Source organism: Scyliorhinus torazame, chromosome 14 (assembly GCF_047496885.1).
Source record: "Scyliorhinus torazame isolate Kashiwa2021f chromosome 14, sScyTor2.1, whole genome shotgun sequence".
NCBI lineage: Eukaryota > Metazoa > Chordata > Chondrichthyes > Carcharhiniformes > Scyliorhinidae > Scyliorhinus > Scyliorhinus torazame.
In genome coordinates, this window is record NC_092720.1 from 49098039 (window position 1) to 49219934 (window position 121896).

The 121896-nt window shown below is 48.4% G+C and overlaps 1 protein-coding gene across 9 annotated transcripts; it reads right to left on the bottom strand.

Annotated features, from left to right (window-relative positions):
• Window positions 1-31708: 31708 nt before the first annotated feature.
• Window positions 31709-115350, bottom strand: LOC140389710 (uncharacterized). 9 transcript variants are annotated; one of them, XM_072474137.1, is made up of 9 exons: window positions 115230-115350; window positions 98683-98865; window positions 83218-83397; window positions 81630-81758; window positions 78699-78818; window positions 78355-78537; window positions 66000-66155; window positions 38506-38630; window positions 31709-35061 (listed from the first exon to the last, which is right to left on the bottom strand). In XM_072474137.1, the coding sequence occupies exons 1-8, from the start codon at window positions 115303-115305 to the stop codon at window positions 38509-38511; spliced, it is 1149 nt and encodes a 382-aa protein (XP_072330238.1). In that variant the 5' UTR covers window positions 115306-115350; the 3' UTR covers window positions 31709-35061; window positions 38506-38508. The 9 variants fall into 9 exon arrangements, with proteins under 9 accessions (XP_072330238.1, XP_072330236.1, XP_072330237.1 ...); XM_072474135.1 differs by having other exon boundaries at window positions 81630-81782; XM_072474136.1 differs by having other exon boundaries at window positions 66000-66125; window positions 81630-81806.
• Window positions 115351-121896: the final 6546 nt, after the last annotated feature.

Below are 121896 nucleotides of genomic sequence, written 5' to 3' on the forward strand. Positions count from 1 at the left end.
TATATAACTAGGGGGCACTAGTTTTCCCGCTCTCTTGGGATGCAGCCTCTGAGACAGTCAGAGCCTGTGAGCAACAACTAGCACATCCACCATGTGGTAGTAAGATAGTCTGGTCAGGTTAGCCTCAGGTCTCCAGTCAACTCAGCATAGTGTCAACCCACAGTTCAAGCATGTTTAATAGTTCAGAGTTTAATAAAATAGAGTTGCATTTCTTCAAGTGTTGGAAGCCTGTCTCTCTCTCTCTGCTACAGTAAACGCAGTCCTCGCAGACCCAGCTTACCCAACACATCACCCATAATGCAGAAAGTGGCTGCATAAGTTACCCAATATCTTGGTGCTGCACTGGAAACTCAGACTGGTGTCATGAAATCCAGGCTTGTTGCCACACTAGCCCAGTTTGGTGTCTTGCACACATTGTTGATATGAATACCAGGGCTTGGGCAGCACGCTGGCGCAGTGGTTAGCACTGGGATAAGGCGCTGAGGACCCAGATTCGAATCCCGGCCCTGGGTCACTGTTTGTGTGAAGTTTGCACATTCTCCCCATGTCTGCGTGGGTTTCACCCCCACAACCCAAAAAATGTGCAGGTTAGGTGGATCGGCCACACTAAATTGCCCCTTAATTGGGAAAAAAAAATGTTGAAAAAAAAATGAATACCAGGGCTCAAGCAGGCATGCAGTCCCTCAGATCCAGCAGATTATTGGATTGTTGTGATGCCATTCCATGGTGTGGAACTGCCTACGCATTGCATAAACATGTAATTTCTCAGAAAGACACGTATCATGTTCTCACCAGTGCCCCAGCTGCTGCCTCTTAGGCAACCAGTCAGCCTGCAGTCTGTGCATGATAGCTACATCCTTGGTCAATCGCAAATCCCTGGAATATTCAAACGTTAACCAAGGCTGCAAGGATGCTTGTTGGGAGACAAAGATTACCTGCTGAAGTCTTGGCTGATGATCCTAGTGCGGAGGCCTGAGACTAAAGCAGAGGCTCCTACAACACGGTCCACAATGCCACTCGGTCTGTGAAATGTTTGCTTTTTCCTTAACCAAAATTTCCCTATGATTGATATGCACTCATTTCTCACACCTCTGCCCACACACTTCCTTCTCTCTCCCAGAACCACGATAGGGTTCCACTTGTCCTCACTTTCCACCCCACTAAACTTTGCATTCAAAGGATGATCCTGCCCCCATTTCCACCAACTCCAGTGCGATGCTATCACAAAACATATCTTCCCCTCACCCCCTTGTTAGCGTTCCACAGGGACTGTTCCCTCCATGACACCTTGATTCACTCTTTCATCCTGCCAAGCTCCCCAACCCTTCCCATGACACTTTCCTTTGAAATCACAGAGGATGCAAACCTGCTCCTTTACCTCCTCTCTCCTCACCATTCAAGACAAACATTCTTTTCCAGATAACAATGCTTCATTTGCACTTCCTTCAGTTTGGTCTATTGCATTCGCTACTCCCAATGTGGTCTCCTCTACACTGGGGAGACTAAACGCAGACTGAGTGACTGTGTTCAGAGCACCTTCGCTGAACCAAAGTTCGATCTTAACCTTCCTCTTGCTTGCCATTTCCATGTCCATCTTTGGATATACGTCCATCTTTGGCCTGCTGCAATGCTCCAATGAAGCCCGACACAAGGTGGAGGAGCAGCATCTCATCTTCTCGTTGACCATTCTGCACCCCTCGGGACTCAATGTTGAGTTCGGCAGCTTTAGATTGTGGCCTTTCTCCTCCTTTTTAAACTCTTTTTGAAACTTTCCCACACATGTATTGCCTCAATGCAGACGTGCCATCTCCCCCTCAATCCCCGACACCAGGTCATCTGTCTTTTACTCTTGAAGTTGCTACTTTCTGTTGCAATCTCTCACAATTCTAACAGACTCTCTGTCCCTTCAGTTCTGACGAATGACCAAAGGACTCAAAATGCTAACTCTGCTTTCTCTCCTTACAGATGCTGCCAGACCTGTTGGTTTTTTTCATCGTCCTCCATTCGCGCAATCTATTTATGATATTGGTGGACTGCAAAAGCATGTGTGTTGAGCAATATAGCTTTCCTGGAACCTCATTGTTTTAATGCTAATACCGTGAAAGAGAAGATTTACAATCATACTCATGTTGTCTAGCAGGAATCGTTCATTTTGTGAAATGATCAAATTTCTTTTAATTATCCTGAGAGAAACGGGCTGGTTTCTCCGATTTTGGGAATAAGTGCGACAGCGGCGTGGAAACTGGCATTTTGCGACAGAAAAAATGGCGCAACAGCTGCACGATTCAGCTACTTTAAATGGGCTGGCACCATCGCCATGTGAAACACAACCAATGATTGGCCCACATGAGGCTCACACGCCACAGACGCACTTAAATGATCCACACACACAGTCCCAGCCAACAAGATGGCTGGAGGGAGAGCAGAACCATGGTTCAGGGGCGCTGAGCTGGACACCCTCATGGCCGCCGTGGAGGACTGGTGGTTGACCCTGTACCTCGGCCCGGGTAGAAGGCCGGCAGGTGCCGCTGTTCGCCGTGCCTGGGAGCAGGTGGCAGAGGCGGTCAGCACCGTCGCCTGGACTGGCATGCAGTGCAGGAAGAAACTCCATGACCTCCTCTGGGGGGTCAAGGTGAGTAGGAAGCGCTCTGCCCCTGGCACCAACCACTCCACCCCATTCCCCACACACCCGCAACCTGGCTCCACCCTCTCCCCCGGGGACGCCCGAACTCCCGCCCTGCCCCACATGGCAGCATCCACGCTAGCAGCCATGGCCGGGTGCCCTGGCCACTGAGGCCGCATTCAACCTTGGATTGATGCTTCAAAACGTCTAATGGTTGTGCTGTTTGAATTTCCCCCCTCCCCCCCCAGGAGAAGGCCGTGCACAACCGCCTACCAGAACTGCGGCCCCTCACCATGCCCGAGCAGAGGGCACTGGACGTGGTCGGCGACCCAGAGGAAAGGGTGGTTGTCTGAGGCAGAGTTCATCGGCGGACGAGCAAGTGAGACCCTACTTAGTTGTGGATCCCCATGCCATATGAGTGGACACCTCCCCTCACACCCTCCTCACCCTACACCCCCCCCTAACCTACCATCCCCACCCCCGTCATCCCTTTCAGCCCCCTCAACCCTTCCCCCCCCCACACATCCCTGGCCCGCTGTCCAATCAGACATGCTGTCTTGTGTCTTACAGGAACTGCCAGAGATGGGACCATTCCATCCAGAGTCCTCCGCCCCCCCCACAGGCAGTGCCAGAGCGGGTGCCCCCCAAACAGACGAGACCAGCCCGAATACCAACCCTCCGCCCGAGACTCAGGACACCCTGGAGCTTGGGTCGGAAGAGGACACGGACTTTCTATCACAGCTGTGTCCTACACCATCCCAGAGACCATCACCTCAGTTTGGGACATCAGTGACACTAGTGGGACACTATTTGGTGTGCACCACACATTGCATCCAGTACAGCAGGTGGAGATAGGAGCAGTCAAGGGGTCGGACGGTCGGAGGGCAGGCCAGCCACAGGAACTAGCTGCCGCCCAGACGGGTTCCAGGCTTCTGGAACATCCTGTCCCAGCCACAGTGCAGATGCAGTCAGAGACCCAGCGACTACAGTCAGGGATGACGGTGGGCATCCAGCACCAGAAGGCGCAGGTGGGGGAGCAGGGGGTGGTGCCGGTCATGCGGACACCCAGGCCGAAACCGTACGGATGGCGTCTGCGGTTGAGGCATGAGGGCGACAGTTTCGGCTACGGATCAGCGTGTCCAAGGCCTGGAGTATTCTGTGGAGGCGGTGGCCGAGGCCTAGGATGGGGCTGCCCTCTCACAGACTGCCATGTACCAGATCCATCTGGACATTGCAGCGACGCTCCTCAGCATGATCCAGTCACAGCAGGCTGGGAACGTCGGTGGCATTGCTGGGGTCGCCCAGACCCAGAGGGAGGTGGCCCAGACCTAGAGGGAGGTGGCCCAGACCCAGAGGGAGGTGGCCAAGTCACTGGCTGATGTGGCACAGACCCTCAGTGTGGTGGCGCAGTCGCAGCATGATGTGGTTTAGTCCCAGACAGAGGTGGTCCACTCCCTGTGCTCCATGGCCGCGAGCATGCAGACCCTGGTCGAGACCAGAGCGGGCCTCCAGGATTGGTAGCGCCAGGTGGCGGGGGGCCTTCAGGGGATGGCTCCGCTCGCACGCCTACCCCATGGAGTAGCCCGGGGACTATTGGGCTACCCAAGGGAGGAGGAGGTGATAGGGCCCATGCCGGTGACTCATTCAGGGGAGGTGCCGTAACAGTGCAGTACCTCTGATTCCTCCCCTCCTGTCCCTGGTGCATCTGTTGGGCAGCGGGCAGAACAGGGTGGCACCACACCACCTGGGACACCCGACCAGCGGCCAGGCCCATCGAGGCCGGGTCGCTCTAGTAGACGTGCATCAAGGGGCACCCTTGTTGCAGGGCAGGAGTCACAGCAGGCCGTCTCCACTCCTGCTGTACCATCTGGGGAAGTACCTAGGCATAGTGTTAGGGACCATAAAGCCAGAATGTTAGCCACCAGTTAGGTTGACACGGGCGCAGGGCACAGTTCAGTTATGGCACAGACTGTATCTTTATCTCCACAATAAACATCTATTAGCACCGTTAAAACGTGCCTTGGTGCTCTGCCCAATGTGTGTGGGAGTGGGCTGGCCCTGGCTGGGGGTGGGGGGTGCTGGCTCTGTGGGAGGACCAGGCTTCTCCCCCCCCCCCCCCCCCCGTCGCGTACCCCGACCATCCCCGGTTTCCCAACCCAGGGATTCGACGGGAACGTGAGATGGACTGGCCAGCTCGCATGCAGGGATCACCCAGGTGGAAGGTGCTACTCTGGACATGAGTCAGATGTTGTCATACGATGTGGAGCGCCAGAGCTCATCGCAGAGCGGGCTGTCATCATCCTGCATCCCATGGACCAGACCCACTGTCGCTGCCAACCCAGGGCCCCCAGTTCGTAGTGTCGCAGGAAATATATCGGATTGGTGTGCAAGCGGGCGGTTTGGAAGTGTGGGAGGTGTAGGTCTGGGATGCGGTGTCCCTGCCGAGTGGAGACGGCCTGCTGTGACTCCTGCCCTGCAACAAGGGTGCCCCTTGATGCACGTCTACTAAGGCGACCTGGCCTAGATGGGCCTGGCCGCTGCTCGGGTGTCCCGGGACTGGGGGCAATCAGAGTGTCTACTGTGCGCTGGCCCTGGCGATGACGTCGTGTGGCCTTCCCTACCCTGCCCGGGCCTCATGACCTGCTCATCGTCCCCCTCCCCCGCATCCTGCTCGGCGGACGAGGACTGCCCTTCCTCCTCCTCCAGCACATCGACCCTCTGCTGCGCAATGTTGTGGAGGATGCAGCAGGCCACCACGATGCAGGCGACCCTCTCAGCCTTGTACTGGAGGGCCCATCCAGGGTGGTCCAGGCACCTGAAGCGCATCTTCAGGATGCCGAAGCACTGCTCGATCACACCCCTGGTGGCTATATGGGCGTCGTTGTAGTGGGTCTCCGCGCGGCCTGTGGCCTCCGGATAGGTGTCATCAGCCACTGGCACAACGGGTAACCCCTGTCACCAAGGAGCCAACCCCTCAACCGGGCGGGGTGTCCCTCAAACATACCAGGAATCACCGAGTGTGCCAGGATGAAGGAGTCATGCACACTGCCTGGGTACGGGGCACAGAAATGCACGATGCGCAGCTGATGGTCACAGACTAGCTGGATGTTCATCGACTTAGTGTTCAGTTCGTGTGTAGTGGCGGTTATCCGCAGGCGCCTTTGGGTGACATGCATCCTGTCTCTCATCCCCTGGATCCGGGGCATCCCGGTGATGGCAGCGAACCCTGCTGCCCGGACATCCTGGGTCCACATGGATGTATTGAGGCGCCTGTGTGTATAGGGCATCTGTGATGATGGAAGTACACCTGTGCGCCGAGGTCTATGAGATCCTGGACGGGACCAACTCGGTGACTGGAAGGACCCCGTCGCATAGAAGTTCAGGGCGATCGTCACCTTGACGGTCACCAGAAGTGGGTGTCCTTCCCCATACCCTTGCCAGATGTGCCATCATATGGCAGATGTGTCGCACTGTCTCTCTGCTCAACTGGAATCTCCGATGACATGCCCGGTCCTGCAGGTCCTCAAAAGACAGGCAGTGCCGGTACACATGGGGCGCCTCCTTGGCACCTCCTCGTCCTGTTGGGCGACCAGCCCTTCATCCTGTGCGGCCGCCACCTGCCACCTGCCCCTCTTCAGCCCATTCCTCTGCAGCCCGCTCCTCTGAAGGCCGCTCTGCTGCTGCCCGCTCCGCCCTCCTTCCTTCCTCGTCCTCTCCGAGTGGCCCCTGCTCACGTGGTCACAGGGTATCTCGCAGAGCTGCAACCATCGCCACATTGGCCAGCATTGCAGGTCAAATGCCATTTTCTGCAGGGGGTGAAAGGTCAACATGTTAGCATGGCGCATACTCCCGTGCCCAACCAGGGCTACATGGTGGCCCCGTTTGGCATTGCGGGCTCCGCCCCTTCCCGCACCTCTGCACCATCAGCCCATGGGGGCCCACAGTCCTGGTGCCAATCCCTGCTGCCAGGGGTACCATTGGTTGGCACTTCCCTCGCTAGGGGCTGCCGTGGGTGTTGTCCTGGATGGTCCGCCAGTCGGTGGAGACCAGTTGGGCGGGGTGTTCAGGGGCCAGGGCGCAGGGGGTGGGTGCACCCATACAGCCGGTGTGGAACCAGGCGCCGAGGTGGGTGGTCAGTGAGTGCTCAGCAAGATGGCCACCGTAATGGCGGTCGGTGCCCAGTCACTGCCCCAGTCCTGTGGGGGGGGGGGGGGGGGGGGGCACACTGACTGTTCGGCCTGTTCCCCCTCCCCCCTGCCCTACCCCGGCCCTGGCAGGGACATCCCCGCCGCAGCCAGCACGGCCAGTATCTGGGCCAGCAGCCTGCAGTCTCTCCACGCCATTTAAAACTTCCTCTCTCTCGCTCAGCAGTCACGACGCCTGGTTCATGATTTTTGAGAGCATAAGTGTACTCGAGAACCCGGCCGATCTCGGAGGCCCCGGAGAATAGCGTGTCAGGCCCGCTAATGATATGCCGACTGTACTTTTACCCGGTGCGCCGAGCGATGCATTGATGCCATTTTTGGCATCAAACTGGCGCCTTCCATGATTTTGGCGTCAGACGCTATTCTCCGCCCAATTGCGTTTTGCAATTTCGCCATCGGCAATCAGAGAATCCCGTCCAATATTATTAGTCCTCGCTATTTGATTTGCACTGAAATGGAACCACACTAGCTGACCTCAAAATTATATTTTTTTACTCAGTTTTCCACCTTTCTTCTGCCTCAGTTCCTTTATTCTGGGCTATCAGGTGGTGAATGGTTTGAAATTAGCTATGCAATATCAGCGTAATTTAAATGGCATGAAATGCACTTTTGTGAATGGGGGTGGTAGAACTCGTCCGACAACATTCTTCTTACATCTACTTTCGGAAAGTTTTGCTTTCTCATGAGATTTGTCTTCCGTGCCTCTGTGAAACCTGATGAAATGCAGTGATTGTAAGTTGATTACTGGTTGAAGATTCGCTGGCTGCAGGTTCGAGGTCGAATAACGACGGGTCAGAATACAGGAGGGAGATTGAGAACCTAGTGGAGTGGTGCAGCGACAACAATCTCTCCCTCAATGCCAGCAAAACAAAAGAGCTGAGGCGGGATTCTCTCAGCCCACGCTGGGTCGAAGAATCGCCAGGCCGGGCGCGATTCGCGCGACGACGCCCGACCCCGGTCCACCGATTCTCCAGTCGGGGGCTGCTCTACGCGGTGATTCTCTGGCCGGGATGGGTGGCCGCCCAAAAAAGCCCACGTCCCGCCGGCGCTGTTCACATCTGGTCTTACCCAGCGGGACCTCGGCATCCATCCTGTCTGGGGCGTCCTAGTTGGGGGGGGTTCTGACCCTGGGGGGGCAGGGGGCCTCCACCGTGGCCTGGCCCGTGATCGGGGCCTACCGATCGGCGGGCCGGCTTGTTGTGGTGGAGGCCTCTTTTGCTCCGCGTCGCATTTTGTTGTCCTTCGAAAGAACAACTTACTATTATAATAAGGTCGAGTCCAAACTATAAGCAGTATTTTGTTTACGTTACCTGACCTACTTATTTTCGTTCAAAAGCAGTGTTAAAATATAAGCAATATTCCCAGCATGCTTATAACTGGGCAACTCATTAATTTCCCTTCCACAAGCTGGAGCAGACCATCCTCCTTCTGGATTTTTTAGTCTGACGGTATCACCTGTTGTCAGTGGTTTGAGCTTGATCGCGTGCTGATCATAGTATTGCTTCTGTTTAGAACGTTGTTCCTGCATTCTGTTGAGAACAGGTATGTGATCGGATCTTGAAATTGCATGGCTGGTAAAATTGTTCTGATGTCTCTGCCAAAAAGCATCTGTGCCGGCGACAGTCCTGAGCTTAATGGGGTTGCTTGGTACGGAAACAGAGCCAGGTGGATGTCGGATCGTGAATCATTCACCTTGCTTATGAGTTGCTTGATGATGTGAACACCTTTCTCAACTTTCCCATTAGATTATGGGTAGCATGGACTAGATGTCACATGACAAAAGTTGTAGTTGTCTGAGAACTCTCCCCATTCCCAGCTCGCAAAACAAGGACCATTATCGGACATTACCATGTGCGGAATCCCATATCGCGAAAACGTCTCCTTATGACAGATGAAGACAGATCAGGGAGTTTCATGACCTCCGGAAATTTCGAGTAATAGTCCATGATTAGAATGTAGTCACAGCATGAAATAAATCGATGCCTACTTTGGTCCATGGTGACGTTGTTTGCTCGTGTTGCTGAAGTGGCTCTTTGCACTGTGCAGGCTGATGCCTCTGACAGGTGTCACATGTCATGATCATGTCAGTGATGTATTTGTTGATACCAGGCCAGTAAACTGCCTGCCGTGCTCGCCTCTTGCATTTCTCGATTCCGAGATATCGCTCAGGAACCTTGTGTAGCATCTCGGCGCGTAGACTCGGCAGAATGACAATTTGGTCATTGCATAACAGAAGTCCATCAACTGCTGTTAACTCGTTCTTGACGTTCTGATATTGTGGGCATTGTCCCTTTGTCCAACCATGCTGGAGAAGGTGCTTAACTCTGAGCAAACTTGCATCTTTTTTCGTCTCTTGACGAATCTGTTGTAGCTTCTCGTCAGAAGCGGGAATATTTTCCGTGCATAACTGTTTGAGCTTCGATTTCTCTAATGAATTCTGGTGGTGAGCTTTCTGTGTCGATTGATCTGGACAGCGTGTCGACAATGACGAGGTCTTTTCCCGGGGTGTATACCAAGGTGAAATCATATCTCCTTAATTTCATCATGATGCGTTGCAGGCGACGAATCATGTCATTTCGATTCTTGTCTATTATGTGAACTAACGGTCTGTGATCCGTTTCCACTATGAATGTGGGAATGTCGTACACATAGTCATGGAATTTTAGAATGCCCGTGAGTAGTCCGCGACATTCTTTTTCTCTGTGTGCGTATCTGCACTCTGTTGCAGTCATGGCCCTGGAAGCGTATGCAATTGGGATCCAGTCAGATTAATCGTCCTGTTGTAGAAGAACATGGCCTATCCCGTCCTGACTGACATCAGTGGAGATTTTGGTCAGCCTGGTGGGGTCAAAGAAGGTGAGAGTTGGTGCCATTGTCAGTTGCTGTTTGAGATCCACCCATTCATTTTGGTGACATTATATCCATTCAAAATCAGTGGTCTTCCGTATCAGATTGTGTAAAGCTGACGTTCTCGTGGACAGATTCGGGATAAACTTGCCCAGGAAATTTACAAAGCCCAGAAACCGTAACACAGCCTTTTTATCATGTGGCGTCTTCATGTTCTGGATCGCATAAATCTGGCCTAACATCTTGAGACGATATTTTATCTCCCAAGAAGTCTACAGATGTCTATGCAAATGTGCACTGTGAGTAGTTGAGTTTCAGACCATACTGATAGATTCTCTGAAAACAAATATGAAAATCATATACACCAGTATATCATGGTGCAGATACACACACACTGATGGACACACAGCAGGACCAATCAACACACACAACACCGCAGCCAATCACCAGTTAGAGCATACTCACTATAAAGACAGAGGGCATCAGAGTTCCCGCTCATTCGGGATGCAGCCTCCTAGTAGAACAGGGTTTACAGCTTACAGCACAAATCCTCCCCATGTGCTGAGTGCATCGACTGGTTTGGACAGGCATAGGTATTTAGTTTAATCTAACATTGTGTTAACCCACAGTGAAAGTATGTTCAACAGTTTCTAACTTAATAAAATAGTACAACACTATTTTAAGTGTTGATGGCCTGTATGTGTTCCACAGATCCAGAGCAACCAACACATAAACTTCAGGCGACAAATGTGTTCATCTTCTGTTGTAGACCACATCATTATGGCGTCAATATAGACTCTCACACCATCGATACCCTCAGTCATCTGCTCCATTATCCTGTGGAAAATTTCTGAGCGGAGATTATTCCAAAGTGCATGCGGTTAAAACAGAAGCGTCCAAATGGCGTATTGAATGTGCACAGTAATCTGCTCAAGTCGTCAGGCTGCATCTGCCAGAATCCCTGCGAAGCATCGAGTTTCGTGAAGATGCGAGCATTCGCCATCTCAGATGTGATCTCTTCATGCTTGGGGATGGGGTAGTGGTCCCTGCGAATATTCTTGTTCAGGTCCTTTGGGTCCATGCAGATTCGAAGATCGCCAGATGGTTTCTTGACACATACTAGAGAGCTGACCCAGTCAGTCGGCTGCATGACTCGAGAGATGATACCTTGTGACTGTAGCTTTTCGAATTCTAATTTAAACTTCTCTCGCAAAGGAGCTTGGAACTCTCCTGGGTGGAGGAATTACAGGTCTTATTCTTTTTTCAGCAAAATCTTGTACTGGCAGGGTAAAGTGCCCATACCTTGTTTTTAAAATATTTTTATTCAAGTATTTGCAAATTATTATAACAATAACAAAAACAATAACAATGGCATTGACATGGTAAAATAAACATTTCCCCACCGACCCAAGCTTCACAAACCACAACCATCTAATGCCTATCCTTCCCCCCCTCTCCCCCCCCTTTGGAATACTGCTTCTGCTGACATTTTAATTTTCCCCGAGAAAATCAACGAATGGCTGCCACCTCCGAGAGAACCCCAACATTGATCCTCTTAAGGCAAACTTTATTTTCTCAAGCCATGTCACTAACCCAGGTCTCTACACTCGGGGGCTTCGAGTCCTTCCACATTAAAAGGATCCGTCTCCGGGCTACTAGGGAGGCAAAGGCCAGGACATCGGCCTCTTTCACTCCCTGAACTCCCGGATCTTCTGACACTCCAAAGATCGCTACCTCTGGACTCGGCACCACCCGAGTTCCCAGCACCATGGACATTGCCTTCGCAAGCCCCTGCCAAAACCCTCTGAGCTTTGGGCACGTCCAGAACATGTGGACATGGTTTGCTGGGGTTCCCACACACCTCACACATCTATCTTCTACCCCGAAAAACTTGCTCATCCTCGCCGCCGTCATATGTGCCTGGTGGACCACCTTAAATTGTATTAGGCTAAGCCTGGCACATGAAGAGGAGGAATTGACCCTGCTTAGGGCGTCCACCCATTGACTTGCCTTTAATTCTCCACCTTGCCCATCCTCCCACTTGCCCTTAAACTCCTCCACCGGGGTTTCCTCCGCCTCCAGCACCTCCTGGTAGATATCCAACAGGACACTACTCTATCCTGTATCCCCCGTGGCGGCAACAGCGGAAAGGCCGGCACCTGTGTTCTCAGGAAGTCTCCCACTTGCAAATATCTAAAACCATTCCCTGGCGGCAGTTTAAATTTATCCTCCAGCGCCTTCTAGCTGGGAAAGCTCCCGTCTATAAATAGATCCCCCATCCTTCTAATTCCTGCCCTCTGCTAGCTCTGCTACCCGCCATCCAGCCTGCCCGGTGCAAACCTGTGATTGTTGCAAATCACGGTCCAGACCGACGCACCTTCCGCATTCTTATGCCTCCTCCATTGCCCCCAGATCCTCAGAGTCGCCACTACCACCGGACTTGTGGAGTACAGGGCCAGCGAGAACGGCAGAGGTGCCGTTACCAATGCCCCCAGACTGGTGCCTTTACAAGACGCCGCCTCCAGCCGCTCCCATGCCAACCCCTCCCCCATCACTCACTTCTGAATCATGGCGATGTTAGCCGCCCAGTAGTAGTTGCAGAAGTTCGGCAGCGCCAACCCACCCTCCCCCCGAATACGCTCCAACCACATTATTTTCACCCGCGGGGTTTTATTCGCCCACACAATCGCCGAGATGATCCTGTTCACCCGCTTGAAAAAGGCCTGAGGGATGAAGATGGGGAGGCACTGAAAGACAAACAGAAATCTGGGGAGGACCGTCATTTTCACGGTCTGAACCCTCCACGCCAGTGACAATGGGAGCATGTCCCATCTCTTAAAGTCCTCTTCCATTTGCTCTACCAACCGGGATAGATTAAGCTTATGCAGTACCTCCCATTTCCGAGCCACCTGGATTCCCAGATAGCGAAAGCTCTTCCCTGCCATTCTAAGCGGCAGCTCTCCCAGTCTCTCCTCCTGCCCTCTTGCCTGGATCACAAACATCTCGCTCTTCCCCATGTTCAAGTTATACCCCAAAAAACTGCCAAATTCCCCCAAGATCCGCTTGACCTCGCCCATCCCCTCCAGTGGGTTTGAAATGTACAGGAGAAAATCGTCCGCATAGAGTGAGACCCGATGCTCCAACCCCCCCCCCCCCCCCGCCCCGCCCCCGAGCCAGCCCCTGCCAGTTCCTCGAAGCTCTTAGCGCCATGACCAGTGGCTCTATAGCTAGAGCAAACAGTAACTGGGAGAGGGGGCACCCTTGCCTCGTCCCTCGATGTAATTTGAAATACCCCGACCCCAGCCGGTTGGTAAGTACGCTCGCTACAGGCGCCTGGTAGAGCAACCACACCCAGCCAGTAAAGCCCTCTTCAAACCCAAATCTTCTCAGCTCCTCCCACAGGTACTCCCTGTAGCGCACAAAGACTCCGTGAGATGAATAGAGTGAATTCAATGAGGCTTTATTAAGCGTGTCTGTTCCCCCGCAGCTCGATAGTAGAATGGCCTGCCGGGGAGGACTCCGGCTTCTTATACTCCGCCTTCAGGGCGGAGCTAGAGGTCAACGGCCAACCAGGACCCGGGATCTGTCAGCCAATGACATTAGGGCTTCCAGTCCCACATGACCCCTAATACATACTACCACATTCACCCCTTGTCAAAAATGAACCCGGCGGGGTGATGCTTCGTATGGTGGTAAGGGTTTACAGGGCTGGTCCTGGGAGGATAACATTCACATGGCAATAAAGTATTGTACAATTTTGTCCTGTTTCAACTATTTACAGAAGGTATCGGGAGAAAAGCAAAATGTTCTTGTGAAAAGTCCATATATTGATTTAGATCGACGTCACGAGTCGGTCGGGCGGTCTGGTCGTCCGTGTCGATCGCCTCGGCCCCGGTGGTGGTGGTGGTGCTTGTACCGGTGTTTTCGTCTCCGGGAGCCTTACGGTTTCAGCTTGGGCTTTATTCTTGGTCGGGCCTGAGGGAAGGGGAACCGATCCTCCTGGGAAGGGGGCGGTCGCGGGGTGCGGCGGTGGCAGGAAGGGGGGTGTTGGGTGAATGGTGTCGGGGGGGTGTGTGTGTTGCCGGCGGGCGCCAGATCCCGCAGGGAGACCGTGTCCTGTCGGCCGTCGGGGTACTCCACGTAAGCGTACTGCGGGTTCGCATGGAGGAGGTGAACCCTTTCGACCAACGGGTCCGCCTTATGTGCCCGCACATGCTTTCGGAGCAAGATGGGTCCTGGGACCGCCAGCCAGGTCGGCAGCGACGTTCCAGAGGAGGACCTTCTAGGGAAGACAAGGAGACGCTCATGAGGCGTTTGATTAGTGCTCGTACATAATAGTGACCGGATGGAGTGGAGAGCGTCCGGGAGGACCTCCTGCCACCGTGAAACTGGGAGGTCCCTGGACCGTAGGGCCAGTAGGACGGTCTTCCAGACCGTGCCGTTCTCCCTCTCTACTTGCCCGTTCCCCCGGGGGTTGTAGCTGGTCGTCGTGCTTGAGGCTATGCCCTTGCTGAGCAGGAACTGGCGCAGCTCGTCACTCATGAAAGAGGACCCCCTGTCGCTGTGGACGTATGCGGGGCAACCGAACAGTGTGAAGATGGTGTTCAGGGCTTTAATGACTGTGGCCGCGGTCATGTCAGAGCAGGGAATGGCGAATGGGAAGCGGGAGTATTCGTCCACCACATTAAGAAAGTATGTGTTGCGGTCGGTGGAGGGGAGGGGCCCTTTGAAATCGAGACTAAGGCGTTCAAAGGGGCGGGAAGCCTTAATCAGGTGCGCACCATCCGGCCTGAAAAAATGCGGTTTGCATTCCGCGCAGATGTGGCAGTCCCTTGTGACTGTACGGACCTCCTCTAAAGAGTATGGGAGATTGCGGGACTTGATAAAGTGGAAAAACCGAGTGACCCCGGGGTGGCAGAGGTCCTCGTGGAGGGTTTGGAGGCGGTTAATTTGTGCGTTGGCACATGTGCCGCGGGATAGGGCATCGGACGGCTCGTTCAGCTTTCCGGGACGATACAAAATCTCGTAGTTGAAGGTGGAGAGCTCGATCCTCCACCTTAAGATCTTGTCGTTTTTGATTTTGCCCCACAGTGCATTATCGAACATGAAGGCTACCGACCGTTGGTCAGTGAGGAGAGTGAATCTCCTGCCGGCCAGGTAATGCCTCCAATGTCGCACAGCTTCCACTATGGCTTGGGCTTCCTTTTCCACTGAGGAGTGGCGGATTTCTGAGGCGTGGAGGGTCCGGGAGAAAAAGGCTACGGGTCTGCCCGCTTGGTTAAGGGTGGCCGCTAGAGCTACGTTGGAGGCGTCGCTCTCAACCTGGAAGGGGAGGGACTCGTCGATGGCGCGCATCGTGGCCTTTGCGATATCCGCTTTGATGCGGCTGAAGGCCTGGCAAGCCTCTGTCGACAGATGGAAGGTCGTGGTTTGTATTAGGGGGCGGGCCTTGTCTGCGTACTGGGGGACCCACTGGGCGTAGTATGAAAAAAAACCCAGGCAGCATTTCAGGGCTTTTGGGCAGTGCGGGAGGGGAAATTCCATGAGGGCGCGCATACGTTCGGGGTCGGGGCCTATTATCCCATTGCGCACTACGTAGCCCAGAATGGCTAGCCGGTTGGTGCTAAAAACGCACTTGTCCTCGTTGTACGTGAGGTTCAGGGCTTTGGCGGTCTGGAGGAATTTTTGGAGGTTGGTGTCGTGGTCCTGCTGGTCGTGGCCGCAGATGGTTACATTGTCGAGATACGGGAACGTGGCCCGCAACCCATGTTGATCAACCATTCGGTCCATCTCCCGTTGGAAGACCGAGACCCCGTTTGTGACGCCAAATGGGACCCGTAGGAAATGGTATAATCGCCCGTCTGCCTCGAAGGCTGTGTACTTGCGCTCACTTGGGTGGATGGGGAGCTGATGGTAGGCGGACTTGAGGTCCACGGTGGAGAAGACTTTATATTGGGCAATCCGATTGACCATGTCGGATATGCGGGGGAGAGGGTACGCGTCTAGTTGTGTGTACCTGTTGATGGTCTGGCTATAGTCTATGACCATCCTTTGTTTCTCCCCTGTCTTCACTACTACCACCTGCGCTCTCCAGGGACTATTGCTGGCCTGGATTATGCCTTCCTTTAGTAGCCGCTGGACTTCGGACCGAATGAAGGTCCGGTCCTGGGCGCTGTACCGTCTGCTCCTAGTGGCGACGGGTTTGCAATCCGGGGTGAGGTTCGCAAACAAGGACGGGGGTTGCACCTTGAGGGTTGCGAGGCCGCAGATAGTGAGTGGGGGTATTGGGCCGCCGAATTTGAACGTAAGGCTCTGTAGATTGCATTGGAAATCTAATCCCAGTAATGTGGGGGCACAGAGTTGGGGAAGGACGTTTAGTTTGTAGTTTTTGAACTCCCTCCCCTGCACCGTTAGGGTAACTATGCAGAATCCTTGGATCTGTACGGAGTGGGATCCTGCAGCTAGGGAAATCTTTTGTGCGCTGGGATAGGTGGTCAAGGAACAGCGTCTTACCGTGTCGGGGTGGATAAAGCTCTCCGTGCTCCCGGAGTCGACTAGGCATGGTGTCTCGTGGCCGTTTATTAGCACCGTTGTCGTCGTCGTCTGGAGTGTCCGGGGCCGAGCTTGATCGAGCGTAATTGAAGCAAGACGTGGTTGTAGTAGTGGAGTGGGGTCCGTTGTTGCCGTCCACGATGGCGTCGGGATGAACAAAATGGCTGCCCCCATACATCGCACATGGCTGGGGGGGTCACAAGATGGCGGTGGGGGTGGACAAAATGGCCGCCCCCATGCATCGTACAGGTCTGGGGTGGTCCAAGATGGCGGCGCCCTTCCTCCCCTCGTGGTGGCCGGGACCCAAAATGGCGGCGTCTGCGGGTCGCACATGGGGCGCTGGGGGGGTTGGGGAGCGTTAGGACCGCGCGGGGCTCCCTCATCTCTGGGGACAGCGGTGGTCAGGACCCAAGTTGGTAGCACCGGCGGGTCAGACGTGGGGCGCGTGGGGGGGGGTTTGGGGGGCGTTAGAGATGCGCAGAACTCCCTGTTCTTCGGGGAGAGCGGTGGTCGGGACCCAAAGTGGAAGCGCCGGCGGGTCATACGGGGGGGGGGGGGTTGGGGAGCGTAAGCGGCGTGCATGGCTCCCTGTTCTCCCGGGACCGCGGTGGTCGGGACCCAGAGCGGCTGCGCCTGCGGGTCGTACATGGGGCGCTGGGGGGGTTGGGGAGCGTAAACGGCTTGCAGGGCTCCCTGTTCTCCCAGGACAGCGGCGACCTCGCGGGACCGGCACACAACCGCGAAATGGCCCTTTTTCCTGCAGCTCTTGCAGATTGCTGCGCGGGCCGGGCAGCGCTGCCGGGGGTGTTTCGCCTGGCCGCAGAAATAGCAGCGGGCGCCCCCGGTGCGACTTGGCGTTTGGACCGCGCAAGCCTGTGGGGTGTCCGGGGGGGGGGGTTTTGTCGCGACGGGTACTTACGGAGCCCAATGGGCTGCCGCGCGGTCGGGGCCGTAGGCGCGGGTATTACGCGCGGCCACGTCTAGGGAGGCTGCTAGGGCCCGGGCCTCTGAGAGTCCTAGCGACTCTCTTTCTAGAAGTCTTTGGCGGATTTGGGAGGAATTCATACCTGCCACAAAAGCATCGCGCATTAACATGTCCGTGTGTTCATTTGCGTTCACTGAAGGGCAGCTGCAGGCTCGTCCCAAAATCAGCAGCGCGGCGTAGAATTCGTCCATCGATTCTCTGGGACCTTGCCGTCTCGTCACGAGCTGGTAGCGAGCGTAGATTTGGTTAACTGGGCGGACATAGAGACTTTTCAGTGCTGCGAACGCCGTCTGGAAATCCTCCGCGTCTTCGATGAGGGAGAAAATCTCCGTGCTCACCCTCGAGTGCAGGACCTGTAGTTTTTGGTCTTCTGTGACCCGGCCGGTGGCCGTTCTGAGGTAGGCCTCAAAACAAGTCTGCCAGTGCTTGAAGGCTGCTGCCGCGTTCACTGCGTGGGGGCTGATCCTCAGGCATTCCGGAATGATCCTGAGCTCCATAGTCCTTTTTAGGCACGCTTAATAAATTGTAGCGCACAAAGACTCCGTGAGACGAATAGAGTGAAGTCGATGAGGCTTTATTAAGCGTGTCTGTTCCCCCGCAGCTCGATAGTAGAATGGCCTGCGGGGGAGGACTCCGGCTTCTTATACTCCGCCTTCAGGGCTGAGCTAGAGGTCAACGGCCAACCAGGACCCGGGATCTGTCAGCCAATGACATTAGGGCTTCCAGTCCCACATGACCCCTAATACATACTACCACACTCCCACTCTACCCGATCAAAGGCCTTCTCCGTGTCCATCGCTACCACCACCTCCGCCTCTCCTCTCTATGAGGGCATCATAATAACATTTAGAAGCCTCCGCACGTGGCCTTGAGCTGCCTGCCCTTAACGAATCCCATCTGGTCTTCCCCTATCACCTCCGGAACGCAGTCTTCTATCCTTGTGGCCAATATCTTAGCCAACTACTTGGCATTTACATTCAGAAGTGAGATTGGCCTATATGACCCACTCTGCTCAGGGTCCTTCTCCCGCCTAAGAATAAGTGAAATCGCGGCCTGCGACATTGTCGGGGGGAGGATTCCCTTCTCTCTAGCCTCATTAAATGTCCTCACCAGCAGTGGGCTCAATATCCCTGAGAGTATCTTATAAAATTCCACCGAGTAGCCGCCTTGCCCCAGAGCTTTGCCCGACTACATGCTCTCCAGCCCCTTGATAACTTCCTCCATCTCAATTGGGGCTCCCAGCCCCTCCAACAGGTCCTCCTCTACCCTCGGAAACTCCAACTGATCCAAAAATTGCCTCATCTCCTCCACACCAGCCGAGGGTTTCGACTCATATAATTTACTGTAAAGTTCATTAAACACTTTGTTCACCCCCCTGGGTCCAAGACCATGTTCCCGTCCCTATTCTTCACTCTACCAATCTCCCTGGCCGCCTCTCACTTCCGAAGCTGTTGAGCCAACAGCCTCCTCGCCTTTTCCCCGTACTCATAAACCGCCCGGTTTACCTCCCTCAATTGTTCCACTGCTTTCCCTGTGGTCAACAACTCAAACTCCGCCTGCAGCTTCCGCCGCTCCCTCAGGAGCCCCGCGTCTGGGGCTTCCGCGTATCTCCTGTCAACCCGGAGTATTTCCTCCACTAATCTCTCCCTCTCTGCCCGTTCACCCTTTTCCCTGTGGGACCAAATCAAAATTAGCTCCCCTCTAACAACCGCCTTCAGAGCTTCCCACACCGTTGCCACAGATACCTCTCCCGTGTCATTCCAGATAGTTCTGAATGGATGTATTCACCCGCCCGCAGACCGCTTCATCCGCTAGCAACCCCAGATCCAATCTCCAAAACGGACGTTGCACTCTCTCCTCGCCAACCCGCAAATCCACCCAATGCGGGGCATGATCCGAGACTACAATTGCCGAGTATTCCGTCCCCACCACTCTCGATATTAGCGCCCTGCTCAGAACAAAAATGTCAATACGAGAGTAAACCTTATGGACATGAGAAACAAAAGAAAACTCCTTCGCCCTCAGCCGTATAAACCTCCACGGGTCTATACCCCCCATCTCTGCCAAAAAGCCCTTCAATTCCTTTGCCACAGCCCGCCTCCTCCCTGACCTAGATATTGACCGATTCAATTCCGGATCAATGACCGTGTTAAAGTCTCCCCCCATGATCAGGCTATGCAACTCTAAGTCTGGGATCTTACCTAACACCCGCCTCATAAACTCCACATCGTCCCAATTCGGAGCATATAGGTTCATGAGCACCACGCGTACACCCTACAACCTTCCACTCACCATTATGTACCTACCCCCCTTATCTGACACGATTCTCCCAGCCTCGAATGCCACTCGCTTACTAATCAAAATTGCTAACCCCCTGGTCTTTGAGTCCAGCCCTGAGTGGAACACCTGGCTAACCCAACCCTTCCTCAATCTCGCCTGATCTATGACCTGAGGATGTGTCTCCTGCAGCATAGCCACGTCTGCCTTCAGTTCCCTTAGATGCGCGAACACGTGAGCCCTCTTGAACGGCCCATTCAGTCCTCCCATGTTCCACGTAGTCAGCCTGGACGGGGGGCTTCCACCACCCCCCTACCCCCTGCTGACTAGCCATCACCCCTTTTAGGCCAGCCCCGGGACCGCGCCCCCCCGCTTCCCCAAGTACCCTCATGAGCAGCAGCCACTCCCGATCTCCCATTTATTCCCCGACAATAGTTCCTTCCCTGTCAGCAAAGCAGTCTCCCCCCCTGTTCCCCCCCCCCAACGGCACCAGAAACTTCATCCCCTTAAGGCCAAGCATCAGTTTAACACTTGCTCACCCCCCATTACGCTTCCGAGAGTCAGCTGTACCATGCTGATCACGATAACTCCCGCCCCTGGCGCCAAACAGTGTGTCTCCCTATTGTTCGAACCTCTCCCCCCACATGAATAAACCTATGAACAGCATCACATTCCCCAGCAAGTAAACAGCAGCAAAAACAAACAAACAAAAAGATACAATTAGCAGAAACCAGTGAAGAGACAGTTCCTTAAGGCAAAATCTCGTCTCCCAAAGAAAAGCTCTAACTTGAAGACTCCCTCCCCCCCACTTCAAATCCCTGCAAGGCAAAGCACCCTACCACCATCACCGCAGCCCACAATTTCCCCCAGAATGACTTGAAATCTCTTTTCTTTTGAAAAACCAGTCCAGTAATACGAGCCGCTGCTACAAAGCTTCTCCGCAACTTAAGTGTCCTTTTAAATCGTCTCCAACTTCTTTTCTTTAATGAATGCCCAAAAATCATCCGGCATCTCAAAATAAAAGTCTCGCTCCTCATGCGTAACCCACAGCTGCACTGGGTACAGCATCCTAAACTTCACCCCTTCTTGAAGAGTGTCTCCTTTGCCCGATTGAACCCAGCCCGTCTCTTGGCCAACTCCGCTCCCAGGTCCTGTTAAATACGCAACTCACAGTTCTCCCATTTGCTGCTCCGTTCTTTCTTGGCCCACTGCAGGACGTGCTCCTTATCTGTAAACTGGTGAAAACGTACCACCATGGCCCTCGGCGGGTTATTCGCCCTGGGCTTCCTCGCAAGGGCTCTATGCGCTCTGTCCACCTCCAGGGGCCGAGGGAACGCCCCAGCCCCCATCAACTTCTCCAGCATGTCCGTCACATATGCCCTTGCATCCTATCCTTCACTGCCTTCAGGGAGGCCAACGATTCTGAGGTTCTGCTTACTGGACCTATTCTCCAGGTCCTCCAGCTTCTCCTGCATCCTCTTCTGGCAGTCATCCAGCACCTCAACCTTGTTCTCCAGCACAGTTATATAGTCCTCCTGGTCGGATAACTTTTGTTCGATCTCCCGTATCGCTTTCCCCTGGGTCTCCTGATTCAAGACTACTTGATCAATCGAAGCCTTGATCGGGTCTAGCGTATCATTTTTCAGCTTGGCGAAGCAGTCCTCAAAAAACTTCACCAACTGCTCCGTCGACCACTGTGCCATCTCTCCTCAGCCCTTGCCCTCCGCCATGCTGTCCCGCGGTACCAGCTCCGCTTGCTTCTCGCTGCCAGGACTGAGTCGTTTCACATGGCCACTTCTGGTCCAATTCTCCATAAATCAGAGAAGGAATCCTCCTTACTGCAGCACAGTTCACCGACTTGTCCCAAAAAATCCACGAAACATCAGGGGAAAAGTGTCCGAAAGTCCATTACAGGCGGGAGCTATCGAATGTGCAACCTACTCCTCCATTGCCACCACCAGAAGTGAGTGCCCATACCTTTAAATACGTCAGGGTATTCTTGAAGTATCAGCCAGGTTTCATCTTCCATGCATGATGCATCCTGAGTGTGCATGAAAATTCTTTGAACAAGCCGAAAGTCTTTGCAAGCCTGAGCGCCTAGCAGTGAGGATTTGCCGTTTTCCACGAGTTCAAATCGTAGCTTCTGCTTTATTGTCTTGTTTTTTACTTGGAGATGGCACGATCCCATTGATGCGATCTGATTGCCACTGTAGCCCTTCAGCCTACATGCAGCAGGTATCATCTCGAGTTCTCCTGGAATGGAGTTGAGATCTTTGTTTGTCAGTAGGTTGGCTGAAGCCCCAATGTCAAGTTTGAAGACTATCGGAAAATGGTTGACTTGCACTGTTGAAGTCCATTCACAGCTTCACTGCTGGAATCGATCATGTTGACCGGTTGAGGAGTGCTGGAAGTTGCGTGAAGCTCCTCAATTTTTTCAATCGTTCCCACGAAAAATGTATTGTCGAATGAGAGATTGTCCTCTTCTGAGGAATAATTGCCGTCATATTTTTTCTGCACCATTGATTCCACATTGCGAAAGTTCAAGTTCCTTTGTTTTGGTCTCTGAGTTTTTATTTGCACTGCCTGCATCGTGCTTGTGTTTTCCACACTTTAAACATTGTTTGCCTTGAGTCGGACATTGCCCTTTTAAGTGGGTGTTGCCACATCGGTGACACGTCATGACGTTGTCTCTCCACGCTCGCGCATGTGGAGAAGTCTTTCCGTCCGTTTTGAATTTCCGTGCGACGTGCGCATGCGCGTGCCCCGGGTCGTAGTGCCCGTGCGCTGGAGTGCCGTTTGAAATGTGCTTCCTGGAAGCCTGCGACACTATCTTTACCGGCTCGACCTCGTGGTGGAGATGTGGGCCCTGTTCCCGGAATAAAACTCATCATCAACACCTTTGCATTGCGATCCCTAAAGTTAAATCTCTCCATGTTAATAACGGTTTTCTCAATCCTTCACCGCATATTTCATGTACTATTTGGTCTCTGATGAGAGAATAATGCAAGTTTTCAGAGTTCCAAGTCTGAGCCAGTAACTTTAAATCTGTGACAAAGCTGGTGAAAGATTCTCCAGGTTTTTGGTTTTTACACATGTCTTTTAAACCTGAATCTCTCAAAGATTTCATTAATGTGAGTTTGGCAATGGCCTTCAAATTTTGTAACTAGTACATCAAGTTTGGTTTTGTCCTCTCTTTCAGAGTAAGTAAAAGAGTTGTATATTTCTACAGCCTACTGTCCTGCCATGGATAAAATCAGAGTTATTTTCCCAACTTCAGAAGCAGTGGTCAGATCCTTATCTTCCAGAAAGATATTAAATTGCTGTATAAAAAGTTTCCAATTAGAATGAAGCTTACCGGTGGTTTTGAGCAGACATGGTCCATCACGCTGATTGGTCTCTGAGGGATCTGAATGTTGCGAAGCCTTCCCGAGTCGAATGTCCGGTACGAGTTTTCTTCTTTTTTTGTTCTTTCTTTCTCGTCCTTATCTAATCTATCTGGTGAGCTTTCCTGGAGTGACACCTGGTACCATTGTCATGATAATGTCACTTTAAGAAATGTTTGGCTGCTCATATTACTGCAGTGATGTCAGAGTGTGGGTGGAGCTGAGCTCTGGCTCTGTTTTTTTAGTTTCACTTTGAGAAAAGCTTGGGTATGTCTGTGTCTTTTTGGTTTAGTTTTCAGTGTTGGAGCTGAAGCCAGACAAAGCAGGTGCACTGCTGTTCTCTCTGCCATGAAAAGACTATCTCTTGATCATTTGGTGAATTCAGAATTATAAATGTTCTCAGTCGTGAATGTAAACCTGATGTGCTTCTGTTAAAAGGTGTTTCTTTTGTCTTCTGGATGTTGTTTGGGAAGTTATTAAGGATTACTTAGAGTTATATTCTTTGGGGGTTGTATTTGAATTGATGGTTGCTAAGATGTTCACTGTATGTTTTAAAAAGGTTAACTTGAGTTCATAGAATAAATATTGTTTGACTTTAAAAAATACTTTTCAATTTCTGCTGTACCACACCTGTAGAGTGGGCCTTGTGCTCCCCATACCACAATCTATTAAAAGTTGTGGGTCAGGTTATCTCCATGATACACTTTGGGGTTATCTAAACCCTGGCCCATTACAAATTGGGGGCTCTCGGGGGATAAAAGTCTATCATTTGGATTGGCTTAGTGAACTTAAAGACAGCGAGGGGTGAGCATATTGTGGGTGCTTTTCAGGTGTGGTATTCCAGTTTTAGTAGGGAGTGTGTTGTGGAAAATGGCTCTTTCAGAGGTTCTGAAGTTTTTTGGGGTGGAGACGGTCACACGCAGTACCTTACGGACAGAGACTAAAAGCAGACTGTTAGATTTAGCAAAAACATCGCAGTTAACATTACCTGACAAAATGCGAAAAGATGAGGTAATTATGGCGGTGGCTAAGCATTCAAAGTTGCCTGAGAATACAGTTTGACTCAGTGGAAATAGCAAAAATTCAGTTACAAATTAAACAAATGGAACATGAGAAAGAATTAAAGCAGCTTGAATACGAAAGAGAGAGAGGGGAAAAAGAAAGAGAAAGAGAGATACAGATCAGGGAAAAGGATAAAAAGAGAGAGTTTGAACTTCAGAAAATGGCCATGAAACATGCCAGTCAGTTAAAATTGGCAGGCATAAAGGGAAACGTACAGTTGGATGATAGTGATGGGGATAGTGAGAAAGAGCGTCAGAGTTGAAAGCTTGGTGGGGATCTATTTAAATATGTCCAAGCATTGCCAAGGTTTGACGAGAAGTGGGTGGAAGCCTTTTTCATTTCATTTGAGAAGGTAGCTAAACAAATGAAATGGCCGCAGGACATGTGGGTATTACTGATTCAAACAAAGCTGGTAGGTAGGGCTAGTGAAGTGTTTGCATCACTATCAGAGGATGTATCTGAGTCATATGAGGAGGTGAAAAAATCCATCTTCGGTGCATATGAACTGGTGCCTGAAGCCTACAGACAAAGGTTTAGAAATTTAAGGAAAGAACCTGGTCAAACATACATGGAGTTTGAAAGGATCAGAGTAATTTTGATAGGTGGATAAGGGCTTTGAAAATAGATCAAACATATGAAGCTCTCAGAGAAATTATACTTTTGGAGGAGTTTAAAAATTCAATTCCTGATGTAGTGAGAACTCATGTGGAAGAACAGAGGGTTAAAACTGCGAGATTGGCAGCAGAAATGGCAGATGATTATGAATTAGTTTATAAATTAGAGTTTGGTTTCCAACATCAGTTTCAGCCTGTGAGGGTTAGAAACCCACGCACACACGGGGAGAACGTGCAGACTCCGCACAGACAGCGACCCAAGCCGGGAATCGAACCTGGGACCCTGGAGCTGTGAAGCAATTGTGCTAACCACTATGCTACCACGCATGCAAAAAGATGAAGTTGAAGTGCAATTATCAGAAACGATTTTTGATCAGATGGTTGAAAAAGAACAAGAACAGGTGGAGGATGAGGCGGATATTTTTAGTTCAGGAAAATTGGCAGAGTTACAACAGAAAGATGTAGAAATAAAACAATGTTTCAGAAAGCATACACTCGAAGAGGAATCTGAGTGTATACCAGAGTGTTATTAGCGTAAAAGTGATGTCTTGATGAGAAAATGGAGACCTTTACATGTGCAGGCGGATGAAAAGTGGGCAGAAATTCATCAAGTAGTATTGCCAGTAGGGTATAGAAAGGAGGTGTTGCGAGTTGCACATGAGGTACCAATGGGAGATCATTTGGGAATAAGGAAAACTCAAGCTAAAATCCAAAAACATTTTTATTGACCTGGACTACATAAAGATGTAGTTGCATTTTGTCGATCATGTCACACATGTCAAGTGATAAGGAAACCTCAAGCAGTGATAAACCCAGCGCCCTTAATACCCATTCCAGCATTTGAGGAACCTTTTACAAGGGTCCTAATTGATTGCATAGGACCGCTTCCTAAAACAAATCAACTGCGTATCATCCAGAATCGCAGGGAGCGTTAGAAAGGTGGCATCAGACATTAAAGACAATGTTGAGGGCTTATTGTCAAGATTATCCAGAGGATTGGGATAAAGGAATTCCATTCGTACTGTTTGCAATTAGGGATACACCTAATGAGTCAACCAAATTTAGTCCTTTTGAACTAATTTTTGGTCATGAGGTAAGAGGGCCACTTAAATTGCTTAAGGAAAAATTTGTGAGTGAGAAATCGGAAATTACATTATTGGATTACGTGTCAAATTTTAGGGAACGATTAAATAGAGCAGGTGAATTGGCTGGACAACATTGAAAAGTTGCACAAAATGTGATGAAACGGGTAGCGGACAAGAAATCCAAAGTTCGTAGTTTTGCCATTGGAGATAAAGTTTTTGTGTTGTTACCAGTGGTATGTGAACCTTTAAAAGCTAAGTTTTGTGGACCTTATCAGATTGAAAGGAAATTAAGTGAGGTGAATTATGTGGTAAAAACACCAGACAGAAGGAAGAATCACCGAGTATGTCATGTGAACATGCTTAAAAGGTACTTTGAAAGGGAAGGAGAGAAAAAGGAGGAGGTTTTAATGATTCTAACTCAAAGTGACGAACCAAATCCAGATGACTGTGAATTTGACATACCTCAAATTAAATTGGAAAATGAGGATGTTATAAAAATTGGGATAAATTGTTGAGTTACCTTCCAGAGGAAAAACAAACTGACCTGAAAGAGTTATTGATATCACATGGGCAAGATTGTAGAGATAAATTGGGAAGTACCAAAATGGCTATACATGATGTAGATGTGGGAAATGCTGTTCCAAACCAACAACATCCATATAGACTTAACCCTTTAAAATTGGCACAGGTTAACAAAGAGATTGAGAGTATGCTTAAAAATGGCATAATTGAAGTGGGTTGCAGCCAATGGAGCTCACCCATAGTGATGGTGCCTAAACCAGACGGTACCCAACGGTTGTGTGTGGACTGTAGAAAAGTTAATGCAGTTACAAGAAAGGACTCTGATCCAATCCCACGTTTGGAGGATTGCATTGAGAAAGTGGGACAATCTGTTTCTATTTCCAAACTGGATTTACTTAAAGGTTACGGGCAGGTACCTTTATGCGAAAGGGCGAAGGAGATTTCAGCTTTTGTGACTCCAGGTGATATATACCAATTCGAAGTTATGCCACTTGGCATGAAAAACGCCCCAGCCACATTTCAACGGTTAACTAACAAAGTTGTTTCAGGATTACCCAATTGTGCGGTATACATCGACAATCTGGTAATTTTCAGCCAGACATGGAAAGAGCATTTAAAACATCTGATGGAGTTATTCGATCAACTTCAGGAGGCGGGTTTGGTGATAAACCTAGTCAAAAGTGAAATTGGAAAATCCCAAGTCACTTTCCTTGGCCATACAATCGGACGGGGTCGAATGGTCCCACGGGATGTGAAAACAAAAGTTATTGGGGAGTTTCCGATACCACGACATGACGGGAAATAATGCGATTTTTTGGTATGAGTGGATTTTACCAGAAATTTGTACCGAATTTCAGCAGTGTGGGCGCTCCACTGATGGACTTGTTCAAGAAGCATAACAAATTCCAGGGGACAGCGGAGTGTTAATAAGCATTTTACCACCTGAAGGCTGTGTTAACCACTGCTCCTGTGTTAGCCATCCCAAATTATACGAAACCATTCAAAGTGGCTGTGGATGTGAGTGATGTGGGTGTAGGTGCGGTGCTTCTACAAGACGACGACGAAGGGCTAGAGCGGCCTATTGGTTATTTTTCAAAGAAATTGAATTCTCACCAGAAAAAGTATTCAACGATTGAGAAGGAGACATTGAGTTTGGTGCTAGCTTTGCAACATTTTCGCATTTATGTGACCAGCAATCCGTCTGACACCGTTATATATACTGATCATAATCCGTTGACGTTTTTGAAGTGATTCCGGACTAACAATGCAAGGCTGTTTTGATGGAGTTTATTGTCACAGCCATTTCATTTAAAAATAGTACATGTGGCAGGACGAGAAAACGTGATAGCCGATGCTTTGTCACGAATGTGATGAACGGAAGCAGTTTCAGTTGGAGGAAAAAAAAAGTGGACTATATTATTATACCTGTTTGCGTGTGTTGTTTTTTGAAACAAAAAAATATATTTACTGTGTGCATTTCTGAAAGGATAGTGAAAAGGTGAAAAATGAAACCATCTTGAAGTTGATCGTTTAATTTTTTTTTCTTTGGGGGAGGTGTCATGAGAATGTCACTTTAAGAAATGTTTGGCTGCTCATGTTACTGCAGTGATGTCAGAGTGTGGGTGGAGCTGAGCTATTGCTCTATTTATTTAGTTTCACTTTGAGAAAAGCTTGGGTGTGTCTGTGTCTTTTTGGTTTCGTTTTCAGTGTTGGAGCTGAAGCCAGACAAAGCAGGTGTACTGCTGTTCTCTCTGTTCTGCCATGAAAAGACTATCTCTTGATCATTTGGTGAATTCAGAATTGTAAATGTTCTCAGTAGTGAATGTAAACCTGGGGCGGGATGCTCTGACTCCCCGCCGGCTCGGAGAATTGGCGGAGGGGCGGGGGGGTGGCGTGAATCCTGTCCCCGCTGGCCGCCAAATTCTCCGGCACTGAAAATTAGGCGGGGGCGGGAATCACGCCGTGCCGGTTGGCGGGCCATCCCCGCCGATTCTCCGGCCCGCGATGGGCCGAAGTACCGCTGCTGTCATGCCGGTCCCACCGGCGTGAATCAAACCACCTACCTTACCGGTGGGACTAACGATGCGGGCGGGCTCCGGGGTCCTGTGGGGGGCGCGGGCGATCTGGCCCCAGGGGTTGCCGCCACGGTGGCCTGGCCCGCGATCAGGGCCCACCGATCCGCGGGCGGGCCTGTGCCGTGGGGGCCCTCTTTTCCTTCCACCTCGGCCATAGCCTCCGCGATGGCCGATGCGGAAGTGATCCCCCCCTGCGCATGCGCGGGGATGACGTCAGCAGCCGCTGACGCTCCCGCGCAATGCGCGGACTTCCGCCAACCGGCGGAGTCGCATCGGCCCCAACTGGCGTGGCGCCAAAGGCCTTTCCCGCCAGCCGGCGGGGCGCCAACCACTCCGGTGCGGGCCTATCCCCACAAGGTGAGAGCTTGGCCCCTTTGGGGCGGCCCGACGCCGGAGTGGTTCACGCCACTCCATCCCGCCGGGACCCCCCGCCCCGCCATGTAGGGAAGAATCCCGGCCCTGATGTGCTTCTGTTAAAAGGTGTTTCTTTTGTCTTCTGGATGTTGTTTGGGAAGTTATTAAGGATTACTTAGTGTTGTATTCTTTGGGGGTTGTATTTGAATTGATGGTTGCTAAGATGTTCACTGTATATTTTAAAAAGATTAATTGAGTTCATAGAATAAACATTGTTTGACTTTAAAAAATACTTTTCCATTTCTGCTGTACCACACCTGTAGAGTGGGCCGTGTGCTCCCCATACCACAATCTAATAAAAGTTGTGGGTCAGGTGAACTCCATGATACACTTTGGGGTTCTCTAAACCCTGGCCCATAACACCATATATTATTACTATGCCCGATAGTAATGTGACAATGCTTTGTGCAAGACACGCTACTCACTTGCTTCTTCCAGGATGACCTCTTACTCATAGTCTGCCAGTTAGAGCAAATACTTTGTTGAGCAACATTGATAAATTAAAGTTTGTTTTCTCTCTAAAGCTTAAACTACATGTTACATGAATTAAATTAAATAAGAAATGCTAGAATAAGCTACCTGCACTGAGCTGTCCTTGTATGCTTGTGGAGAAGCAGGTCTTCCCTTGTGTCTGACTGTTTGTACCTGATTCTAGTGCTGTCCTCCAGTGCTTAGGTGGCTGCTACATCTATACAGTAACCACTTGTGTATGTATAGGTATGCAGATGACTACAACTTGTTGGCCCCAGATGGCACTGCAGACCTTGCCCCCACATGTTCTCCACCCCCACAGTGCCCAGCACCGTGGGAACTCTGGCCCCTTTCCTGCTGCCAGGGGTACCATTGGCTGGTGATGCCCTTGCCAGCAGTACGCTCCGCGGCCCCTGCCCAGCATCCCCATCGGAGCTACAGTGGCCGTTGCCCTGTGTGGGATGCCTGATGCCCTGCCGGTGGATGCCAACCGTTTGAATGTTGGGGGGGGGGTGTATGGTGGATGGTAGGGTGGGGCACCCATAGTGCCGGTGTCACTCTGCCGAACCAGGGACGAAGGTGGGCAGTCAGTGGGTTGCACAGCAAGATGGCTGCCTTGCAGGCCACAGTAATGGCGGTTTTTGCATGGGCACTGTCCCGTCATCAGCCACAACGGAGGTTTCAGGATTTTTAAAACCACAAGTGAACCTTGTCCCATTAGAGATAGAGAGTCGCAGAGGTCCCAGAGAATACCAGGTCAGGCCCGCTAATGATATGCAAATGGTGTTTACTGTACGTGCATTTCGGAATGCATTGACGTCATTGTCGAGGCGTCGGGTCCAATTCTCCACCGAGTCGCGTTTCCCGATCTTGGCGCCGACAAATGGAGAATCCCGCTGGAACTGAGGCCCAATTGTCCTCTCAGAGCGGTGTACAAATTCCAATAAGCACGGGTGCTTAGTTTTCTAAACAGTTTTCTGTTTAATATTTATTGTTCTATCAACATCACAAATTACCTGATTGTGTATCTCAATACTGAACTTTTGCTCTCTGCAAGCTAAATGCTGCATTTCCTACATTACAACAGGAACATTTTAAAAACATATCTTGAATTTCACCAGCCCTTTGAGGATGGACTGGCAAGCAGGAAGGATGGTAAAATGCGATTGAAGGAATTGGAGGGAAGCCCTATATGATCCCATTGCCAGGCTACTATGCCCCATTAATCTAATTAATTGGTCTATTGACAGCCCTTTTCCCAGGCTGTTTGGATTTGCAAGCAGGTGAGTGCATCAGCTTGAAAGCTGAGTCTCCCAGTTGTTTCCAGAACATCTATGGCCCAAGATCCACTAGGCTCCGACACACTTGTCAATCAAATGCCTCAATATGGTGATTCCTTCTCCTTCTTACACTCTTGATGGCAATGCTGAGACTGTAGCTCAGACATGCAGATTTGTACTATCGTTCCTGTGGCAGTCTCCCAATGTTTGCTGCCAGTAAAATCACCTCATCATCATGTCACCTTCCTGTGCAGGCTCACAGCTGCTTTTGTTCTAGTGATGGTATCCTCAGCATGCTGGTGCGATACTAGTTTATGTGTTGGGTCGTGCAGATCACTGGGACACCTAAAGTTGTGAAAGGTGTGATATCCATACAAGCTGGTTCTTTCTTTCCCTGAGTTTAACAAAGCACAAAATGCTTTCTGCTCCTTTTCTGTCAGGTATATTGTTGCAAATATCTGGGGCGGGATTCTCTATCCCGCTGCATCAATTTTCTGGTGTGTCACTACTGCCGGCAGCGGGACCCTCCATCCCACCAGCCGGCCAATGGGGTTTCCTACTGTGAGCATCACCACGCCATTGGGAAATCCGCGGGCGAGAGTGCACTGCCGGCGAAGCGGAGGATTATGCCGATGGAGAATCCAGCCCCTGGATTCTACTAATTTTACACAGGGTTCTGTGTCACTCTGGAAATGGAACTCATGCCTAGACTTTCTGAAGTTGACTGTAGATAAAGAACAAAGAACAAATAAAAGTACAGCACAGAAACAGGCCCTTCGGTCCTCCAAGCCTGCGCCGACCATGCTGCCCGTCTAAACTAAAATCTTCCACACTTCCGGAATTGCCATAAATCTTTCTACATTTTCTAATTATCTAAAAAAAAGGAATGTGCAGGGATGTGTGGAGAGGGCGGGGGAGTGGCAGTACATGAATTGCTTCTTAGGAGCAACGGGTTAAATGACCTCCTGTGCTGCGATGATTCTTTGCATGCTGGAGAAGTGAAACTTTTATTCTTTGGCTTTTGAATGTAATTTCAAGTCAGATTATCAATGTAAGTGAGAGTTGCTTTTCATTTCTTTTTTACACTGCGTCGCAAACAATCCTCTGAGAATCATTGACTGTATCTATCTCTTCTACATTTTGTCCATCCTTTGAGGTGAAACTACAATTATTACGACCCCTGATCTAGCGCACGGTCAATTCCAGCCCTACTTGACCCGGAGTCGCAAAGCAATTGAAAATAACACATTCTTAGAAAAACATCCAAAATCTTTGGCCCTTCGCTGCCCAATAATTACAGTCACCAGGTTCGGCAATTTAAACACAATTCATTTTATTAATAACAATAACTATAATTAAATATGCAGCAAATACAACTGGTTAATTATTATCTAACTCCTAACCCCCTCACCTTTTAACTCACCCCCACCCTCTATGTACAAATGAAACAGACAAACAAACACAGAGGTGAAAAGTGGGGTGCAAAAATAATGATGTTAAAAAAGGTAAGAGTCTTTATTTCAGATGGTTGTCTTCTAGCACACCTTCCTTCAATCTAGGCTTTCCATTCAAAGTTTCTGCTTTCAGTCTGTATCGGTTTTCATTGCAGATTCATACAGGTTTTCTATAGGTTCTGAAATACAGAAGCTATGCAGCTTTACTGGAGAAAGTGAGAGAGACTCGCAGCTTCTTCTCTGAGTGTCCAGGACCCAACTGTCCTTTCCTCGGTTCTCTGAAAACCATCCCACATGCGTAGGACCCAATCACCGCCTGTTGCCTGGCAGAAAATGGCCTTTGGCCAATTCATTGGCCACCAGCCAACCAATAGAACCAAATCACTTTGATTTCTCTCAGGTGCCAATAAAATCTGAGTTCTGCTGTTCAAAAGCTAGCACAGTGTACTATATTGTAATTTTTGAGTTACAAACTTCCTCTACTATATTGTAACTTTTGAGTTTCTCACTTCCTCTGCTCGGCTTAAAAGTTTCTGTCCATTGAGCTGCCATTGATCAAAAATGATAATGGCGACGTAAAAGAAATGGGAAATAGGGGAATCTTACACCATGTTCACTATCTGAAGTGTCTTATAGAGGATCACAAAGGCTGAAAGTTCTCCTCCAAATAGGACAGGATATCGCGGATGATTGAGTTTTTGGTAAGTTACTAGCTCAGGATTTCTTCTCCTCGCATTTTCTCTCTGCCTCTGATACGCGTTTGCTTTAAAAGGAGGACTCTACATTTTCTTTTGGTTGTGCCAGATGCAGTGATCCTACATGAGATTCTCCTCGGACTTGAAGTCAATCTCAAAATCCTAAAAGAAACTTTTGGAATGTCCTTGTAGTTCTTCCTTTGAGTACCATGAGAGTGCATCACTGACTCAAGCTCTCCGTAGAAGATTTGCTTTGGTAAGCGACTGTCAGGCATTCTAGCTACACGAGCAGCCAACCCAGTTGAGATTGTTTTACGATAGATTTGTCAACTCGGGTGAATACTTCGGTGTCAGATATTTTGTCCTTCTACCTGATCTTCAGAAGCTTCTGAACACATGTCCAGTGAAAGTTTTGGCTCCTTGGTGTGACTTTGTTGCACGGCCCAAGTCTCGCATGCATACAGAAGAGCGGGCAGGACTGTTACTCTATTGAATTTCAGTTTGGTAAAGACCGTGGGTGGGATTTTCCAGCCTTTCCCACCCATGATAGGTTCCTGGCAGCAGGGAGGGCCAGCCTTACAAGCCCGTTGACATAGGTGGGACTGGAAAATCCCACCTGTTGCCAATGTTTTTCTGAATGCATTGTGGAAAAAACGCGTCAGGGATCATTTCACCATTAAGTCCCAGAGGTTTTTAAATGATCAGATACAATCTCCCCCACAATTCCCTAAACATAAGAGTCCCCAATGTTAGATAAATAATATCCACTATTATCTTGCATGCCTAACATTTGTCGATTTATTTTCAGAATCAGGAATAATTATTTATACAGAATCTGATATGGGATGATTTTCCTCGCATTCTAACAGGGAATCTTACATGCCAGAAGTATATATTGAAAACTACAAAACAATCACATTTTCAATATGGATTTCCGGTGAGTGAAATCCATAAGAGCATGAATTCAGAAAATTACTGTCGCGTTAAAAAGTTGATTATAATCATTGATACTAAATTTAAATTTTTTTAAAATATAAATGTAATTGAAATTACAATGCCTTTGAATGGGCATAGCAATTTTATAAGACACTTTCTGAAATTCAATTTACACAGTCAATCAGAGATTTTGACTTTGAATGTAACAGCGCAAATATTAGTAATCAAAGATTTAATGTGCTTGTTCACTATTCTAGTAGATGCAATATTACTTTCACAAAGATAATAGCAAAAATAAATGAATACCACTTTAAATTAATATTGTGTAATATCATAACATTCATTGGAAATTAAAATCAGAGGTAAGGACAGAATGGATCGTCAGAAGCTTTTTCCCAGGGTGGAAGAATCAATTACTAATAATAATAATCGTTTATTGTCACAAGTAGGCTTCAATGAAGTTACTGTGAAAAGCCCCTAGTCGCCACATTCCGGCGCCTATTCGGGGAGGCTGGTACGGGAATTGAACCCCTGCTACTGCCTTGTTCTGCATTACAAGCCAGCTATTTAGCCCACTGTGCTGAACTAGCCCCATAATAAGGAGACATAGGTTTAAGGTGTGAGGGGCAAAGTTCAGAGGAGGTGGTGCGAGGGAGGTTTTTTACACAGAGGGTGTGAGTGCCTGGAACTCAATGCCGGAGGAGGTGAATTCAGGTGCGATAGTCTGAGGGGCATCTTGACAAATACATGAATAGTATGGGTATAAAGGGATATGGACCCCAGAAGTGTAAAAGGTTTTAGGTTAGATGGGCAGCATGGTTAGTGCAGGCTTGAAGCGCCAAATGGCCTATTCCTGTTCTGCACTTATCTTTGTCCTTTATTAATAAGCAGCCAATCTAAATATAAGTTTTACAGCTAGGTAATTAGTTGAAAATGTATCTCCAGTTCATTATGAGTAACTGTACTGAAAACATTTGGAGTGCAATATTACAGTAGATTTATTATTTTAACAATATACCGATTTGAAAAACATTATGCACCTAATTAGTGGAAATGTCAATTTATCTGGTATAATGTAATTTCCATTAAGATTGACAAATCAACAATTACAGAATCATACTATCATTGGAAACGTCATAGGAAAGGAACCCAATGTGAACTTAGTGTGAAATGAAGCTGTACGTTACAACGTTCTTGTTCCTTTTTAAGAATGATGAAGATTATGTAATGTCATTAAAGTTGAAGTATAATTTGCAATATATCGTTCATGTTTGTCAACTTCACTGAGATTTTAAAAGCTTCTTTCTTGGAGAGTAGAATGGGTGAGAGTAGGTCGACTGATCCCGGGTTCGATTCCCGGCTTCGGTCATTGCGTGTGGAGTCTGCATGTTCTCCCCGTGCCTGCATGGGTTTCCTCTGGGTGCTCCGGTTTCCTCCCACAAGTTCAGAAAGACATGGTTGTTAGGTGATTTGGACATTCTGAATTCTCCCTCAGTGTACCCGAACAGGCACTGTAGTGTGGCGACTAGACGATTTTCACAGCAACTTCATTGCAGTGTTAATGTAACCCTATTTGTGACACTAATAAATATTATATTATGTACTGGGCTGCAAACATGAGCTCTGCTGGAGTTGAAATAGTTGTACATAAATGTTCTGCAATGTAACATTTCAATGTGTAGATCTTGCTTGGTTTGTTATATTCACATTTGGCAATTAGTGATTTCAACATGCAAATGCTTAATTCCTCTGCATCCAGCGGCCTATCTGAATGAGAAGTAGTAGCGTGATAGATATTCCATTTCTCACACATATCCTGAATGGCTTAACAACAAATTGTGAACCGTTATCCATACCGCTCTGTCTAGGTGCACCAAATAAATTGAAAATAGCACTTAGACTGTGCATTAAAGTTATGCTTAACATGTTGCACAACTGTTGAACAATAGGTTGCATGGTAAGGTAGTTGACAATGATAATGAAGTCAATGCCATGGACATAAAAGAGGTTGGATGCTATTTTAGACCAAGGATGGGTAGAAGACTCATGTGAAATCTATGGTTCTTTGTGTTGACTTGGCAAATGCTCTCCACAACATCCCGTTCAGGACTTATGGTGTGCGAATGATTATCTTCCCAGTGGTTCTCACGAAGTACGAGCTACCCCCTGAGGGACGGGGGAACTCCATTTGGCACTGGTTGCTGTCCTGAAATTTATGGACATGAAATTTATAAGATTGTCCAGTATTTTCTGTTTTTGTTTCTGCATCCGCAGTAATTTGCTTTTTGCTTACTGTTTTCTATACTTGTGTTATTTATTTTGTGGACATTTGGACAATATTCCTTTGACATAGAACATAGAAATTACAATGCAGATGGAGGCCATTCGGCCCATCGAGTCTGCACCGGCCCTTGGAAAGAGCACCCCACTTAAGCCCCACACCTTCACCCTATCCCCGTAACCCAGTAACCCCACCTAATCTTTTTAGCAATTTAGTATGGCCAATCCACCTAACCTGCACATCTTTGGGCTGTGGGAGGAAACTGGAGCACCCGGAGGAAACCCACGCAGACACGGGGAGAACGTGCAGACTCCGCACAGACAGTGACCCAAGCCGGGAATCGAACCTGGGACTCTGGTGCTGTGAAACAACAGTGTTAACCACTGTGCTACCGTGCCACCCTTGAGCATTTCATAAGGTATAAGTTTGCTCAATTGTCCCTTGATGTCCAAAGATGTGCAGTTTAGGTGGGGTTAGGGGGATATGGCAGGAGAGTGGGCCTAGGCAGGGTGCTCTTTCAAAGGGTTGCTTCAGACTCGATGGGCCAATTGTCTCCATCTGCACTATAACGGTTCAATGGTTCTATTGGGTCATTGGAATGCCATTTGTGAAATAATGTAGATATCTTGGAGTTTTATGAATTACCATTAATCAGTGTTGTCATACAACTTTTCCCTCGGTTACTCATCTTTCTCAAAATTAAATAGTTTAGGAAAATCCAGGATGGTGCAATTGCACATAATCTCCTGATAAGCAGTTACATAAGCAAAATGAAGTTATGTGTCACAATTTGGGAGAACGTGCAGACTCCGCACAGACAGTGACCCAAGCCGGGAATCGAACCGGGGACCCTGGAGCTGTGAAGCAATTGTGCTAACCACTATGCTACCGTGCTGCCCCCATGCTATCGTGCTGCCCCCGTACTGCCAGAATGCCATAAGCACTTCTAAGGTCCCATGTGGGCAGTGCCATGGATCCGGGTGCCAGTTTGTAACTGTCAGCAGTCGGGCCTGGAGGGGTTGTGAGGGGACGTTCCCAGCGGTCGAGAGAACGTCGTATAGTTTACAGCGGAAGTGAATGTGCTGCCGCGATTCCTGTTTATTTTTCAATGCCTGCCGATTTTCCTGCCAAAGGCATTTTTTAGAGAGATTGAAGGGATGATTACCTCGTTCATATGGGGAGGGAAGGTGGCCAGAATTAGAAAGGTGCTACTACAGAGAGGAAGGCAGGCAGGGGGTTTGGGTCTTCCAAACCTGACGTATTATTACTGGGCGGCGAATGTGGAGAAGATACGGAGCTGGGTCAGAAAGGTTGACTCCCAATGGATCAGAATGGAGGAGAGTATATGTAGGGGGTTGGCTTTGAAGGCGCTAGCAACAGCACCGCCTCCGACAGCCCCTGCGAGATACTCAGGGAGTCCGGTAGTAATAGCTTTGTTGAGAATTTGGAGGTAGTTTCGCCAGCACTTCGGGTTGGGGGCAGGGTCAAGAAAAATGTCGATTCGGGAGGAACCATAGATTTGAGCCAATGAAGGGGATAGAAATTTTAGGAGATGGGAGGAGAAGGGAAGTTGGACACGAAAAGATTTGTTTCTTAGGGGTCAATTTGTAGGATTGAAGGAGCTGGGAGCGAAGAATGGGCTGGAGCAGGGGGAAATATTTAGATGCATGCAGGTTCAAGACTTGCCAGAAAGGAGATACAGAGCTTCCCAGTAGAGCCGGCTTCCATATTGCTGGAGGAGGTGCTGACGACAGAGGGACTGGCGGTTGTAGTATCGGCGGTTATCGGGGCTATTTTGGAGGAGAAGGTGCTGCTGGAAGGGATCAAGGCAAAGTGGGAAGAAGAGTTGGGAGAAGGTATGGAGGAGGGGTTCTGGTGTGAGGTGCTCCGGAGGATGAACGCCTCCACCTTGTGTGCGAGGATGGGGCTGATACAGCTGAAGGTAGTAGATAGAGCACACCTTACAAGAGCGAGGATAAGCTGGCTCTTTGAGGGGGTAGAAGTAGTGTGTGAACATTGCGGGGGTGGGGGGGGGGGGGTGGGGGGCGGGTCCCGCAAACCACAAACCACATTTATATGTTTTGGTCCCGTCCAAAGCTGGAGGATTACTGGAAGGAGGTTTTTAAGGTAATTTCTAAAGTGGTGCACGTGAAACTGTACCCGGGCCCTCGGGAAGCCATATTTGTGGTATCGGAAACGGGTGTGGAGGCAGATGTTTTAGCTTTCACCTCGTTGATCACCCGAAGGCAGATTCTGTTTGGGTGGAGATCAACCTCCCCACCCTGTCCCCTGGCGTGGCAGGAGGACCTGCTGGAATTCTGGATGCTTGAGAAGGTAAAATTTGAACTGAGGGGAAGGATGGAGGGATTCTACAATTCATGGGTGTTATTCATTATGCACTTTCGAGAATTGGATTACATCGAATATTAGGGAGGGGGGACTGGGAGGGTTGGGGGAAGGGATCTGTATGTGTTAATGGTGACTGTGAGTGATTCCTGATTCCTTTTTGTCATTTGTTTATGTTAACATACGGGCTAATGTTTGGGTATTTGGTGGGAGGATGGGATCTGTTGTTATTGATATCGGGATTGGCATTGCATTCGTGGCAGATTATTGTTTATTGTTGGGTGTAAATTTGGGAGGAAATATGAAAATATGAAAAATATATACTAAAAATATATTTTTTGAAAAGTCAATTAATAATGCAGAATATATAGATTTCACAGTTATTTTCCACAACGTACCTGCTAGATGGAAGGCATTCGTCCATTACCTTGAAGAAATTGACGAAATTTCTCTCTTATTTCTTGATCAGACAAATTCACATCATCGCTTATGACACTAAGCCTCAGAATAACTTTGAGTTGTACTGCACATAATGTGAAAAAGAGATTAATGATTGAACTGAGCTGTAGCCAGGGTGCTCCTTATATATTTCATTGGTGATCCTCAGGATGTTTATCATGGGGATTCATTACATTAAACGTCAGCACTGTAGTTAGACTTTCTTTAGTTGGAAATAGCCATTTGAAATGAGACCTGTGTGGAATAAATGTTGTTTTTAATTCATTCAAGGGGTGTGGGCATTTATTGCCCATCCCTAATTGCCCTTGAAATGTTACTTGCCACTTATCACCCCAAGCCCATATGTTTTCCATCTTGTCTTATGAAAGAGAGAGGCAGAAAATCAGTAATTGTGTTGCACTGTGTTTGCATGATGTTTGTGTCATAGCTGGGTATCTGGAAGTTTGTGGAAGTAGTGAAAGGTGGCTGGGATGCTAGCAGATTTGGTTGGTGTGAGAGGGTAAGGTGGAATATCTGGATGTGAGATATGAGCATTGCGTGCTAGGGTGTGTTGTCAAGGTTTAATACATTGAGCAGCATAACAGACTGGTGTTGTAGTGGACTGGAGATGTCGGGCGGGATCACCCAAAAAATGACTAAGGGCGCAAATCTCGGGGAATATTTCAAAGTGTGGTAGTGAGCGGGAACCGTCGCAAGGTTTCCGGTGCTTGACGCGGCGAAACCGGCAAGGCAACACCGTGTTAATTGGTCCACTTTACGAATCCCCATGGGCTTCACGCCGCAAATGAAGGCTCGCCAGGCGATTCGCAGGGACCGCTCTCGCCAGCCACCCCTCCTCCCCCCCCCCCGCTAACAAGGTTGAGAAGCATTTGCACAGCCAATGCCACTCAATTCGCAGCCATGGCGCCGAGACGCCCGGCTCCAAGGTTTGGCGATGTGGACCTGGGGAGGTTCTTAGATGCAGTCAAGGCCAGAAAGGATGTCCTGTTCGCCCAAGGGTACTGGAGAGTGAGCCACAGGGCAGCCAGTGCTGCCTGGCATGAAGTGGCAGTGGCCATCAGCTCGGAAGCGTGACCAAGAGGACTGGCCTCCAGTGCCGCAAGAAAGTCAACGACCTACACTTGGCAGCATGGATGAGTTGGTACCCCTCCACCCCCAAGACATTCCAGCCCGCATGCAAGCAGCCCGCCCCCCCAACCCTCCTTGTGCCCCCCACAACCCATCCTTCACACTCCCCGCCCCACCACTGTGAACTGCATGTGCCTTTCTGTGTCTCCACAGGAGCACCTTTCCCACAATCGCCGGGCGAGGGCCCAGACTGGCGGAGGGATGCCGGACATTGAGCAGTAAAAACAACAGGGTTGTGGTGATGGGAGACTTCAACTTCCCCAATATTGACTGGGACTCACTTAGTGCCAGGGGCTTAGACGGGGCGGAGTTTGTAAGGAGCATCCAGGAGGGCTTCTTAAAACAATATGTAGACAGTCCAACTAGGGAAGGGGCGGTACTGGACCTGGTATTGGGGAATGAGCCCGGCCAGGTGGTAGATGTTTCAGTAGGGGAGCATTTCGGTAACAGTGACCACAGTTCAGTAAGTTTTAAAGTACTGGTGGACAAGGATAAGAGTGGTCCGAGGATGAATGTGCTAAATTGGGGGAAGGCTAATTATAACAATATTAGGCGGGAACTGAAGAACATAGATTGGGGGCGGATGTTTGAGGGCAAATCAACATCTGACATGTGGGAGGCTTTCAAGTGGCAGTTGAAAGGAATACCGGACCGGCATGTTCCTGTGAGGAAGAAAGATAAATACGGCAATTTTCGGGTACCTTGGATGACGAGTGATATTGTAGGCCTCGTCAAAAAGAAAAAGGAGGCATTTGTCAGGGCTAAAAGGCTGGGAACAGACGAAGCCTGCGTGGAATATAAGGAAAGTAGGAAGGAACTTAAGCAAGGAGTCAGGAGGGCTAGTAGGGGTCACGAAAAGTCATTGGCAAATAGGGTTCAGGAAAATCCCAAGGCTTTTTACACGTACATGAAAAGCAAGAGGGTAGCCAGGGAAAGGGTTGGCCCACTGAAGGATAGGCAAGGGAATCTATGTGTGGAGCCAGAGGAAATGGGCGAGGTACTAAATGAATACTTTGCATCAGTATTCACCAAAGAGAAGGAATTGGTAGATGTTGAGTCTGGAGAAGGGGGTGTAGATAGCCTGGGTCACATTGTGATCCAAAAAGACGAGGTGTTGGGTGTCTTAAAAAATATTAAGGTAGATAAGTCCCCAGGGCCTGATGGGATCTACCCCAGAATACTGAAGGAGGCTGGAGAGGAAATTGCTGAGGCCTTGACTGAAATCTTTGGATCCTCGCTGTCTTCAGGGGATGTCCCGGAGGACTGGAGAATAGCCAATGTTGTTCCTCTGTTTAAGAAGGGTAGCAAGGATAATCCCGGGAACTACAGGCCGGTGAGCCTTACTTCAGTGGTAGGGAAATTACTGGAGAGAATTCTTCGAGACAGGATCTACTCCCATTTGGAAGCAAATGGACGTATTAGTGAGAGGCAGCACGGTTTTGTGAAGGGGAGGTCGTGTCTCACTAACTTGATAGAGTTTTTCGAGGAGGTCACTAAGATGATTGATGCAGGTAGGGCAGTAGATGTTGTCTATATGGACTTCAGTAAGGCCTTTGACAAGGTCCCTCATGGTAGACTAGTACAAAAGGTGAAGTCACACGGGATCAGGGGTGAGCTGGCAAGGTGGATACAGAACTGGCTAGGCCATAGAAGGCAGAGAGTAGCAATGGAGGGATGCTTTTCTAATTGGAGGGCTGTGACCAGTGGTGTTCCACAGGGATCAGTGCTGGGACCTTTGCTCTTTGTAGGATATATAAATGATTTGGAGGAAAATGTAACTGGTCTGATTAGTAAGTTTGCAGACGACACAAAGGTTGGTGGAATTGCGGATAGCGATGAGGACTGTCGGAGGATACAGCAGGATTTAGATTGTCTGGAGACTTGGGCGGAGAGATGGCAGATGGAGTTTAATCCGGACAAATGTGAGGTAATGCATTTTGGAAGGTCTAATGCAGGTAGGGAATATACAGTGAATGGTAGAACCCTCAAGAGTATTGAAAGTCAAAGAGATCTAGGAGTACAGGTCCACAGGTCATTGAAAGGGGCAACACAGGTGGAGAAGGTAGTCAAGAAGGCATACGGCATGCTTGCCTTCATTGGCCGGGGCATTGAGTATAAGAATTGGCAAGTCATGTTGCAGCTGTATAGAACCTTAGTTAGGCCACACTTGGAGTATAGTGTTCAATTCTGGTTGCCACACTACCAGAAGGATGTGGAGGCTTTAGAGAGGGTGCAGAAGAGATTTACCAGAATGTTGCCTGGTATGGAGGGCATTAGCTATGAGGAACGGTTGAATAAACTCGGTTTGTTCTCACTGGAACGAAGGAGGTTGAGGGGAGACCTGATAGAGGTATACAAAATTATGAGGGGCATAGACAGAGTGGATAGTCAGAGGCTTTTCCCCAGGGTAGAGGGGTCAATTACTAGGGGGCATAGGTTTAAGGTGAGAGGGGCAAGGTTTAGAGTAGATGTACGAGGCAAGCTTTTTACGCAGAGGATAGTGGGTGCCTGGAACTCGCTACCGGAGGAGGTAGTGGAAGCAGGGACGATAGGGACATTTAAGGGGCATCTTGACAAATATATGAATAGGATGGGAATAGAAGGATATGGACCCAGGAAGTGTAGAAGATTGTAGTTTAGTCGGGCAGCATGGTCGGCGCGGGCTTGGAGGGCCGAAGGGCCTGTTCCTGTGCTGTACATTTCTTTGTTCTTTGTTCTTTGTTTGACATAACAATCCTCACAACCTTCAAGGACCAGGCCCTGGAGATTCTAGGGGGTGGCTGAGGGCAGAGCGATCACTAATGCAGAGGTCGCCGCACGCCGCAGAGGTGACGAACCATCGGGCCCCACCGTAGAACCTGTCAGACTTGAGTTGTCAGTGCGATACAGGCTGACCCATCCATTCCACTGACTACGTGTTCATTCTCCCATAGGTCCTCCAGCAGACGGTATCAGCCCATCCGGTGTGGCCCCCTCCCCTACATCCAATGAGACCATCTTGGAGGAAAGCTCCAAGGGTGCCATAATCGATATGTCACAGATATCATCCCCACCCTCCACCAGCGTAGAGACACTCACCTCGGTGGGAACGTCAATGGTCAGGCTTCTTGGTCACATTCTGGTGAGCACCACAGTCACTGATGCAATCAGGTGGAGGCAGTAATGCCCAGGCAAGACAGCAGTCGTAGGGCTCCTGGATCCCAGGTCCCAGCTGGGACACTGCCAGATGCCGAGCCTATGGACAAGGCTATCCCGAAGCTGATGCAGACATTATGGAGCAACCGGGACATTTAGAGGGAGATGTCAGCGACACTCCAGCAGTTCCATTGCCAATAGGAGTCTCAGAGGCTACAGATGAAGGAGATGTCGCCGGCAATGCGTGGCACCATGGCCTTTACTGCTAGGGTGGCGACAGCAGTGGCGAGGCTGGTGCATGATGTCAGCAGCATTAGTGAAGATGTCCATAATGTGGCGCAGTCGGTGACGGCCATGGCTGAAGGCCTCGGCAGAATATCACGGGGAACATGACCCAGTGCCAGGCTGACCTTGATGAGGTAGTGCGGGACTGTCAAAGTTCATATAGTTTGCTGCCTTGGAAAAAAGGGCATCCGTGACCTGTTGGATGTACCTGTGGGGTGTAGTCTGCGAGATGCCACACAGATCCCTGTTTGAGCCCTGGAAGGATCGCAAGATGTAAGTGTTCAGGGCTGCAGTGACCTTGACAGCCACCAAGAGCAGATATCCTCCTTCTCCACATGGTGCCAAGTCCACAAGGACATGGCATAGGTGCCGCACCATCACCTTGTTGAGGTGGAGTCTCCTCCAGCATCCGCTGTCTGACATCTGCTCGAATGACCAGTGATGCGTGTACTCCCTGGGCCGGCACGGGCCTCCTCCTCTAGGTCTCACCCTGGCCTGATGGGTGACTGGGTCCTCAGGGTATCGTGCAGGGTCCGGCACATGGGCTGTTGCCTCAAGCCTCTGTAGACATTGCTGCTGCTGCCACTGTTTCCGATGTCTGCCTGCCCAGCCTACCAGCAGCACAACTGGGGTTTGTTCTGCAGGTCTAAAATACTATCCATACCGTTCAATATCTACAACCGAGTAAAAGGTTGAAGGAGCAGGCAGGGAGATGAAGCCATGATCTTATTGAATGGTGGAATAAGGGCGAGAGGCCAAATGGCCGACTCCTGCTCCTATTTCTAATCTTCTTGATAATAACTATTGTGGGTGGAATTATTTATTCCTTATGGCAAGTCAGCTGGAATATTGTGGACCAAGGCATTAAATTAATAGATCCAAGACTGCCAGAAATTATAAATGAAGCTTAAGTAAAAACAATAGAAAAATTAAGAGAAGTGATAGGAATCGGGGAGGAAAAGCGTGAAATGGGAAATATAAAACATAGTTCAAATAAAAGGCTATCAGGGGTAGATGGGGAATGTGAAACTCAACACAATCAACTCAACCATGATCCTGTTGAATGGTGGAGCAAGCTGGGGAGTTGCATGGTCGACTTCTGCTCCTACTTTTGTAAATTCAAATGTTCATATAGATGGAGAAAATTATTGAAAAAGAGAGATAGCAAAGGTTAATAAAAGATCGAGAAATTGTGCTGATGAGAGATAACTGGAAACAGAAAAAAGGAGAGAAAGACACTAGGGAACAGATACTTTCGGAAAAGAAAAAGAGGGACCGATCAAATTGAGAGAAAAACACCACAGAGTATATAAATCAGAGTTACAGAGGCAGGTCGAGGATAGAGGAAAAGAGAGATTATGCCCAAAAAAGGGTGATTGAGAGAAATCAGATATCACAATGATAAAGCATATAAGCACAAGGGTGAGATCAGATAGTGAGAAAGTCACAAGGTCAAAAAAAGAAAAAAATGAGGGATAGAAAGAGCCTGATCCATTTCAACACAATGGAGAACCTTTTGCCCAATACTCACAAACCATTCCGACCTTTCATAAATCCCTTCTTCCTAAATGAACCGAGAGCATGTTTAGCCAATTTATTTTTTTGATTAGGCATTAAATCATTATAAAAACATGAAGAATTTATTTTCCTGCCCAGCACTTGCAATTTCCCAACACCAGCAGTAGCTCCTTCACCCATTGGTGATCCCTGATCCCTGATCACCAATGCCTTCACATTCCTTGATTCTTAACAATCTATACTGCCATCTCCTACTCTAGCATCCGGATGCTCCTTCATGTTTTTATAATGATATAATACCTAATCAAAAAAATAAATTGGCTAAACATGCTCTCGGTTCATTTAGGAAGATGAAACACACGAGAACAATGGAGGTCTTGTGGTGCAATCGGCAATGGCCCTGTCTCCAAGTCAGAAACTCCGGTTCAAGTCCCTCCCTAGGACTTGATGGACAAGGAACAAACATTCAATATGTGGCCATACAGGTTGAGTATCAGCGTGCACAATCCTTCCAACATGCCAATGGCAGGTGGTAAGAGCATGAAAGACTCTTGCTCAACCATGCTTGACGCAGAGTGGCGCCCCTCAAGCTGTATGCCCTGACAACAGGCTAGTGACCTGTTGCAGGAACAAAAATTGTTATGGGGAAAGATGAAGTTCTGCTTTGTGAATAAATGAAATAAGGGAAATGAATTAACAATGACATGAGCACAGTTATACAGAGGTATAAATCCTGAAGCGATCAGCAGAACTGTGTGTGTGAGCTGCTGTTAGCCAAAATGAAACTAAGAGCGGATCCCATGACATATTTCTCTTCTAGTGATGTCATGCTGACATCCCCCAATGTTTTTAAAGATATTTGTTGTATAAGAGTCTGGCACATAAATGATTTACGTGGGACTGAGTACAGTAACACTCATAGAATGATGCAGAAGAGCACATGACCCACACCTCGGGTCAGTATGTGAAGGTTGTGATTCCGGAGGTTTAGAATCAGAATTCATCGAAGACAGAATAATGGTAGGAGTGGTGGATGACGGACTCTCTGACCTCCAGCAAGCAAAGGAGGATCTCACGAGGGAAAAAGCAATCCAAATAGTTAGACAATCATAACTCCATGAACAGTACAGGACTCTTTTATAGAGAGTGGACGCCAACCTACAGTGCAGCTCGTTAAGCAGAAAAGACATAGGGACACTGCAGGCAAATACTCCAAAACGCATACACGGTCCAAAGATTATCATAGAATCACTACAGTGTAGAAGGAGGCCACTCGGCCCATCGAGTCTGCACTCACCCTCCGAAAGAGCACCCAACCTAGACACACATCCCCACCCTATCCCTGTAACTCCATTGAACCCCTTGGACACTAAGAGGCAATTTAGCATAGCCAATCCACCTAACCTGCACATCTTTGGACTTGGGAGGAAGCTGGAGCACCCGGAGGAAACCCACGCAGACGTAGGGAGAACGTTCAAACTCCATACAGACAGTCAACCAAGGCCGAAATTGAACACAGGTCCCTGGTGCTGTGAGGCAGCAGTGCTATCCACTGTGCCGCCGTGCTGTCCTTCATTATCCATGAGGTCAACAAGACACACAGCCATGTTTCTTGAGTGAGGTCAAAGATTTAGATTTTTCATTAAATGACTATTTAACATATTTCAAATTAGACACAGGAGCCAGCATAATAGACTTGATGGAAAAAGAACCATGGATAAATCTCTGGCTTTGAACTCATGGACCAGAAAAATCTGACTTTCAGTCATTGGTATGATCATGGAACCACTAAGATTTAGCAGCAAACAGATCTTCGAGTTGATGTGTGTCATCAGCCCTAAACTGTCTACTCTCTCTGCGGACTACATAGAACATAGAACATAGAAAATACAGCACAGAACAGGCCCTTCAGCCCACGATGTTGTGCCGAACCTTTGTCCTAGATTAATCATAGATTATCATTGAATTTACAGTGCAGAAGGAGGCCATTCGGCCCTTTGAGTCTGCACCAGCTCTTGGAAAGAGCACCCTACCCAAACTCAACACCTCCACCCAACACCAAGGGCAATTTGGACATTAAGGGCAATTTATCATTGGCCAATTCACCTAACCCGCACATCTCTGGACTGTGGGAGGAAACCGGAGCACCCGGAGGAAACCCACGCAGACACGGGGAGGACGTGCAGACTCCGCACAGACAATGACCCAAGCCGGAATCGAACCTGGGACCATGGATCTGTGAAGCAATTGTGCTATCCACAATGCTACCGTGCTGCCCTTAAGAACAAATAAATCTACACTATATCATTTTACCGTAATCCATGTACCTATCCAATAGCTGCTTGAAGGTCCCTAATGTTTCCGACTCAACTACTTCCACAGGCAGTGCATTCCATGCCCCCACTACTCTCTGGGTAAAGAACCTACCTCTGATATCCCTCCTATATCTTCCACCTTTCACCTTAAATTTATGTCCCCTTGTAATGGTGTGTTCCACCTGGGGAAAAAGTCTCTGACTGTCTACTCTATCTATTCCCCTGATCATCTTATAAACCTCTATCAAGTCGCCCCTCATCCTTCTCCGCTCTAATGAGAAAAGGCCTAGCACCCTCAACCTTTCCTCGTAAGACCTACTCTCCATTCCAGGCAACATCCTGGTAAATCTCCTTTGCACCTTTTCCAGAGCTTCCACATCCTTCCTAAAATGAGGCGACCAGAACTGTACACAGTACTCCAAATGTGGCCTTACCAAAGTTTTGTACAGCTGCATCATCACCTCACGGCTCTTAAATTCAATCCCTCTGTTAGGTTTGTCCATTCTTGTCACAGGTTCTGGAAAATCTTGTCAGACCAGCAACCACCCAGGAGGTAACTGTGATACCGCCAGTGGAGAATGTAAAAGAACAGCGACCAGTAGTCCGGTGATCCTCAACCACTGACTCCGTAGATAGTCCAGTAGGTCAACACTGCAACCATCGATAATATGCCGCAATTCCCTGTCAGCTTGCAAAAGCCGAAAGACTTGTTGGAACCAGATAGCAGCTATCCATTACCGACAGCGAAACACAGAGATGGGCATATCATTCAACCTCATTCTCATCATAGGAATGCTCTTCCCCTACCACAGAGGACTGCAATACAGCCTACAGAGTGATGAAAAAAATGAACAAAACGATGAAGAGATGAACACAACTTTCGTCCACACCATAAGCAATGGGTTGGAGTAGCAGCAACCATTGATTGGCACAACAGCTGGACCAACCAACTGCAGTTCAACGGGAAGGAATGGAAGAAAATAATGAAAAGCTACCCAGATGTTAGCTCAATCTTCAAACCAAAAGGACAAACCAGCAAAGAAAAAACCTACCACTCCTCCCAAGAAGTGCAAATAAGAGATGGAAGGATATTAGGCAGCCAGACCACCTGCACCTTTAAATTCATGCAATTGGGGGGAGATGGGGTAGCGACAAAGTAGTAATTGCATTAAGATAGTAGTAATGTTCAAATAACAATATATGACTCAAATTAAATTGATATAACTCCAAATACGTTGGATAAAAAAATTGGAGGAGGTGTTTTATAAGGGTCTGGCACATATAGGGTTAATATGGACTAAGTATACTACCGTCCACACAGTCATGTAAGAGAGCACATGGCTTGCACCCAGGTCAGTATGGTGGTGGACAGAATCATATGCAAACCTAAGCATGAGGCAGCTCCCAATAATTCTAGTAGTCAATTAAGACACAGTCCAAAGATGTGCAGGTTTGGTGGATTGGTCATGCTAAATTGCCCTTAGGTTAGATGGGGTCACTGGGTAACGGGGTTAGGGTAGAGGTGTGGGCATAAGTACGGTGCTATTTCCAAGAGCTGGTGCAGACGCGATGGGCCGAATGGCCTCCTTCTGCACTGTAAATTCTATGATTCTATGAATGAGTTTGGATGAGACTTTGAACCGAGGATGGATAGGAACATCAGGCAGAAGCAACGGTTCTTTGTATTAACTTGGCATGAGCTCCTGACGTTTCTCGCACTTCTTGCCAATACCGTTAATGTCGTTTTCCATACCCAGCCACTAGTCTTTCTGTATTGCAAGTCTTGTCTGATTTATGGCCGTGTGTTTGTTGGGCATGTTAAATAGAATTCGGGAATTCTTCAATGATGGCTTTCCACGCTTTCTGTAGTGTAAAATCTATGTCTTTTCCTCTTGTAGCTGCTGGCATTTGCTCTGTGCAAAATGTACCAGATCTATTTGGAGAACATCTTCAAGACTGATGACAATTAAGTCAACTTGCAGATCTGAGGATATATTTTCTGCTTTGCTGGGTTAGGCAATCTGCTGAGTATGTCCAATGTCACCATTAGATTGCCTGGTTTATACTTAATCTCACAGTGCCCCCAGCCCCGAATATTGACCCCCGCTGCCCATGGATCGGCCCTCCCCCAGCTGTGGCGGCGCTGGACTCAGTCCGCAGCCTCAACACTTAGTTCCCGAAGGGTGAGACCACACGTGTCCCAAGTCGTTGGGAACTCGGCCGGTCGGGGACGGAGCATTGGGGGCCTGGCCTCAGGAATTGTCCGTCGTACTCTGCGAGTATGCCGCTTTGGAGGGTGCAGAGCATCGCAAAAGCGGCACCACCTCCGATTTGGTCAGGAACTCGGATTCTCGATTTTGGTGTCGGCGTCTGGAGAATCCAACCCAATGTTTCTCGCTCGATTTTGAAGTAGGTGAAATATGTTACAGAGAGAGTTTGATACAAATGTATGCATATTTTCTGTGAGTCCTCTTTCTTCAGGGTAGTTGTCTCACTGGGATCATGCAATTGCAATGTTGATGCTTCTGATAATTACCTTTGCAGAGCTTTGAAGAGCTGTTGGTGGCCTTCCTGTCAGAGGAATGGCACATCCTTTCTTAACAATTCCCTGAGCAATGAAAATTTGAGAAAAATTGGGTATCTATGGAAACAAGAAATAAGGGGTGGCATGGTAGCACAGTGCAGGTTCGATTCCCGGCTTGGGTCACTGTCTGTGTGGAGTCTGCACGTTCTCCCTGTGTCTGCGTGGGTTTTCTCCGGGTGCTCCGGTGTCCTCCCAAAAGTCCCGAAAGACGTGCTGTCATGTGAATTGGACATTCTGAATTCTCCCTCAATGTACCCGAATAGGCGCCGGAGTGTGGCAACGAGGGGATTTTCACAGTAACTTCATTGCAGTGTTAATGAAAGCCTACTTGTGACACTAATAAAGATTATTATAAATGAAACCTAGATATCTTCGAAGATGATCTTTATTCTGAGGTGTTGGCAGGACCTTAATATCCACCATTTTAGTTGTTTTCGGACTTTTCCAGCACTGGAATAAATAGAACCAAAAAACTTGATCTGCTGCACATTAATGTCTCATTTCAGACTGATAAACACCAATCCTTCACCAATCTTTCCACGTGCATCAATAAGTGCAGAACATGCTCATGTTCTTGTATTCTTCTTTCAACAACAGCTATGTAATACAGATACACCCTTGTGCGGTCCATGTGAGTTTAAAACAGATCCTCGGTAACAGATAACCGGTAAGGAAGTCATTGAAAACAGTATATTCTGACTGGGGTACAAAATAGAGTAAGCCCTTGGGATTTCTCCACAACATGTACTGACCAGTAACCATGCTTAGCACCAAGGTTCAAGAAGAATTTTGCACCTGCAAATATTAGATTTAACTCTTCTAATGTGGGTATTTTGTAAGGAAAGCATTTCAAAGCTGCATTTAAGGTGTTATGTATTGAAGCATACTGGCAATTTTGTGAGGGCCAGAAAGAGTCCAGCATGAGTTTGTTGAGTCAAACAGAAAGTAACTTTTATTTACAATAATATTTGCACAACACCAGTAGTTGACTACTAGCTCTCTCTCTAGCTTGCACCAGACGGGCCGGATCTATTTATACAGCTGAAAGGTTAATGATTGCCCTGTCTCATATCAGAGGAGCTCACATTCCCCATTCTCTGGGTGGCTGCAGGTTGTGTTTTCTGTGTGCTCCTGCTTTCAGCAGCAAACTGCTTGCAGGCTTAGTTTATGTTTGCTGCCCCTTTTGCTTCTGTGATCTGGAGTGAGGCCAGGCAATGGGTAGGTATTGGCTGGTCTGCTACCGGACTGGAGGAGGGAGAGGTGTGCTTTCATAGAGCCAGAGGAAAAGGGAGTAATGACGTGGACAATACTGCAGCTACCTGGAGGCTGTGGGTCTGCTTATTGTTGCCTCTTCTGTTTCTTTGACCTGTAGTGAGGCAAGTGGAGGTCTTGGCTGGCCTGTTACTGGACTGAAGACGGTGAAGGGGTGCTTTCTCGCCCCTTCTGATATGTTCTGTGTTTGTGTGGCTTTCGGTAATGATTGTTTCTGCCTGGAGAGTCTGCTGCCGGAGCTGCCAGAGTGGGCGAGAGAGGAGGAATGGTCCCGCAACAACCTGGGACCATGGGCGAAATTCTCCCCCAACGGCGGGATGTCCGCCGACTGGCGCCAAAGCCGGCGCCAATCAGACGGGCATCGCGCCGGCCCAAAGGTGCGGAAGGCTCCGCATCTTTGGCGGCCTAGCCCCAACATTGAGGGGCTAGGCCGACGCCGGGGGATTTCCGCCCCGCCATCTGGCGGAAATGGCGTTTGTTTCCCCGCCAGCTGGCGCGGAAATGCGGCGCATGCGCGGGAGCGTCAGCGGCCGCTGTCAGTTTCCCAGCGCATGCGCGGAAGCGTCAGCGGCCGCTGACAGTTTCCCGCGCATGCGCAGTGGGGAGAGTCTCTTCCGCCTCCTCCATGGTGGAGGCCGTGGCGGAGGCGGAAGGGAAAGAGTGCCCCCACGGCACAGGCCCGCCCGCGGATCGGTGGGCCCCGATCGCGGGCCAGGCCACCGTGGGGGTACCCCCCGGGGTCAGATCGCCCCGCGCCCCCCCCCCCCAGGACCCCGGAGCCCGCCCACGCCGCCTGGTCCCGCCGGTAAATACCAGGTTTGATTTACGTCGGCGGGACAGGCAATTCCTGGGCGGGACTTCGGCCCATCCGGGTCGGAGAATCCAGCGGGGGGTCCCGCCAACCGGCGCGGCCCGATTCCCGCCCCCGCCCAATCTCCGGGAGCGGAGACTTCGGCGGGAGCGGGGGCGGGATTCACGGCGGCCAACGGCCATTCTCCGACCCGGCGGGGGGTCGGAGAATGACGCCCCATATGTCTGCTAGTTGCAACCCCTTCTGCTTTTTTGATCTTGAGTGAGGCAAGGGGAAGGCCAGCCTGCTACCAGGCTGAAGACGGTGCAGTGTCTGTTCATGAAGTACTGGTACGTTTGTTGTAATATTGACTGTTTATTGTCTTTTGACTGTTTCAGGTTTAGAAGTGTAAATTGCTTGCTACTGCCTCCTTTATTCCTGTGGCCCTGACCCCAGACGTTACTGCCTAGAGCTTGTGGGTTTGTCTGCTGCAGCCCCTCTTGTATCTGGAGTTTCTGGAATCAGTGCCAGTGCTGGAGAGGGGGGAGGAGGTGCTACTCTCTCTCTCTCTCTCTCTTTTCCACTGGTGTGATGTTTCCGGTGGATTGGTTTAATGACTTTCTACTGAAGCGGGTTTACTGCTGTGGTTACAGGAGGATTTTGTATTGTCGATTGTGTATTGCTCGATGTCTGGAGGCGATGAGCGGGATTCTGCGTCCTACCACACCCATTTTCTGGTGCGGCGTGCCCCTGCCGTCAACAGGATCCTCCGTGCCGCCAGCCGGCCAATGGGTTTCCATATTGTGGGCTCCCCACGCCATCGGGAAATCCACTGCCGTGAGTGACTGCCAGCAAAATGGAGGATCCCGCCGGTAGAGAATCCAACCCCATATATTTGTCAGCTGCTTCCGTTTGTCTGAGGTTTGGCTCCCAGAATGGGATGCTCCCTCCATCATTTTCCATGCACTGTGGCCATGAGCAGCAGGAGGGGGAGGGAGTGGTGGGTTGATTTAGATGCTGTTATCCTTATTGTATTGTTAACTATCTACTGTTGCTATTTGGAGACCGTGTGCATATCAGCTACAACCTCTTTTATCCGTGTCTTTGCCCTCGGAGGGGGGTGCTCCCTCGCTCTTGTGCAGTGCTCCAACCAGTGTGACTTTCCGGTGCACTCGGACCCTGCATGGACCAACTGGCAGGTGTGTTTGTGGATATCTTCAACCTCTCCCTACTCTGTTCTGAGGTTCCCACCTGCTTCAAGAAGACCACCATCATACTGGTGCCAAAGAAGAGCCAGGCAACGTGCCTCAATGACGACTGTCTGGTGGTTGTGACATCTATCATTATGAAGAGCTTTCAGAGGTTGGTCATGAGACACATCAGGCAGGATTCCTCGTCCCGCCGCACCTATTTTCTGGTGTGGTGTGCCCCCATCGGCAGTGGGATCCTCCATCCCAGAAGCCGACCAATGGGGTTTCCCATTATGGGCACCCCCATACCATCAGGAAATCCGCGGACATGAGTGCGCTACCGGTGAAGTGCAGGATCCCACCGATGGAGAATACAGCCCATCAACCCACTCCCAGAATGCCTTGATCCTCCGTAATTCACATACGACCACAAAGGTCCACAGGAGATGCCATTTCCTGGGCCCTACACTCATCACTGCAGTATCTTGGCAACAAGGACATTGACTACAGCTCCGCTTCAACACCATAATTCCAGCCAAGCTCATATCAAAACTCCAAAACCTAGGACATGGCTCCTCCCTCTGCATCTGGATCCTCGACTTCCTGACCCAAAAGACCACAATCATTAAGGTGGAAGCAGGTATGATAGCGATGTTTAAGGGGCATCGTCACAAATACATGAATAGGATGGGAATAGAGGGATTCAGACCCTGGAAGTGTAGAAGGTTTTAGGTTAGGTGGCAACATGGTCAGCACTGTGGTGATCTGCATCACTGTAAATACATAAGCGGTTAATGTAAATACACTATGACTAAGTAAACACTAGAGGGAGCGCCAGAGACGTCATGACATGCAGACATACAGCTAATGAACACACAGAATAGGACACGACCAATGGGCAGTCAAGACATCCAAAGGTGACACTACCACAAGGGGCCATTACACAACCCATATATAAGGACAGGGCACACATGCTCTGTCTCTTTCCACAGGCGACACTTAGAGAGTAGGACAGAGGCAGATCAGAAGCATCACACCCACCACGTGGCTTAGAGCAGACTGGTTAGTTAGACTGAGTTACTATAGCAAGATTAGCAGGAGAGTCGAACTCATGGAGAACTGTGCTGATGGTTCAATAAATCACATTGAATTTACTTCAATGTTTGGAGTATCTTTTGGTCAAAGCTGCATCGAGTTGCAGCCTGTGTTATCCCAGAGTACATAACACAACAGGCACAGGCTTGGAGGGCTGAAGGGCCTGTTCCTGATCTGTACTTTTCTTTGCTCTTTACCTCCTCCACGATAGCCCTCAATACCGGAGCCCTGCAAGGCTGTGTACATAGCCCCATTCCCTATACACAGCTGTGTGGCAAAATTTGGTTCCAACTCCAAGTTGATGATATGACCTTTGTAGTCCAGATCTCGAACAACAATGAGTCAGAATACAGGCGGGAGATAGAGAACCTAGTGGAGTGGTGTAACAACAACAATCTCTCCCTCAATAGCAGCAAAACTAAGAAGCTGGTCATTGACTTCAAGAAACAAAGTATCGTACACATCCCTACTGCACCAATGGTGCCGAGGTGGAGATAGTTGACAGCTTCAAATGCCTAGGAGTGCACATCACCAACAATCTATCCTGGTCCACCCATGTTGACGCTACCACCAAGAAAGCACAATACTGCCTATACTTCCTCAGGAAACTAAGGAAATTCGGCATGTCCAAATTGACTCTCAATTGACCAATTTTTAGAGATGCACCATAGAAAGCATCCTATCTCGCTGCATTACAGCTTGGTTTGGCAACTGCTCGGCCCAAGACCGTAAGAAACAATTGTCAGGTGGATGTACCTTAAAGAAAAGTGTGTTTCATCAAATGGCTGCAGTGATGTCATTGTGTGGGTGGAGCTGGGCTGTCTGTCTTTCACTTTAATTTTTGAGCTGGCAGCTGCAGTGTGTTTTTGGTTTCGTTTTCAGAGGTGAAGAGCTGCATTCACAGCAAGAAGATGTTATGAGCTCTCTCTGCAATCTAAAGATTACATGATGATTTCAATGTAATACCTGTTTCTGTAGAGAATTTAAACCTGCTGTCTTTATTTTAGAAGCATTTAACTTGTGGATGTTGTTTGGAAAGTTATCAAGAGTTATCTATAGAGTACTGTATCTTTTGTGGGGTGGTCAGTGTCGTGTTATGTACTCTGGGATTACACAGGCTGCAACTGGATGCAGCTTTAACCAAAAGATACTCCAGACCTTGAAGTTAGTTCAATCTGATTTATTGAACCAGTAGCACAGTTAGCACAGTTCTCTATGAGTTCAACTCTCTGCTAACCTAAGTGTGGTTACTCTGTCTGACTTAACCAGACTAGCTCTTAGCCATGTGCTGGAGGTGTGATACTGTAAATACACCCTGATTCACTCTGTAGATGTTTATCAGTGGAAAGAGGCAGGGTGTGAGTGCCTCGTGCCGTTTATAGTGAGATACCACCCCTGAGTGTCCTGCCTGCTCATTGGTCATGTCCTGTTCTCTGGGTCCATTAGCTTCCTGTCTGTAAATCACTATCTGCATGTCTACATATCATGGCATCTCCTGTTTTTAAAAAATGTTTTGTTGGCATATGGGAACATACTTACATGTGGTGGCATATATTAGCATATTTACAAGCAGTGGCATATGTGAACGCATTTACATGTGAAGACAGCTGTCTAATGTGAGAAAACAGAACATAGCAAACAAAACAAATGTTCATAAGTCCAGTCTCTGGGGCTTGCGTCTGATCCTTGTCGACCACCGGAGAGGTCATGGTGGGGGCGACGGCGTCTTGACAGGCGGGATGGAAGCCTGACTGGTGGCCTCGTAGTTCGAGGTATCAGGAGATGGCAAAACAACGGATGGAAACGGAGAAGAAAGCGGTTGCGGGCAGGCAACTTTGCGCAGTGCCCATCTGTTTTGTCTCACAACAGAACCATCAGCCATACGTACAACATACGAGCAGGGCGCAGCCTGTCGAACAACGACAGCTGGAGCAGACCAGCCACCATCCGGTATCTTGATCCTGACAGTGTCTGCCGAGGATAACACGGGCAAATCGGTGGCATGAGCATCATCGCCCTGCTTTTGCTGGTTTCGGAGCTGCTACACCTTCTGCAGCACCGGGAGGTGATCCAGGTTGGGCAAGTGTATGGCTGGAAGTGTCGTCCGCAGGTCCCTGTTCATCAGGAGCTGAGCCGGCGACATGCCAGTGGATAGTGGAGTTGCCCTGTATGCAAGCAGCGCGAGGTAGATGTCAGAAGCAGAATCTGCGGCCTTGCAGATGAGCTGTTTCACAATGTGCACCCCTTTTTCAACCTTCCCATTGGACTGCGGATAGTGTGGGCTGGAAGTGACATGTTTGAAATGGGATGACTTGGCAAACATAGACCACTCGTGGCTGTTGAAGAACGGGCCATTGTCACTCATGACAGTGAGTGGGATACCATGCCTGGAGAACGTCTCCTCACAGGCCTTGATGACGGTCCGAGATGAGAGGTCTGAGAGCTTCACGTCTTCAGGATAATTGGAGAAATAGACAATAATCAACACGTAGTCACGACCATTCGCACGAAAGAGGTTGATGCCAAACTTGGACCACGGGGAGGTCTCGATTTCATGCTGCTGGAGCGTCTCCTTGCTCTGCGTTGGCTGGAAGCGTTGACAGGTTGCACAGTTGGGGACCATCTTCAAGATGTCCTGGCTAATACCGGGCCAGTAGACAGCCTGTCTGGCTCTGCGTCTGCACTTCGACGCCCAGATGTCCCTCATGGATTTGGCGGAGCATCAAGCTCTGGAGACTGAGCGGAATGACAATCCGGTCCAGCTTGAGGAGGATACCATCAATCACCGTCAGATCGTCCTTTACATTGTAAAATTGAGGGCACTGCCCTTTCTGCCAGCCATTGGCGCGGTGGTGCATGACACGCTGCAAGAGGGGGTCTTTGGCTGTCTCCTAGGGGATACGAACCACCTTCTCATCAGATGCCGGGAGGGTGCTAGCACACACCTGCACCTATGATTCAATCTGCCGGATGATTTCCAGCGGTTCACTAGGCAATGTGATGGAGCGGGACAATGCATCAGCGATGATGAGCTCCTTGCCAGGCATGTACACTAAGTCAAAGTCGGACCTTCTGAGTTTGAGGAGGATGCGCTGCAACCGAGGTGTCATGTCATTCAGGTCCTTGTGGATAATGTGGACCAGAGACAGTGAATGTCGTCAGGCCGTAGACATAGTCGCGAAACTTGAGAATGCCAGTGAGAAGACTCAGGCATTCCTTCTCTATTTGCACATACCTTGTTTCGGTGGGTGTCATGGCCCTTGATGCCTAGGCTACCGATGCCCAGGATGAAGTGTCATCGCGTTGACGAAGCACCGCACCGATGCCATCCTGGCTCGCATCTGTCGAGATCTTTGTCTCCCTCTCTGGGTCGAAAAATGCCAAGCCGGGTGCAGTGGTGAGCTTGGCCTTCAGCTCCAACCACTCTGCCTGATGTGCTGCTTTCCACTCAAAGGCAGTGGACTTCTTCACTAGGTTTCGTAAGGTCGTGGTCTGTGAGGCCAGGTTTGGGATGAACTTGCCCAGAAAATTGACCATGCCCAGGAAGTGCAACACCGCCGCCTTGTCTTCAGGAACCTTCATGGCTTCAATGGCCTTGACCTTGTCTATGTCTGGGCGCATGCCCTGCTGAGAGATCTGATCACCTAGGAACTTGAGTGTCGACATGCCAAAGCAACATTTGGACCTGTTCAGCTTCAGGCCATTGGCATGGACACGGCGGAATACCTGCTGGAGATGGGAAACATGCTTTTCAGGAATCGTGGACCATATGATGATGTCGTCCACGTACACACGAACCCCTTGAATGCCCTCCATCATCTGCTCCATGATGCGATGGAAGATCGCCGATGCCAAACGGCATGCGATTATAGCAGTATCTGCCAAACGGTGTGTTGAAGGTGCAAAGCCTTCTGCTGGACTCATCCAGCTGGATTTGCCAAAATCCATGTGACGCATCTAACTTGGTGAAAAAACGTGCGTGTGCCATCTCACTGGTGAGTTCATCCTGCTTCGGGATGGGGTAGTGTTCACGCATTATATTCTTATTGAGATCCTTGGGATAAATGCAGATGCGCAGGCCTCCCGAAGGCTTTCTAACACATACCATCGAGCAGACCCAGTCAGTCGGTTCTGTCACCTTGGAAATTATGCCCTGTTGCTGAAGATCCTTGAACTGTGCCTTCAGGCGCTCCCTCAGCGGAGCCGGGACCCGGTGTGGTGCGTGGACCACTGGCTTGGCATCAGATCGTAGCAGAATCTTGTATCGATATGGCAGCGTGCCCTTCCCGTCAAACACATCCGGATACTGAGCGAGGACGTCGTCAATGCCGGCCTGAAGATCCACATTGGAGGATGTTGTTGTGTAAACCCGCTGCACGAGGTTCAGCTACTTGCAGGCATGCGCACCAAGAAGCCCTGTCTGGCTTGACAATTTCAAAACATAACCGTGCATGGGTGCTCCGGTTGGAGACGAGTAGATGGCAGGATTCCAGTGCAGTGATGGCATTTCTGTTGTAGTCCAGGAGCCTGCACGAAGGACCTTGGGGGGCTTCTTGATGCGTTTGAAATCTGCTTGTGAGAGGAGGTTGGCAGAATCACCTGGATCCAGCTTAGACTGGATGGAGCAGTGGTTGACCTACATCACCGCATGCCATTCGTCCGCAGAATCCATAGCGAGGATGGATTGAATTTGTGATGAGTTGGATGTGGCATATTCACATTTGGTAATGACGCCCACACAGTAGGCGGAGTCCAGGCATTCTTCCTCTGGACCCGTTGTGCTGCCAGGATCAGAATCCTGTAATCGTTGTTGCACACTCTGAACGCGCCGTCGTCCGATTTGGAGCACTGGCCCCTGACTGGCGGTGCAGACCTGCACAAGGCTGCATAGTGTCCAGGCTTCCCGCAGTTTAAACATCGCCTGCCTCTTGCAGGGCTGTGGTTCTTCAAGTGCGAGTTGCCGCAGTTCGAGTACATCATGACGTCGGCGTCCTGAAGCTTCCCGCGTCGTCGCCCTTGCGCAGTGCGGGTGTCGGCCGCTTAGTTATTCCGGTTGCGTCACGCATGCGTGGGGCCCCGGGAAAAGTGCGCGAAATGGCCGCTTTCATCAATGCTGAGGCGCTGCATCCGGGAGATGGCCTGCACACAGTATGCCACGTGGGAGGCACGTTTCTCATTTTCAGCCAATTTGTACTGGGCACAGCGATTTATGGCGTGCTCATGCACTGTGCATGTTTCAGTCGCGACTGGCAGGGTCATATGCTTGATTTTCAGTAGCTGCTCCCTCAAGAGGATCAGAGTGAACTCCAAAAACGATTTGGTCTCTGATCATGGAGTCAGCAATATCACCAAAGTTGCAGGACAGCGCTCGCAGGCAGAGGTTAGTTAGGAAGGAGTTGAAAGATTCATCTTTACCTAGTAGACGCTGTTTGAATATGTAGCACTCGAAGATTTCATTGGTGTCCACTTCACAGTGACTGTCAAACTTGTCCAGGATGGTCTAAAACTTTGTCTTGTCCTGGCCTTTGGTGAAGTGAAAAGAGTTGAAGAGTTTGATGGCTTGATCACCCGCTGTTGAGAGGAGAAGCGCGATCGTTCTTGCATCAGACGCACCCACGAGGTCTGCAGCTTCGATGTACAGCAGAAACTTTTGCTTGAATATCCGCCAGTTGGCACTGAGATTGCTGGAGGTCCTGAGCTGGTGAGGAGCCGGAATCTTTTCCATGGTGCCGGGATACATTCGCTGGTCGTCACGGAATGGACTGAGGTAAACCACCTAGATTAAGCAGTCTCCTGGTAGCATGTCGTGTTATGTACTCTGGGATAACACAGGCTGCAACTGGATGCAGCTTTAACCAAAAGATGCTCTTGACCTAGAAGTTAGTTCAATCTGATTTATTGAACCAGTAGCACAGTTCTCTATGAGTTCGACTCTCTGTTAACCTAAGTGTGGTTACTCTGTCTGACTGAATCAGACTAGTTCTTAGCCATGTGCTGGAGGTGTGATACTGTAAATACACCCCGACTCACTCTGTAGGTGTTCATCAGTGGAAAGAGGCGAAGTGTGAGCGCCTCGTGCCGTTTATAGTGAGATACCACCCCTGAGTGTCCTGCCTGCTCATTGGTCATGTCCTGTTCTCTGTGTTCATTAGCTGCCTGTCTGTGCCTGGCTGTATATCATTATCTGCATGTCTGCATTTCATGACAGTCAGGATTGGTAGTTGATAAACTGTTTACTGTGTGTTTATAAAATGTTAACTGGATTCATAGAATAAACATTGTTTTGTTTTCAACATACTTTAGATCTCTGTTGCATCACACCTGTGTGGTAGTCACTATTGATCGTATAATAGTTGTTGTTCGAGGTAATACAGTAAGGCTCCTGTACTACAGGTACGGGGGTATATCTCTGCCTGCTGGCTCCGCCCAGTAGATGGAGTATAAATGTGTGTGCACACCGAGCTGCACCCATTCTGGTAGAAGCTGCAGGAGGCCACACATCTCTGCTTAATAAAACCTCGATTACTCTCTACTCTCGTCCCGTCATAATTGATAGTGCATCAACCTGTAAAGTAGGCCCTTGTGCTCCCCATAACCAAAATGTATTCAAAGTTGTGGGTCAGGTGAACTCCATGATATACTTTGGTGTTCTCTAAACCCTGGCCCATAATACAATACAGAGTCGTGAACACAGCCCAGTCCATTGAGAATGCCTTTGGGCAGGGGCTGTCACGCTGGCAGGTGATGCTTGTGAACAGAAGTGAGGTGGTTGGGGAGAAGGCCGAGAGGGGTAGCCAGGGAAGCGGGGGGGTGGAGGGAGGTTGTTGCGATGTGGCAGGGGGTAAGAGCTGACATGGTCAGGGGCGGAGAAGGGGGCCATCTGGGATGGGCTAGGTATAGAGTGGAATTAAGGGGGCGGGAAATAAGTGGGCAAAGTGATGGACGGTAGAGGGAATTGGAGGCATAAGCCTCCAGTAATGCTGGTAACGTGGAATGTTCGGGGACTGAATGGGCCGGTTAAAAGTTTGCGGATGTGCGCACACCTCAGGAGCTTGAAAGCGGGGTGGTCTTTCTGCAAGAAACGCACCTCCGTGTGAAGGACAAGGTTAGGTTAAGTAAGGGGTGGGTCGGGCAAATATGTCAGTCTCGGTTTGATTCAAAATCGAGGGGACTGGCTATTTTAGTGAGAGAAAAGTGGGATTTGTGAGTCCGAAGGAGGTGAGGGATCTGGGTGGGAGATATGTGATTATGAGTGGGGTATTGGAAGGGGAGACGGTGGTGTTGGTAAATGTGTTTTTCCCAAATTGGGATGATTTGAGTTTTATGAGGGGGTTGCTGGCAGAGATCCAGGATTTGGCCACACACTAGTTGATCATGGGAGGAGATTTTAACTGTATCCTAGAGCTGGGGGTGGTTAGGTCAAGCCCCAGATCGCTGGGTAGGGTACGAATGGCAAGGGAGCTGGGGGGGTTTATAGAGAGGATGGGTATGGTGGAGCCATGGGGCTTTCAGAACCCAGGGGGAAGGGAGTATTCCTTTTTTTCACAAGTCTATAAGGTGTATTTGAGGATTGATTACTTTGTAGTGAGTCGGGAGATATTGGTTGGGGTGGCGGGGGCAGAGTATGCAGGGATAGTTATCTCAGACCATGCGCCCCGCTGGCTGGAGATTTGGTTTAGATCGGGACGAGAGCAGAGGCCGGGGTGGAGATTTGACTCGGGGTTGTTGGCAGATGGAGGTTTTTGTGATAAGGTGCGGGCAGCAATTAAAGAGCATGTGGAGTTGAATCAGAATGGAGAGGTGTTGGTGGCCATTTTTGGGGAAGCACTGAAGGCAGTGGTCTGGACTCATGCGGATAGGGAAAGGATGGAGGAACATGACCGTCTAGTAATCGAGATAATGGAGATGGGCAGGAGCATTCGAGGGTGCCCACCACGGAGGGATTGTCGAGGAGGAACAGGTTGCAGGGGCAGTTTGACAGGTTCACAATGGGAAGGGCGGTAAGGCAACTGCATAGAGCAAGAGGGGTGCAATATGAGTGTGGGGAGAAGGCGAGCCGCATTCTTGCACACCAACTGCGGAGGCAGGCCGCGTCCAGGTAAATATTGCAGACACGGACTGCGGCTGGATTTGTGGTGTCAGAGCCGAGGAAGATAAACGAGACATTGAGGGAGTACTACCAGGGACTGTACGAGCTGGACCCGGGGGGCGGAGAGGAGGGGGACATGGGGTGGTTTCTGGACGAGCTGGAATTTCCCCAGGTGGAGGAAGCAAAGAGTCGGGTGTTGGAGGAGCCCCTGGATCTGAGGGAGGTGCTGGATAGTATCAGCGGTATGATGTTGTGGAAGGCCCCAGGGACAGATGGGCACCCAGCGGAATTTTATAAGGAATTTGCGTCAGACCTGGCACCACATCTGTTGGGGGCATTTCATGAAGCACTGGAGAAGGGAGAGCAGCCGGAGATGATGACGCAGGCAGTAATCATGCTAATTCTGAAAAAGGGGAAGGACCCAGTGGAATATGGGTCATATAATCCCATATCACTATTAAACACAGATGTGAAAGTATTAGCTAAGTTGTTGGAGGGGAGGATGGAGGATTGTGTCCTGAGGATTGTTGCAGAAGATCAAACAGGCTTCGTGAAGGGCAGGCAGCTCGTGAGTAATATAATTATTTAGTAATATAAGACGGCTGTTGAATGTGGTGATTATCCATCTGGGACTGGTGGAGTCCATTGGCACGAAGAAGGCATTCGACCGGGTAGAGTGGCGACATTTGTTCAAGGCTTTGGAAAGTTTTGGGTTTGCGCCGAGATTTGGGGCATGGGTGCGGTTGCTGTATGTGGCACCAAAGGCGAGTGTGAGGATGAATAATATGAGTTTGCAGAGTTTTGACTTACACAGGGGTACGGGGCAGGGGTGCTTGCTGTTACTGTTTGCACTGGCCATAGAGCCATTGGCGATGGCTTTCAGGGGGTCGGTGAATTGGCAGAGGATTATGGGGGGACAGAGGGAGCATTGGATGTCACTCTATGCTGATGACCTGTTGCTGTATGTTTCGGAACCACTGGAGAGTATGGGAAGGAATATGGGCCAGCTGGGGACTTTTGGAGGGTTCCCAGGGCCTAAACTGAATGTCGGGAAAATCGATTGCATTTTTACAGCAATCATGATCATTATTTTCTATCCCAGATTTGTATTGAATTCAATTTCCACCATCTGCTGTGTTGGGATTCAAATCCAGGTGCCCAGAACATTACCCTGGATCTCTGGGTTACTAACCCAGGGATAATATCATTACACCAGAGCCTCCTTGTGTAACATTTCCCAGGTATCTATCCAGATAAGTACACTGGAACTGTCCAAAGTTTACAATTAACTAAGAGTCAAAGACTTTTTCAGTAGATCCCAGTGGGCAGAGGAATTGCCCAACTGAAATTCAAACTTTCTGGGTAATTCCCTCGGAAGTGAACATATTGGGATTTCCACAAAGTTCCAACGTGCATCTTGGGTTGTACATCCGGTCTCTAACAATCCAGGGACAGGAAGGTCTGAGCCAATGTTGCCACCCTATTTATCTTAAATCACAGGACCATTGACTATTGGTGAATCCAGAACAGCACATCACAAGCCTTTTGTCGAAATAGCGGAAAGTGCTTGCAATTTCCTAATAAGTTGTTGATTTCCTGTAATATTTTTACAATTCTGCAATCAAGTTATTGATATCATGTAGGAATGCACAGAATTATCGTAAAATTGTAGTAAAAGACGTTGGTTGAAAAATTTAGATTCTGTCAGGCAATGAAGACTGCGAGGTAATTTCCAAATCGGGGGAGGCAGTGGCATAATGGTATTGACACTGGACTAGTAATCCAGAGACCCAGCATAATGATCTGGGGACACGGGTTCAAATCCCACCACGGTAGGTGATGGAATTTAAGCTCAATAAAATATCTGAAATTAAAAGTCTAATGATGACCATGAAACCATTGTCGATTGTCATAGAAATCCATCTGGATCACTAAACCCCATTTCGGGAAGGAAATCTGCCGTCTTTCCCTGTCTGGCCTACATCTGACTCCAAACCCACAACAATGTAGTTGACTCTTAATTGTCCCCTCAAGGGCAATTAGAGGTGGGCAATAAATGCTGGCACAGCCTGCGACACCCACATCCCATGAACAAATTTTTAAAAATTGCAGACAACATGTATCTTTGAAGATTTCCTGTCATCACAATGAATGGGAGTAGATGCAGATGTCAAATCCAGGATGAAAACTGCATGTGTAACCTTCAATTTTATTGGTGCATATTTGTTGAAAGCTTAATGTTTTATATTCCTCTTTATTTATCAACAGCATTAATATTGGTGTTTTTCTTCAAGATATAAAAATTGGTATTATAAACCTTTACTTAAATCTATGAATTTTATTGGTCAAGACTTTCATCTTCTGCCCTCACCAAGCTACAATGTACCCGCCCTGATTTATTTTAAAAGACAGGACGGTTGAGTCACGATGAGTCCAGAACTCGAAAGCACAAATATTTCATTAGATACTTTGAGATATTCTTGAAATTTCATAGTCACTTATTCATATGCTGCAATAATTTGTCTTATTCTGCAATCACAATATCCCTATTGTGTATATAGGGGCATAGAAAATTGTAATGAATTTCTGATTGTTCAGTTGTTCAGGGTGACTCCTGCAAGTGGACGACCCTCCGGGCCTTGGTTTCACTTGGTAGCACTTCCATCCGCTTCGGCAAAATATACATCAAACCCACAGGTAGCGGCTACGCTGAAAACGTGGGCCCAATTAAGACAGCACTTCGGGCTGACTGGGATGTCCCCTATGGCCCCCATCTGCGGCAAGCACAAATTCCCCCTAGCCATGCTAGAACCACCTTTAGGAAATGGAGACTGGATGGGGGCACACTGACAGTTAGGGACTTTTACGGAGAGCATAGACTGGCGACACTGGACAAACTGACAGAGGAATTGGAACAGCCGACAGGACAGGAAATGAAACACCTGTAAATAAAGCACTTCCTCCGCAAAGACACCGGAGATTACACTATTAGAGGACCTGATAAATACAGACAGTAAAGAAGGGGACTCTGTGGGAAAATGGATGAACAGCTACTGGACATGCCCGAACAGCACTGAACGAGACTAGACGGAAATGGGAGGACAAACTGGGGACAGAAGTGGGGTGGGGACTCTGGAGCGAAGCACTGAGCAGGGCAAACTCCATCTCCTCCTGCGCAAGGCTCAGTCTCATGCAGTTCAAAGTGGTGCACAGAGCGCACCTAACCAGAACCCGAATGAGATGGTTCTTCCCGAAGGTGGAGGATAAATGTGGAGGATAAATGTGACTGGCTTGCTGACGTCATGGAATTTCTCCACTTGGAGAAGATTAAATATGCCATCCGAGGGTCGGAGGAAGGCTTCCCAAACATATGGGGGCAGTTTGGCGGCCTGTTTCAGAACCTGTTCGAGGCCAGCAACAATGAATAGAGAGGGAAACGGGAAAGTTAGAAAGAAAAGGGAGAGGAAAAAGAAAAGAAAGACAAGGGGGAACCATAAGAAAGCACAACCTGGGGGAGGGGGTGAGAGAGGGCTGGAGAGACATAAAAGGAACAACACGGGATGGAGGGGGCAATGCCCTCCCCCCCCCTCCCTCCAGGCGCAGGGTAAACACGGCCAAAGCCGACAGGGGAAGAAAAGAAAGAGTGGAAGGAAGGTGGGGGAGGTTCCCAACCATGGGGGAAGCAAGCGGGGTGGGTTGGAGGAGGGCAGGGAGGCGTGGGCTGGTGGGGGGGGGGGGGGGGGGTCCAGGAGGGGCTACACGCCAAGCCAGATGGCGGCAGACTGTATATAGGAGAACCTAAGGGAAGGAAAATCCAAACCTTTCTATATTGTACAGTGAATGAACACGGCCAGCAATGTACATAATTGTTTATAATTTTTGAAAATGCCATTACAAAGATTTTTTTGAATAAATTGTTCAGGGTGAGAAATTTGTTTACTGCTATCTAGGATGTGAGGACAATGAGAATTGCAAGATAGAATGTAATTCCTAAATTATCAATTGCAGAGTATCTGTACAAAATGTTCCTACCATCACAAAGAGAAGTGTTCATCACATTGATGCTGAAACCAGGATGGCAACTACATCTGAAGCTCCCAATGGTATTCATGCAGATTTGTTGACAGGTTGATGTGTTGGTTGCACATTCATCGATATCTGGGGGGAGGGGGATAAAAACCTCCATGGCTAAACAAGGAGGTTAAGGACATTATAAAGACAAAAACTAAGCTATATCATATTGCAAAGACCAGTGGCAGGATGGAAGATTGGGATACTTTCAAACAAAAAATAATAAAAAGAGCTCCAGTAACTTACAAAATAAATCCAGCACAGAAAGGATAGCAGAGCTTCTACAGATACATGAAAGGAAAGAGAACACTAGGGCAGCACGATGGCGCAGTGGGTTAGCCCTGCAGTCTCATGGCGCCGAGGTCCCAGGTTCGATCCCGGCTCTGGGTCACTGTCCGTGTGGAGTTTGCACATTCTCCCCATGTTTGCGTGGATTTCGCCCCCACAACCCAAAAAACGATGTGCAGGCTAGGTGGATTGGCTATGCTAAATTGCTCTTTAATTGGAAAAAATGAATTGGGTATTCTAAATTTATGATAGAAAAATAGTGGGGAACACCGAAATGGCAGAGATGCTAAATCAATACTTTGCTTCAGTTTTCACGATCGAGGAAACTAGTACCATTCCTATAGGAACGGGCAATTCGGAGGTAATAGAAAGGGTGGAACTTGGAACAATCCGCATCAATAGGGAAACGGTACTCAACAAACACTTAGGATTGAGGGCAGACAGGTTCCCAGAGCTTGATGGCCTACATCCTAGGGTGTTAAAGGAAGTGGCAGCAGAGATAGTGGATCCATTGGTTATGATATTTCAAAATTCCATGGACATTGAAAAGGTTCCAGTGGATTGGAAAAATGCTAACGTAATGCCCTTATTCGAGAAGGGAGTGAGGCAGAATGTGGGAAATTACAGACCAGTTAGTTTAACGTCTGTTGTTGGAAAGTTGTTAGAATCAATTATCAAGGACTTAATATCAGGACATTTGGAAAGCCAAAGCGCTATCCATCAGAGTCAGCATGGTTTTCTGAAGGGCAAATCATGTTTGACTAATTTGCTTGAGTTTTTCGAAGAAGTAACAAGCAAAGTGGATAATGGGGATCCTATAGATGTAGTATATCTGGACTACCGGAAGGCGTTTGACAAGGTGCCGCACGGAAGGTTAATTCACAAGATGAGATCACATGGGATTATGGATAATGTCTTAGCTTGGATAGAAGACTGACAGACAGGAGACAGAAAGTCGGGATAAATGGGTCTTTTTCTGGACGGCAAGATGTAACTAGTGGGGTGCCACAGCGTTCGGTACTTGGGCCCCAGCTATTTACAATCTATATTAACGACTAGGACACAGGGATAGAAGATTCTATAGCCAAATTCACAGATAACACAAAAATAGGTGGGACAGTAAGCTGCAATGAGGAAATAATAACCTTACAAATGGATATAGATAGGCTAGGAGAGTGGGCCAAAATGTGGCAAATGGAGTTTAACATGGATAAGTGTGAAGTCATGCATTTTGATCGAAAATATGGAAAGGCAACTTAATATCTAAATGGGGAGAGACTTTGGGGTGCTCCAATGCAGAAGGATCTGGGTGTCCTCTTGCATGAGTCACAGAAAACAAGCATGCAGGTGCAGCAGATAATAAAGAAAGCAAATGGAATGTTGGCATTTATAGCAAAAGGAATTAAGTATAAAGGTAAAGAAGTTTTGTTGCAACTAAACAAGGCATTGGTACGACTGCACCTGGAGTATTGTGCACAGTTTTGGTCCCCTTATTTGAGGAAAGATGTCGTGGCTTTGAAGGCAGTTCAGAGGAGGTTCACTAGATTGACTCCAGAGATGAGGGATTTGTTGTATGAGGAGAGATTGAACAGTTTTGGCCTATACTCTCTAGAGTTTAGAAGAATGAGGGGAGATCTAATTGAGGTGTACAAGATGCTAAAAGTAATGGATAAATTAGACATGGAGCTGATACTTCCTAATGTGGGGCATTCTAAAATGAGAGGTCATAATCTTAGAATAAAAGGTAGCAAATTTAAAACTGATTTGAGGAAAAACTACTTCTCCCAAAGGGTTGTGAATCTGTGGAATTTGCTACCCCAGAGTGCGGTGGATGCAGGGACAGTGAGTAAATTTAAAGAGGAGTTTGACAGATTTTAAATTGGTAATGGGTTGAAGAGTTATGGAGAACTGGCAGGATGGTGGAGTTGAGGCCAGTATGGGATTAACTATGTTCACATTGAAGCTGTTTAGGCTCTCTGCTTTTGCAATCCAGCTCTTGGTCCGTAGAATTGTAGGTAGCAGATAAGGAACATATCAGCCATGATAGAATGGCGAACAGACTCGATGGGCCGAAGGGCCAAATTCTGATTCCATATCTTATGAACTTATGAATGTCTTTTAACCTACCCTATTCACCTGCTCTGCTGCCTTCAGGGATTTGTGAACAAATACCCCAAGATCCATCTGTTCCTCTGAGCTTCCTAGTGTCCTGCCATTCATCACATACTTCCTTGTCCTCTTACTTCTTCCAAAGTCCATCACCTTGCACTTATCAAGGTGAAATGCATCTACCACTGCTCTGCCCATTTGGCCAACCCATCTGTATCTTCCTGTAACCTATGACCCTCTTTTTCACTGCTTTTAAAAATTTAGAATACCCAAATCTTTTTTTCCAATTGAGGGGCAATTTAGCGTGCCCAATCTACTTATGCTTCACGTCTTTTTTGGGGGTTAGTGGGGGTGAGAGCCACGCAGACATGTGCAAGAGAATGGGAGAATGTGCAAACTCCACATGGACAGTGACCTGGGACCGGGATTGAACCCGGGTCCTCAGCACCTGAGGCAGCAGTGCTAACCACTGTGCCACAGTGCCACCACTCTTCTTCACTGTTAACCACCCTACCAATCTTGATGTTGTCTGCAAACTTACTTATCATTCCCCCACGTTCTCGTCTATATCATTAATATATATAACAAACAATAAGTGACTGTCATGGGAGTGTCCCTTTAAGAAATGTTTTGTCTTATCACATGGCTTCAGTGATGTCATTGTGTGGGTGGAGCTGGGCTGTGGCACTGGGTTTTACTTTTGTTTTTGAGCTGGGAGCTGTTGTGTGACTCTGAGCTTTGCTTTCATTTTCACATTTGGCTGCTGGATTGAGACAAAGAAGTCTTGGCCTGTCTCTCTCTCTGTCTGCATTTTAAAAGCTGTTTCCAGATTACTTGATAACTTGAAAAGAAATAATTGTTTTCTGGAAGAAATTCAAACCTGCTGTTTGTAAAGGACACAAGAGCATCTAAACCAGGTCTTCAGTGCTGTGTGCTGGGCCACACCTTTAAAAAGAGTTTTCTAGCTCATGGGATCTTGTTACTAAATTGGAACAGTTTAAAAGGGGGATTTATTAAGGGTTATACATAGTGTACTGTAGCTGTGTGGGATATTTATGTTTGTAGTTGATTAAAATACCTTCAGTGTGTGTTTATAAACATGTTAACTAAATTCGTAGAATAAACTTTATTTTTGATTAAAACTGCTTAAGGCCTCTGTGGAATAACATTTGAAAGGTAGGCCCTTGTGCTCTCCGTAACTGAAATTAATAAATAGTTGTAGGTCAGGTGAACTCCATGATTATATTCTGGAGTTTTCTAAACCCTGGCCCCTAACAGGGATCAAACACTGATCCTTGTGTATGCCGCTGACGTTAGACTCACCGGTCTGTAATTCCCTGGTTTAGATATACCACATGTGATGGTCTCTGTTTTCTTTGTAAGGATGGATGTGTAGTGTTCAACAAATTTAGAATACCCAATTTATACAAGTCAAAAGTAGTGTCAAGCGATGTTAATTAACAAAGCTGATTTATTAACACTACTTTTGACTAGATTCAAACGTATCCCAAAGTAAAAAGGTTGCTAAACTAAACTATGACATAACTATATCTACAGAACTCCACAATATACAACTACTCTCTCTCACACCTAAACACCTTGGAGGCGATTCTCCAATATTGGGCCCAAAAGTTTGCACCGTCGCGAACGCCGCTGCGTTTCACGACGGCGCGAACCGGGCCTGGTTACGTACGATTCTGGCCCCCATAGGGGCCAGCACGGCGCTGGAGCAGTTCACGCCGCTCCAGCCTCCTTACGCAGTGCCAAATGGGCACCGTGCCAGCCCGCGCATGCGCAGTGGCCACGCCAACCTGCGCCTGCGTGGGTGACTTCTTTTGCGCCCGGCCCCAACCAACATGGTGTCGGTGTTCAGGGGCTGGCCGTGCCAGAAAGTAGGCCCGGGAGGGCGAGAGGCCGGCCCGCTGATCGGTGGGTCCCGATCGCGGGCCAGACCCCATCGGAGGCCCCTCCCATCCCCCCCTATCCCCCATAGGCCGCCCCCGACCGTTCCCCCAGAGTTCCCGCCGGCAGCGACCAGGGTTGAACGGCGCTGGCGGGACTCTGTCCTATCGGCACGGCCGCCCGGCCATCTGGGCCGGATAATCGGCAGCCCCGCCGATTCCATCTGCCCGCGGCCAGCGCAGCGCCAAACGCGCCGGCGCAAATGGCACCAATTCTCCGCACCTCGGAGAATCACGCGCCGGCGTCGGGGCGTCGTGGTGCGGTTGCGGCGATTCCCGGGCCTGGCGCGGGGCTGGGAGAATCGCCCCCCTTATACCTGAATCGAGGGTTGGCACGTAATCTATGTGACTGCTCTTGAGCATCATCTGGTGGTTAGATGTATTTACATGAAATTGTTAACCCTTCATCTCCCATACAGTATCCATATTGTTACACCACCTTTCTTGAAAAGGGGAATGACATTAGTTGTTCCCCAGTCCTCTGGCACTTCCCCCGTGGCCAGAGAGGAATTAAAAACCTGTGTCAGAGCCCCTGCAATTCCCTGCCTCACCTCCCACAGCAGCCTGGGATGTAATTCATCCAGTACTGGGGATTTGTCTATTTTTAAACCCAAGTAGAATCTCAGATTATATTGTTGCAGATTTATTAACAGGTCAACGGATTGATGCCTCATTCATTGATATATAAAGAGACGCAAGTTAGCTCACTACATAGGCCGTAACTTCCTGGTTCTCCAGCATTGCATTTGGGAGTACCACAAAGAAACGCTGTGGGAAGTTCCCATGTGTGGGTTTACCCAGCAACTATCCAGAAGGGCTGACTTCTCCTGGTCTGGGAACCATTCGACAAAACGATTTAAATCTCTAACTTCGGTTAGTTCTGCCAGTTTTACTCATAGCTACCCTGAAAGAGTTAGAAGGAAAAAAAGTACTTCTAACTTCAGAGTAACCATTTTAAAAACTCACACCAAGCCTCATATGGTACACCCCTCACACCACCCTCCCTAACAATGCACCCGACCAATCATAGTATTCTTTACCTCCCGCTGCCCCAGCCGGATGGGATTCCCCACCCGTGCCTCCCCAACCCCGACCCGACCCCTCTGACTGATCCGACAAGAAAATCCTGGCCATCATTAATATTTAGTTCATGAGATTAAAAATAATCAACTTCACTGGTAGAATACCAGTGAATAGTCAAAATGACCAGTTTAAAACGGTAGCACAGTGGGTAGCACTGTTGCTTCACAGCTCTAGGGTCCCAGGTTCGATTCCCGGCTTGGGTCACTGTCTGTGTGGAGTCTGCACATTCTCCCCGTGTCTGCATGGGTTTCCTCCGGGTGCTCCGGTTTCCTCCCACAAGTCCCGAAAGACGTGCTGTTAGGTAATTTGGACATTCTGAATTCTCCCTCTGTGTACCCTAAAGCGCCGAGGGGATTTTCACAGTAACTTCATTGCAGTGTTAATGTGAGCCTACTTGTGACAATAAAGATTATTATTATTATTATTAAATTATAGGCTAAATTCTCCGCCCCTTGATGCCGTAAATGTGAATTGCGATCGGGCGGAGAATCGTTCGCCCAAATCCGGCCAAAATCACGGCCGAACCAAACGCCATGCTCCAGTCCCTCGCAGGTGGCGATAACGAGGTTTGTGCCTCTCACTGGCGGCGGCAAGCAAAGCCGGCACTTAAATTCATTTATATTTCATTAGCGGACTGGTCCTGGTATGCTCCAAGCCGCCACCATTCTCCTCCCCTCTCAGGCGGAAGTCACCCAGACGCGGTTTACTACAGGTCTTTACAAGTGGGGACTGGACAGCATGGCTGCTAAGGCAGAGAGAGAGAGAGAAGGTAAGCAAAGTTTTAAAAACTGTTAAAAATTGTACAACTTTCTGCGGTTGGCTTCCAGAGCCAGGGGAAGTGGCAGGTAGCAACTTGGTAACAGCTCCGTGGATGCGGGGTGTCCTCCTCAGATCGGAGAGGCCCGGCTCAGACCACCATTGCTGCAGTATTTGTTTTAAATGTACCCATTTGGTACAAGTTACAGGCCCCTGGCTGCTCACTGCTCGCTGTGTCTTGTCTCTGGTCATTTGAGACACCACCCAGGCCACCCCCAATGGAAACCTTCAGATCCAGCTGACCCTTCAGTGGGATGAGTGTGGGCAAGCTCAACCAGTGGCACACCAGGTGCTGCCACTCCTCAGTTCACTCATCAGAAGTGCTGCCCCACTGCAGGGGAAGCAGGGAATAGCAGAGCTCACCCCAGACAAAGGATACATGCACCAAGGCCTTTGACAACCTCCCAGGTGTGGTGATGTGCATCACTGTAAATACATGTAAGCTAGACAGACACTAGAGGGAGCACCAGAAACATCACACACACACACTCAACCAATAGATAAGTTAGATGGGAGGCGACCAATGGACATTCACGATACACAAGGAGGTGACACTACCACAGGGGGGCATTACACCAACCCATACATAAAGGACACCACACACATGATCAGCCCCCTTCGGCCAGTGGAGACAGTCAGTGAGGAGAGGCACAGGGTTGATTCATTATCACACCCACCACGTGGAAGACAGCAGCTGGTTAGTCAGTTAGGTAGCTACAATAGGATTAGCAGTAGTGTCGAACTCAAGTTATAAAAGTGTACATAGTGTAAATAAATGAGTTGAAGTTATTTACACGTCTCGACCTTCCTTGACAAATGCAACACAAGGAAGCCGCTTATGTTACAAAGGAAACATAACAAAACATGGTACCACGAGTGAACTGCTTAAATCCAGATAGCCATACCTCAGCGTACAGTGACAACCAGCAATACCCAGGCAAGATGTACGAGCTCCGGGTTCCACAGCCGCTCCAGTGCCACGGCGATCTCCGAGAAAACTGGCAGCGATTCCGGCAAACGTTTGAACTCTTCCTGGTGGCAGCCGAACTTAAAGACCTGGCCGATGATGAAAAAATAGAGTTTCTCCTCCCCATCGCCGGTGCCAGAGCAGAAGAAATCTTTTAAAAATTCAAGTTCTCCAAGGGGCAAAACAGGTGCGACTTCCAGGCAGTCCTGGACAAATTCGCCAAATACTGAGGAAAACTCACTCCAATCGGCAAGGAATGGTAAGAGAAGCGCCAGTACTCACATCGAGGCCGAAATCCTCGACCAGAGAGCGATTTGGGTCGAGGTCGGCGGCCTTCTTGCTAAAGGGACTACACTAGCGCAGTTGAGCGAGAAGTGCGCAGAACCGGAAAGTTCGCTTGCGCATGCGCGAGACGCCATGCATGCGCAATCAAGAAAACGGCCATCGGTAAAGGAACAGCGATTTGCGCATGCGCAATCGCTTCCGACGTGCTACGTCACGCGCGTCATGACGTCAGAGGCCCCAGGCCGCACCAATTGAAAGGGGAAACGTCCCAAATCCAATTTAAAGGGGAAACGTCCCACAGTAAACCCCAGAGGAGAGAAACGACAGGGGTCACAGAGGCCATCGCGGCCACTGATTGCAGCAGTCGCCAGTACCCCTGTTTCCAGGGACGGGTAGTGAGGATAGCGGCTTCCCTGGGCCACTCAGGGACAGGGACAGAGGTGCAGTGTGGAAGGCAACAGGTCAGGAAGAATGGCTGAGGGGTGGAGGTGGATTTGGGAGGGGGCATGTGGAGGACAGAGCTGAAGTGTGACTCGGCGTCACCATGTAGCCTGTTGGATATGGATGGCCACGGGAACGCTCACCTTGCAAACATATCTGCTCTTTTCCCTCCCTGCAAATGACAGATATTAGAATTCAGCCAGCAATGTCCGCCGTCTACCTGGCCGCAGCTACTGTCACGGATGGACGGAGGCACAGGGCCTGCTCGGGGAAGACCCTCCACAGGAGGGACCTTCCCCAGGAGAGCAGGACCAGCCATTCAGCCAGGGAATGTGACCATCCCGAGGAGGAAGAGGTGTGAAGGAGGCGCCACATGAGACCACGTTTCTATTGTCTGCGCCTGTCATTCGAAGACCTGCCAGACTGCTTATCCAGCCAGAGACTCCACTTATCCAGGGAGACCATGTGTCATCTGTGCCAGGTGATGTCACACCTGGCACCGTGCGGCATGGAGGAGTCCATGATGGTCACCCTTCATTTCTATGCCTTCAGGTCTTTTCAGGTGGTAAGCGGGACCTGTCTGGTATATCGCAGACGTCCGTTCACAGGTGCATTCGCGCTGTCATGGATGCATTATCTTCCCGGATAACGGATTATATCATATCCAAACTGGACCAAGCCCACCAGGATGCAGGGGCAGCAGAATTCCCTGCCATCACTAGAATGCCCCAGTTCCAGGCGGTGATAGATGGGACATATATCCCTCTACAGGGTTCCACTCGCTGACTGTGCAGTTGGTACCAGCTGCACTCAATAAACATCTGCCCAATACCCGGGCAGCGTGCACGACTCGTACTTCCAGGTGCACTCATCGGTTCCCGCCACCTTCAAGGCATTCCCTCGGGTGAGGGGTTGGGTGTTGGGCAGTAAGGGTTATCTGCTGAGGATTACCCATTGCTAATGTCACCTGTCTAAGGCCCCACACCAAGATGCAGAACCCTACAGACGCACCATAGAAAGCATCCTATCTGACGTCACACTTTCTAAAGAGAGAGCGGCTCCTGATTGGCTCACAGTAAATCAGGTGTCTTCGTGTCCTTAACCCCTTCATTCCTGGGCTCACAGGAGTAGATTCCCAGCTACATTTTATAAGGTAAGAGGTTTTTTTCTGTTTTCTTCTCACAGTTACTTGAGGGTAGCAAGTTCGAGTTAATACTGTTTAGGAGTGGAGCGGAGATGAGCGGTTGGACAGACAGCATCTTGGGGAGGTAAGCGGGTGAATGGTGAATCTGAGGGTTAGACTGGGGAGAAACTAAAGAGGGACGTCACAGGAGGACTGTGATTAGATTGGCCAAGAAAGGACTTGCTGGTAAGTAGTGGTGACTGGTAAGTAGTTTTTATTTTTATTGTCTATTTCTTGTTTGTTTATCATTTTTTTTTGGCATTGTATTTGTATAAGTCAACCTAAGGTTTCAGACATGGCAGGAGATCCCAGACCCATGTCATGCTCCTCGTGTGTGATGTGGGAGCTCAGGGACATGTCCACTGACCCTGGCTCCTTCGCGTGCAAGATGTGTGGCCAGCTGCAGCTCCTGTAAGACCGTTTCACGGCTCTGGAGCTGCGGATGGACTCACTTTGGAGCATCCGCGATGCTGAGGACATCGTGGATAGCACGTTTAGCGAGTTGGCCACACCGCAGGTGAAAATTACTGAGGGAGATAAAAAATGGGTGGCCAAAAGACAGCAAGAGGAGGAAGGCAGTGCAGGTGTCCCCTGCGGTCATCTCCCTGAAAAACAGATATACCGTTTTGGATAGTTGAGGGAGTTGGCTCACCAGGGGAAGGCAGCAGCAGCCAGGTTCATGGCACCATGGCTGGCTATACTGCGCAGGAGGGCAGGAAAAAGAATGGCAGGGCTACAGTGTTAAGGGACTCAATCATAAGAAGAATAGTCAGGCGGTTCTGTGGACGCAATCGAGTCTCCAGGATGGTATGTTGCCTCCCTGGTGCAAGGATCAAGGATGTCTCAGAGAGGCTGCAGAACATTCTGGGGGGATGGGCAGGGCTGTAATCAATGTCCTAAGGGGGGGGTTGATGTTTGCTATTGCCGTTGGGGAGGTTTTAAACTATTGTGGCAGAGGGATGGGAACCGATGCAGGAAGTCGGAGGGAAGTAAAACGGGGCCAAAAACAAAAAGCAGTAAGGAGGAAAGTGTAAGGCAGAGAAACCATAATCAAAAATCAAAAAGGGCCACAGTACAGGGTACGGTGACCGAGGAGAGTGTGAAAAGGGAGGCGGTCAATGCAGGATTGAGGGTGTTGTACCTAAATGCATGCAGTATACGGAACAAAGTAAATGAGCTTGTTGCGCACATTGAAATTGGCCGATATGATGTTGTGGGCATCACAGAGACATGGCTGCAAGGGGATCAGGGCTGGGATCTAAATATCCAAGAATATATGCCCTGTCGAAAGGACAGGAAGGTGGGCAAAGTAGATGGGGTTGCATTGTTCGTAAGGAATGAAGTTAAATCGATAGCAAGGAGCGATATTGGATCAGAAGGCATAGAAACTTTGTGGGTGGAGTTGAGGAATCAGAAAGGTAAAAAGACCCTGATGGGAGTTATGTCCAGGCCCCCTAGCAGTAGTCAGGATGTGGGGCAGAAAATAAATCAGGAGATAGAAAAGGCATGTAAAAAAGACAAAATTACAATAATCATGGGGGACTTCAATGTGCAGGTGGACTGGGAAAATCAGGTTGGTAGTGGATCCCAAGAAATGGAAATTGTGGAATGTCTAAGAGATGGTTTTTTGGAGCAGCTTGTGACAGAGCCTACAAGGGAACAGGCAATTCTGGATTTGGTGATGTGTAATGAGGCAGACTTGATTTGGGAACTTAAGGTGAAGGAACCCTTAGGGAGCAGTGACCACAATATGATAGAATTTACCCTGCAGTTTGAGAGGGAGAAGCTGCAATCAGATATAACGGTAATAAATTAAATAAGGGTAACTTCAAAAACATGAGGGAGGAGCTGGATTGGAAAAGGAGCCTAGCAGGGAAGACAGTGGAACAGCAATGGCAGGAGCTTTTGGGGATTATTAGGAAGGCACAAAAGAAATTCAGCCCAGGGCAGAGGAAACAGGCTAAGGGGAGGACAAGGCATCCATGGCTGAAGAGGGATGTCAAGCACAGCATAAAGGCTGAAGAAAAAGCATACAAAGTGGTGAGGGTTAGTGGGAAACCAGAGGTTTGGGAAGCCTTTAAAAGCAAGCAGAGGACAACTAAAAAAGCAAGAAGGGGGGAGAAGATGAAGTATAAGCGCAGGCTAGCTAGTAATATAAAGGAAGATAGGGAAAGATTTTTTCAATATATAACAGGTAAGAGAGAGGCAAAAATAGACATTGGACCACTGGAAAATGTGGCTGGAGAAGTATTAATAGGAACAAAGAAATGGCAGATGAACTGAATAGGGGGACAGGACTTCCAGATTTGAAGGGGGGGTCATGGGTTAGTATGGACTCTGTTAATGTATACTGTTGATGTTGGAATATTCATAAAGAAGTTTAGAGTTAGGGTTGTATAAGTTGCATCAACAAAGTTAAGTTAACAAGCCTTTTTACAACAAGACGGAAAACAAACAATAACTAGCTATGGTCAGTCTATAAACAAAGGGAAAGACTTGGAATGAGGTGAAGTAGGAGGATTCTGTATATCGATGGTAAACCTGCAACCTGATCTGGAACTTAGGCCAGTAGTATAGAGCTAGGTAGCATAATGTCAGGACATGGGGTCTTCTCCATGACAGTACCCTCTGTTGTAAATATCTACACAGTTCAGTAATGTTAACAAAGACTTCTTGGTAACTTGTGCAACGTGGTTTAATGTGTAGGGATATTATGCTTAAAATAGCTTCCTTCATGCTGTATTTAAAAATAGTTAGCACTGCTGCCTCACAGCTCCAGAGACCCGGGTTCAATTCCAGCCTCGGGTGACTGTGTGGAGTTTGCACATTCTCCCCGTGTCTGCGTGGGTTTCTGACAGGTGCTCCGATTACCTCACATGGTCCAAAGATGCGCAGGTTAGGTGGATTGGCCATGCTAAGTTATTCCTTAGTGTGAAAAGGTTAGATGGGGTTACAGGGTTATGGAGAAAGGGCGGGGGAGTGGGCTTGGATGCTCTTTCAGAAGATCGATATAGACTATGGCCGCCTTCTGCACTGTAGAGATTTTATGATTATTCTATGATGATGTCTAAGTATTACACATATAGGTCGCAACAACCCTACAAAACTATACCTTGAATGAGTTGCACAATTTTCAATACCATAAGAAAGAGGTACATGGATGACATTTCATATTCCCGTTACCTGTATTTGGTGAATTCCCAACTGCAGTCGAAGTTTTTGTATAACGAGGTGTCAATAATTGAGTGTTGTTCTGCTTAGTTGTTGGTAATGATGTAGATAATGGTGGTATCGAGGCCTGTGGTGCAGTTGTTGATGGTTCAGGCGACGTTATTTCTGCTGTTGGTGTAGTATTTAACGTGACAGCTTGAACAAACCAGAGAATCAGTGTTTGAGACTTTACTTAGAGCATTAAGCGTTGTACTACCTTTTCTGATTCAATAGAAGCTTCAAACTTGAGAACAATTCTACATATAATATTGGTGTTCACCAATAATGGCATCAATCTAATTTTGCCACACACTTACAAAATATCCTCATAAATATGCACTTCTTCAAAGACCTCTCCCTCCACCACTCATAACGGGAACAACCAACTTCCGGTGACAGTGATGTGCTAAGCGGTCGCACATCAGTTGGCTCTCCTCCTAACCAGAACCAAAAGAGACACTTTTAGAAGAATTTGACCCAAAAAAACTAACACAAAACAACCCTAACAGAGGAACAGAAGCAACGGAGGAGAAGATGCCGGTGAATGGAAGCTCGAAGTGCCGATGAGAGGACAGAAATGGTGGAAAGGGCCACAAGCAACGGGCGGATGAGCCGGTGGACCCACGAGGTGAGGGGGTTGCCCCAGCCGCCCAAGAGCAGGGGAGACCGGTGACCTGAGCACCAGCACCAGCCTCCCACACCCCAGCAGGAGACGGATGGAGGACCTTCCAAAAAAGGAGATGGCCGCCATGAAGGTGGCGAATAAAATCGAGATCGAGGTAGCAGTGAAAGTGGTGGTGAATCTCCCTACAACGTACGATCAATGGTCTGGGAAAGAAAGTGGAGGCGTAAGAGAAGACAATCCAAGACCTCGATAGAGCCTCGAAGGACCAGAGCGACAGGATCTTCGATCTGGAGGCAGAGGTGAAAAGGTTGGTGGCGACCTAGGGGAGCTTGAAGGGAAAGGTCACCAGTGAGGGGTGGGGAAAATCACGTATCCCAACTCTTGTGACATTTTGTGCCCACATTACGGACTTGTTGACAGCTAACTCGGGCGCAAATTCGCCGCTGGTATCTATTGTCAGTCTCTATCCAAGGAGAGTGTCTGGGAAAGGGGTGCAGTAGAAATATCTTTTACATTAAGGGTTAACCGTGGCCTACCCACTGGTGCTGTAAAGAACCACTTGGCTGGAACCGAGGTCAGCAGTATAGAACTAGTTCGCAACATGTAAGGACATACTGTGGAGTGTTCCCCATAACTGTACCCTCTATTGTAAATATATACACCGTACAGTAATGTTAATAAAGACTTATTGGTAACCTCTGCAAGGTGGCTTAATGATGTCGAAGTAATACACACCATGGGTAACAACAACCCAACAGCTTCCAACTTGAGAGCAATTCTCCATGTCATTCTGGTGTTTCAACAATAATGTTGTCAATCCAATGCTGCCATACACGTTTACATAATACTCACATAAGTATACACGTCTTCAAACTCCTCAGTGCTCTCTCCCCCCACGCACATAACGGGAACACCCAAATTGTGCTCACAAGCGGTTCTGCCCGGACATTGCCCCGGCACAGGTTGGCACAGGCTGGAACTGCCTGAATGTCCCTCTCTCCCTGGGGGCAATACTGACATTGGCACCCCACTGGATCCCCTTGACTGTTTCCCGTCCTTTCAGAGCAGCTGTTACAATATTCCTTCAGGGGATCATATGACGGTGATAATATTAAAATTTAGTGAGATATTAAAAAATTAAGATCCCGTCTGTTGTAAGGAGAGCATAGAGTTTACAGTGACTTGACGGAAAGCAGACATTTATTTTACAATTATTATTATGTACACATCCAGTAGTTCCCTTCTGGGTCGTCTCTGGTGGGTATCTTACTGGACGACTCTATTTACACAAAGAGAACATTGTTAAAGATCCCCAGCTTCCCTACTGAGGGAGCTCGTATGCTGCAAGATCCACAGGGTAGTTAATCATCCCTACCCCTAAGACCTGTGCGGGCTACAACACCGCCCTTCCTGGGTGACAACCTAACTATGAGACCGGTGTGGGGAGGAGAAAATCGGAAAACACGGTGACGCCGGCAAAAACCGCGGGCGGGATTCTCCCAGCCCTGGGCCGGGCCGGAGAATCCCCGCGACCAGCGATCAGGCCATGCTGTCCCGACGCCGGCACGCCAATCTCCACAGAGCGGGAATCGGCGCCATTGGCACCAGTGTGTTTGGAGCGGCACAGGCCATGGGCTGCTCTACGCTGCCTGCCCGCCGATTCTCAGCCCAGGATGGGCCGAGCGGCCGCAGTTAAAACGATGAGTCCCGCCGGCGCCATCCACACCTGCTCTCAGTCGGCGGGAACTCACCGTGTATGGGTCGGGTGGCGGCCTGTGGGGGGGCTCCGAACCTGGGGGCGGCCTCCGATGCGGCCTGGCCCGCAATCGGAGCCCACCAATCGGCGGGCCGGCCCCTCTATCCCCCGCCTTTTTTCCTATGTGCCAGCCCCTGCACTCCTGCGTCATGTTGCGTCAGGGCCGGCGCATTGAAGGAGGCCACCGCGCATGCGCGCACTGGCGCCGGCGCTACTGGGCATGCACGGATCCCGCGGCACCCAGTTCGTCCGGGATCGGCAGCTGGAGCGGCGTGAACCACTCCAGCGCCGTGATGGCCCCCTGAATGGGCCAGAATTACTCCTGGTAGCCGCCCGTTCACGCCGTCGTAAACGCGATGGCGTTTACGACGGTGTGGACACTCTGCCGCGGGATGGGAGAATCCCGCCCGCATCTCCCAACTCTTGCGATATCTTGTGCCCATGCTGACGGCTAACACAGTGCAAAATCACCTCCCAGGTAACTATTGTCAGTCTCTATCCAAGGGAGAAAGACGAGGAAGGTGTTGCAGTAGAAGGATCTGGTACATTAAGTGTTAACATTGGATTAGCCATAGGTGCTGTAAAGAGCCATTTGACTGGAACCTTGGCCAGCAGAATAGAACTAGTTAGCAAGATGTTAGGACATGCCATGGAGACCTCTCCATAACTGTACCCTCTATTGTAAATATATACACAGTTCAGTAATGTTAATAAAGACTTCTTGGTAACTTCTGCAAGATGGTTTAATGATGGCTAAGTAGTACACACCATGGGTAGCAACAACCCAACAAAACAATACCTTGCAGGAGTTCCATTACTTTCAACACCATTAGAGAGATATGGATAAGAATTGTTGTTTATGACTACCTGTTCTTGTTGAATTGCCAGCTGTTGTTGAAATTGTCATTTTCGGAGGTGTCAATGATTGAGTGATGTTCTGCGTAGTTGTTGGTGGTGATGTAGATAATGATGGTGCAAAGGCCTGTGGTGTTGTTGCTGATGGTTCAGAGGAGGTTATTTCTGTTGTTGTAATATTTGACATCACTGATTGAACAAACCAGAAAATCAGCGTTTGACACAGTGCATTATGCATTGTGCACACTTTGCTGATTCAGTACTTGAGAACAATTCTAAATATCATATTGCTGGTTCAACAATAATGTCCTCAAACTAATGCTCCCATGCACACTTACAAAATATCCACTTAAATATACACTCATTCAAAGTCCTTGGTGCTCTCTTCCCCCACCGCACATAACGGAAATCCCAAAAATGGGTTCACAAGTGGGCCTGCCCTGACACTGCTTCCTGGCACAGGTTGGCACAGGCTGGCACTGCCAGAATGTCCTTCTCTCCCGGGAGCAATACTAACCTTGGCAACCCAGTGGTTTTCTGTCCTCACAGAGCTGCAGTTTCAATATTCCGTCAGGGGGATGATGTGACAGGGAGGCACTTTAATAACATTAACATTTAGTGAGATGTACTTCAATGAAGATCCTGTCTTTTGTAAGGAGCACAGTACACTTAGCACAGCTCCAGGGTCCCAGGTTCGATTCCTGGCTTGTGTCACTGTCTGTGCAGAGTTTGCACTTTCTCACCATGTCGGCATGGGTTTCCTTTCCAAGGGCCATGCAGACTCAATGGGCCAAATGGCCTCCTCTGAACTATAAATTCTATGAGTCTACACTGAGTTGGTCGAAAACAAAAAAATATTTTACAATTACTGTTACATACAGCTCTAGTAGTTCCCTTCTGGGTCTTCTCCAGTCGGTGTCTTACTGGCCAAATCTATTTCCACAAAGCGAACATTGTTAAAAATCCCCCGCTTCCTTATCGGGGAGCTCATGTGCTGCAAGATCCACATGGTGGTTAATTATCCCTACCCCGTGCGGGCTATAACACCCCTCTTCCTGGGTGGGAACTGAATTATGTCACCGGTGAGGGGTGGGGAAAATCGGGAAACGCGATATTGCCAGCGAGAATCGCGTATCCCAACTCTCACGATATTTTGTGCCCATAAAACCGGTCTTGCTGAAGGTTATCTCAGGCGCAAAATTGCCGAAGGTAACTATTGTCAGTGTTTTTCAAGGAGAATAACTGGGAAAGTAGTGCAGTAGAAGTATCCGGTACATTAAGGGTTAACCTTGGACTACCCACTGGTGCTGTAAAGAACAACTTGACTGGAACCTAGGTCAGAAGTATAGAACTAGTTAGCAAGATGTAAGGACATGCCATGGAGACTTCTCCATAACTGTACCCTCTATTGTAAATATATACACAGTTCAGTAATGTTAATAAAGACTTCTTGGTAACTTCTGCAAGATGGTTTAATGGTGGCTAAGTAGTACACACCATGCGTAGCAACAACCCAACAAAACAATACCTTGCAGGAGTTGCATTACTTTCAACATGATAAGAAAGAAAGATGTGGATAAGAATTGTTGTTTACAACTACCTGTTCTTGTTGAATTGCCAGCTGTTGTTGACGTTGTCATATTCCGAGGTGTCAATGATTGAGTGATGTTCTGCGTAGTTGTTGGTAATGATGTAGATAATGATGGTGCAAAGGCCTGTGGTGTTGTTTCTGATGGTTCAGAGGATGTTATTCCTGTTTTTGTTGAATTATTTAACATCACTGATTGAACAAACCAGAGAATCAGTGTTAGACATTTTAATTAGTGTTGTCCTTCCTTTTCTGATTCAGTAGAAGCTTCAAACTTGGTAACAATTCTCCATATCATTCTGGTGTTTGAACAATAATGTCCTCAATCCAATGCTATCATACACGCTTACAAAATATCCACTTAAATATCCACTCCTTCAAATTCCTCGGTGCTCTCTCCCCCCCCCCCCCCCCCCAATACTGAACGGGAACACCCAAATTGGGCTCACATGTGGTTCTGCCCCGACATTGCCTCGGCACATGTTGGCACGGGCTGGCACTGTCTGAATGTCCCTCTCTCCCTGGGGGCAATACTGACATTGGCACCTCAGTTGATCCCCTTTCCCATCCTTTCAGTGCAGCTGCTTCAATATTCCATCAGGAGATCATATGACGGTGATAGTATTAAAATTTAGTGAGATGTATTTAATTAAAGATCCTTTTGTAAGGGTGACATAGAGTTTGCAGTGACTTGATCGAAAGTCAACATTTATTTCAGAATTATTATTATGAACACATCCAGTAGTTCCCTTCTGGGTCTTCTTCAGTAGATATCTTACTTGCCAACTCTACTTACACAAAGCGAACATTGTTAAAGATTCCCCCGTTTCCTTATAGAGGGAGCTCATATGCTGCCAAATCCACGGGGTTGTTAATATCCCTACCTCGTAAAACCTGTGTGTTCTACAACACCGCCCTTCCTGGGTGGGAATCTAATTATGAGAGTTGTGAGGGGTGGAGAAAATCAGGAAACGAGATATCGAAGGCAACTATCGCGTATCCCAACTCATGGTATTTTGTGTCCGGTCTCGCTGACGGCTAACGCAGGCGCAAAATCGCCTCCCAGGTAGCTATTGACAGTCTGTGTCCAAGGGAGAAAGACAAGGAAGGGTATGCAGTAGAAGTATCCGGTAGATTAAGGGTTAATCTTGGACTACCCACTGGTGCTGGAAAAAGCCACTTGACTGGAATCTAGGTCAGCAGTATAGAACTAGTCAGCAACATGTAAGGACATGCATGGAGTCTTCTCCATAACTGTACCCTTTATTGTAAATATATACACAATTCAGTAATGAAAATAAAGACTTCTTGGTAACTTCTGCAAGATGATTTAATGATGTCTAAGTAGTACACACCATGGGTGGCAATAGCCCAACAAAACAATACCTTGTAGGAGTTGCATTACTTTCAATACCATAAGAAAGGGAGATATGGATTAGTATTAGTTCTGCATAGTTGTTAGTGATGATGTAGATAATGATGGTGAAAAGGCCTGTGGTTTGGTTGTTGTTGGTTCAGAGGAAGTGATTTCTGCTGTTGTAATATTTGATATCACTGATTGAACAAAACAGAGAATCAATGTTTGACACTTTAATTAGTGCGTTTGAGTTGTGTTACCTGTTCTGATTCAGGAGAAGCTTCAAACATGACAATAATTCTACATATCGTATTGGTGTTTCAACAATAATGTCCTCAATCCAACCCTCAGGCACAGCAAAAAAGGTGACAAGTTTGAAAAGGGAGCTGGTCAATGCAGGACTGAGGCTCTTGTACCATAATTCGCGCAGTATATTGATCATGGTAAATAAGCTTGTTGCACACATGAAAATTGGCCGGTCCGATTTTGTTGTCATCACAGAGATGTGGCTGCAAGGGGATCAGGGCTGGGATCTAAATACACAAGCATATGTGTCTTATCAAAAGGACAGGCAGATGGGCAAAGGGAGCGGGGTTGCATTATAGGTAAGAAATGAAGTGAAATCGATAGCAAAGAGCGATCTTGGATCAGGAGGCATAGAATCTCTATGGGTAGAGTTGAGGAACCGCAAAGGTAAAAAGACCGTGATGAGAGTTCTGTACATGTCAATATGACAATAATCATGGGGGACTTCAATATGCTGGTGGACAGGGAAAATCAGGTTGGTCGTGGATCCCAAGAAAAGGAATTTGAGGAATGTCTTAGAGATAGTTTTTTGGAGCAGCTTGTGACAGAGCCAATAGTGGACCAGCAATTCTGGATTTGGTGATGTATAATGAGGCAGACTTGATTCGGGAACTTAAGGTGAAGGTCCCTTCGGGAGCAGTGACCACAATGTGATAGAATTTGCCCTGCAGTTTGAGTGGGAGAAGCTGGAATCAGATGTAATGGTATTACAATTAAATAAGGGTAACTACAATGACTTGAGGGAGGAGCTGGTCATAGCTGATTGGAAAAGGAGCCTAGCAGGGAAGACAGTGGAACAGCAATGGCAGGAGTTTGGGGGGGTTATTCGAGAGGCACAACAGAAATACATCCCAATGAGGAGGAAACATGCTAAGGGGTGGACAAGGCATCCATGACTGACAAGCGATGAGGATTAGTGGAAAGCCAGAGGATTGGGAAGCATTTAAAAGCGAGCAGAGGACAACTAAAAAAGCAATAAGGTGGGAGAAGATGAAATAAGAGTGCAAGCTAGCTAGTAATATAAAAGAAGATAGGAAGAGTTTTTTTTCAAGATATAAAAGGTAAGAGAGAGTCAAAAATAGACATTGGACCACTGGAAAATGTGGCTGGAGAAGTAATAATAGGAAACAAAAAAATGACAGAGGAACTGAATAGTTACTTTGCATCAGTCTTCAGTGGAAGACACCAGTGGCATGCCAGAGCTCCAGGAGAATCAAGAGGCAGAGGTGAGTGCAGTGGCCATTATTACTGAGAAGGTTCTGGGGAAACTGAAAGGTTTGAAGGTAGATAAATCACCTGGACCGGATGGACTACAGCCCAGGGTTCTGAAAGAGATAGCTGAGAGATTGTGGAGGCATTCAGGAATCACTGTAGGCAGGAATGGTCCCAGAGGACTGGAAAGTGGCTCATGTAACACCGCTATTTAAGAAGGAAGGGAGGCAGAAGACGCAAAATTATAGGTCGGTTAGCCTGGCTTCGGTCATTGGTAAGATTTTAGAGTCCATTATTAAAGATGAGATCATGGGATCGAGGAAGGTTTGTGGGCTGACGCCCTGGGTAGGGTTAATTCCTCCTCCTCATGTGTCAGGCTCAGCCTGATACGATTTAAGGTGGTTCACAGAGCGCACCTGACGGGGGCGAAGTTGAGTAGGTTCTTTGGGGTAGAGGACAGATGCGGAAGATGTTCAGGGAGCCCGGCGAACCATGTCCACATGTTCTGGACATGTCCGGCACTGGAGGGGTTCTGGAGAGGAGTGACGGGAGCAATATCTCAGGTGGTGAAAGTCCGGGTCAAGCCAAGCTGGGGGCTAGCAATATTTGGAGTAGTGGACGAGCCGGGAGTGCAGGAGGCGAAAGAGGCCGGCATTCTGGCCTTTGCGTCCCTGGTAGCCCGGCGAAGGATCTTGCTAATGTGGAAGGAGGCGAAGCCCCCTAGCGTGGAGGCCTGGACAAACGACATGGCTGGGTTCCTAAAGTTGGAGAGGATTAAGTTTGCCTAAAGGGGGTCTGTGCAGGGGTTCTACAGGCGGTGGCAACCGTTCCTAGACTACCTCGCGGAGCGTTAGAGGAAGGTCGGTCAGCAGCAGCAGCAACCCGGGGGTGGGGGGGAGGGGGAACAAGAGATTGCTTGAGGGGACGGATGAGCGGGGGATAACATGGAGGGTGGGGGAAACTGGCACGAACGGGCAAGAGCCAGTGTATAAAGCTATGTAAATATATCATCTTACCATGTATATATCTTGCTCAGGGCGATTTTGTGTTATTTTGTTACGGGGGGGGGGGGGGGGGGGGGTGGTTTCTTGTTTGTAAGGGGAAAAAATTGTTTTGTTAAAAAACTTTAATAGATATATTTAAAAAAAAGATGAGATCATGGAGTACTTGGAGGTGAATGATAAAATAGGACTGAGTCAGCACGGCTTCGTCAAGGGGAGGTCATGTCTGACAAATCTGTTGGAGTTCTTTGAGGGGTAACAAGGAAGTTAGACAAAGGAGAACCGGTGGACGAGATTTATTTAGATTTCCAGAGGGTCTTTGACAAGGTGCCGCATACGAGACTGTTAAATAAATTAAGAGCCCATGGTGCTAAGGGTGTTAAAAATGTGAAGAGCCCATGGTGTTAAGGGTAAGATCCTGGCATGGATTGAGGATTGGCTGACTGGCAGAAAACAAAGAGAGGGGATAAAGGGGTATTTTTCAGGATGGCAGCCAGTGATTAGTGGCGTGCCTCAGGGGTCTGTGCTGGGATCACAACTTTTCACAGCCCGAGTGAGAATTGGAACTTGGTAATTTGGAGCAGGGCGGTAATTCGGTGCAGAGTGGGAGGAGGTGCTTTTTCCCTTTCATTTTGTTTTCTTTCTTATGGCTTTTCAGTTGCGGAGATGAGTGGTTGGACCAACGGCATCTTGGGAAGGTAAGCGGGTAAGTGGTGAATCTAAAGTTTAGACTGGGGAGAAACTGAAGAAGGGAGGGCTGTGATTAGATTGGCGAAGAGGGTACATGCTAAATTTGAATCTATGTGGTAGTTAGAGGCGATTGGTAAGTCATTTTTCTTTTCATTTTATTTGTCTATTTTTTTTTTGAGATTGTAGTTGTAAAAGTTAAATTAAGATTTGAGACATGGCAGGAGATCCCAGACCGTGTCATGCTCTTTTTGTGCGATGTGAGAGTTCTGGGACACATCCACTGTCCCTGGCTCCTTCACGTGCAAGAGGTGTGTGATGCACTATCAATTACGACGAGACGAGAGTAGAGAGTAATCGAGGCTTTATTACGCAGAGATGTGGAGCCTCCCGCAGCTGCTGCTGAAACGGAGAGCCCACACATTTATACTCCACCTACTGGGCGGAGCCAGCAGGCAGGGATCTACCCCCGTACCTGTAGTACAGGGGCCTTACCGTAATACCCTCGTATGCAGTATATACAATACAACAGTGGTGACTACCACATTCACCCCCTGTTAAAAAAGAGTCCAGCGGGGATGGTGGAAAACTATTTACTTACAGGTTGTTTAAAATTTAAGAGAGAGGTTACAAATTTAGACGATCAGGCTCCTTGATCCGTCGTTGTGAGTTCCGCAGTTCTGGTGGCGATTCAGGCGTTGGTTCGGTCGTCGGTGACTCCGGGAGCGTGTCGACCTCATCTTCATCCCCGGGTGGGACCAAGGGGAGGACGGATCGTCCTGGAGTGGGGGCTGTGGTGGGGTGTGCCGGGGGGAGGGAGGATGGTGCTGGGGCAGAGGGGAGGGGTGTGTGGGGACCCAGCTGGCTCCAGGTCCCTGAGGGAGACAGTGTCTTGGTGGCCGTCGGGGTACACTACGTAGGCGTACTGCGGGTTCACGTGGAGTAGCTGTATCCTCTCAATCAACGGGTCCGCCTTGTGGAGCCGCACATGCTTGCGGAGGTGAACGTTTCCTGGAGCTGCCAGCCACGTTGGGAGCGGAACCCCGGAGGTGGCCTTCCTGGGGAAGGCAAAGAGACGTTTATGGGGAGTTGCGTTAGTCGCAGTGCACAGGAGCAACCGAATGGAGTGAAGGGCATCGGGGAGGACCTCCTGCCAGCGTGAGGCCGGCAGATCTCTGGACTGTAGGGCGAGCTGGATGGCCTTCCAGACCGTCCCATTCTTCCGCTCCACCTGCCCGTTTCCCCGGGGGTTGCAGCTGGTCGTCCTGCTCAAGGCAATGCCCCTGTTGAGCAGGTACTGGCGCAGCTTATCGCTCATAAATGAGGATCCCGGTCGCTGTGGACGTAGGCGAAGAAACCGAACAGAGCGAAGATGGTGTTGTGGGGTTTGATGTCATGGCAGACGTCATATCGGGGCATGGGATGGGGAAGGGGAATCGTGAATATTCGTCGACCACATTAAGAAAGTATGTGTTACAGTCGGTGGAGGGGAGGGGCCCTTTGAAGTCCACGCTGAGGCGTTCAAAGGGGCGGGAGGCCTTCATCAGGCGTGCACGGCTTGGCCGGTAGAAGTGCGGTTTACACTCCACGCAGACTGGCAGACTCTGGTGACCGCCCTGACTTCCTCGATGGAGTAGGGTAGGTTGCAGGCCTTTATGAAGTGCCAAAAGCGGGTGACCCCTGGGTGACAGAGATCGTCATGCAGGGTCCGGAGTCGGTCCACTTGTGCGCTGGCACATGTACCTTGGCATAGGACATTGGGGGGCTCGTTGAGCTTACCAGGGCGATACAAAATCTCGTAATTGTATGTGGAGAGCTCGATCCTCCACCTCAAGACCTTATTATTTTTGATCTTACCCCGCCGTGTGTTGTTAAACATGAAGGCAACCGACCGTTGGTCAGTGAGGAGAGTGAATCTACTGCCGGACAGGTAATGCCTCCAATGCCACACAGCTTCAACGATAGCTTGGGCCTCCTTTTCGACAGAGGAATGCCGAATTTCGGAGGCATGGAGGGTGCGGGAAAAGAATGCCATGGGTCTGCCTGCCTGGTTGAGGGTGGCGGCCAGAGCGACGTCTGATGCATCGCTCTCAACTTGGAAGGGGAGCGTTGATGCACGATCAATAACTCCCGAAGCGAGATTGTAGGACAATTGAAGGTTTTATTGAACTAGATGTTTTCCCCAGCAACGCAGGTACAGAATGCAGCAGCTAGAGGAACACAGACTCTTATACTCCGCCTTACTGGGCGGAACCAGCAGGCAGGCTTCACCATTGATCTTACAGTATCAGGTACCCCCAACCAAATGATCTTACAGCATCAGGTACCTCCAACCTAGGTACCGTAATGCCCCTAATACTGACTACCACAAGCGTCTCGTCGACCGCGTGCATCGCAGCCTTGGCGATGTCGGCTTTGATACGGTTGAATGCCTGGTGAGTCTCTGCCGTCAGTGGAAAAACTGTGGAGCGGATGAGTGGGCGGGCCTTGTCAGCATAGTTAGGGACCCACTGGGCGTAGTACGAGAAGAACCCCAGGCATTGTTTGAGGGCCTTGGGCCAGTGGGAAAGGGGGAGTTCCATGAGGGGGCGCATGTGATCGGGGTCGGGCCCTAGAACTCCGTTCTGAACCACATAGCCGAGGATGGCTAATCGGATCGTGCTGAACACGCATTTCTCCTTGTTGTAGGTTAGGTTGAGGAGTATGGCGGTGTGGAGGAATTTGGAAAGGTTAACGCTGTGGTCCTGCTGGTCATGGCCGCAGATGGTGACGTTATCCAGGTACGGGAAAGTGGCCCGCAGTCCGTACCGGTCAACCATTCGGTCTATCTCCCGTTGAAAGACCAAGACCCCGTTAGTGACGCCGAAGGGAACCCTCCGGAAGTGGTAAATGCAGCCGTCCGCTTCAAACGCGGTGTACTGGCGGTCCGCCTTGTGAATGGTGAGCTGGTGGTAGGCAGATTTCGGTCCACTGTCGAGAAGACCTGGTACTGTGCAATCTGATTGACCATATCAGATATGCGTGGGAGGGGGTACGCGTCGAGCTGCGTGTACTGATTGATGGTTTGACTGTAGTCAACGACCATCCTGTTTTTCTCCGCCAGTTTTCACCACTACCACCTGGGCTTTCCAGGTGCTGTTGCTGGCCTCGATAATACCTTCCCACAACAGTCGCTGGACCTCAGACCTGATGAAGGTCTTGTCCTGGGCGCTGTACCGTCTGCTCCTGGTGGCGACGGATTTGCAATCTGGGGTGAGGTTCGCAAACAGGGAAGGTGGGTCTACCTTAAGGGTCATGAGGCCACATACAGTAAGGGGTGGTAGGGGCCCGCCAAATTTCAGGGTTAGGCTCTGGAGGTTGCACTGGATACTGTTGAGGGAGATGGCTCACCAGGGAAAGGCAGCGGTAGCCAAGTTCATGGCACCGTGGCTGGCTCTGCTGCGCAGGAGGGCAGGAAAAAGAATGGTAGAGCTAAAGTGATAGGGGATTCAATTGTAAGGGGAGTAGACAGGCATTTCTGCAGACGAAAACGAGACTCCAGGAAGATATGTTGCCTCCCGGGTGCAAGGGTCCTGGATGTCTCAGAGCGGCTGCAGGGCATTTTGAATGGGGAGGGTGAACAGCCAGCTGTTATGGTGCATATAGGCACCAACAATATAGGTAAAAAACGGGATGAGATCCTACATGCTGAATTTAAGAAGTTAGGAGCTAAACTAAAAAGTAGGACTTCAAATGTAGTAATCTCGGGATTGCTACCAGTGCCATGTGCTCGTCAGAGTAGGAATGACAGGATAGGCAGGATAAATGCAAGGCTTGAGAAATGGTGCAGGAGAGAGGGATTCAGATTTTTGGGACATTGGGACCAGTTCTGGGAGAGGTGGGACTATTACAAATTGGACGATCTACACCTGGGCAGGACTGGAACCAATGTCCTCGAGGGGTTGCTTGCTAGTGCTGTTGGGGAGGATTTAAACTAATGTGGCAAAGGGATGGGAACCAATGCAGGTAGTTGGAGGGTAGTAAAGAGAGGATAAAAACAAAAGTCAGTAAGGAGGAAAATGGAAGGCAGAGAAACAGATTGAACTGCATGTATTTCAATGCAAGAGGCCCAACTGGCAAGGCAGATGAACTCAGGGCATGCGTAGGTACATGGGACTGGGATTTTATAGCTATTACTGAAACATGGCTAAGGGAGTGGCAGGACTGGCAGCTCAATGTTCCAGGGTACAGGCGCTGTAGGAAAGATAGACAAGGAGATAGGAGAGGAGGGGGAGTTGTATTTTTGATTAGTGGTAGTATCACAGCAGTACAGAGAGAGGATATATCCATGAGTTTGCCATTGAGTCCATATGGGTAGAACTACAAAATGAGAAGGGTGAGATCACTTTGATAGGACTGTACTATAGGCCCTCAAATAGTCAGTGGGATATTGAGGAGCAAATGTGTCAAAAGATTACAAATAGCTGCCGGACAAATAGGGTGGTAATAGTTGAGGGCTTTAACTTTCCCAACATTAACTGGGACAGCCAGAGCACTAGGGATTTGGATGGAGAGAAATTTGTCGAGTATATTCAGGAAGAATTCCTCATTCAATATGTGAATGGCCGGACTAGAGAGGTGTAAGGTTTTCGGGCAATTCGGCCCTTTTTGGACTGCCCAGGAATAAAACCCAGAGACTGTAAACTGGACACTTTTCAGCCAAAGGAACGTAACCAAATTTCCCAGCAGGCTTGGTCCGCTGAGCTGAGTAGGGGCATAGGTATTTACAACCCCCCCCCCCCCCCCCCCCCCGGAGCTACAAGGAAGAAGGAGCCAGACAACTAGATAAGATTAAAACAGAGACAAAGGGGCACGGGAATACACAGGGGGCCTGCTTGCAAGCAGGACAATGGGATGGTCATAGACCCATGCAGATGTAAATGACTTTGCCTCCACCAGAGCAGAATCCAATCAACACCCCATCAACATAGCAGCGATCTCCGGAGCAGATGGAAGACTTTGAAAATCTTCACAAGGGAGCTCAACCTCGTTATCTCAAAAAGCAGACTGGAGGCGGACCTAGGGGAGGTACTCCCATCTTGACAGGTCTGACCGGCTCAAAGGGGGCAGGACCAGCGGGAACTTTAAACCTTATGGATTCAATGCAAAAGGGGCTGGCCGAACACAGGAAAAAGCCAGGTAAAACGGATATAAAAGGGGCTGTGTTTCGATTGAGGGTCTGGGCTTGACCTCTCCACCTTCGACTTGACCTCTCGCAGCCTGTGACCGTAAGTACCCTGCAGCAGCTTGCGAAACTCCCTTGACCTTGATAGTGGTTGAGGCTTTGGGGAAGGGGGCTTGATTTGTGTTTTGTGCCGTTGCTAAAATTGTGTAACAATAAGATTTTACGTTGTGTCCGTTATAGTACTTCCTGAATAGACTTAGTTTGTGTTAAAGTTTAAGATTTTATTATAATTTCTTCTGTTTGATGATTTTGACCTGGGTTTTGCAATAAACCTCGATTTGCTGATAATTGGAGTTGTTTCAATTCTTCAATCTCTCACCAGCGATCTCTGACCAAGTCATTGTTAAGATATTCCTCACCTTAATTCCGGGGTCGAGAATCTAGGGTCATCTTGAACGATTCGAACCCGTTCAGTCAGGACAGGCTGCTGGTTAGGTAATAAACAGCAGTGTCCTATTCTCTCTCTTGGGAAAGCTACTCCAGCGAAGTAGGAACCGGGTGGGTGTTGCACCACCGGCAAGAGAGAGAATCACCTGGGCATTGGTGGGGGTCTGGATATCTGTGTGATATAAGCCTCAGGCTTCCGGTTAGGGATAAACGGCAGGCTTGATTCAGTGCTCTCTTCCGTGGAGGTGTCCCACTGCGGCATCCCCTGGCCTCTGAAGTTTCAGTGCCAGCTGGAGAGAGACACACACAGATACTCAAACCCCAGATATCGGCCCAGTAGTGGAGTAGCAGAGATGGAACCCTCTACAGAGGAGACAAAACTTGACCTCCTCTTGGGGAATAAGTGAGGGAAGTGTTAGTGAGGGATCACTTTGGGACCAGTGACATAATTCCATTAGTTTTAAGATAGCTATGAAGAATGATAGTTCTGGCCCAAAAGTTAAAATTCTAACTGGGGCAAGGCCAATTTCGAGGGTATTTGGCGGGAACTTTGAAAAGTTGATTGGGGGTACCTATTTGCAGGCAAGGGGACAGCTGGTAAGTGGGAGACATTCAAAAAGGTGTTAACTAGCGTTCAACGTGAGCATATTCCCCTTAGAGTGAAGGGTAAGGCTCGTAGAAGTAAGGATCCCTGGATGACTCGGGAGATTGAGGCCATGGTCAAAAGGAAGAAGGAGGTATATGACATGCATAGGCAGCTGGGATCAAGTGGATCACTTGAAGAGTATAGGGCTTGTCGGAATAGAGTTAAGAGAGAAATCAGGAGGGCAAAAAGGGGACATGAGATCGTCTTGGCAGATAAGGCAAAGGGAAATCCAAAGAGCTTTTACAGATACATAAAGGGTAAAAGGGTGACTAGGGAGAGGGTAAGGTCCCTTAAGGATAAACAAGGTCATCTATGTGCAGATTCACAAGGGATGGGAGAGCTCCTAAATCAATATTTTTCATCAGTATTTACTGTTGAGAAAGGCACGAATGTTAGGGAAATTGGGGAAATAAAAAGTGATGTCTCGAGGAGTGTACAGATTACAGAGAAGGAGGTGCTGGAGGTATTTAAGAGCACCAAGATAAATAAATCCCCGGGACTTGATGTTATGTATCCCATGACATTATGGGAGGCTAGCAAGAAAATTACCGGCCCCCTAGCTGAGATATTTGAATCACCAGCAGCTACAGGAGAGGTGCCTGAGGATTGGAGGGTAGCAAATATTGTGCCCTTGATTAAGAAGGACTCTAGGGATAAGCCTGGGAACTACAGACCGGTTAGCCTTACTTCTGTAGGGGTAAATTATTAGGTATTCTGAGGGACAGGATCTACCGGCATTTAGACAGGCAAGGGCTAATTAGGGAAAGTTTGCATGGCTTTGTAAGGGGAAAGTCATGTCTCACAAATTTGATTGAGTTTTTGAAGGGATAACCAAGAAGGTAGGTGAGGGCAGTGTAGTCGACGTTGTCGACATGGACTTTCAAGGCCTTTGACAAGGTATCGGTTGTTGCAAAAGGTTAAATCTCACGGAATCCAGGATGAGGTGCACCTCACGGATCGGTGCTGGGTCCACTATTATTTATTATATATATTAATGATTTGGATGAGAATGTAGGAGGCATGGTTAGTAAGTTTGCAGATGACACCAAGATTGATGACATAGTGGCTAGTGAAGAAGGTTATATAAGATTGCAAAAGGATCTTGACCAATTGGGTCAGTGGGCCGATGAATGGCAGATGGAGTTTAATTTGGATAAATGTGAGGTGATGCATTTTGGTAGATCAAGTCAGGGAAGGACCTACTCAGTTAATGGTGGGACTTGAGTAGAATTACAGAACAAAGAGATCTAGGGATATAGATTCATAGCTCTTTGAAGGTGGAGTTGCAGGTGGACAGGGTGGTGAAGAATGTATTTAGCACGCTAGGTTTCATTGGTCAGAATATTGAATACAGGAGTTAGGACGTCTTGTTGAAGTTGTACAAGACATTGGTAAGACAACACATGGAATACTGCGTTCAGTTCTGGTCACCCTATTATAGGAAGGATATTGTTAAACTAGAAAGAGTGCAGAAGAGATATATGAGGATGTTACCAGAACTTGATGGTCTGAGCTAGAAGGAGAGGCTGGATAAGCTGGGGTTTTATTCCCTGCAGCATAAAAGGCTTAGGGGTGATCTTATAGAGGTCTATAAAATAATGAGGGGCATAGATAAGGTCGAAAGTCAACATCTTTTCCCAAAGGTAGAGGAGTCTAAAACTAGAGGGCATAGGTTTAAGGTGAGAGGGGAGACATACAAAAGGGACCAGAAGGAAAATGTGTTCACCCAGAGGCTGGTGAGCATCTCGAATGAGCTGCCAGAGGCAGTGGTAGAGACAGGTACAATTTTGTCCTTTAAAAAACAGTAAGACAGTTACATGGGCAGGGTGGGTAGAGAGGGATATGGGCCAAATGCAGACAAGTGGAATCAGCTTAGTAATAGAAACTGGGCAGCATGGACAAAGGGCCGAAGGGCCTGTTTCCATGCTGTAAACATCTATGACTCTATAACAATATACATTAATGATCTGGAAGAAGGAACTGAAGGCACTGTTGCTAAATTTGCAGATGTTACAAGATCTGTCGAGGGGCAGGTGGTATTGAGAAAGCAAAGGGGCTGCAGAGGGACTTGGACAGGCTAGGACAGTGGGCAAAGAAGTGGCAGGAATACAATGTGGAAAAGTGTGAGGTTATGCACTTTGGTTGGAGGAATGGAGCATAGACTTGGGAGTCCTTGTTCACGATTCCCTTAAGGTTAAGTCGGCAGTTAGGAAGGCAAATGCAATGTTCGCATTCATGTCGAGAGGACCAGAATACAAGACCATGGATGTACTTCTGAGGTTGTATAAGGCTCTGGTCAGACCCTATTTGGAGTATTGTGAGCAGTTTTGGGCCCCGTATCTAAAGAAGGATGTACTGGCCTTGGAAAGGGTCCAGAGCAGGTTCACAAGAATGATCCCTGGAATGAAGAGCTTGTCGTATGTGGAACGGTTGAGGACTCTGGGCCTGTACTCATGAGAGTTTAGAAGGATGAGGGGGGATCTTATTGAAACTTAAAGGATACTGCGATGCCTGGATAGAGTGGGTGTGGAGAAGATGTCCCCACTGTTCGGAAAAACTAGAACCAGTGGACACAATCTCAGATTAAAGGAATAATCCTTTAAAACGGAGATGAGGAATTTCTTTAGCCAGAGGGTGATGAATCTGTGGAACTCTTGCCGCAGAAGGCTGTGGAGGCCAAATCACTCAGTATCTTTAAGACAGGGATCGATAGGTTCTTGATTAATAAGGGGATCGCGGGTTATGGGGAGAAAGCAGACGAATGGGGATGAGAAAAATATCAGCCATGATAGAATGGTGGAGAAGATTCGATGGGCATGTGATCTAATTCTGCTCCTATGACTTATGGCCTTCTGATGCCTTACTGGCCGAATCTATTTATACAAAGTTAACATTGTTAAAGACTCCTGATTCATTCTGGGGGGAACTCGTATGCTGCAAGAACCATGGGTAGTTAATCATCCCTGCCCCGTAAGACCCATGCGGGTTATGACACCGCACGTCCTAGCTGGGAACCTAATTATGTCACCAGGGAGGGGAAAATTTGGAAAGGCGATATCACGGGCGAGAGTCGGGTATCCCAACTCTCGCGATACGTTGTGCCCAGATCGCTGGTCTCGCTGACAGCTAACAAGGACTTAAAATCATCCCCTAGTTAACTGCCAGTCGATATCCAAATGAGAAAGACTTGATGGGAGTTGCAGTATGAGGATCCGGTACATTAAGGGTTAACCTTGGACTACAGGTGCATTTTGGTCAGAAAAATGGGAAGGCAACTTTTTAATCTAAATGGGGAGAAACTTTGGTGCTCTGCTGCAGAGGGATCTGGGGGTCCTCGTTCATGAGTCTCACAAAACTAGCATGCAAGTACAGAAGATAATGAAGAAAGTGAATGGAATATTGACAGCTAAAGGAATAGAGTATAAAGGGAAGGAAGTGTTGTTGCAACTATACAAGGCATTGGTGAGAACGCACCTGGAGTATTGTGCACAACCTTTGTCCCTATATTTGAGGAAAGATGTAGTGGCATTGGAGGCAGTTCAGAGGAGGTTCACTCGGTTGATTCCAGATATGAGAGGTTTGTCGTATGAAGAGAGATTAAGCAGCTTAGGCTGATACTCTAGAGTTTAGAAGAATGAGGGGAAATCAAACTGAGGTACACAAGATAATAAAAGGTATGGATAAAGTAGACGTGGAGCTGACGCTTCTCCTTCTGAGATATTCTAGAACAAGAGGTTATAGTCTTTGGATAAGAGGTAGCAAATATAAAATTGTGGCGGAGAAACTACTTCTCCCAAATGGTGTGAATCTGTGGAATTCGCTACCCCAGAGTGCAGTGGATACTTGGACAGTGAGTAAAATTAAGGAGGAGGAATTAGACAGATGTTTAATTGGTAATGGGTTGAAGGGTTATGGAGAAGGGGCAGGACAGTGGGGGTAAAGGCCAAGATGAGATTGGCCATGATCGAATGGTAGAGCAGATTTGATGGGTCAACCCTATATCTTATGAACTTACCGACTGGTTCTATAAGAAAACACCTGACTTGGAACCTAGGTCAGCAGTATAGAACTAGTTAGCAACAGGTAAGGATATGCATGGAGTCTTCTCCATGCCTATACCTTTATTGTAAATATACACGCAGTTCAGTAATGTTAACAAATACCTCTTGGTAACTTCTGCAAGATGATTTAATGTGTAGGGATTCTATGATTAAAATAGCCTCCTTCATGCTGTATTTAAAAATAGTTTACACTGTTGCTTCACAGCTCCAGGGACCCTGGTTCAATTCCAGCCTTGGGTGACTGTGTGGAATTTGTACATTCTCCCCGTGTTTGCGTGGGCTTCCTCCGGGTGCTCCGGTTTCCTCCCACAGTCTAAAGAAGTGCAGGTTAGGTGCACTGGCCATGTTATATTGCCCCTTAGTGTGAAAAGGTAAGATGAGGCTACAGGATTATGAAGAAAGGGCAGGGAAGTGGGCCTGGGTGCTATTTCAGAGGGTTGGCACAGACTTGATGGGCCAAATTGCCGCCTTCCGCACTGTAGGGATTTTATGATTATTCTATGATGATGTCTAAGTTTTCCATATATGGGTCGCAACAACCCAGCAAAACAATACCTTGAATGAGATACATGAATGAGATTTGATATTTCCGATACCTGTATTTGGTGAATTTCCAGCTGTAGTTGAAGTTCTCATGTAACGAGATGTCAATAATTGAGTACTGTTCTGCTTAGTTGTTGGTGATGATGTAGATAATGGTGGTATCGAGGCCTGTGGTGTAGTTGTTGATGGTTCAGAGGACGTTATTTCTGCTATTGGTGTAGTAATTTTTGTGACAGCTTGAACAAACCAGAGAATCAGTGTTTGAGACTTTAATTATAGCATTATTCGTTGTACTACCTTTTCTGATTCAATCGAAGCTTCAAACTTGAGAACAATTCTACATATCATATCGGTGTTCACCAGTAATGTCCTTAATATAATGCTGCCATACATGCTTCCAAAATATCCTCAGAAATATGTACTCCTTCAAAGTCCTCGGTGCTCTCTCCCTCCACCACACATAACAGATCAACCGACTTCAGGTGACGGTGATGTGCTAAGTTCAGTTGTCTCTCCTCCCAACCAGAACCAAAAAAGACACACTTTTAGAAGAATTTGACCCCAAAAACCAACAGAAAACAACCCTAACGGAGGAAAAGAAGCAAAGGAGGAGAAGATGCCAGCGAATGGAAGGTCGAGCGGACGCCGAGAGGGCAGAAGTGGCGGAAAGGGCCACATGTAACGGGCAGAGGAGATGGTGGACCCACGAGGCGAGGGAGGAGGCCCCGGCTGCCCAAGAGCAGGGGAGACTGGCAACCCGAGCACTGGCACCAGCACCAGCCTCACCCTCCCAGGCAGGATAGGGATGGAGGACCTTCCAAGAGAAGGAACCGGCTGCCATGAAGGAGGCGATTAAAATCGAGATCCAGGTTCCGGTGAAGGTGGTGGTAATGGAGATGATGGGCTCCCTACAATGTATGATCGACGGTCTAGGAAAGAAAGTAGAGGCGTAAGAGAAGACGATCCAAGACCTCGAGAGAGCCTCGGCGGACCAGAGCGACAGTATTGTCGCTCTGGAGGCAGAGGTGAAAAGGTTGGTGGTGACCTCGGGGAGCTTGAAGGGAAAGGTCACCGGTGAGGGGTGGGGAAAATCGGGAAACTTGATGTCGCCGGCTAGAGCCGCATATTCCAACTCTTGCCGATATTTTGTGTCCACATTACCACTCTTGCTGATGGCTAACTCGGGCACAAAAGCGCCGCAGGTAACTATTGTCAGTCTCTATCCAAGGAGAAAGACTGGGAAAGTGGTGTCGATACATTAAGGGTTAACCTTGGACTACCCACTAGTGCTGTAAAGAACCACTTGACTGGAACCTAGGTCAGAAGTACAGAACAAGTCAGCAACATGTAAGGACATGCATTGAGTCTTCTCCATAACTGTACCCTGTATTGTAAAGATATACACCGTTCAGTAATATCAATAAAGACTTCTTAGTAATTCCTGCAAGGTGGTTTAATGATGTCTAAGTAGTACACACCATGGGTAACAACAAGCCAACAAAACAATACCTTGCAGGAGTTGCATTACTTTTTTTTTACTAAAAATTTTATTGAGGTATTTCTTTGGCATTGTAACAACACCAAGACAAACAATGTACATAAAAATATTAACATATTAACATAGTGCAAATACCACCTCCCTCTCCCACAGGTCTCACCATTACTTAACCCCCCAATCTACGCTAGCCTAACGCCCCCCCCCCCCCCCTGCCCTTCTGCTGCTGATTAATTCTCTGCGAAGAAGTCGACGAATGGTTGCCACCTCCGGGCGAACCCTAACAGTGACCCTCTCATGGCGAACTTAATTTTCTCCAGGCAGAGGAAGCCAGCCATGTCCGATAGCCAGGTCTCCGATTTCGGGGGCTTCGAGTCCCTCCATGATAGTAATATCCACCTCCGGGCTATCAGGGAAGCAAAGGCCAGAACATCTGCCTCTTTCTCCTCCTGGATTCCCGGATCCTGCGACATCCTGAAAATCGCCACCTCTGGACTCATTGCCATCCTTGTATGTAATACCTTGGACATGGCGTCCGCAAACCCCTGCCAAAATCCCCTCAGCTTTGGACATGCCCAGAACATGGACATGGTTCGATGGCCCACCGCACCCCCCCCCTGCACATTTCGCATACCTGTCCTCCATCCCAAAGAATCTGCTCATCCGGGCCGCTGTCATATGAGCCCGGTGAACAACCTTAAATTGGATCAGGCTGAGCCTGGCACATGTTGCGGTCACGTTGACCCTACTCAACGTGTCCGCCCAGAGGCCCTCCTCTATCTCTCCCCCCAGCTCCTCCTCCCACTTTTGTTTCAGCCCCTCGGTCTGCCTCTCCTCCGATCCCATAAGCTCTTTATATATGTCCGAAACGCTCCCCTCTCCTATCCATCCTCTAGAAACCACCCTATCCTGAATCCCCCTTAGCGGCAGGAGTGGGAAGGTTGGTACCTGCCTCCGCAGAAAGTCCCACACTTGCAGAAATCAAAATTCATTCCCCCCCGCCAGTGTAAACTTCTCCTCCAGAGCCCTCATGCTCAGAAAGCTCCCTTCTATAAACAAGTCCCCCATCCTCTCAAAACCCGCTCTCCGCCAAGTTCAGAACCTGGGAGTTGCATTACTTTAAACACCATAAGAAAGAGAGATATGGATAAAAAATGTTGTTTAGAACTACCTGTTCTTGTTGAATTGACAACTGTTGTTGAAGTTATCATAATGCAAGGTGAAAATGATTGAGTGATGTTCTGCGTAGTTGTTGGTGATGATGTAGATAATGATGGTGAAAAAGCCTGTGGTGTAGTTGCTGATGGTTCAGAGGAAGTTATTTCTGTTGTTGTTATAGTTGACATCACTGATTGAACAAATGAGCGAATCGGTGTTGGACACTTTAATTAATGCATTATGCATTGTGTTACCTTTTCTGATTCAGTAGAAGCTTCCAACTTGAGAGCAATTCTGCACACCATGTTGGTTGTTCAACATTAATGTCCTTAATCCAATGCTGCCATACACGTTTACCTAATACCCATATAAGTATACACATCTTTAAGTCCTGGGTGCTCTCACCCCCCACCATACATAACAGGAACACCCAAATTGGGCTCACAAGCGGTTCTGCCCCAACACTGCCCCCAGTACAGGTTGGCACAGGCTGGCACTGCCAGAATGTCCCTCTCTCCCTGAGGGCAATACGGATATTGGCACCCCAGTGGATCCCTTTGACTGTTTCCTGTCCTTTCAGAGCTGCTGTTTCAATATTCCATCATGGGATCATATGACGGTGGGGCCCTTCAATAGTATTAAAATGTAGTGAGATATATGTAAATGAAGATCCCGCCTTTTATAAGGGGAACATAAGAGTTTGCAGTGACTTGATGGAAAGCAGACATTTATTTTACAATTATTATTATGTACACATCCAGTAGTTCCCTTCTGGGTCATCTCTGGTGGGTATCTTACTGGCCTTCTTTACTTACACAAAGCGAACATTGTTAAAGATCCCCCACTTCCTTATCGGGAGAGCTCGTATGCTGCCAAATCCACGGCATAGTTAAACTTCAACACCGCCCTTCCTGGGTGGGAACCTAATTATGAGACCAATGAAGGGAGGAGAAAATCGAGAAACACGATGTCGCCAGCGAGAATCGTGTATCTCAACTCTTGCGATATTTTGTGCCGTATTGCCGGTCTCGTTGACGGCTAACGCAGTTGCAAATCGCCTTCCAGTTAACTATTATCAGTCTCCATCCAAGGGAGAAAGGCTAGAAAGATAGTGCAGTATAAGGATCCGGTACATTACGGGTTAACCTTGGACTAACTACCCGCTGGTACTGTAAACTAGTTAGCAACATATAAGGTCATGCCGTGGAGACTTCTCCATAACTGTACCCACTATTGTAAATATATACAACCACCCAACAAAACAATACCTTGTAGGACTTGCATTACGTTGAACACCATTAGAAAGAGAGACATGGATAAGAATTGTTGTTTAGGACTATCTGTTCCTGTTGAATTGGCAGCTGTTGTTAAAGTTATCATATTCCGAGGTGTCAATGATTGAGTGATGTTCTGCGTAGTTGTTGGTGATGATGTAGATAATGATGGTGCAAAGGCCTGTGGTGTAGTTGCTGATGGTTCAGAGTAACTTATTTCTGCTGTTGTAATATTTGACATCACTGATTGAACAATCCAGAGAATCAGTGTTTGACACAATGCATTATGCATTGTGCACACTTTGTTGATTCGGCACAAGCTTTAAACTTGAGAACAATTCTACATAGCATATTGGTGGTTCAACAATAATGTTCTCAAACTAATGCTGCCATACACGCTTACTTAATATCCACTTAAATATACACTCCTGCAAATTCCTCGGTGTTCTCTCCCCCTACCACACATAACGGGTACCACCAAATTGGGTTCACAAGTGGGCCTGCCCCGACACTGCCCCCAGCACAGGATGGCACAGGCTGGCACTGCCAAAATGTCCCTCTCTCCCTGGGGGCATCTCAGTGGATCCCCTAAACATGTTTCCCGTCCTTTCAGAGCAGCTGTTTCAATATTCCGTCAGGGGGATGATGTGACGGTGAGGCCCTTTAATCGTATTAAAATTTAGTGAGATGTATTTAAATGAAGTTCCCGTCTTTTGTCAGGGGAACGAAGAGTCCACAGTGCCTTGATCGAAAACAAACATTTTTTTTATTTTACAATTACTATTATATACACCTCCAGTAGTTCCCTTCTGGGTCTTCTCTAGTGGGTACCTTACTGGCCGACTCTATTTACACAAGCGAACATTGTTAAAGACCCCCACTTCCTTATCGGGGGAGTTCGTATGCTGCAAAATCCATGGTGTAGTTAATCATCCCTACCCCTTATGACCCATGCGGGCTACAACACCGTCCATTCTGGGTAGGGGATCAGTGTTGGACATTTTAATTAGTGCATTATGTGTTGTGCTCCCTTTTCTGATTCGATCGAAGCTTCAAACGTGAGAACGATTCTACATATCATACTGGTGTTTGAACAATAATGTCCTCAATCCAATGCTGCCGTACATTCTTACAAAACATCCACTTAAATATACACTCCTTCAGTGGAAACTGAATTATGTCACCGGTGAGGGGTGGGGAAAATCGGGAAACGTGATATCGCCGGCGAGAATCGCGTGTCCCAACTCCCGTGATGTTTTGTGCCCACATTACCGGTCTTGCTGACGGCTATCTCAAGCGCAAAATCAGGTCCACTGTGGAGAACACCCGGTACTGTGCAATCTGATTGACCATATCAGATATGCGTGGGAGGGGGTACGCGTCGAGCTGCGTGTACCGATTGATGGTCTGACTGTAGTCAATGACAATCCTGTATTTCTCCCCAGTCTTTTCTACTACCACTTGGGCTCTCCAGGGGCTGTTGCTGGCCTCGATGTGCCTTCCCGCAGAAGCCGCTGGACCTCCGACCTGATGAAGGTCCTGTCCTGGGCACTGTACCGTCTGCTCCTGGTGGTGACGGGTTTGCAATCCGGGGTGAGATTTGGAAACAGGGAAGGTGGGTCGACCTTAAGGGTCATGAGGCCGCATACGGTGAGGGGTGGTAGGGGTCCGCCGAATTCTAGAGTTAGACTTTGGAGGTTGCACTGGAAGTCCAGGCCGAGTAACAGGGCAGCGCCCTGGACGGTGAGGGTGGCGATGCAGTACCCCCGGATTTCCACGGAATGGGATCCGGAGGCCAGGGATATTCTCTGGGTAACGGGCTGTACTGCGAGGGAGCAGCGCCTTACCGTAGCGGAGTGGGTGAAGCTTTCCGTGCTCCCGGAGTCAAGAAGGCAAGATGTCTTGTGCCCATCGACTTTCGCCGTCGTCGACGCGGTTGCGAGGTTGTGCGGCCCGGACTGGTCGAGCGTGATCGAGGCGAGCTGCGGCTGGTGCTGGTAGGCCCGGGCTGGTCGGTGGCAGTGGCAGGCGATGAACGGCCAGATGAAGTGCCCGACGAGCAGGAGTCTTGAGGCGCTGTACAAAATGGCGCCGAAGATGGCGGCGCCTACGGAGCACACATGGCGGGCGGCGTTAAAGATGGCGGCACCCACGGGCCGCACGTGGTCTGCTGGGAGGAAGATGCCGGCACCCATGCATCGCATATGAGGGGTGCAGGAACACTGGGCCTAGATACAACAGCGATCGACCGGGCCTGGCACACAGCAACAAAATGTCCCTTCTTCCCGCAGTTCTTGCAGATTGCACTCTGCGCCTGGCAGCGATGCCGGGGGTGCTTTGCTTGCCCGCAGAAATAGCATTTGGGCCCCCCAGGGTTGGCTGGCTGCCGTGCAGGCTTGGGGTTGGCTTGGGGCGGCCGCTGGTGGGGCCCACGATGTCCATGAGGGCGCCGTGCGGCCGTGAGCGTACCACTGTACGTTACGGGAGGCTACCGTTAACGAGTTCGCGAGTTACCTGGTCGCCGCAAGGTCGAGCTTCTAATAGGCGCTGGCGGATGTACGCCGACCCCATGCCCGTAACAAAAGCGTCCCTGATTAAGAGTTCTGTATGTTCAGCGGCCGAAACTGCCGGGGAGTTTCACTAATGACTCACCGGGGAGTTGCTTACTCGCGGACAGGAGGTGCTTGGTGTAGAGTTTGTTGATCGGCCGGATATAGTGTCCTTTCAGAAGCTCCATAGCATCAGAGTAAGTGGGCGCATCCCGGATAAGGGGAAAAATCTCGGAGCTCCAGGATCTGGAGCTTCTGTGCACCCGAGGGTTGTTCTGCCGCTGATCCGAGGTAGCTTTTGAAGCAAGCTAGCCAGTGGTCGAAAGCCGACGTGGCATTGGCTGCTTGCGGGTGTAGCTGTAGGCAATCTGGCTTGATGCGTAGTTCCATCACTGTAAAATCTCTGCTTAATAAATTGATGCACTATCAATTATGACGAGACGAGAGTAGAGAGTAATCGAGGCTTTATTAAGCAGAGATGTGTGGCCTCCTGCAGCTGCTGCCAGAATGGGAGCAGCTCGGTGTGCACACACATTTATACTCCACCTACTGGGCGGAGCCAGCAGGCAGAGATCTACCCCCGTACCTGTAGTCCAGGAGCCTTACCGTATTACCTCTAATAACAACTATTATACAATCAGTGGTGACTACCACACCCTGTAAGACCCGTGTGGGTTGTGACATCCCTTCCCCACCAAAGTCCAATGAATCCTCTGAAGACCGCGGACGAAGGAGGGCGCCAGACCCTTTGGTGTCTGGCTGGGCATCATGCCCCCGATGTACTGGATTGGGTGGCATGCATCTTGAAGGCGAACACTGCTTCCGACACGAATGCCCCAGTGGCTGTGATTCCAGAGACAGTGGACCCGAGTGTTCCCCACAGAGACATTCTACATTTCCAAGTCCGAGTTGACGACCTCAGGCAGTCTGTAGATGCGGTTGTAGAAGAGTTCTCTGAGGACGGGGTCCGGCTGTGGCCTGATCAGGCAGTAGATGTGGTTTTAGGAGTTCCAGATGAGGACATTTCCGAAGAAGCGGTCACCTGGACCTAATGTGGTCCAGGTGCTTTCGCATAATATGACACTGGGCTTGCACCTAGTAAGAGACCATCCCTGTCGGGCACAGGATAATGCCAGGGATCCACTTGGCGCTGTCGGCAAAGATCCGAACAAACGACGAGTAACCTGGTACAAAGTGGCAGGAAAGTTGACGCCGAGTGGGGCAACATCCTTGCTGCTCTTGGTTGTGGTGCACTTTCGCACTTATGTCTAGAAAAAACGTACTAAGGTGGGTCCGAAGTTTCCAGCCCATCTTTTCAATGTTGAGCCATGGTCTCAATGGCAGCATCGAGACCAGGCCACCATACGTAACAGCGTGCCAGCATTTTCATCTTGGCCATGCCTGTCCTTTGTCTGAGACGACTAAATGCGTAACCCACAGCAGGATACCGTCCTCTACACTGAGCTCAGACTGCTTGGGAGGAAAATAACCCTTAACATTCCTGGGAGCTGCTTGTGACATTATAGGCAATGTACAGATGACAAAGGATGAATGTAATGATGTAGATAACCTCTAGTTGAAGCTAGTTAAAGACGTATATAAAACAGTGACTCACAGATCTCTGGGGGAGAGCTGGAGAGCAGTGATAGAGAGTGCAGTACAGTATTAGAGTGTTGAGACTCGTGTAGTTGAGTATAGAATATAGATTAACTTATTGTATATTTTAGGGGTAACTGGCCAAACCTAATTTAAGTCGTGTAAATAAATGGTAGCTTTGTTTATGAACTTAGCTTTTGTGGTCTTTGTGAACACGACAACATTCATCCTGACAATAAGAATCACGAAGAACACTACATGGTACCAGGCGTGTGTTCCCACAAAAAGCATTGAGTAGAAAGTTAGCAGAGAGCCTAGAAAGAAATGAAGAACAATCAAGCCACTACAAAGTTCTCGAAGACAGCACCAAGTTCCGGATTGAGAAAATGTAAGATCTGAAAAAGCCAGAACACTTCAGGACGACCGGTAAACTCAGTCTAAACTTCGAAAACTCCAAACAGCAATTTGAAGTTTTTTGATCTGCCTCCATGTTGGAATCAGCTCCTGATCACAGAAAAATTGTGCTTCTCCTCAATTTGGCTGGACCACAAGCATTAGAATTGTTTAATTAATTTGAATTTGCAGGCGGAGAGGGTAAAAAAAAGTTTGAACAGGTCGTGAAGAAATTTGATGCGCATTGCAAAGTGCAAGTCAATGAGACATACGAACTATACATGCTCAAGAAAAGGCTACAGCTTAATGAAGAATCGGTAGATTAATTTTTTACGGATTTAAGGCTAAGAACGCAAGCCTGTAATTTTTCCTCCGTTCTGGATTCAATGTTGCGCAATCAAATAGTATTTGGCATTTTTTAAAAAAAAATTCTCCTCCTTTTTCACATTTTCTCCCACATTTACATCCATCAACAATAAACAATAATCAGGAAGATATGTCAGCCCCCATAATAACAACAATCCCATCTACCCACCAACCCCCAAACCTCAACCCGCATGTTTACATAAACAAATGACAAAAAGGAATCAGGGATTACCCGTAGTCACCCTTAATCTTACACAGCTCCCCCCCCCCCCCCCCCCCCCCCCCCCCACCCACCCACCCACCCACCTCAGGTCTCCAGCTCCTCCCGTCCACTGCCTCTTGTAAAACTCCTCCTCCCAACCTCGGTTCCTTCTCCCCAACTTTCCACCCCGGCTAGACCACTTGGACCCTGTTCTGACAGGCTCCGATGACCGCAGCCCCTCCCCCCACCTCACTCCTGTTCACTGGCCGGCTTAAACCGGCCAGCGTGGAGGCCCCCGCCCGGGTCCCTTTCCCACTTGCCCGGCCCTAGGAAAGCCCAAAGATCCCCTTTTAGCACACAAACCCCGTGTATCCACCTACACCCCAAAGAACCCTCATTTCGAGTGAAAGCCCCGTCCCTTCCCTTGTCCAAATATATACCACATTGGCTCCTTTAGTCTCTACACCCGTGCGCAGTGATACAAAAAAGAAGAAAATACAGACATCAGGTTACATCGGCACATGGCCATTCCTCAATTTGTCAGTTCTGCCACAGTCCTTCTGCTTTCACAAACTCCTCCGCTGCTTCCGTCGTTCCAAAATAAAAGTCCCTGAGCTTGTAAGTCACCCTCAGGTTCGCTGGATATAAAATGCCGCACCGCACCTTGCTAATGTACAGTGCCCTCTTCACCCAGTTGAAGGCAGCCCGCCTCCTTGCCAGCTCCACCGTAAAGTCCTGGTATACACGTATACCAGCTCCAGCCCACTACACCACCCGCTTCTGCTTGGCCCAGCTCAGGACCTTCTCCTTCACACTGTACCTACGGAAGCACAGAGTCACTGCCCTTGGCGGCTCACTCGCCTTTGGTACAGGCCTCCACGACCGATGAGCCCGATCCAGTTCATATCGGGAGGGATCCTCCCCCTCCCCCAATAGTTTTGCCAGCATCGCGGCAAAATACTCAGTTGGCTTTGGTCCTTCAACTCCTTCCGGCAGCCCCACAATCCTCAAATTCTGTCGCCTGGATCTGTTTTCCAGGTCATCCATTTTTCCTCGCAGATCATTGTTAGTGTCCATCACCTTCCGCATCTCCTTCCCCATCGAGGCAAGTTGATCACCGTGCTGCAATAACGTCTCCTCCACTTCCTTCAGCGCCTCCCCTTGCTCTCGCACCTCCGCCACCGCCCTCGCCACCTCCGTCCTCACCGGGGAAACCGCCTCCTCCACCAGCACACTCAAAACCTCCCTCATTTCCTTCCTCACCGTCTCCATGCATTTCGCAATCTGCGCCAACTGCTTTTCAAATTCCGCAGCCATCACCTTAGTTATTTCTTCAGCCGTAAGCAGTGCGGCCTTCCCTGGTGCTCCAGCCTCCATTTGCCTTGGTGACCCCGCGGTGACCTTTCCACTCCCCGGCGGACCTTCAGCTGTTTTTTTTTTGGCCGTTTTCTTGCTCACCCTCGACATTTTTCTTTGTTTTTTTTTCCTCCTGTGTCTTCACTGTGCCTGCGCCATGCCTTCTCCCTGCTTCTGCCGCCTCCGTGGACCCTGGGACCGGGCTTAAAGCCCCGAAAATGCCGTTCCCGAACGGGAGCCCTTCATTGTGCAGCCACCTCCCGCCCGCCATCACCGGAAGTCGTATTTGGCATTTTTGATGAGAAATTGCGAGAAAGGTTGTTAAAAAGATGAATCCTGTCTTTAGAAGAAGCCATAAATCTGTGAAAATCCAGCGAGCAATCAACTAAAGAGTATGCCGAGTTCAGGGCTAAGCAAAAAAGCTCGAATTCGGGCAACGTGGCCGACGCCATTAGTGCTGTGGCGCAGTTCAGAAAGCAGCGCGCCACTGATGGTGGCCATTTTGAAAGTGACGTCACAAATGTGATGATGTGCACACGCTGCTGCAATGGCTACTTTAGAAAAAATTTCCAGCAAAAGGGAAAAAATGCTTGCGATGTAACAAGTTCAATCATTTTGCCACACAATGCCGTTTCACTTCAGCAATACCGGCAAACAACGCTAAAAAATCGTTTTAAATAAATAAGAAGGTACAGAACATACAAAGTAGAGGACAGAATGAAAAATGTTTAAATGTACATGATGATTCCTGAAACTTTCATACAGGATGACTTAATTGTAGAAGTGGTAAACAGAGTTGATACACTGGATACAAATGAAAAAGAAATTTGTCCAATTTCCAACTTAATAAAAGATTGGACAATGACATTAAATGTAAATGGCACCATAGAACATAGAACATTACAGCGCAGTACAGGCCCTTCGGCCCTCGATGTTGCGCCGACCTGTGAAACCACTCTAAAGCCCATCTACACTATTCCCTTATCGTCCATATGTCTATCCAATGACCATTTGAATGCCCTTAATGTTGGTGAGTCCACTACTGTTGCAGGCAGGGCATTCCACGCCCTTACTACTCTCTGAGTAAAGAACCTACCTCTGACATCTGTCCTAAATCTATCTCCCCTCAACTTAAAGCTATGTCCCCTCATGCTAGACATCACCATCCGAGGAAAAAGGCTCTCACTGTCCACCCTATCCAATCCTCTGATCATCTTGTATGCCTCAATTAAGTCACCTCTTAACCTTCTTCTCTCTAATGAAAACAGCCTCAAATCCCTCAGCCTTTCCTCATAAGATCTTCCCTCCATACCAGGCAACATTCTGGTAAATCTCCTCTGCACCCTTTCCAATGCTTCCACATCCTTCCTATAATGCAGCGACCAGAATTACACGCAATACTCCAAACGCGGTCGCACCAGAGTTTTGTACAGCTGCAACATGACCTCATGGCTCCGAAACTCAATCCCTCTACCAATAAAAGCTAACACACCTTACGCCTTCTTAACAACCCTCTCAACCTGGGTGGCAACTTTCAGGGATCTATGTACATGGACACTGAGATCTCTCTGCTCATCCACACTGCCAAGAATCTTACCATTAGCCCAGTACTCTGTCTTCCTGTTATTCCTTCCAAAATGAATCACCTCACACTTTTCTGCATTAAACTCCATTTGCCACCTCTCAGCCCAGCGCTGCAGCTTATCTATGTCCCTCTGTAACTTGTAACATCCTTCCGCACTGTCCACAACTCAACCGACTTTAGTGTCATCTGCAAACTTACTCACCCATCTTTCTACGCCCTCCTCCAGATCATTTATAAAAATGACAAACAGCAGTGGCCCCAAAACAGAACCTTGTCGTACACCACTAGTAACTGGACTCCAGTCTGAACATTTCCCATCAACCACCACACTTTGTCTTCTTCGAGCTAGCCAATTTCTGATTCAAACTGCTAAATCACCCTGAATCCCATGCCTCCGTATTTTCTGCAGTAGCCTACCATGGGGAACCTTATCAAATGCTTTACTGAAATCTATATGCACCACATCAACTGCTTTACCCTCATCCACCTGTTTGGTCACCTTCTCAAAGAACTCAATAAGGTTTGTGAGGCACGACGTACCTTTCACAAAACCGTGTTGACTATCTCTAATCAAATTATTCCTTTCCAGATGATTATACATCCATCCTATCTCTTACCATCCTTTCCAAGATTTTGCCCACAACAGAAGTAAGGCTCACTGGTCTATAGTTACCGGGGTTGTCTCTACTCCCCTTCTTGAACAAGGGGACAACATTTGCTATCCTCCAGTCTTCTGGCACTATTCCTGTAGACAAAGATGACTTAAAGATCAAAGTCAAAGGCTCAGCAATCTCCTCCCTAGCTTCCCAGAGAATCCTAGCAGAGGCATACAACTTCCAACAACCTCCAGTCCATTATATCCTCAATCTAATGGAAAAGCTATAAAAGACTTTGGCATAATAAAGCAACTCTTCAGGAAGGCGTATGATGCCAAGAAGGACTTGTCACTAGCGCTCTTAAGTTATAGAGCAACTCCGTTATCGTCAGGATTGTCGCCTGCCTAAATGCTCATGGGTAGGAATCTTCGAACAACATTGCCTGCAATTACCATTCCTAACAAGGGTGAACATTTCATGCATCAACGCATCAGGCAGAAGCAATGCAAGCAGCAAGCTTACTACAACAGGCAAACAAAACCTGCTACCGCCACTCAAAGAAGGTGATATTGTAAGGATAAAAAATCTAAATGGTGGCTGGTCAGAAGCAGCTAAAGTCTTAAATGAAGTTGCACCAAGTTGTAGTTAGGGGCTGGTTTAGCACAGTGGGCTAAACAGCTGGCTTGTAATGCAGAACAAGGCAGAAGCACGGGTTCAATTCCCGTACCAGCCTCCCCAGGTGCCGGAATGTGGCGACTAGGGGCTTTTCATAGTAACTTTATTGAAGCCTACTTGTGACAATAAGCGATTATTATTACCAAGATCACATGTAGTGCAAACTGAAGCTGGAACACTGTTTCGAAGAAATAGGTGAGCTTTACGAAAAGTTAAAAGTTCGATGAAATTTCCAGAACCGAATTTAACAAAACCAGAAACCTTGTTTAGAACATAGACCGACCTGCAGCGTTATTAACAACTACACAAACTGTACAGATGACAGAAAACTCTGATGGCACGACGAGTGTACTAAGAAGATCGACAAAAACGTGAAGATCACCAAATAGACGGAATTTGTAAAATATATTAAGGACTGGAACTCTAAAGAAACTGAAATTATGATATGTACAATACCTTCAAAGCATGTGATGTATGAACATAGTATCCATTATATATGTAAAAAAAAAAATCTTAGAAAGAATTTAGGGCAATCGTTTTTCTCAAAGAAAGGGAGATGTGACATTATAGGAAATATACAGATGACAAAGGGTTAATGTAATGATGTAGCTAACCATTAGTTGGAGCGAGTTACAAAAATATATAAAGTAGTGACTCGCAGATCTCTGGGAGAGAGCTGGAGAGGAGAGCTAGAGAGAGCAGTGATAGAGAGTGCAGTACATTTAGATAAAGTGTTGAAAATAATGTAGTTGAGTGTGGATTATAGATTAGCTTATTGTTTACTTTAGGAGTAAGTGGTCGAACTTAATTTAAGTAGTGTAAATAAATGTTAACTTTGCTTATGAATTTAGCTTATGTGGTCTTTGTGAACACTATAACATTCATCCTGAGAACAAGAATCACAAAGAACACCACACTGTTGATGCTGTTCACTGTATAAGGCCATGTGCCAAACTTTTGATAGGATCAGATTCGTCTGGGTCCACTCACAGATCTGTGACTCCATGACAGGCAAAGAGTCTATGAAATTCAGAGTTGCGACTACCTCAACCATCATGAGGGTCAATAAGGGACCAAACGACAAAGGTAACTGGCTCAGTGCATCGGCATTCGCAATTTGGGTCCTCAGCCTATGTTCAAAAGAATTTTGATAGGCAACGAGTAACAGGACCCAGTGCTGGATTCGCCTGGAAGCAATGGGCAGAATTGCCTTATCCTCCTTGAAAATGCCGAGGAAGGGATCCATAATTGTAGTGAAGTAGTGGCCGTAGACATATTTATGGTTTCACAGCAAAAACCATCGCCTGGCCTCCCTTCTCGATCTGCATGTACTTCCTTTCCACTGCAACCAGTATATGGGAGGCAAAGACGATTGGCCGTTCCCTTCCATTTTTTATCCAGTGGGACAGGATTGCCCTGATACCAGAGGGGGAAGTGTGACATGTGATGGGAAAGGCTTTGACAGGATCGGAATGGGTCAGTGTGGTAGTCACCACCAACTGTATATTAGATGTAGTACAGTAAGGCTCCTGTACTAGAGATACATCGGTAAATCCCTGCCTGCTGGCTCCGCCCAGTAGGCGGCGTATAAATGTGTGTGCACACCGGAGCTGCTCCCGTTCTGGTAGCAGCTACAGGAGGCTCAATAAAGCCTTGATTATTCTGTACCGAAACTGCTGGGGAACAGATCTAGTCTATTAAAGCCTTCAGTTATGTTACAACCTCGTCTTTGAGTTTAATTGCTCGTGCATCAGTGAGTTAACAGGAAACACAGAGGAGGTATAAATAGGCCATTTTCTGGTTGGCAGGATGTGATGAGTGGTGCGCAACACAGATCAATGCTGGGCCTCAAGTCTTTACAATTTATATAAATGATTTGGATGAAGGGGCTAAAGATTTGATTGCTAAATTTGCTGATGGCAAAAGATAGGTAGGACAGTAAGTTGTGAAGAAGACATAATAAGGCGGCAAAGGGATATAGATAGGTTAGGTGAGGAGGCAAATATCTGGTAAATTGAGTATAATGTGGGGGAAAGTGAAATTGTCCATTTTAGCAGAATAATAAAAAAACATATTTTCCAAAAGGTGAGAGATTGCGGAGCTCTGAGATGCAGAGGGTTCTGTGTGTTCTAGTGCATGAATCACTAAAGGCTAGCATGCAGGTAAATGTTAGTACAGCAACTAATTAGGAATTGGGTTTTCCCAAATGTGGCTGCATAACCTGCATGCAGTAATTATTTGCAGGATTTAGCTTCTTGGGTTGTATAATATTGAATGTTGTTTGGGAACAAAGGAGCATCTTAGAGTTTCAGGGAACGTGGTAGTTGAATCAAGAGGTAATTTCCTGTAATGCTATGTGTGCATTGCCATTAGTGTACTTACGTGTTGTACGTATTATAGTCATTCTTGGACTGCGTTTTTTTCTTTTAGGTTAATACATTTTCTTTATTAATTGTTCACACAATGACAGGATTACTCCTCCCTGGTTCACATACTTTTCCACACAGTAATTGAAAATATACATCATAAAGAACTAGTGTTCTAAGTTATCCTTCCGGGTTTTGGGATACTCTCGCATTTAACATCAGCGGGGTTCATAATAAAAGTGATTTTATTGCACAGCTCTTTGTTTCTTGGTTCGGCATCTATGAAAATACTTCAATGTGTTTGGCTGCTTGGATGGTCTGATGCCATTGCTCCAGCTCCATGTTTGGAATTCCCCAGTAAAGAACGCTGCAATTAGTCACAATAGTGGAATTTCAGCGTTTCCCCTCCCACATCAATGCTGGAAACCACATTAAAAATGCTACTTGTTCGGTCAGGTTTAACTAGGTTTTCTTAAAAAAGGTGATGTCAGTTTTGTTTGCAGAGAGGATGGAATATAAAGTCGGGTTGACTTACTACAACTATACAGGACAATGGTGAGACTGGACCGAGAATACTGTGTGCAGTTTTGATCACTTATGCAAGGACATACTTACATTAGAAGCAGTTCAAAGAATCACAATTATAGAGAAATATAAATTCTCACCAGAAAGATTGATAGATTTCTCAACAGGGTTAACTTTATTGACGTAGGCATGGACCCTTGCTTTGCTACAGATCAGAAACTCTGGGCCATTATGAAATCTGCATAGTTTTTATTTACCAGACATAGAGTGCATGTTCTCTACCTGTGAGATACAATGTAATTATTGCGTACTGAAGTTTAACCAACTAAAATCACAGTTTACCAAAAAGTGCACTATTATAAAAAGAACCCAACTCTAATTTACCTAACGCCCAGGGAAAATCATCCCTTGATGTTTACTGTCCATAAACAATGACAGGCAATAAAGATATCAGATTTGCTTACTTGTATTCTGCCCATAAATTGAGTCACAGATAACTAGTAAAAGAAAGGGATATGTCCATGTTGCTGCTCTCCCCATGTTGCTGTGTGCTTCCTTGTAGCCTTGTATGCAATGTTATTGATGTTATAGCAGCCTGCACTAACTTGCTGAAAGCAAATAACTTGGCAGCAATCAGCGGCCAGCCTTCAGTGTGGATGAACATTCCTCCCACTTCTTTTTTCCCAGTTGGGATTTTTTTTCTGGTAGTTGTTTCCGGGTTTATTTAACTTCTCACATTTCAGAGGCGATCATAGTAAATTATGGATAGATTTCTAAGGTTGATGCATCAGTATTTACAATGAAAGTTTAGACGAGTTATGGGATAATAGAAATAGGGGATTAGAAACAATTGAATGCACAACCTTCTGTTTCAGTTGAATAAATACAATTGCTTGAAAAAAACGTAAACTAAGGTGTAAAATTGAGATTAAAGAAAGGCCGCTAATTTTGATTTTGTGGAGGGGGGGTGGGGGTGGGGTGAGCAGGAAGTGGATGCCTGACCCAACAAACATGGATTGGAATCATCAAATGGCTGCAGTACAAAAGGCCATTCAGCCTATCAACTCCATGTAAGCTGCAAGCATAGTCCATGCTAGTCCGACTCCCTCACCTTTTACCTGTGACTCTACATTTATTCTTCCCTTGCGTACTTACCTAATTGCCTTTTGGAAGCCTCGGTTATATCTACCTTTTCTTAAAATGTTTTTCTTTAGTGTTTTTCATATTATACAGAGCAAAGTTGAGCTTCGACATACACCGAAAAGAAATATATATACATCGGTTGTCTTCCATTATGTTCATTGGTTATCTTTCGTTATTTACATCGGTTGAAGTTTCTTGTTTTACGTTTTCCGGTAAGCGCTTAGTTTTAGTTGGATCCCCTGCCTCCCTCTCCCCCCTTCTGCCTGGCCACCCCTCCCCTTCTAGTCGTCTGGCATTCCCTCTTCCCTCATTGGGTCTTTTATTCTGTTCCTGTTGGGGTGGCATGACGCTATGTATTTTGTTATGTGTTAGGCATGGTTTGGTTCCATGCCTCTTTATTTCACTGCCTCCCCCTCCCCTCCTCCCCCCCCCCCCCTCCTTTTTTGTTTGTGTCCGTTGTTCTATTGTGGCTTCTCCCTCCCTTCCTCTGGCCTATTTGCTGTTGGCAACAAACAGGTCTTGGAACAACTGGGTGATTGTCTCCCACACTTTGTGTAAGCCCTCTTCCGACCCCCGGATGATGAATTTGAAACGACAGGTCAGACAGCCAGTTTGCAGCTTTGGGTGGTGCTGCTGATTGCCAACTAAACAGGATTCACCGGCAGGCGATTAAGGAGGCAAAGGCAAGGGCGTCGGTCCTCCTCCCCATGAAGAGATCTGGCTGTTCTGATACTCTCGGGCATCTCTCCACCCTCATCCCCACCACCTTGGACATTGCCTCAAAGCAGGCTGTCCAGTCACCCGACTAGTCTGGAGCAGAACATGTAGGCATGGTTGGCCGGGCCTCCTTGGCACCGTTCACATTTGTTCTCCAAAGAACCTACTCATTCTGGTTCTGGTTAAGTGAGCTCTGAGTACCACTTTCAGCTGCACTAGACTTAGCCTTGCATATGTGGAGATGGAGTTGACCCTGTGCAGTACTTCACTCCAGAGTTTCCACCTATTTCAAACCCTAGGTCTTCCTCCCGCTGTTCCCTTGTCTCATCCAGTGGTCAGTGTGCCCTTCCCAGTGGTCGCCCATACAGGTCGTCGCAGTTCCCCCACCCAAAGATGACCACGTTCAGTAGGTCCTCCAACAGCGATTGTTGCAGTGGCCAGGGTACAACCTTGTTTCCCTATGTAAGAAGTTTTTGGCCTGCATATATCTTAGCTTGATTCTACCTGTCAGCTGGAACTTCTCTGTTAGTTCCTCTAGTGTTGTCTGTCTGTATAGAAGTCCCTGTCAACGTCCCCCCATTCTGTCTCCACCTTTTGAAATTAGATCCACCTCCACAAAATTAGAGTTGGGTTCTCAGTATGCGAATCTGTGGTTGCAGATGGGGGCTTTAATGGACATTTTGGTTAGTCTGAAGTGCTGTCGTAGTTGGTTCCACGACCGGAGTGTGGCTATCACCATTGGGCTCGTTGAGTGTTTGGTCGATGGGGATGGGAGTGCTGCCTTGGCGAGGTCCAGAGGGAGGTTCCCGTGCAGGAACCCTCCTCCATTCTCACCCATTCGGCTTCCAGCTCCTTCATCCACCCCTTTAACCTTTCTGCTTTGCTGCCTAGTGGTAATATTGCAGGTTTGGGAGGTCTAGGCAACCGTGCTTCTCGTTCTCTGTAGGAAATTTTGAGGGATCCAAGGGTTTCTCCCCCTCCCACAAAAACACCATGATCAGTTTCTCCACTGAGTTGAAGAATGCCTTGGGGATGTAGATCGGTGTGGATCTGAATGGGAAGAGGAAACTGGGCAGTATGTTCATCTTGATCATCTGCACTCTCCCTGCCAGGGAGAGTGGGGCCCACCCCTCCAAAGGTCATTTTTAACTTCCTTCGCCAGGCTGGTCAAGTTCCACTTGTGGATCATGTCCAGTCATGGGTGCTTTGGATTGCCAGGTAGCAGAATTTGAGTCGGGCCTGTTTGAATGACAGCCCCTCCAGCTATGCGCCTCCCCCTTGTGGGTTCATTGGGAAGACCTCATTTTTCTCAGGTTGTGTTTGTAACCCAAGAAGGTTCCAAACTCTTTCAAGAACGCATGCTGCTTTGTGAGCCCGAGATGTAGAGGAGCAGCTCATCTGCATAGAGTGAGATGCTGTGCCCTCTGTCTCCTCTCTGGATCCCCTTCCAATTCTTTGCCACCCTGAGTGCAATCTCTAGTCGTTCGATCGCTGAGGCTTACAGCAGCTGGGACAGTGGCCATCCCTGTCTCGTGCCTCTGGGCAGCTGGGAGTACTTAGAGCTGGTAGTATTCATCCGTACGCTCGCCATGAGAGCATTGTACAGGAGTTTCACCCAGGCGGTGAACCCTGTTCCAAGCCCGAACCACTCCGGTACCACAATAAGGTACTTTCATTCGACTCTGTTGAAGGCCTTTTTGCATTAAGGGAGACGATCACCTCTGGTGTTCTCTCCCTGGATGGGATCATTATCACATTCAGCCGACGTGTGATGTTCGATGTTAGCTTTCTACCTTTGACAGAGCCTGTTTGGTCATCTACTATCACCTCTGCTATACAGTTCTCCAGTCTCCTGACTCGGACCTTGGCCAGTATTATATATTTACATTTAGCATCGAAGTAAGTCTGTAGGACCCGCATTCTGTAGGGCCTTTGTCTTTCTTGCGTATCAGTGCGATTGAGGCTTGTGTTAGTATAGGTGGTAGGATGCCCCTCGCCAGTGAGTCTGTGAGCATCTCCCGCAAATGCAGGGCCAGTGCTGTCACAGATTTCTTTCCAGAAGTCCGCCGGGAATCCGTCTTGTTCCGGCACCTTGCTCCCCGGCATGGAGTTTATACTCTCCATGACTTCTCCCAGTTCTAATGATGCTTCCACCCGGTTTCCTATCTTCCTCCATTACTGGCATGACCAGTCCATCGAGGAACTGTTTAATTCCCAAGTCCCCTGTGGGAGGATCAGAGATGTACAGCACCCGCTGGAAGGCCTCGAATGCGTTGTTTACCTTCTCCGGCTCCAGTACTAGTTTGTGTCTGTTGTCTCTAACCCTGGGCGGGATTCTCTCAGCCCACGCCGGTTCGGAGAATCGCCTTGCCGGGTGTGACTCATGCGACGCCACCCCGACGCCGGTCCGCCGATTCTCTGGTGGCCGGAGAATCGCCGCCATTGGCGCCAGCGCGGTTGGTGCAGCGCCGGTTGGGGGCCACTCTACGCGGACGCCCCCGCTGATCTCCGCCCGGGATGGGCCGCGTGGCCACCAAAACAGGCCGAGTCCCGTCAGCGCCGTTCACATTTTATCTCACCTGGCGGGTCCTCGCCGTCCATCCTGTCAGGGACGGAGTGGAGGGGGGGAGGGGCGGCCCGGCCCCGTGGGGGGCCTCCGCCGTGGCCTGGCCCGCGATCGGGGCCTACCGATCGGCGGGTCGGCCTCTCCTGGTGGGGGTCTCCTTTGCTCCGCGCCGGCCCCTGAAGCCCTATGCCATGTTGCGTTGGTGCCGGCACGGAGAAGGAAGCTAGCACGCATTCACGCCTGTCGCAGTGCCCATGGGCGTATTCACAGCGCCCATTTGACTCCGGTATCGGCAGCTGGAGCGGCGTGGGTCACTCCAGTGCCATGCTGGCCTCCTGTGGGGCAGAGGATCGCTACATTTAGCGGTCCGATGACGCTGTCGTTAAACTCTCCAGTTTTTACGACGAGAATCCCGCCCTCTGTGCTTTCTCAGCTAGTGAGCCAGGAGGTGGTTGGCCTCGTCTCTGTGTTCGTATAGGGTGCCCTGTGCATGGCGGAGTTGGTGCACTGCTTTCCTCGTGGAAAGCAGATCAAAGTCGATTTGTAGCTTTTTCCTCTCCGCCAGGTGTTCTACAATCGGGGCGTTGGAGTATTGTCGGTCTACATTCAATATGAAGTCAACTAGCTGTTGCCTAGCCACCCTCTCTTCCCTATCTCTTGTGCTTTGTAGGCAATAACTTCACCCCTGAAAACAGCCTTCAGTGCCTCCCAGAAAGTGGAGGTTGAGAATTCCCCATTCCGGTTATTACCAATACACTCGTATATGGACTGTGATATTTTCTTGCAGAAAGCCTCATCAGCCAGGAGGGCCTTGTCCAGCCCCCATGGGGAGTATTGGCCCAGCCCGTCTCCAACCTCACATCCATGTAATGTGGAGCATGGTCGGAGATTTCAATCGCTGAGTATTTCGTCCTTACTAGCTGTGGAAGCATCGTTTTACCCACAACAAATAAGTCGATCTGTGTAAATCCATTGTGTACCTGGGAGAATAAGAATCATAGAATTTACAGTGCAGAAGGAGGCCATTCGGCCCATCGAGTCTGCACCGGCTCTTGGAAAGAGCACCCTACCCAAGGTCAACACCGCCACCCTATCCCCATAACCCAGTAACCCCACCCAACACTAAGGGTAATTTTGGACACTAAGGGCAATTTATCATGGCCAATCCACCTAACCTGCACATCTTTGGACTGTGGGAGGAAACCGGAGCACCCGGAGGAAACCCACGCACACACGGGGAGGATGTGCAGACTCTGCACAGACAGTGACCCAAGCTGGAATCGAACCTGGGACCCTGGAGCTGTGAAGCAATTGTGCTATCCACAAGGCTACCTTGCTGCCCCATTTTAATAGATAGAATTTACAGTGCAGGAGGCCATTCGGCCCATCGCGTCTGCACCGGCTCTTGGAAAGAGCACCCTACCCAAGCCCGCACCACCCTATCCCCATAACCCAGTAACCCCATTCAACCAACACGAAGGGCAATTTTGGACACTAAGGGCAATTTAGCATGGTCAATCCACCTAACCTGCACATCTTTGGACTGTGGGAGGAAACCGGAGCACCCGGAGGAAACCCACGCACACACGTGGAGAACGTGCAGACTCCACACAGACAGTGATCCAGCCGGGAATCGAACCCGGGAAAGGAGAATGCCTTTTCCCGTGGGTGGTGAACCGCTAGGGGTCCCCTGCTCCCATCTGCTCCATGAATATGCCGTGTTCTTTTGCCATGTTAGAGGTCTTCCCCATGTTGGGGTTCAACCTGTCTGACTGTTTGTCCTGTACACAGTTAAAGTCCCCCCCACATGAGAAATGCTTGTCGACATCGGACATTTCCGCAATGGACCTCTTTATAACCTTTGTGTCATCCCAGTTGGCAGCGTACACGTTGACCAGGACTACCGGTGCCCCGCCCAGGACACCGCTGGCCATGACGTACCGTTCACCTGGGTCCGTAACTGTCCTCATTACGGTAAACATCGTCCTCTTATTTAACAGTATGGCTAGCCCCCTGGCCCTCATCCCATAACAGGAATGGTAGGTCTGTCCCACACAGCCCTTCCTTACCTGTAGTAGGTCCTTATCCTTCTGGTGCGTCTCTTGGCGAAGACTATGTTGGCTTTCATACTTTTCAGGTGTACGATGAGTATGGATCCTTTCACTGGGCTGTTAATTCCCCTGACATTCCAGTTGACTGGGTTTCTGTACCGTGCCCCCCTCCCCTCCCCTCCTCTATCACAGGAAGCCGGTTGTATCTACCTTTAGCAAACTTTCAGGCAGTGCACTGCAGATCTTAACCACTATACGCCTTTAGTCTTTTGCTAATCATGTTAAATCTGTGTCCTCTGGTTCTTGATCCTTCCACTAATGAGAACAGTTTCTCCCCATCCACTTTGCCTAGATCCATCTTCTCAACCTTCTTTCCACAAAAGAGAACAAATCCAAATTTTACAATCTCTCCACATTTATGAAGTTTCTCATTCCTGGATTCATTCTAGTAAATCTCTTCTGCACCCATACAAAGTCCTTCAAATTTTCCTAAAGTTTGGTGCCTTTTGGACTCAATACTCCAGGCAAGGCTGAACAAGTATTCATTATAACTTTTGTCGTCTCATGTCCATTGGCTCGCCACATAAAATCCAAAATCCCATCGGCTTTTTCTCAATTGTCATCGCAACCTGCTGTTCCACCTTCAGTGATAAA

What these genes read in the sequence shown, in the direction of transcription:
- LOC140389710 (XM_072474134.1), bottom strand. Translation starts at nt 115,305, where the DNA reads ATGGGGAGAGCAGCAACATGGACATATCCCTTTCTTTTACTAGTTATC. An exon ending in TGGCAATTCAACAAGAACAG is followed by an intron (nt 81,807 to 83,217) that starts GTAGTTGTAAAC and finishes TTGTTCAATCAG; the next exon opens with TGATGTCAAATATTACAACA. An exon ending in TGGCAATTCAACAAGAACAG is followed by an intron (nt 78,819 to 81,629) that starts GTAGTCATAAAC and finishes GGTTCTGGTTAG; the next exon opens with GAGGAGAGCCAACTGATGTG.